This window comes from Biomphalaria glabrata, chromosome 4, assembly GCF_947242115.1.
Source record: "Biomphalaria glabrata chromosome 4, xgBioGlab47.1, whole genome shotgun sequence".
Taxonomy (NCBI): Eukaryota; Metazoa; Mollusca; class Gastropoda; family Planorbidae; genus Biomphalaria; species Biomphalaria glabrata.
The window spans coordinates 56,237,806-56,342,985 of record NC_074714.1 but is presented as its reverse complement, the minus strand read 5'-3'; the positions used below and the strand labels follow the sequence as shown (position 1 = coordinate 56,342,985).

The following is a 105,180-nucleotide window of genomic DNA, read 5'->3' as shown; positions in this document are numbered from 1 at the left end:
TTTTACACTCGCCTTGTAATTGTTTTAACTGCATTCTTCTTTCAAGCAACATTTCCTCCACTACTGCTAGCAAGCACTTATATAAACGCACTTTGTTGTGTTTCATATTATCGTTTAATGTTTTTGTATAGTTCCTTAAAATAGACACAATTTCTCTGCGAATCAAAAACGTCGGGTCAACCCACACATGCTTAAATTAAGAGCATGGTTCCACCCGAGTGGCTAAGAAGACTGCCCACAATGCAGATAGAAGATGACCGTGTCACATTTGATGTCAAGGACACAAGGCGGGAGAGAAAATTTCCGTAACTTAAAAAGCTGATTAGTCCCTTTTGAATCTTTTGGAAACGTATAATTACCACAGAATGAAAACCACGAATAAAGAATCGAGATGCCCCAATTTTTTTGACATGCTGATATTCGATTTAATGTTCGGTTCGGTCGGATCTAAAGTTCGGTTTCAAGTTTAGTTGGATTTTATGAAATTAAGCTATAGCAAAACTAAGTAATTGGGTTCAATGCAATTTATTTGTTAAAAAACTTGAAACTTCACACATACAATGATAAAACAAAACAAAAAAAAAACAACAACACACTAGCTATATCAAACCCGAAATATTCAAATTGCTGCAGTCAAATTACACATAGGATCGAAGCAGTAAAAGGGTTGACTATTGAAATAAAGTAGCTAATTAGTCTACTGTCAGTTTATCAATCACGGCTTATGTTGTATTTGAGAAATATCACTATTTTTATGTTTCAGGCTCATATTAAGCCTTCGCTCACTGATTGTCAATGTACATTGAAAATACACTTCCACTGGCAGTAGGCCTATTTATGGCAGGAAGGGTTAGGTTTCAACAATCAACTCAAGAAAACATTAAGATAGGGTGAATTGATATAAGCTATGTAAGAACACTTACAGTTACAAATGATGATACATAAATAAAGTAAGCTTAAAATAGTTTCTCAATTTTTTGAGATGACAAAATAGTTTTAATCGACTTTGATTTGTTTTGCCTTAAAAAAAAGTGGTTAATTGTGCTGTTATTCATAGTATGCGAATAGTAGAATATATGCATCTGTTTGGAACCCCTCAACTCAAAGAAAGTGAATAAACTGTAACAGACACAAAATAGAGCAGCGGGATTCATAACAAACGAATATTCTTGTTTGATTAGACAACACCTTTTGTAAAATCGCTAAATTTAGAAACCTTTAGGATAGAAGACTTAAAAGTAAGTGCTTTCCTTGTGCCAGGGGCGGACTGGCTTTAAGGGCAAACGGGCAAATGCCCGGTGGGCCGGCACCAATTGGGCCGGTCTGGTCGAGAGCCGGGTATGGGGCCTTTATATGTTACCCGGACCTCGACCCAGGCAAGCTGTCAGGCGCATGCGGCCTCGCTGAAGTACGGCGGTTATCACAGCATTACGCCATATAGGGGGAAAACTCCGTAAAAAAGGAAACCATTGCGACTTCTGTTGTAACGGTTACCGATTCTAGATCCTGCCCACACACACACCGAAAAAATCTTGACTACAACATGCTATTTGTGGGCCGGTTTATATGGTAATGCCCTGGCCGATTTTGATACCCAGTCCACCCCTGCCTTGTGCTATTAGAGCATTGAATGGGTTATTTGAGTCAGCCAGGAAAACCAATGACTTTGCAGAATTCAAGTCATTGGATAACATGCATGACTAGATTGACACGCGTAAGATGTAGTCATCATCTTTCTTTTTAAGTGACGTCAGTAATTTATAAGATGAGAATCAATGCCATCGTCAGAATCTTTTGCTCTCTTTGTAATGCAAATAATTTTAGAATTTATGTCTCGTGTCAACAATGTACTATAATAGAACAATAAGCATTTCACTGAGTGATTGATTGCCTAACTTTTAACTACTAATAAATTAATAATATACGTTAAAATACAAGAAAAGTAATAATTTTTTCCCCACATTCAAAAAGGTGCCGGTACGCCGTATCGATGCCTTCCGTCACAAAAAAGCCCTGCGTATATAGATCTGTATATATATTGCTTTATATAGGCCTATACATAGAAAGAGAGACAGAGACATTTATACAGTATTATTATTTTTTCATTATTTGTAAGTTGTCTTTTTTATATTGACTTAGTCCTACATTTTTTAATAGATCTTTTCATGAAGTTGGATATTCATGTCATTTCTTTTTTAGCTTCTAAGAAAAAGAATCTTACCTTTGCGTAATAAATAATCCAAACTTTGCCTGTAATACCCGTATGATTATAATAATCCAATCTGTTAAAGAATCTAATTATTCCAATATCTGAACTTCACTGAAGCACATTTCTATAAAAAAAAGTAGATGATCGAAAAGAAATATGTGCGCGCATGAACTGCAATAACACGTCTGCTTTCACTAAAAATAGGTCAAACTTTTTTCCCGTGTCTGAAACAATTCATGTAAAAATCAAGCTAACACATTAAGAAACCCGGCCAATACAATGTTTGGTATCTCTCGCATGAATGACCTTTATTGTAAATTTACTATGAATATAGAATCTACTACCAAAAAACTACTACTACTAGAATCTACTACCAAAACATCTGACACATAGTGAGTACGTGATGGCGTGTGTAGGATACTATCTTGGATCGGATGCCTTCCAAGTTACTATTTTGAACCAACAGCATGAGTCTCAAAAGAAACAAATCAGATACAATGGTGACATATCAGCTTATTTCTCTGTAAAGAATGGCGTGAAGCATGGCTGTATACTTGCTCCAAAGACTCCAACCATCTTTCGTCTTACCAAAAGATTGCCTTTGGCATACGGTCGTCCCCCGTACGATATACATGACCTGCCCAACGTCGCTGTCAAACTATTATAAGCAATCCCTCTATCATGTCCATATCGCATTCACAAGAACATCGCTGCTTGTGATGCGGTCTTGCGGCTCTTGCCAGCGTATGTTCCTGGAGGAGCGCAGACGTCATTGGGAAAAGCGTTCAAGAAGTATCTGCTTTCTGTATAGTACCCATTTCTCCGATCTTTATAGAAGGGTAGGGAGAACCACTTTTTGGTAGACACTGATCTTTGTAGATAGCCAGGGCGATTTATTCCATTTCCGCCACACTCTCGCTTGGAGGTGTCCGAAAACATACAAAACATTGAAAAGGATCATTTTTTAAAAGACATAATAAATGAAAATGTATAATGATTCTAATACATTGAGCACCAAAATGCCCGGTGTCAAAACGTTCTGCTTCGCACGAGCCGAGGAATAATACTAACAATAAAACTGCAGTAAAAAAAAACAACAACACACACACACAGATGTGACGAAGGCAGGGTATTTTTTTGAAAAAGCAGCAAGCTGAAAATTATCGTTACAGCAACCGTACGCTTACTTAACAGACTTGAATCCACATATTGGGCATTGGCCAGGGAATACCCGGCATTTTGCGAAGTGGCCGGCCAAAGTAGAATAAACAATTTTAGTTACAAGTGATCGAGTAATGACCACACACCTGAACTGGCCAGTTTTAATTTTGGCCGATATGCCTGTATTATTTTAGTTTTACAATTATTCGAGGGTGTGAGGTCCTTTACAGCTGGTACGCTAAGCTTTTTTTTTTTTTTACTGTTGTTTTTGTTCAGTCCCTCCTAAATTTCGTGACATTTTGTTTTTCTATTCGCTGCTTCGCTTTTTTTTTTTTAATTTCGTTCTTTATCAAAAGGACACTTTTGTATTCGAGGGCATATTTTGAGTTGTAGGCATACAATTTTTCAAGCTGTTATCGCTTGTTGGAGTATCTTTTGTTACCCCAGTTGTTGTTTTTTTTGTTTTGTTTTTGGACTGGTGGAACTTCCCTAATAGCCTCAGAGCTGTAGCCTATCTGTGTTTATTATTCTATTTTTCTATATTTTCATTCATTGGCCTCCTTCAGTCGTAGAACGACTATGATTCATCTTAGAGCACACTTCCTCATGTGGCTGTGGAGCCCTATTTTGGAGAGACACTTCCGTCCACAGATAGCGCAGGTTAAGGTGCCTTTTGCTTCGGTGGTAGAGGAGCTGGCCGTTTTTCGGATTGTACGTTTTTCTCCCTGAGCTGAGACCCATGTACTTTCACTGTCCATAGCTTTCTTGGTCACTGTCATCTGTTGCGGTCCAGAGCTATGTCTTCCCAATTGTCAGTATTGATGTTCACTGATTTGAGGTCACGTTTTATTACATCTATGTAACGGAGGTGGGGGCGACCAGTTTTTCTTGTGCCAGTCGCGAGTTGACCATACAGGATGACTTTCGAGATGCGCTTGTCCTCCATCCGGCGAACATGTCCAAGCCAGCGCAAACTGCGTTGTCTGAGGGCTGTAAAGATGCTGCGAATACCTGATCACGCAAGGATCTCAGTAATGCACACTTTTTCTTTCCATGTAACATTCAAGATCCTACGGAGACATCTCAAATGGAAGGAGTTCAGTTTTCTCTCTTGCTTTGCGTAGGTGGTCCATGATTCACTGTCATACAGCAGTGTACTCATAACGCATGCCTTGTAGACTTTCATTTTGGTCACCGTAGTTAGCTTATTGTTTTCCCAAAGTCTTGGTCTGAGTCTAGCGAAGGTCGAGGCAGCCTTTCCTATGCGTTTTTTTTTATCTCCTCTTCTAGAGACAGGTCATCTTTAATTGTGGATCCCAGATAGCAGAATTCGTTTACGGCGTCCAGCTATATTTAAGCTTATCGATTTGTGTGTCGACACCCTGGTCATTGGAGTCCGTCATATTGAGGTCTGCAAAGCGTCCTATATTTGTGCCTCAAATTTATTCAGGCTATTCAGGGGTCTTTCAATGTATTAGTTTAATGTAAATTGTATCCTCGTAGATCCTTGTTTTTGTTACCTTTTGTGTGTGTGTGTAAGTTGAAGGTCATTATAACAAGGTCAGAGTCGCTTCCAAAGTCAGCTCGACGACAACTTCTTGTCTGAATGCTTGACTAAAACGCTAGCGCAGAACCTACAGATAAGATTTGTGTTAGTGGAGCCAGGAGGTCCTACGCAGGACTTTTGTGGAGATTTCTACTTTCTACAAGTTTCATTACAGATCTACTTGAGAAGACCATATACACTATAAACGCTTACGTACAGTAGCTCATACACATATGTGATTCAATGTAGTTAAGACTTTGTCCAATGGACCTCATTCACCAATCGTAAACAAACAACATTTAGTCACGTGATCTTATTGATAAAACAATGAAAAAAAACTGTCACGTGACAACCATCATGAATTAAACATGAGATCGTAAATTATATAGAAGAGATAAAGCACCAAGTGGCTAAATGTTGTTTGTTTACGATTGGTGAATGAGGTCCATTAAGCTTGTCGCAGTTAGTAATGTTGTTGAGTATTTTTGTAAAAATGAACACAATCAAATAGGCGATGACGTCATTCGTTGTATTAATATTTTATGTATTTTTTTCCTTGTCGCATAGTCTTGTTGTGACGTAATTTATCAGCTCTTATTTTGAGAGCATTTTCGTCATATTGTAATTGATAGACAAGTTGTACTTTTTTTTTGTGGTCCTGAATGATTCATGTCTTTTTTACTACTGGCCAGCCTGAGCAAACTGCCTTGGATTTTAGCCTATTAATTCTTGTTAGGACTATTTGACTCCTGTTTAGGGTGAGTTGTATTTTATATTGTACGATACTCTTTGAACGGATTCGTTCGTCTTTGTACTTTTAGACGTTGGAATCTGTTATTTATTTCAATAGGGTTTCACTGTTTTATTTTTTTTTATTTCATCGTTGGTTCAATACTGTGGATTCTGATACTACCCTGAACATTGTTGTCAGCATCTTTAATTGTCTGTATTGTTGGTTGGAAGTTAACGACAGTCCTTGTATGCTGCTATCATGATTTATGTTCGTAGACAGTTTCTATAGTAGGCCTACCTATTACAGAGACGAATCCATAGATTATCATAAGTTGACCTATTACAGAGACGAATCCATAGATTATCATAAGTTATGAAACTTTGATGTTGTTGAAGTCAATGTTATCAAGCAACATAATATAAGATCTTTATACCTTTACCTATCACTTAGTCTAATTGACCGTTGGGGCACCATGCAAGATTCGTCGACCTTCTTTCTCCATTCCTCTCTGACTTTTGCCCAGATTAGGCGTTTAGTCGAATCTAGGCTTTTTTAAAATCTATTTTCTAGAGTATGACTCATGTTGCACTGACTAAAACTGACTTGAACTTTTTTTGTTTAGTATCCTACATTTTCACTTGCTAGATCTAGATTCTATATCTCTATCTATTAATTCTAAATCTAGACTTTTCTAATTTGATTATTATTATAAAACATAATTCTTAAAATGCAATCTATAGACTTGTAAAAATGTCAAATATCTTCACGCATAAACAATAGTTTTTAAAGAACTACAGTAAGTCTAATGGACCGTTGGGGCACCATGCAAGATTCATCGAACGTCTTTCTCCATTCTTGTCTTTTGCCTAGATTAGGTGTTTAGTCGACTCTAGGCTTAGATCTATTTTCTAGAGTATGACTCATGTACTGACTAAAAACTGACTTGATGTTAGATCTAGATTCTATAAATTTTTTTAAGAACATTATATTTAGAAGTTTACTTTCAGAAAAATGAATTATTTCTTTTATTAACATTTTGTATTTCTTTTTCTTGATTGCAGCCCTGTTTTGAATACAACTAGATCAACTTCTGAAACTCCAATAATACTACCTGCAAGTGCTGCTGAAAGAAAAATAACCCTAACAGCCTTTACATTTACTACATAGATTCTAATGCTGACAACATCATTTAGATTCTAGATGCTGCCTGAAGATTTCATGTCTGTGGAATTTTACTTCTCGAGAAAAGATCTTTTCTCTTTGCAACTTCTGGTGTGGCTAAAGAGGCCAATCCTTGATACACAGCTGTAGTCACAGGTTGAGCACATGTAATCACCAGGCACCATTGCATTGTCACCTTTCTTCCTGCTGCTGTTGTGTATGGCATCTGCAATCCGAGACCCTTCCTTTATGCTCTCTCTCCATGTGGATCTATCCAGTGCCAACAAGAACCTGTGTGCATCACACATTGTAAAGGTCGAAATTGAAAAAAATATATTTTTAAGCTCTGTGCCAAAAATGCTCCTAATATTCAATGATGAGCTCTGACCAGGATAACAATCACAGATTGAATTAAATCACAATTAAATAAAAAAAAGTTGTAAATCTTAATTATAAATTGAAAATATTGTCTAGAGCAAACATTAAGTGGCACTTTTGGGTAATGCTTCACAGACCAGACCAATAATTCTATTGAAAATGAAAGAACATTTACTTTTTTTTTCAATTTCTGAAGTCGTATTTAAAATGCTTTCTTTCATCTGCTTTTTAAATAAGCAAGCCTTGCTAAATATTTCTTTAAATACATGATGACCCAAATTGATTTTTATGGATTTTTTCCTGTGTCAATGACACAGTAGGCCTACAAGATAATAAGCCAACAAATTGAATTTGTATAGAAAAATTGTCTCTTTTTTAAAAAAAGCAACCTATAAATGGCATTATAAAACAAATATGACAACATTTTTGGCTTGAGCCATGAATATAATATGGTTAAACTATGCCTATAGATTGGAGGACCGATGGGAATATTTAATCAAAAGGGACCATAAAATGAATAGGTGGTCAGGTTAGCTACAATGTTGCTCATATTTTAAGTAGATAAATGAAGCCATTTTCTGATGTGTAAAAATATTGATTAATGTAAGTACTAGATCCACTGGTATCTAATAAAAAAGTTTCAGTTCAATTTTATTTTATTACCTTTTAGATCATATGACCCGTGACACAAGTGTTGGAAATTAAAATGGCCTGCAGGTTGAATTAAGTTGAGCATCACTTTTCTAGACTAACATCAATACATCTGCTATTAGAAATTTTAACAATTGTTTTTATTTAGTGTAATTTCATGCTTTCTCAAGGTTATGATCCTATCACTTGTCTGAACCAGTTAGATAGGGGGTATCTTATGAATGTTACCATGGTTGCTTTTAAAATGCTTTTAATTAAAAAAAATGTATCAAGTACAATTTCTTTCCCTAGTTTGATACCACACAAAATATTTAATTTCCAAAAGTTTACAAAATTGATTCTTGATTTCAGGTACAATAAATAATTGTGCAAAGTTTCAACTTGATCCAAGATAGGGTGTGCAACAAATAAGTGTGCAAACTTTTTATCACAGTGAGTTGATATAAGCTTTAACAAAAATAAACCAATTTATGAAGTTAGATGTTTTATTTTATCTTGAGATGTCAGTAATGATTAATCATTTTGTAATTGATAGAATTATCTTTAAAAATGGTGTTAACCTAAGTGGCTTGTAATTGTTTATTAAAAGTAACCAATGGTTCCAATGTAGCTATTTGTAACTTTAAAGAGAAGTCTTTAAGAAAAATAAGAACCATACATTTTATTGACAATCTTATGTGTTGTGTGTGTCTTGGAAAATATTTTGTGTAATTGCTTTTCTTTATTATGGATGTAAAATTTAATATGATGATGTCTGTTAAGCATTAATAGTTGATAGTATTCAATTAAGCTTAAAAATGTGACAATGTGAACTAATACAGTGATGGTCAATACTGTTGTTGTGTATTCAATAATAGTTTAATTGCTTTTAGTTAGTTACAATGCTATTAATATTATAAGGCATTTTTTTTTAATTTTTGTTTTTAATATTAGAGATAATGGTAGGCCTTTATTTGCTACAGTGTAGCAAATATACTGCACACTTATAGTATTCCTACTAGTAAATTATGTAATTTGTTGAATGCTATTAAAGAGCTTCCATATAAAATATGTCTTAACATAATTCTTTAGTTTTTATTTCATAATACTATTACTACTATTAATAATAACACCTTTATTATCCATGCAGAAAATGCCTTTACTTTAACTCTGTGAAAAATATTTACATGAACAATCCCATTAAAAAAAAAACTATCTACATTGGATTTAAAAAAAAACAAATTATACTCGCTATAGCTCTAAAAATATTTTACTTAGTTTTTTTTTACAGTGACCAATAGTTAAGACTAAAAATTAAGGTGTAAAATAATATACAATACAGTACTAAAAAAGACATTGTTATCTTGGCGTAAATAGGGCTGCTTCATTGAAGGATGTCTTTACTGCTAACTGTTGATCATTGTGCAGGCCATATGACACCCTGCTTATTAACTAAAGTGTGCTTCAAGATTCTGCAGGCTTTTCATGACTTTGCTTATTTATCGTGCAATAGTAGATCATTAGCGGAACTAAGAACACTGATATGGAAGCAGTCAGAAACTTGTTCTATATCAGCAGCATGTACATTCCTTTGAACTAAAAAAAATAATGATAAAATAAAAATAAAAATTACATTTTAAATGCAAAATATAAAAAGTATAATGCAGAAGTTAAATAAATATAAATGATGGTATCCATATCTTGAGTCCACTTCCCCATTAATGTTTTGTCAGCTACCCTTATGAAACTTTAAACTGCATCCTCTTTGAATGCCATCTACAAGACAAAGATGATAGTGCCTAACATTTGGTTTGGCAGTTTTTTGGATAGCAGTCAATCTTGGTACTGATGCCAAGGTGGCTGGCTGATGACATTTCTCATCATAAACTATTAGCTGGTTCAACATTGTTTTTTTTAAATACATTGACAAAGTTTAGTTTGTCTTTCCATTTTTCTCTTTTCTAGAAGTCAGCATATTTTTATATTTCTATAAGTATGAGGGAAGAGGCTTCTGCCAATGACAGATCTTTTTGGAGACAGCTAGCTACCCAATGTGCCAGAGGGGGAGGATCTAAGTCTAAAAGTATGTCCCTTGTGTCGGTGGGCTGAAATCAATCAAAACTGAAATTTAATGTCTAGCTTTGTTTTAAAAACAAATTATTTCATATAAAACTTTTGAGGAGTACACATATTGGGGCCAAGAATATTGACTGATTTGGAAGGGTGGCTAACTTGGAGCAGTCTTCATATACACAGGAGCACCTGGCTGATGATATTGATGATAAAATAAGTTAGTTTGGGATTATCTGTGATAACAATCAGCCAACTTTTTGAGAAGAATACTGAAATTATTACGGTATAAACCTTATTCATTGAGCCAAAATATCAAACTACAGCCTATGGGAAACAAAAAAGTAAACAGAGATAGAACAAGAAATCAAATGAGGCACATGGGGATGCTTTGGGCACACAATGTGAAGAACAGCAGACAACATTGCAAGACTGGACTGGAACCCAGAGAGGAAGAGAAAGTCTGGTAGACCCATGCAAACTATCACTGATGAATGTGTGTATGTATGTATAATCTATTTTTACAATCTGCGCGAATGACCGTAAGTGTGTTGGTTGTTAGACAGAGACCAGCATGTGTGATATGCAGTAAAGCTGATTAAAGTTTATGTGTTTGATCTAGTGCTTTCATTGTTTTATTTCGTTAACTAGAACTGAACCAGGGACACCTAGACATATCGAGAACTAAGGTAGATTCTATAGAGTTATTATTATAAATATAATAGGGAATCTGTGACACAAACATAGATCAAACCTGCAGACCAAGAAGGAAAGTTGGCAGGATGGAAATGGATGGGGAATAGCCCAGAACAGAGACAGAATGTAAAGCACAGATGCGGCTCTATCTAATTTCTTATGTTGCCTTTTTTTTTTTTTATTATGCATTCATTCAAAGATAGAAAGTTCTATTTAAAATAGCTATACCATAACCGTAGGCCACAGAAACAGAGATGACTTTATATTATTTGCCCTTTGGACCACAAGGTCTGAAAGGGAAACTATATCATAATGCTTTAAAAAATCTACTTGCCATGAAGAAGAATAAAAACAGGCCATCTTTGCTGCAGTTCTTTGTTTTCTATCTGTTCCTAAAATATGGTTTCATTAAACTGTGTGCAGCTCCTAATTCTTGATCACCAGGAAATTCTCTGCATCATTATCTGAAAAACATTTACAATTAATGATTTCACTAAAGCTGCACCATGTAACAATATATATAGAATCTTAAATTCTACCAAGTCTTGGTTTTACTGACAACCAGTTGACAAATGCAGTTAACAATAATTAAACCTGTAGCTTGTCTTTATTAAATTCAAAAGAGCATTTTGGCCCACTTCAAATACCTAGGAGCTATTGTCTCAGATGAGGGAACGAAACCTAAACTACTGACAGTCCACAGCAGCCCTTTCAAAACTTAAAATAATATGGAAAGACAAAGGCTTAGCCCTCGGCACCAAAATCAGACTGATGCGCTCTCTGGTCATAGCCACATTTTTATATGCTTGTGAGTCTTGGACGCTGACTGCAGAGCTAGAGAGGAGGATCCTAGCAATGGAATTGAGATGCTACAGAAGAATCCTAGGTATTACAACAGAAGAATCCTAGGTATTACATTCAGAGACCGCATCACAAACCAAGTGATTAAAGACAGGGTTACTGCAGTGATTGGACCCCATGATGACCTGCTAACTATCGTAAGAAAATGCAAGCTTAAAATCTATGGCCATATTACAAGATCTTCGGGGCTCACAAAGAACTTCCTTCAGGGAACAGTACCAGGAAAAAGAAGAAGAGGCAGACAGAGAAAGTGATGGGAGGATAACATAAAAGAATGAACAGGCCTGCCATTGAAAGAGGTTCTAAGGCAAAAGACAGAGAGGAATGGAGAAAAATGGTCGACGAGTCTTGCATGGTGTCCCAATGGTCCAATAGACTAAGGGATAGGTAAAGGTAAAGTAATGCATAGAGCACTTTGACACATAAGAAATGTAAAGTCTAATTATTTATGTAGTTTTGTTTACCCAGAAAGTGGTTCAAAGAAGCATCAATGTTTTGGATAACTAAAGAAGTCTTTAATAAAAATAACTTGCTATTGACATGGTAGTTATCAGATGTCAAAGGTTTCACCTGCTGTTCAGTGCTTGTATTGATTTGATCTTCCAGAATGATTCTTTAATGACTCCTTGATTCCACCGAGGACTAGTACTGTAACTCTAATGTTGAAAACTGTCCTCACGTGACCTTCACTCTTTGGTTCAAACTATAACATTATAAATAAACTTACATCAGATTAGTACATTTTCCTTAAATGAACTTTTATTTATACTTACATACTACTTCTTCTTTCTAGCCAGCTTTTTGCTGCTGAGCTCAGAGCTCTTTTGCAGACTGTGCCAAGGAAAAATAGTGCTTTGTTGTCTTCAGTTGTTCAGCACTGCCATACAGGGTGTTGGTTTGAAATGGTAGTAGGGTCTGCCTAAGGTGGATTAGGAAGGGGCATTCAAAGAGGATGTGTTTTACAGTTTCATAAGGGTGGGTGCAGTGGCTACAAAGAGGTAGGGGAGTGGGATTTATTTAACAGAGGTGTTTGTCCTGTTCTTAGTTGGAAGGTTGTAGATTGCTCTTTGCAGGGGAGGAAGTTAATATTGTTCAGTTAGTTTGGAATGGTCATTTCTTTGTACATGGCTCTGCCTGTGTTTCCTGATGCCCATTGGCAGAACCACTCCTCTTTGTGACTGTTGACTAACATTGATCTTAGGGTGAGAGTTAACTGGTTGTTCCATAGTGATCCTGCCATACTTACTTTAAAACGCTTAATGGAGTTTTATTAAAATCATTTATTGAAATATCTCTTAAATTGTACATAAAAAAAAGAAGCCACTTACTAGTTGTCATGTTACTTCTTAGATTAATATTTTGAATAGAGATTGTTAGATTTTGATAAGAATTATTGTTTTAGAGATTCCTTTTATCTCCATCGCTAATCTTAACTTTGTTCTCTATTGAATAGGGAGCAAAACAAACTTTGGACTCTCTTCCACTCTATTTTCTCATTTTACTGGCATCATGTCCCTGGGGAAATAAAAAAAGAAATTAATTTCAGCTCAATCCCAATGATCAAGGTCACTATTTGAAAAAAAATCCCTCTGGTCGTAATCCAATGATTCCCATGTTCATTTCATCAAAATCTATCAAATATTTTCAAGTCTTTGAAGTAGTAGTAAAAAATCTACTTGGTCATTGGAGACAATTACAAGATTCCCATTGTTATTTCTGTGCTGTCAGATTATTACCATTGTCAAAAGTATTCATTATATTCAACAAGATTATAATAAAATAATGACATGCAAAATATTTTCAGAGTTGAAGATAATTACTTCCTAGTCCAAACCTCCTGCAGGAGGATGGGGAATGGGAGCGGGCAGGGTTTGAACCCAGGATCATCGATAAATCTGAATGACAGTCCAGCGTGCAAACCACACGACTAGGCAGACCATCCTGGTGTTTTAAGGTGTCATAAATAATACTGCTAGTGATAATTAGTTGCTAATACAAAATAATATTTTCCTTAGCAGCATTTTCAAAATATTCAAAAAACCTTTGGATGCTATTTGTTGATGCAATTTTGATATGTGACTCCAAAAAGCTAACCCAATCTTAAATGTATTCTTAAGTTATACTAAGTTATATGTAGAGGGCTGCCTGGTTGTGTGGTATGTGCTCTGGGCTGTCATCATGATAATTACAAGTTTGAACTCTACCCGCTGCCATCCTCCAAGTCCTGTGGGAGGTTTGGACTTGAATGTAATAATCTTCATTTCTAAAGGAAGTTTCAAAACAAAACAAGGGAGTCACAAATTAATGTTAATTAATGCTAAAAAAAATGAATGAATTAAAAATAAGAAAAATAAATAAATTTTATTACAAAAATGTTTAGTCTCCCTGTAAACATATCATGGAGAATTGAGTGACAAGAATTGAATGCTAACTTTGAACACACTCCATTTGACTTTTGTTCCCCATTGAAGTCTCTGTGTGGTTTCCTCCATCCCAAAATTGTCTTCATGTAGTTCATGTCTCCTGTTGAAAAACCATTTCTTCAGTTTGTAAAATCACATATACACAATTCCTATGATTTCATCATTGTAAAACTAACCTACACTCCATAATATTATGTAATGTCTATATCTCTAGATAGGTTGGCATGAGAGTTTATGTTAGAAAGATGATCATCATGGTCATGTTAGTTGGCAGTTAGGAATTGTCAGAAAACTCTTCACTTGAAAAACTAATCTCTATTAGTGGTCATAGTTCAGAGTACAAAAAGGGACAGGGCTAAGACTTTGATAATTGTCATAAGCAAACAGTTTAAGTATACTATCCACTTCAATGAGGCCATGAGATGGTTTACATTTATATTTCTGAAATTTAAAAAAATGTATGCTGTTCATGATTGCTAACATTTTTATTATAATATAAATAAACTAAACAAAGCTTGTAAAGTGGGCTTAAACTATAAATCTAGGTAGAACCCAGGTCATTTATGTAAATTAGAAACACAGGTTGACCTTGAACTGTTCTTTAAGGTACACATGAGTTAGCTTGGTAATGATTTGGACTCATTATTATTATAGTTTATTCTACAACTATTTTCAAAATCCTGGATCCATTGGTGTAATGGACATGTTAAGTCAATTGTTTAATTTTGTAAGCAAACTATGGTGGTGAACTTTGTCAAAATGCCTTAGAGAAGTCAAAATAAAATGATGTTTGCTCACTATTATCTAAGTCTTTGAAAAGTCATCAATTAGACCTATTAAGAGTTACACATGACCTAGATTTCCTAAAACCATGTTGTCATAGAGTAAGGACATTATGTTAATCTAAGTAATTATGATGTTCCTACACATTATGTGTTCTAGTATTTTACATGTGATGCTGATGAGTGATACTGGTCTGCAGTTTATCTACTTTGCTACTCTACCCTGATAATTTGATGCCCGAAAAAGCATTTTGAACACTGGTGCTAGTTCTTTGAGTAATCTAGCTTGAATACCATCAAATCCAGGTGGTTATTTGTTAGCTAATAGTTTTGGATCACTTTTCTTGTGTGTGTGTGTGTGTATCCTACTACAATCAAAGAGAGTAAAGTAACATTTTAAGATGATTATAAAATTTCAGCCACTTCCAAATACCATTTTTCACATATATTTCATATGAAGAAGATGGTGGAGCTCTAATGCTCATCTTCTGGAATTGCTGAATGAAGAAAGACTAAAAGACTTTATTTTCAAGCCTAAATTATGACATATCAAATGATGGGAAAAAAAACAAACTAAGACATACTCAGAGACGAAAAAATATTAATTAGTTGTAGGGAAATTTTCCCTCAGGATTCATTTACTAAATAGTATAGTGATGGCTGAATGTAATAAAAAAAATATGAATAAATTTAAAATATTTTTAGAAATCTTCTTTGTAAATTATGATTCACCCTATAATTATGCTGTCACAGTCTCGGTTGACATTGCCTGTTATATGTTCACCTCGGGTTAAGAGGGTAAAAAGACACATGATGTAGAAACAGGAAGTAAGGACTAAATTGACTTTAAGTTCAGTCAGTAGTATCTTTTGGTCCAGTCTGCACGGTAGTGACTTAGAGAGTCGAGTAGTAACTTTGAGTTAAGTAGTATCTTTTGGGCAGTCGAAGCCAGTGGTCACTTGAGACAGTATATATATTTCTAGTAGATAATGTTCTGTAGTATTGAAGTATTTGCTACCCGAAGTGATGTGGACTTTACTTGTAGTCTATTCTGAAAACTTAACATGTTGAATATATATGATACCGCTGTTATGCGGATGTGATAATGTCTTGTATTGGATTATGTAACTGCCAAGGAGTGCAGTATAATTATTGTCATGTGTGACTCCAGGAAGCACAAACCCAGCATTCCATGACATTTGCATTAATAGTAACCAGTCTTATGTGTAATATTATAATACTACGTCAACACACACTTAATGCTGACATATGCATGATTCTTAATTTGAAATAGATTTATGCATGAGTGCAAACTCTCAACCATAGTTAATGGCTTGTATAACATTTTTTAAATGACTTTGCTATTTAATCCTCATTATTGTAAATTATTGCATTTAATATTCTTTTAAGTTTACTGTTTAGAGCTATCCTGATATTGTGTGAACTCATCTTTCAGGGGGCCCAGGCCTAACCCCAAGAGGTCTTTTAATATGTAAAAACACAACCCTAACACTAAGCATATACTTGCAATGTTTGTTTAGGTCTTTATCACAACTCACCCTAGCCCTAGAGTGTTCATGGTAATGAGATCTTCTTCTACAGAAATGGATCTTTATTGTTGTCTGACATCATAGATATTATTCCTTTATTGACTGGATGTGATGGAACAGACCCTGAGTAATACAATGAAGAATGATTAGGACTTACTTCTGGTTTCTGAACAGTGATTATCATTAAATTTTTAACACTTTCATATATTTTTTTCATTCAAGTAAGGTTAACCCAATTAAGAAAGCCTAATGAACTTTTTTTTTTTTGTAACTAAGTTCTAGAATAACTGCATAACTTCATCTCTGGCACTGCCTTAATGATTTTAACTTCTTTACAGAGAGCAACAAGGTATTTACCTTGGAGTTTTTGTCTCAGATGAAGAAACCAAAACCGGAACTACTGGCCAGAATTGCCTAGACAACAGCAGCACTTGCAAAACTCAAAACAATCTGGACAGACAAAGGCATAGCCCTTGACACTAAAATCAGACTGATGTTGTTACGGCCACATTCCTTATATGAATGCGAATATTGGATGCTGACTGCAGATCTAGAGAAAGGGATCCTAGCAATGGAGCTAAGAAGCTTACAGAAAGATCTTCAGTATCACCTAACTTATCTTATCTTATATGATGACCTGCTAACCACTGTCAAAAAAAAGTAAACTCAAACTCTATGGCCAGGTCTTCCAGGCCCGCAAAGACTTTCCTTCAGGAAAAAAATACCAGAAAAAGAAGAAAACGGAAGACAGAGGAAGCGATGGGAAGACATCAAAGAATGGACAGGCATGTCATTGAATGAAATTCTATCCAAAGCAAAGGACATAGAGGAATGGAGAAAGACATTTGACAGATCTTGTTAGGTGTCCCAATGGTTGAACAGACTAAGGGGTAGGTGAAGGTGATGAAGAGAACACACAACTCAATACTTTGAGCATCAAGCCATTGATCTCTTCAAATTGTCTCAAAAATTGAAATGATGCTTTTTTGTAATATAATCACTGATTCACACACATTTACTCACATAACTAAGTAGCTTTTGTTTACCCATCTTACTATCATTATTGTTTTAAAAAGATACAAATTATTTTGTTTTCTATACATACATTCCTATTTCTTAGGCAAACTTTTGCATTTATAAAACAATTATTTTTTAGATAGACATAATGAAAGACAGACAAACATACCCATACATGTTTAGCCAGCAGAAAAACATCTTTCTCTATAATTCTAGTCTGGCTGCAAGTCATTCATACATTGAGTATAGTTGATAGATAACTTTAGTGTCTTGTAAATCTGTGCATAGCAAACAAACAAAAAATATTTGTAGAATCATAGTAGTTACACATAAACTCGATTTTTTAACTGAGTAAAGTAGGATTTAATTTGTAGAATTCAAAGTATACCATCTTGATCCTTTCTCTTTCTCCTCAAACTTCATTTTGTGTACATATCTGAGGGCATGTGATGCATGATTACCTGATTAGGGAATAAATTCAAAAGATAACATTGCAATGTCTGTGAAGATTTACCATTTCTAAATACAACTGCAAACATTCATCTTAAAAAATATTATGGTGTTAATTTCTATAAACAATATTTAGACAAAATACAAAAAATATTCAAATAAAGTTAAGTTTCTATGTAGTGAGTGGATGCTTTACCCACTTAATGTTTATTTGACATAGTGTCCATGTTCAATTAAAATTTTATTTACCAACAGAGCTATTTTAGTAACAGTAATAAACAAACTTACCGATTGATAAGAAATACATTCCTAAGACCTCGAAATAGTCTCACCACAGCTATAGGTGTTGGAAAGATATCAAAAGGTATTGAGAGTGTTGTCCCTTGCTCTATGAAAGAAATCCAAAGCTTGCCTCTGGCAAACTTCCACACACAGTCTTCACTTTTCTGAAAAACGTACAACTTAGTAAATAGATGGCAACATAATGGAGAAAATGCAACAATCAATAATCTGTTGTACCACAACAATGATAAATATCTAGCAGTCAAAATCAAACATCATCCATAGCTAATGGCAGGGAGACTCAAATCATAGTGAGAATTCTTGCAATTTTTAAAACTTTTCCAACTATATTGAATCCTCGAAAATAAAGAGCTGGCAATGCAAAGACCAACAAAATAAAGTCAACTACATTAGAGTTACCTGTGGCAATGTTTATGTGCAACGTCCATATTTTGGTTAATATTACAGAGGTGAATATTGTTTTTTTATTAAAATAAAACTTATGACCAATAGCCAACAGGGCTTTAAAAGGGGCATCAGTATTGGAGCTGACCTGCTAACTATAGTAAAAAAACATAAGCTAAAAATCTATGGCCACCTTACAAGGTCTTAGGGGCCCGCAAGGACAATGTGGTCAAGACATTTTCAAAATAGTTATAAGGCGAAAAAAATATGAATTGATCAAAATCAATCTTAACGAGAATAAAATAGAACCACTCATTGGTCGGCATTCTATTTTTATGTCAGTGTAACTCTTATTCTTTGATAATAATTTTTGTTTAGATACAAGAGCGTTCAATGACAACTTGAATTATAGACCTGAATGGGTTCCAATTTAGATTTTTCAGAATGTGGTGACTGATAGTGACATGCAGATGGTGGTGACTGATAGTACCATTAATGCAGATGGTGGTGACTGACAACTCCATTCAAACAGATGGTGGTGACTTATAGCACCATTCATGCATATGGTGGTGACTGATAGTACCATTCATATAGATGGTGGTGACTGATAGTACCATTCAAACAGATGGTGGTGACTGATAGTATCATTCATACAGATGGTGGTGACTGATATTACCATTCATTCAAATGGTGGTGACTGATAGTACCATTCATTCAGAATGTGGTGACTGATAGTGACATGCAGATGGTGGTGACTGATAGTACCATTCATTCAGAATGTGGTGACTGATAGTGACATGCAGATGGTGGTGACTGATAGTACCATTAATGCAGATGGTGGTGACTGACAACTCCATTCAAACAGATGGTGGTGACTTATAGCACCATTCATGCATATGGTGGTGACTGATAGTACCATTCATTCAGAATGTGGTGACTGATAGTGACATGCAGATGGTGGTGACTGATAGTACCATTAATGCAGATGGTGGTGACTGACAACTCCATTCAAACAGATGGTGGTGACTTATAGCACCATTCATGCATATGGTGGTGACTGATAGTACCATTCAAATAGTATTATTCATGCACATGGTGGTGACTGATATTACCATTCATTCAAATGGTGGTGACTGATAGTACCATTAATGCAGATGGTGGTGACTGACAACTGCATTCAAACAGATGGTGGTGACCTATAGCACCATTCATGCATATGGTGGTGACTGATAGTACCATTCATATAGATGGTGGTGACTGATAGTACCATTCAAACAGATGGTGGTGACTGATAGTATCATTCATACAGATGGTGGTGACTGATATTACCATTCATTCAAATGGTGAAGACTGATAGTACCATTCATTCAGAATGTGGTGACTGATAGTGACATGCAGATGGTGGTGACTGATAGTACCATTCATTCAGAATGTGGTGACTGATAGTGACATGCAGATGGTGGTGACTGATAGTACCATTAATGCAGATGGTGGTGACTGACAACTCCATTCAAACAGATGGTGGTGACTTATAGCACCATTCATGCATATGGTGGTGACTGATAGTACCATTCATTCAGAATGTGGTGACTGATAGTGACATGCAGATGGTGGTGACTGATAGTACCATTAATGCAGATGGTGGTGACTGACAACTCCATTCAAACAGATGGTGGTGACTTATAGCACCATTCATGCATATGGTGGTGACTGATAGTACCATTCAAATAGTATTATTCATGCACATGGTGGTGACTGATATTACCATTCATTCAAATGGTGGTGACTGATAGTACCATTAATGCAGATGGTGGTGACTGACAACTGCATTCAAACAGATGGTGGTGACCTATAGCACCATTCATGCATATGGTGGTGACTGATAGTACCATTCATATAGATGGTGGTGACTGATAGTACCATTCAAACAGATGGTGGTGACTGATAGTATCATTCATACAGATGGTGGTGACTGATATTACCATTCATTCAAATGGTGAAGACTGATAGTACCATTCATTCAGAATGTGGTGACTGATAATGACATGCTGATGGTGGTGACTGATAGTACCATTAATGCAGATGGTGGTGACTGACAACTCCATTCAAACAGATGGTGGTGACTTATAGCACCATTCATGCATATGGTGGTGACTGATAGTACCATTCATATAGTATTATTCATGCACAAGGTGGTGACTGATATTACCATTCATTCAAATGGTGGTGACTGATAGTACCATTAATGCAGATGATGGTGACTGACAACTCCATTCAAACAGATGGTGATGACCTATAGCACCATTCATGCATATGGTGGTGACTGATAGTACCATTCATATAGATGGTGGTGACTGATAGTACCATTAATGCAGATGGTGGTGACTGACAACTCCATTCAAACAGATGGTGGTGACCTATAGCACCATTCATGCATATGGTGGTGACTGATAGTACCATTCATATAGATGGTGGTGACTGATAGTACCATTCAAACAGATGGTGGTGACTGATAGTATCATTAATACAGATGGTGGTGACTGATATTACCATTCATTCAAATGGTGGTGACTGATAGTACCATTCATTCAGAATGTGGTGACTGATAGTGACATGCAGATTGTGGTGACTGATAGTACCATTAATGCAGATGGTGGTGACTGACAACTCCATTCAAAATGATGGTGGTGACTTATAGCACCATTCATGCATATGGTGGTGACTGATAGTACCATTCATATAGTATTATTCATGGACATGGTGGTGACTGATATTACCATTCATTCAAATGGTGGTGACTGATAGTACCATTCATTCAGAATGTGGTGACTGATAGTGACATGCAGATGGTGGTGACTGATAGTACCATTCATTCAGAATGTGGTGACTGATAGTGACATGCAGATGGTGGTGACTGATAGTACCATTAATGCAGATGGTGGTGACTGACAACTCCATTCAAACAGATGGTGGTGACTTATAGCACCATTCATGCATATGGTGGTGACTGATAGTACCATTCATTCAGAATGTGGTGACTGATAGTGACATGCAGATGGTGGTGACTGATAGTACCATTAATGCAGATGGTGGTGACTGACAACTCCATTCAAACAGATGGTGGTGACTTATAGCACCATTCATGCATATGGTGGTGACTGATAGTACCATTCAAATAGTATTATTCATGCACATGGTGGTGACTGATATTACCATTCATTCAAATGGTGGTGACTGATAGTACCATTAATGCAGATGGTGGTGACTGACAACTGCATTCAAACAGATGGTGGTGACCTATAGCACCATTCATGCATATGGTGGTGACTGATAGTACCATTCATATAGATGGTGGTGACTGATAGTACCATTCAAACAGATGGTGGTGACTGATAGTATCATTCATACAGATGGTGGTGACTGATATTACCATTCATTCAAATGGTGAAGACTGATAGTACCATTCATTCAGAATGTGGTGACTGATAGTGACATGCAGATGGTGGTGACTGATAGTACCATTAATGCAGATGGTGGTGACTGACAACTCCATTCAAACAGATGGTGGTGACTTATAGCACCATTCATGCATATGGTGGTGACTGATAGTACCATTCATATAGTATTATTCATGCACAAGGTGGTGACTGATATTACCATTCATTCAAATGGTGGTGACTGATAGTACCATTAATGCAGATGATGGTGACTGACAACTCCATTCAAACAGATGGTGATGACCTATAGCACCATTCATGCATATGGTGGTGACTGATAGTACCATTCATATAGATGGTGGTGACTGATAGTACCATTAATGCAGATGGTGGTGACTGACAACTCCATTCAAACAGATGGTGGTGACCTATAGCACCATTCATGCATATGGTGGTGACTGATAGTACCATTCATATAGATGGTGGTGACTGATAGTACCATTCAAACAGATGGTGGTGACTGATAGTATCATTAATACAGATGGTGGTGACTGATATTACCATTCATTCAAATGGTGGTGACTGATAGTACCATTCATTCAGAATGTGGTGACTGATAGTGACATGCAGATGGTGGTGACTGATAGTACCATTAATGCAGATGGTGGTGACTGACAACTCCATTCAAAATGATGGTGGTGACTTATAGCACCATTCATGCATATGGTGGTGACTGATAGTACCATTCATATAGTATTATTCATGGACATGGTGGTGACTGATATTACCATTCATTCAAATGGTGGTGACTGATAGTACCATTAATGCAGATGATGGTGACTGACAACTCCATTCAAACAGATGGTGATGACCTATAGCACCATTCATGCATATGGTGGTGACTGATAGTACCATTCATATAGATGGTGGTGACTGATAGTACCATTAATGCAGATGGTGGTGACTGACAATTCCATTCAAACAGATGGTGGTGACCTATAGCACCATTCATGCATATGGTGGTGACTGATAGTACCATTCATATAGATGTTGGTGACTGATAGTACCATTCAAACAGATGGTGGTGACTGATAGTATCATTCATACAGATGGTGGTGACTGATATTACCATTCATTCAAATGGTGGTGACTTATAGCACCATTCATGCATATGGTGGTGACTGATAGTACCATTCATATAGATGGTGGTGACTGATAGTACCATTAATGCAGATGGTGGTGACTGACAACTCCATTCAAACAGATGGTGGTGACTTATAGCACCATTTATGCATATGGTGGTGACTGATAGTACCATTCATATAGTATTATTCATGCAGATGGTGGTGACTGATATTAACATTCATTCAAATGGTGGTGACTGATAGTACCATTAATGCAGATGGTGGTGACTGACAACTCCATTCAAACAGATGGTGGTGACCTATAGCACCATTCATGCATATGGTGGTGACTGATAGTACCATTCATATAGATGGTGGTGAATGATAGTACCATTCAAACAGATGGTGGTGACTGATAGTATCATTCATACAGATGGTGGTGACTGATATTACCATTTATTCAAATGGTAGTGACTGATAGTACCAATCATTCAGAATGTGGTGACTGATAGTGACATGGAGATGGTGGTGACTGATAGTACCATTAATGCAGATGGTGGTGACTGACAACTCCATTCAAACAGATGGTGGTGACTTATAGCACCATTCATGCATATGGTGGTGACTGATAGTACCATTCATATAGTATTATTCATGGACATGGTGGTGACTGATATTACCATTCATTCAAATGGTGGTGACTGATAGTACCATTAATGCATATGGTGGTGACTGACAACTCCATTCAAACAGATGGTGGTGACCTATAGCACCATTTATGCATATGGTGGTGACTGATAGTACCATTAATGCAGATGGTGGTGAATGACAACTCCATTCAAACAGATGGTGGTGACTTATAGCACCATTCATGCATATGGTGGTGACTTATAGTACCATTCATATAGTATTATTCATGCAGATGGTGGTGACTGATATTACCATTCATTCAAATGGTGGTGACTGATAGTACCATTAATGCAGATGGTGGTGACTGACAACTCCATTCAAACAGATGGTGGTGACCTATAGCACCATTCATGCATATGGTGGTGACTGATAGTACCATTCATATAGATGGTGGTGACTGATAGTACCATTAATGCAGATGGTGGTGACTGACAACTCCATTCAAACAGATGGTGGTGACTTATAGTACCATTCATGCATATGGTGGTGACTGATAGTACCATTCATATAGTATTATTCATGGACATGGTGGTGACTGATATTACCATTCATTCAAATGGTGGTGACTGATAGTACCATTAATGCAGATGGTGGTGACTGACAACTCCATTCAAACAGATGGTGGTGACCTATAGCACCATTCATGCATATGGTGGTGACTGATAGTACCATTCATATAGATGGTGGTGACTGATAGTACCATTCAAACAGATGGTGGTGACTGATAGTATCATTCATACAGATGGTGGTGACTGATAGTACCATTCAAACAGATGGTGGTGACTGATAGTATCATTCATACAGATGGTGGTGACTGATATTACCATTCATTCAAATGGTGGTGACTGATAGTACCATTCATTCAGAATGTGGTGACTGATAGTGACATGCAGATGGTGGTGACTGATAGTACCATTAATGCAGATGGTGGTGACTGACAACTCCATTCAAACAGATGGTGGTGACTTATAGCACCATTCATGCATATGGTGGTGACTGATAGTACCATTCATATAGTATTATTCATGGACATGGTGGTGACTGATATTACCATTCATTCAAATGGTGGTGACTGATAGTACCATTAATGCAGATGGTGATGACTGACAACTCCATTCAAACAGATGGTGGTGACCTATAGCACCATTCATGCATATGGTGGTGACTGATAGTACCATTCATATAGATGGTGGTGACTGATAGTACCATTAATGCAGATGGTGGTGACTGACAACTCCATTCAAACAGATGGTGGTGACCTATAGCACCATTCATGCATATGGTGGTGACTGATAGTACCATTCATATAGATGGTGGTGACTGATAGTACCATTAATGCAGATGGTGGTGACTGACAACTCCATTCAAACAGATGGTGGTGACTTATAGCACCATTCATGCATATGGTGGTGACTGATAGTACCATTCATTGACAATGTGGTGACTGATAGTGACATGCAGATGGTGGTGACTAATAGTATCATAATGAAGATGGCGGTGACTGACAACTCCATTCAAACAGATGGTGGTGACTTATAGCACCATTCATGCATATGGTGGTGACTGACAGTACCATTCTTAGCAATTATACATTAAACACTGAACCACACAGATGGTGGTGACTGATAGTACCATTCATACAGATGTTGTTGACTGATAGTATCATTCATACAGATGGTGGTGACTGACAACTCCATTCAAACAGATGGTGGTGACCTATAGCACCATTCATGCATATGGTGGTGACTGATAGTACCATTCATATAGATGGTGGTGAATGATAGTACCATTCAAACAGATGGTGGTGACTGATAGTATCATTCATACAGATGGTGGTGACTGATATTACCATTTATTCAAATGGTGGTGACTGATAGTACCAATCATTCAGAATGTGGTGACTGATAGGACATGGAGATGGTGGTGACTGATAGTACCATTAATGCAGATGGTGGTGACTGACAACTCCATTCAAACAGATGGTGGTGACTTATAGCACCATTCATGCATATGGTGGTGACTGATAGTACCATTCATATAGTATTATTCATGGACATGGTGGTGACTGATATTACCATTCATTCAAATGGTGGTGACTGATAGTACCATTAATGCAGATGGTGGTGACTGACAACTCCATTCAAACAGATGGTGCTGACCTATAGCACCATTCATGCATATGGTGGTGACTGATAGTACCATTAATGCAGATGGTGGTGAATGACAACTCCATTCAAACAGATGGTGGTGACTTATAGCACCATTCATGCATATGGTGGTGACTGATAGTACCATTCATATAGATGGTGGTGACTGATATTACCATTCATTCAAATGGTGGTGACTGATAGTACCATTAATGCAGATGGTGGTGACTGACAACTCCATTCAAACAGATGGTGGTGACCTATAGCACCATTCATGCATATGGTGGTGACTGATAGTACCATTCATATAGATGGTGGTGACTGATAGTACCATTCAAACAGATGGTGGTGACTGATAGTATCATTCATACAGATGGTCTTGACTGATAGTACCATTCAAACAGATGGTGGTGACTGATAGTATCATTCATACAGATGGTGGTGACTGATAGTACCATTCATTCAAATGGTGGTGACTGATAGTACCATTCATTCAGAATGTGGTGACTGATAGTGACATGCAGATGGTGGTGACTGATAGTACCATTAATGCAGATGGTGGTGACTGACAACTCCATTCAAACAGATGGTGGTGACTTATAGCACCATTCATGCATATGGTGGTGATTTATAGTACCATTCATATAGTATTATTCATGGACATGGTGGTGACTGATATTACCATTCATTCAAATGGTGGTGACTGATAGTACCATTAATGCAAATGGTGGTGACTGAGAACTCCATTCAAACAGATGGTGGTGACCTATAGCACCATTCATGCATATGGTGGTGACTGATAGTACCATTCATATAGATGGTGGTGACTGATAGTACCATTAATGCAGATGGTGGTGACTGACAACTCCATTCAAACAGATGGTGGTGACTTATAGCACCATTCATGCATATGGTGGTGACTGATAGTACCATTCATTGACAATGTGGTGACTGATAGTGACATGCAGATGGTGGTGACTAATAGTATCATAATGCAGATGGCGGTGACTGACAACTCCATTCAAACAGATGGTGGTGACTTATAGCACCATTCATGCATATGGTGGTGACTGACAGTACCATTCTTAGCAATTATACATTAAACACTGAACCACACAGATGGTGGTGACTGATAGTACCATTCATACAGATGTTGTTGACTGATAGTATCATTCATACAGATGGTGGTGACTTAAATCACCATTCATATAGATGGTGGTGACTAATAGTACCATTCACACAGATGGTGGTGACTAATAGTACCATTCACACAGATGGTGGTGACTTAAATCACCATTTATATAGATGGTGGTGACTAATAGTACCATTCACAAAGATGGTGGTGACTGAGCATGGAATGGGTTGCCTGAGCCAACCAAGAAAACCAATGACTTGTCAGAATTTAAGTCATTGGTTAACATGCATGACTAGATGCATGATGCATAGGATGTAATCATCATTTCTATATTTTATATTTGGATTCATTAATTCATGTATTGTCATTGACAAGGAATATATGTTTAAAATTTCAACTTGATCCGTGAAAAGGAAATGGGAGACAGACACAGACGAAGTGAGCTAAGCTTTTAAAAAAGTCCTAAATTCTGTTAAAAGAATCCAAAGAAGCTAACAAATGAACTGTCTTTATTTCATGTCTAACTCTAGTCTTTGTTTTTATGATGATGTTATTGTCACTATAAAAAACCTAATACGCAAAACAAAATGAATCTTAACATTTTTTTTACAGGCCTAATTCCATATTGTAAAGTAGCAAATCCTAATAATGTTAATAATGTATAGCCTAAAAGTACTTAGAGTTGTTCTAGTGTGCACACATGTTTTAATAATTGTAATTTTTTAGTTAATTTAATGATATATTAATTCTAATTGTTCATCTTTCCTTTCAACTAACAAAGGAATTCCTAAAACACAAAGTTGTAAGATCTCATGTAGCATAAATTTCTTAAGATGAAATCAAAGTTTCAAGCCATAAGTTTTCTATAATGTTTATGGGCTAGCTGATCAAACCATTACAGGCTAGAAATATAGAATAGAAAATAGAAATATTTGCCAATGCTTTGCAACCACAGGAAAAAAAAATTATACAAGTTGAGGACAATAAATATTTTTTGACCTAAAGTTGGCTTTCTTGGGCTATTTTAAAAACTAATTTGAAGTATACAATTAAAAAATTACTTAATGTTTACTTCCTTTTTAGAGCTCTATGTCAAGCAAGCAACTTACAATTACTGGTTAATTGAAAACTTATGAATGGGTTAATTAGAACTAGCTGCAGTGTGTTAAGGTGCTTAGTTCTATTAACTTCTAAACGGTGAAGATCACACTTGATAAAGCAATTCCAGTATTATATTAATGATAGATTGTAGAATATTAACATTCTGAAATGAAGCTTCCCAATCAAACTGTATAAAGGCAGATTAAATAAATACAATCTATATCTAGTCATACACAAAATACATTGAAGTGACAGTAATAAAGTCTAAACTATACAAAAGATTAGATACAGAAAACAGCAAGGCTCTTAAAAATGGTACCTCAATTCCTGTATAATAGAACACAGTAAACCAAGTGTCCCTCTTATTTCATTATATAGGTTACATATGTTTATTCAAAAAATAGATAATTATGTCTTTCTAATTATGAATTTCATGTGTCAGTCTAGTCATGCATGTTAATCAGTGACTTAAACTCTGCTAAGTAATTGTTTTTCCCAGCTGATTCATGAAACGAACTACACGCTCATTTAAACTATACTATTCTTAACAACACTCTTCATATAGCTATTTCTACAAGAGAGGTCATTAGTACTATCAAAGCAAAGATGGACTGGCTTAATGGGCATTCTGGCAAATGTTCAAATGCCTGATGGGTAGACACTACAACTGGACCAGTGGACCACTGAATAGGCCCTTTGAATGATATTAAGGCCTGTTTAAGTTTTTAATATTTTTTGTAAAAGGTGTCCTTTTCCTTTTTAAAGATCTTTTTATAAAATGTACAGTGTATACTAGCCTTATACACATTTTTGATAATGATAGAATGGATTATATGATATAATATATGGCCTAAATTCAAAATATTAGGTGCATATAAGGACTGTAGTGCATCTTACGGCAAGGTGCAGGGCATAGTAGGCCTATTATTTTCGGTATTGTACTGTACTACAGTTCAGTGACTGTACTGTTAATAAAGTACAATACATTTTAATCAAACATTTAGAAAAAAATCTAGTCTTGATAAAAAAAAAAAAAGCAATTACTTTTGTGATTTAATAACTCATATCTACGGTCTACGTCTACGTAATTATTTAAATTTAGACTATTTATTATACTAGATCTAGACAATCTTAGTCAATCTAGTAACTAGTCTAGATCTAGATCTAATTCTAATCAAGTCTAATGTTTTGTTATTTCAATGAAATCAATGCAATGATGTAAAATCATAAAGAATCTACACACAAAAAGTACAATAATCAAGTTATATTTAATACTGGTACTTTTCATTTGTTGAACAAAAGAACGTCATTTAACCTCGTTCTTCTTTCGACATAGATTCTATCTAAAAAAGGAAAGAAAATACAATCATAACAATGTGAGCCACCATAGTCCATACTGATGCTTTTACCGTTGTCGACAATAATATTACGGTGTATAAGCAAAAAGTCCCCTGAGAAATGTTGAGAATGCTGTACAACTATAAACCTAGATCTAGAACAGGGGTTCTTAACCTGTGGTCGCGACCCCTTTGGATGTCAAATGAGCATTTCACAGGGTCGCCTAAGACCATCAGAAAATTGGATTTGGGGGGGGGGGGGAGATTTATAATTTTTATCGCTAGTTTTTTTTGTTCTTATGTGTTGTAACATTTTTGTACCACAGTGGATATAGATTTATATTGCAAATTATAGAGATGGGACATTACTCAAATAGCATTATTACCAAATAAATTTAGAAACGATCGTCAAGTTTCAATTTTTAAAAAAAGTGGCGGTGACAAATATAATAATAAGGCTAGTCTTCGAGTCTGAATTTTAAGATTAGTGAGGAATGCAGTATTTCCCATGGCTGCGCAGTCCCAGCTGTGACCTACATATAACATAGACATACCCTATATATTGCAAGATGATACAGAGGGTACTTTTAGTGAATGTAACCTCCTTGTTTGATAGTAGTTTGTTATTTTTATTTGTTCTTCTTTGTGTTTCTTTTTTTTTATAATTGTCATTAAAAAATCGATGTTACAGACCACATCTTTGTTGTTGCAAAATATATTTTTCAAGAAATAAATTTACAATCTATCAATGCATCGAAACACCATTGTGGGATCAAACATTTCTTTGGTGAAGATATAATCACGTCGTGAAGAAAATTCAATTAATAAATACGCCATCATATTATAGTCAATGGAAAAAAGTTCATTATGTAACAACTCATGAACACGGACTTGTAACAAAAGAAGGTTAATAAAAGAAAAGAGAATGACGATTTTTTAATATTTTTTTTTTTGCGGTATAGTTTTTGCAGAAACCCGATGCAACATTTGTAATGAAGTTCTCTCTGCCATATGTATTGAGGTCGAACAAACATCCGAACTTTGCCGATTATGACATACAGTGGTTTAGTTTAGATGGTTTAGACTCATATGGCAAGTACCATAATTGAAACATATCAGCCTATGAATCTTCTTGTTTGGTAGCTGTCAGAATCGCCAGAGTTCTGAAACCTCACACCACTACCAAGCAGTTATTGTCAGTGGCTAAAGATATGATTGGAGCCAAATTTATTAATAAATTTAGTGTAATTTGCATAAATAATGACACTATTTACAAGAGATTAGTTGACATGTCTTCTGATATTAAGGAAATGATATCTGCTTCTTTTACAATATTTAGCATCCAGCTTGATGAATCCACAGGCGTTGTAAATTGTTCACAATTACTAGTTCCGGTAAGATATACCAGTATACACAAAGGAGATTTTCAAAGATTAGTTTCAATGCAAAACTCTATAAACGACCTCTACAGCGCCTGATGTAATTGACAAAGTTGGTTAAATTTGAAAAAGCAAAAGACTTGTTGGAAAAATAATTGTGGCATCTGAACAGATGGTGCTCTAAGTATGCTTGGATGTCGGTCTAGAGGTTCTATCTTTGGTATAGAATGAGTCCTCATAAGAATTCATCCTAATTCATTGTATGATTTATCGACATATATTAGCAACGTCAATAGCAATGCATCTAGCAATGCATCTATATATTTCTCTTCAATGTCAATTACAAAATTCTGGATCAATTGTTTGCAGTCATATCTTCACAACATAAATAACATATATACACACACACATATATATATATCTTTAAATACAAACTATAAATTCTAAGCTTTTACTTTAATTACTATAATTTACATGTATGTTTGAACATTTCATTTTTTTATATATAATATTCACATAGATAGGCCTACCTACTACTACTATAGTCTATATTACTATATTAGTATAAATCAAACTTTGTAGCACCTATGTTAAAAGTTAACTTTTGGGATGGCTGCCTGGTCGTGCGGTTTGCACGCTGAACTGTCCCGGGTTCAAACCCTGCCCGCTCCCATCACCCGTCGTCCTGCGGGAGGTTTGGACTAGGAAGTAATTATCTTCAACTCTGAAGGAACATCCGAAACATGTAAAACATTTTACAAACAAACTCTATTTTAAATAAAAGATCTAATAGACCTATAAATATTTATTGGCTGACAGAGTAGTCAGTAGATCTTATCAAATATAGAGCTAATTAACTGGATCTTCTAACTCTTTGAGTACTTAGACTGATTTTTATACTAGAACTAGATAATCAAGAATGTCTAGATCTAATCAAGATGTCATTTTAATTCTATAATAGTAAAAGAGTAGATCCTTCAATTTACACCTATCTATATCTAGGTCTAATAAACAAACTAGTAAGTATTAAGTATTAGAGATCTAGACATACTCACAATAGTCTCTGAGTCTAAGTCTAGACTTTAACTTGTCTAGGAATAGAGTTTATAGAGTGTCACTAGAGTACTGCTAGAGCTACTAGTTAACTAGATATTATATTTTCTCTAGATTTAGTTAGGTCTAGCGGCAGTCTAGCCTAAACCTAAATCCAAATTACTCTAGATTTAGTTCTAGATCTAGATCTTGAAATTTGATCTAGACACTAATTTAGTAATGATAGAAGACTAGCCCTAGCTAGAATCATCTACTTGATCTAGAGTAGAGTCTTGCATTTTTTAAAATACGTTTTTTATAATTAGACTCTAGATCTAAAATCTAGATTTAATTAGATCTAGACTTTAAATGTAGAATATTATTTATTTTTTTTAGATCTATATCTGATAATAGATTATAATAGATAATCTACTTTTGATCTACGCTGCTTCTGCCCAGGGACTAGTCACTAGAGTGACTAGACTCTAGTAACTCTACTAGTAGTGACTAGACCTACCTAGTCGGCTAGTGGTAGATTGTAACTACTGTAAGATTCTAACTAAATATTCAAATTATCTAGATCTTATAGTTAATAATCATTGACATCGATCTATCATTATCATCTACTGAGATGATCTAGACTAGACTTAGACTATATAATAATAGATCTATATACTAAATATAGATCTAGATCTAACTATCATCATCATGATTATTCATACGACGATGATACGGTTATTACGAATTACGGTAATTTCGCATTTTCATTTTCGGGTAAATACGTTCAACTTCTAAAATCATTTTAAAATGTAGAAATAGATCTAGATTTAGCCTCTAGGTCTGGTTTCATGGTTTCAATTTTTATGCCGGCAGATCAAGCTTATTAGAATTAGATCTTACTAAATTAGGCGTCTCAGGCCGGGGCCTTACTGATTTGTTTCTAAATTTTGTTTACGTTTTTGATAAAAAGCGAAAGTTCGGAAAAAAGCGCATGCGCCGTAACTTAAGAATTGTAACTTCCTGTCTTTCTTTGAATTCGACTTATTAAGTTTTAGTTTGAAAGATCAAAACGTGAATGTGAAAAAAAAAAAAAAAGTCCTATACCAAGCCGGCAATCAGTCGTACTGGCATTTGCCGGCAAGCTTTTTTTTTTTTACTTCGATTTTGCCGGCATGCCGGATAGCTGGCGATCTTGCATCCATGACAATTTTTTTTGTTATGGTTGGGGGTCGCCTCCTAGTGAAAAGTTGTATTAGGGGAGCGGAGCTAAAAAGGTTAAGAACCGCTGATCTAGAGTGAGAATCTAGAGTGAGAATATAGACTATATCTACTTCTGATAACTTAAACTCACTAAACCTGTAGCATAAAAATAAATGACAAACCTAGATCTAGTCAATTAATTGTTTCTTCTACAATAATAAGGCTTCTCTTCGAGTCCGAAGATTAACGAGGAATGCATATTTCCCGTGGCTATAATACGCATTTATTGTCAGCATAATCTAGACTACTATCTGACCTAGGTTAATATAAAGAATGACGAGCGCTATAAAACAAGTAGATCTAGATTTCCCCGGTTACGCTATTCTGCCTCAAAGTGGCACACTGGGTGGAAACGATTACTTAAGGAAGTAATTAGGCTAAATGAATAGCAAAACAAAACTCCTGTGGGAGTGTCCAAGGGAATGCCAGAGCTTTCCCATTGCACGGTGCGGAGTTGAAAGTTTCCACGTCCCTGTCGATAATCCATGTGCCGTTCCTCAAGGGACCGTTACAATAATGGCGAGTCCTGCACGGTTAGCTTGGTAAAACATAGGGAAATGGCGGGGTGTTCCCGGTTTGCTCGGCCTTCGGCCATGTATTCTAGTCCATGCGATCGGAAACAGCAATGTCTTACATAGGCATTGACTTGGACCTCTTTCAGACAGAACGGTTTGTTCAAGCAGGCTTCGGCTCAACTCTTTTGACAATCACAAGGATCTAGATTTCATTTTCTATATCCACACCATTCGGACACGCAAGTCAAATTGAATAAAGTTTTCGCCGCTCTTTGTAGATCTATCAAGATCTGTCAATGATGTCACAATTAAAATTCTACATTGTAAAATCATAGATTGTTTCTTGATTAAATTTGAATTAAGCTATAGGCCTTAAAAAAAACTCGTCTTTTTATATTTTTTATCAATTTATCATGTTCCGTCAACATAACATTATGAAAGAAATTTTGAGAAATATTGAAATGAGCAGAGTAGTTAAGTAATCCTATCAGACCTTGTGGTCTATTTTGGGCTAATGTTGAAAAGGTTATATGTTTCTATGGCCGACGGTTAACTAGCATGTCATGTGGCCAGCACAACGATCAAGTTCTGCCATGTTACACGCTACATGTAATGCCCTCGAGGGGACAACTCTAGAATGTTCTGCCATGTTACACGCTTCATGTAATGCCCTCGAGGGGACACCTCTAGAATAGTTCTGCCATGTTACATGCTACATGTAATGCCCTCGAGGGGACAACTCTAGAATGTTCTGCCATGTTACACGCTTCATGTAATGCCCTCGAGGGGACAACTCTAGAATAGTTCTGCCGTTACATGCTACATGTAATGCCCTCGAGGGGACACCTCTAGAATAGTTCTGCCATTTTACACGCTACATGTAATGCCCTCGAGGGGACACTTCTAGAATAGTTCTGCTATGTTACACGCTACATGTAATGCCCTCGAGGGGACAACTCTAGAATGTTCTGCCATGTTACACGCTTCATGTAATGCCCTCGAGGGGACAACTCTAGAATAGTTCTGCCATGTTACACGCTACATGTAATGCCCTCGAGGGGACAACTCTAGAATGTTCTGCCATGTTACACGCTTCATGTAATGCACTCGAGGGGACAACTCTAGAATAGTTCTGCCATGTTACACGCTACATGAAATGCCCTCGAGGGGACACCTCTAGAATAGTTCTGCCATGTTACACGCTACATGTAATGCCCTCGAGGGGACAACTCTAGAATATTCTGCCATGTTACACGCTTCATGTAATGCCCTCGAGGTGACACCTCTAGAATAGTTCTGCCATGTTACACGCTACATGTAATGCCCTCGAGGGGACAACTCTAGAATGTTCTGCCATGTTACACGCTTCATGTAATGCCCTCGAGGGGACACCTCTAGAATAGTTCTGCCATGTTACACGCTACATGTAATGCCCTCGAGGGGACAACTCTAGAATATTCTGCCATGTTACACGCTTCATGTAATGCCCTCGAGGGGACACCTCTAGAATAGTTCTGCCATGTTACACGTTTCATGTAATGCCCTCGAGGGGACAACTCTAGAATAGTTCTGCCATGTTACACGCTACATGTTATGCCCTCGAGGGGACACCTCTAGAATAGTTCTGCCATGTTACACGCTACATATAATGCCCTCGAGAGGACAACTCTAGAATAGTTCTGCCATGTTACACGTTACATGTAATGCCCTCGAGGGGACAACTCTAGAATGTTCTGCCATGTTACACGCTACATGCTATGCCCTCGAGGTGACACCTCTAGAATAGTTCTGCCATGTTACACGCTACAAACGGTTCGAGATGTGTAAAGAGAAGACAAATCCGTAACAGTGCAAGTGTTATTTCACAACGAGGATGTCTACATACATACATAGCTATTGCAGGTGAACAAAATCAATGGGCAAACTGCCTTTACGTTTTCCTACTTAAGTCAGGTACCCATTTTGAGATGGCTGGACTCAGGGGCGTCCTAAAAATAAAAAAAAATCAAATAGTCTACCATTCTTTTCTGGTATTTGAACCTGGGACCTCGATTCGAAAGTCAAGCCCATAACCGTTTGGCCGTCACATCCTCCCCTCCCCTCTTCCAAAGAGCAGAGTAATATGTTTCAAGAGTTGATATTTTGCTTTCAAAACTTAATATAATTAAAAGAGGCCAATGCGAGATGCGAATGTTACATTTTAGCAGGTCTATATTCTATTTCTTGGTCTACAATTCTAGAACAATTAGAAATCTACTTGATTAGTAGTAGGTGGGACTTAACTATTGTAGCCTAATATGGTGGTCTAAAGTAAAAAAAAATAAAAATAAAGTTCCCTTTTAGATCTTGCAATCTATTGAGCAGATGATGTAAAGGTAATCTGTTTCTCTGGCCCATGGTTAACAATAAGGGTGTCATGTGGGCAGCACAACAACCAACTGAAATGACTTTTCCCCAACTATTGTCAGGTACTTCTATAAGAATTGGGCGGAATCAGGCTAAATAGTAGTAAAGCATTCAAACTTTATTATAGCGGTAAAATATTTCCACTTTATAATAGCAAGTGCTTGAATACTTTATATTATGTCTTTGGCAGCATACACATAGCTTCAGAAAGAATGGTCAATTTCAATTGGAGAAATAGAGGAGGGATTTTTAATTCAATATTTATAGTCAATATTTTATAACTATTTAATCTACTGTGCACCTTTTATATATCTTATCTTATATAATACAGACGTTACTTCAAAAAAGAAGATGATTACGTCCTACGCGTCATGCATTTAGTCATGCATATATTAGTAGAATATGTAACTAAACATGAACAGAATTAACTACAACATTAAATTGTCTGCTTGTATGTTTATATATTCAATAATAGCTGTAAATAGAAAATTGTTAAGTATTTAAAGACCAGTAGTTCTTCAGTTACAAAAAATATTCCTTACATATTTAGTTTAAAATGTGTGCTCTGTGTATTATTGCTTCTTAAGTTTTTACCATTTACCTGCACCTGTACCAACTGTATTTGGTTATACTATTATTTATATGAATGTAGAATGACTTATTTAAAGAATCACGACACATAACCTATGATAAAAGCAGCACTAAGCTACCAAGGTTATTGAGAGAAGAGTAAAAAAGTAAAGTTCTCCTTTCAGACCTTGCAATCTATAGGACAGATGACCTTTATATCATATATGTGGCCTATATATGTGGCCCACGGTTAACAAGGGTGTCATGTGGCCCACGGTTAACAAGGGTGTCATGTGGCCAGCACTATGACTAATCGCCTTTACTTTCACCAACTAATGTCAGGTACCCATTAGAGTTGGGTGGACTCAAGAGGTGCCCAAAGATACTGAAATAAAAAATTGCAGAGAAGAAAATATGAAGAAATATAGACATGTCCCTTGTAGAACTCAAACCACTAAACTGACACGGCACCATTGTCTCGCCGTGACCAGGTATCATTCTAACACTCTCTGTCCCGCACTCCAAAAAAAAAAGCATTTGCATACAGATAACTTTTTTGAAGTGCTAGTAATTAGATTAATGACACAAATGAGCTACCTTAGTGCTGCTATCATTATATGTTACAGTGTTACAGGTTATGTTTATTTATAATTTGTTTTAGCACTCAAAGCTTCAATGTTCATTAATATTTTGCAAGAACCGTGATCACATTTAGACGACCACAGTAGATGTTGAGATGAGATCTGTATACTACTAAATTGTTCGTCCAGTTTTGTTGTTAATCATTTTGACTAAGTCTACACTAGAAACTCTCTAGACTTAAAGACACATAGTGCAAGGAAATGGAACACAAAATGCATGCACACAGTTAAAATAACAACATAAACAGAAGAAGACATAAACCAGACTTGTCGATTTTTTAAATTTTAAAACTCAAAGTAAAAATAAAAGACTTAAGTATATAGGTAAGTGTTACTGAACTGTTCTAGGACTAAATATTAACCCATTTATGCCAAAGGTTGCAATGTGTTGAGTATTTTTCTGCATGAAATTCACATATGTTTTGTAGAAAAAAATTTAAGAAACATGAATTGGAAGAGAACAAAAAAGCTGTATCCTCTTCCATTTTTGAGTTATGAGTTGCTCCAAAATTAGAACTCTAAGCAATTCACTACAACAATAAATAAAAGTATTACCTGCTGCTGAGTGTGATTTCACAAATAAGGTAACATATTATTCATAACAAAATGTTTTGTTTTTATAACATTGCGCACACTGTGCTTTTCCTGTTTGACATTCAGGTTATCATAACATGATTCATTGTTGTGCTGTTGAGAATGTCTTTCTTTTCCGCCTAGGTCAGAAGGCTGGCCATGGTTCTTTAAACAATAACATGCAATAAGTCACCAACTCCAGAAGGTCCACAAGCTTTTTATAATGTGTTTTATGTAAATGCCATTTATTTTGAGAAACAAGTTCAAAACATAACAATGAAGAACTTGATTATCATTTCCAAGGAATGATGCCTAATATTTTCATCAATGTTTTTATCAGCTCTGTCTACATCTCCAATGAAATGCTTTTAGACTCTAATAATGTTTAGCTGCTGTACTTGGATTTTCTTTTTTAGTTTTTTTTTTTTTAAATCATTGATAGAACACTGGGGATAAACAACACCTTCATGGACAACACTTATCATAGCATCTGCAAACAATGTTGCCCTTGCCATCAATTAGATTTTATAATTAATTGTAAAGAAGCAATTATACATAAAACAATGAATCATAATCTTCAAATACAAAAACAAACCCTAATAAAATACTCAGAGGCACAAAGATAAAGACACATTCCTTGTTCCATATGCTATGACAAATTTATACAAATACGCCTTCTTCCCTAATGCTATTAGAGCATGGAATGAGTTGCCTGAGCTAGCCAGGAAAACCAGTGACTTGGCAGAATTTAGGTCATTGGTTAATATGCATGACTAGATTGACTAGGGACACGCGTAGGACATAATCATTTTCTTTTTGAAGTAACATCTGTATTTTATAAGATCAAATAATGTGGCTCTTTCTACTTTCTTGAGCACAACATATGGCAATTTGTCAATGCGATACTTCTAACTATACCTGTTGCTTCATTGAATTGGGCAAAACCAAAAGTGAAATGCTAGTGAAAAAGGTATTAAACACAAAATAGTATTATCCAATAAACTGCAGAACAAGAATCGCACTGACATTGTAATCTTCATAATTATTATCTGGGCATTTTTACAAATATTGCTGAGATCAGAAAAAGAAAAATAGACTCCTAGACTGGTTAAACCAGACCAACTTGAAGCTAAAATGAATGGTCTTATACAAATAAATTGTTTGCACCCATGACAATCATGTTAATGTACCTTGGATAATTTAATCAAGGCTGAAATATAATAGATCTATATTTTACTTGAATTAAATTTTCTGTATTGAGTTCATTAAGTTCTTTTATGGGAGGTCACAGATTAGAAAATTTGCATTTTCAGTGTCATACAAGTTTGAAACTATGGTTACAAAGCGATCAGGTCTCATTGCAACACTTAAACATTATGTGCTTCTGTTTTTCATCCCCAGAGAGATTCTACAGGTTTAAAAGGAATAGCTATTATTAGTGATACTGGATTTGCCTGGATACTGGAACATACAAAATTAGAAGCCTATAACTAATCCAACAATCATAACATTTCACAGCATCAGTATTACAGAAATAATAGATCAAAAAAATTGTTAGTACTTGACATAAGTTCATGAAAGTTATTTTCATTAACCTTCATAGGTTTCAAAAATGTTCAGAAAATGTTCATTACTTTTTTACAAGGCTGCAGAATACCTATCTCTGCAATGCTGTGACTACCACTGTGTGTAAGGGGTATTCCATGAAAGCTTATTTGAATAAAAAAAAGCACATTCCCGTGGTGGACTAGAACAGTAGGATATAAATAAGTACCAAGGGGATCAGTGTTCCAATAATGGATCACTTGGCATAAATGGGTTATTGCCAAAACATATAAGAGGAAGTAGATATGCATACAAATAACAAAACATTAATAATTTTGATTAAAAACAGTCAAAGTCTATGTGAAAGTACTTCAACATACAGAATGATTTCCACAGTACTGAATACTACAATGTTTGAATAAAAAAAATATTTTTTTTTGTAGGACTTGTATAACAAAAAATGCCTTTCAATGTTTAGTGTATAACAAAAAATGCCTTTCAATGAATGTGGCATCAAATTTATGTTTTGAACACAATATGGTGTTACAATGTAAGTGATAATACACAATATTAAAAAAGTCAAATGTTAAAAAAAAACAACTATAATAACACTGTAGAACTTTAAAATACAACACTTGTAAATGCAATTTAAAAAATGTCAAAAAGATAAACTCATATTTGCTAAAGCTTTAACCACAAGAGCATTACCAAACAATCAACATTACATTGGCATCATTAAGAAATGGCATCAGTTAATAGAACTGTGCTTTAGCAATCAAATTATAAATATTAATATTTTTCATTAGGATATTGCCAGTTCCTAAGTACTTACACTCTATAAAAAATCTCTCCAGCCAGAAATGACCTCTGGTGAGAGTTTACTGAAAGCTGTCCATATTTTAACCTTGAACTTGATGATGACGCCCAGACTACATGTAACTATTCAGGGCCTAAGCCTTGGCTCAGTCAGTTAAAGGCTTATGTCTTTGCTACCCATCAAGAGACTAAAGTAGATGTGAGTGAAAAATTCAACAAGTTGTACACAAACACCTGTGTATTCATTATAGTGTGCTTCTTTTAGGAGTGGACTGACCCTTCTCCATCTTGTCACCTTGTTTTCTGCTCCAATGCTTGTACACACTGGAGAGACCACTTGGGAGTCACACACATTGATGCTGGTTGAAGGACAGAGCTGAAATAGTCAACCAATAATGAATTGTTTGTTAAACATTTTCTATTCAACATCAATAGAATTGTATGAGTTTGTAATTCAAATAAGTTTATTATAGTTAACTCTTTCAGTCAGTAAATAGAGATTGTTAGCATTAAGTAAATTGGGAATGTTTTCATTAAATCAATAAGTAATAATTACTTTCAATCAAAAAGGAATGTTCATAATAAGAAAACAAAACTTATTTTAGAAGACCTGTCTTCTTTGATTTGTTTTACATGTTTTCAAAAGGAGTAAAAAAAAAATAAGTTCCATTGTTTTTTTTTAATCTAGCATTCATAGCTAAATAAGAGAAAAACAATCACTCTATAAGTTGTATAAAGGAGGTATTGTCTTTAAAAAAAAGTATTTTCAATGTTTTTCTTTTAAATTTGTTTGGCTTAAAATTCTCAGAAATACTTTATTTTTCTTTATTCTTTTCAATCTATGTTTAGGTTTTATATATCTAAAAAAAACAACTTTTAATTTATGTCCCAATAAACAAATGTAACCTTGGTGACATGAATGCTAAACAATTACTCACACAATGTCCCCAACAAGGAGTTAACAGTTAGATGCTGGCTTGGTGATGACATAGGCTGCCCATCATGGAGTAGCCTTCAGACCTGAAATATATATAAACTGAACTTACAAACAATATCTAAAAGTCCTCTGACTTAATAATTCTCTTTTTGTTGAAAATAAAAGACAGTTGATAATGATTGCTTTGACACATAGTCAGATTCTACTTTCATGTGTGATGTATGTGGCAAGAATGCCTCTCAAGAATAGGGCTTAATAACCACCGCAAGAACTGCTCCTAAAAATGAGCCAAAATCAATTTATGACTGAAGGCAGCCAACGAAGAAAAAATGAAATTTTAACCAATATTATATTTTAAGCTCTGATTTGATCAAAATTATTAACAGAAGTATTTTGGTCTTTAACTCATTGTTTCTGATTTTGTTATCCATCATTGTAGTTCTCAGCAAAAACACATTTTAATTAGAATAATACATTAAAAAAAAAGAAAAATGAAACAAATTTGAACCATGTCTAGTTCATGAGCTTAGGGGATATTTTATTTTTACAAAAGAGATTTAACATCTTATCTTCTTATCTTAACATTAACAACCATCAGGGTTGGCCTAAGGCAAAGGCAAACTAGACAACCGCCTAGGGTCTCCAATTGGTGGGGTTCTCACATAGGACTCTGAAAAAATTATTTTTTTTAATGAAGATATGTCGATAATTGTCCTGAATGTTATTAATGTTTTAATAAACTGCATAATTTTTTTTTCACTTATTATTTTTTTGTTTTATTTGGGCCAACATATCCCTATGCCTAAGGTCTCCAATTGTCTCATGCTTGCTATTATAAATGACTAGTTTTCATTAAAAAAGAAAGAAGCAAAAACTTGGCTTATTTTTAAACTTTTTGTATGACTCCATAAGATGTGCAAACAGGTTAATTTTGCAGACTTTATATTTATGAGGCATAGATACAATAACAAAAAAATATATCAATACAGCTTTTACATTTCAAGAAATATAAGAAGATGAAAAAAGACTTTAACACAATTCTTTATTAACTGAGGTGGAAGGGATAATGGGAGTTAATATAAACAGTTAACCGGGATAAATATAATGGGTAATGCTGGTGGGCAAAATTGAGCATTGGTAGCTTCTACCATCTGATACAGAAACTTGACTATTAGCCAAATAGAACACTAAGATACTATCAAAGAAGAAAATTAAAAGGTACACCACACTCAGCTCCACAAATAAAAGGTACACCACATTCAGATCCAGAAATAAAAATAAAAGTTACACTACACTCAGATCCAGAAATAAAAGGCACTCTACTCTCAGATCCAGAAATAAAAGGAACTCTACTTTAAGATCCAGAACCCACTTACTGTTTATTGTGAAATGCCAGGAAAGAGACTAATCTAGTTTCAGAGTCATTTTGTTGAAGTCCACTACTTGTGGAGGACATAACACAAGATAAAACAGTTTTTTACATGAAAAGAAGGTAGTGAAAGAACAGGACCAAATTTAAAGACTTTAAATAAAAGCAATAATAAATGTTAATTTATGGGTATGATGCTAAATAATTCTGGACATATTTTTGTTTTTGTTATTAAATAATTTGGTCTTCATTATTTTTTTGTTCTAAAAAAATTCATGCCTTCCACTAGATCAGCCAAACCTACTCAAATACTTAGATCCACAATGATAGAGGCCCATTTCTTACTCCATAGGCTAGGTCCTACAAGTGCTTCTTCCCTAGTGCCAGTAGAGAATGGAATGGCTTGAACCAGCCAGTACAGGAAACCCAACCACTTAGCAGAGTTTAAGTCACAGATTAACATAAATGACTAGAAATGTGATGAATGTAATTATCTTCTTTTTTGAGGTAATATCTCTGTAATCTATAGAATATGATGTAAATGTTAATGATGTCCTCATTAATAATAGTGAGGACAATTATCGCCATATCTTCATTAAAAAACAATTTTTCAGAGTCCTGTGTGAGAACCCCACCAATTGGAGACCCTAGGTGGTTGTCTAGTTTGCCTTTGCCTTAGGCCAACCCTGATGGTTGTTAATGTTTATAAGAAGAAGATAAGGATGGCTGCCTTGTCATGCGGTTTGCGTGCTGGACTGTCGTTCGGATTTATTGACGGTCGAGGGTTCAAACCCTGCCTGCTCCCATCCCCCGTCGTCCTGCGGGAGGTTTGGACTAGGAAGTAACCTATCTTCAACTCTGAAGGAACATCCGAATTATGTAAAACATTTTACAAACAAACATTTTTTACAAACAATGACTACAGTCTGTAAATGTCAAGCAGAGATTAAGAGTATTACTAAATAAGAAGGTTAATTAACTTAGGACATTTTATGAGCCCAAGAGACAGTCTCTGGATTTATCCTAACTTAATCAACTTGACATACTTTTAGATCAATTATTTCAGACTCTTCTAAGAAAACAAGCTTTGAAATTGATCCAGTTCTTTTTTATTTTCTTGTCTATGTGTTGATTCTTTTAGCAATCTTTAAATCTGATGACAATAATTTATAATTATTAATTTGATATTTACCAGTGTTTAAGTGTTGTGGTCAGCTTTATGTCCAGAAGAACTTGAAGCATGTACCTTAAGGTTGTCCACTGACTGGGTTCTGTAGATAGCAAATGGTACTTGCCTACCTGTCAACAAAAGTCTTCGTACAGGTGACCATACATCTGGTACTTCCTGACAGTAGCTTTCTTCACTAGAATATGGGGAAAAAAAGTTCAGGGATTTTATAAAATCTATTCAGGCATGACAGATAGCAGCCATGGACCTGAGTTGTTGTTTTTTAAATTTGAATCTGAAAATTTACTAATCTACCCTTTGAGTATTTTTTGTTGAAGAAATTAAAGACGGATCATTATGTTGATCAAATGTCACCTTCATCAGTAACAGGTTAAATAGCTAGCTAGGGAAACTGTAAGCATAGTTAGTCAAATTAATGAAACATCGATATAAATGATTTGCATAACCACAAGCACAGAAGAATTGATGACGCACAGTGGTTGAGTGGATAAGCACTTGGCTTCCGAACCTAGGGTCCTGGGTTTGAATCCCAGTGAAGACTGGGATTTAGAATTTCGGGCACCCCCGAGTCCACACAACTCTGATGGGTACCTGACTTCAGTTAGGAAAAGTAAAGGCGGTTGGTCATTGTGCTGGCCACATGACATCCTGCTCTTTAACCATCATCTGCCCTATAGATCACAAGGTCTAAAAGGGGGGAACAATAAATAACAGTCATCCCATCTCCAGTAGCACATCCTTAATGCCACCTCCAGAGAGAGTTAATTATATTAAAACTACAAAAATAAGGAATTTAGAAGGAAAAATAAGTTCCCCTTTCAATTAATAAATGACTAATGCTATATATAGTAAATTTGACTTTGAATAGTCATGAAGAATATTCGTTAAGCTAATTTGTATATAATGTAGGTTTGAAAATATTTCATTGGTTGAATTCAAACTTGAATTTTATTTCAAAATGTATGCAGCCTAAATATACATCATTTTTCTTCTCAAGACTGTTCATCTTCATAAATTTGTAGATGTATCAGTCATCTAGTTGTAGTCATTTTTTGTCTATTTTAGTTAAATAGCTGAAAGAAAACATTGACATCATGCATTGACAATATTGCAAGTGTGGTAAGGGATTTCCAATTACAATCCTGGTAGTGTGGTTTGCACTTGACATTGCCTAGATCCTCTCAGGCTCAAACCCTGCACACTGCCATTCCCTGCTATCCTGTCAGAGGTTTTGGCTATGATGTAATAATCTTCAATTCTTCAGGAACATTGAAAACATACACAACAAACAAGCTGAAACTTTGACTTTCTTGGCTATCTCTAAAAACTAAGTAGATTTTAAATTTTTCAAAGTTCTATTTATATTTTGAAAATAAAAAACTTACACTTGACAAATGTCCAGAACCTTGTTCTCCATTAATGCCCAGCAAAAGTCAAATAAAAGAAATGAGTTAACTCTTGGTGAATGTCTGATATAACAGAGTTGTCCAACATGCTGGATGAAAAGAAATGACCTGCAGCAAATGGTAAGCAGAAAATTTCACCCAAATGTGACCCAGATGTGGATTTGTGCCTCTGAAAAAAATAATTTATACATTGAAATAACTCAAATTCAACAACATTCTCCTCACTTCTTACCTAACTATATAATGTTCACTGTATATCCTATACACTTTAATTACATGTAGGCAAATATTAACTTGAAGTGACAAATTTGTTTTTATTGAGCATTAACATTTTTAACACTGTCTGTCTTATTCACTGCAATCTATAAAATGAGAAACTCAATCAACTTATTACAATTCAACAACAGAGGCAAAGTGGGGAGTTTGGGTTCAAATCCCGATGAAGACTGGGATATTAACTTTCATTATCTTTAGGGCACCTCTTAGTCCACCCAGTTCAAATGGGTACCTTACATTAATTGGGGATAAGGGACATTGGTCAATGTGCTGGCCACATGACCACCTTGTTAACTGTGGGCAACAGAAACAGATGACCTGCAAGGGATGGCAGAAAGCAGAGCTAAACTTGGGATCATTTTGATGAGAATACCAAAGTACATACAGCTGATAAGTTCTTTCTCATCTCAATCTAAGTTGTAAATCTAAGCTCTCAATAAAAGTTCTCATTCTACTTTCTCAATGCAAATTTAAGCTTATACTCAACAAAAGTCCTCTTTTATATAACAGTTCTATTTAAAAAACAAGTACACATTTGTAAATGACCAGATTTTTAGAAGCCAAAGTCAGCCCTGAGATGTCCATGAACTTTATGTAAGACACCTGAGTCAACTCCGTCAATACAGTCACACTTGGGAACAGCCTTCATTTGAGAAAAACAAAATATTTCAAAGCTGTCAGTTTTTAGTTTGTTAGAAATTTTTCTTCATATTGGGACAGCTCATTAATACATTATTATTAAATAAAACTATTAATAAATAGAAGTAAGTAAATAATTTGTACTTATCACTAAGTCAAACTCAGAGCATTTATTGTTATGACATGATTAGGAATTAGGTTATTGTTTCCGGAATAAGGGGAAAGTTTTATTTAGTGACAAATGAAGTGATAGATCTTTGAAAATTAAGAATGCTCTAAGAGACGCTAGAATCTAGACACTTTCTCATATACAGTAGGAATAAGAAGAATTCTATAGACAGCTAGTAATAGAGGACATCCGGTGGTTCCCGCATTGAGTCGACTCCTTTTATCGATTGTTGGCCTTTCGTCGGAGTTGCTGTTCCAGCATTGAGTTCGGCATTACCTCCTTTGAGTTTGTTTATAGTTCAATTACTCATCACCGTGGAAGCGCATAACATATATCACAGTACTGTAGTCAAGACTACTGTCTTTTGATGTTTTGGGCTTAACCAGGATTTGTTTAGGTCATAGTGAATAGATTAAACAAGAAATAGACTCATCTGAGTCACAAGAAAGACAATGCCTATTCCAAAAATATCAACGCCTAATCTTTCACCTCAGAATCAGACACAACAGAATGAGACAACATATGTTGAGGAAGATGAAAATTGGAACTAGCAAAATCTGCCCATGTGGAGTATCACCAGAGAATGCTGATCATGTCCTTAAAAACTGCATACTTTATCAAAAGGCCCAATCAAGACACTAGCCCCAAAACACCCCTATAGAAAGAAAACTATACAGAGAGCTCCCTGATTTTGAAACCATTGCGCAGTTCATCTCACATATTGGTCTAGTCATCTGAATGCTCCAACATAATAATGAGAACAAGGAAGAAGAAGTTTTGGTGATGTGCAGGGGGGAGGGGGGGGGGAATTGTACTTTTTAAAAATCTATAACTCGTAAGTTATTAAGAGTTATGAGCAAAGTAATCCCTCTTACAAAGAGTTGTCAGCTTCATAAAGAAGGAATTGTCTTTTTTTTTAAACTTTTTTTTATGTTACTTGCATACTTAGAATGAGAACAATACACTGACCTAGACAAGAATAGTGAAAGAAAGAGGGACAGAGGGAAAAAACAAGAGAGACAAAGAGAGAGGACAATGGAAAATTCAAGCTAAACTAAGCAACAAGACCTAAAAGACAGTGGTCTATGTCTAGCAGAATGGAACAAACTAAATGTTGATGACTAGCGTACTGATTAACTATTGATAAAGATTTTGAAGTTAAACTAAGTCTAAACTCTGGAGCTAGCAAAATGTTTTTAACATGTTTGTCCCAAATAATGATCTACAATAAATGTTCAAAATTCAATACATTATTTGCATAGTGTCTGCATGTATGAATTCAATAATTAAGGAACAAAACTAAAACTAAATGAGTTTTTTGCAGTCAAAAGGTAATTCTTTAGCTAAATATGTACATAAAAAAAAATGCACAAAAATAATTTGTTAATTAGAAAGTAATGAAACTAGTTTTTATCCATGACTCTGAAAGTTCTGATATAGATTTTGTTTATTTATTATTCATATAGCAGAATTGAACTTGTCCCCTGCCCTTACTAATAAAGTAATGGATGCATGCATGTGTGTGTGAACAATCTAATTTTATTGCCCTTATTCTTAATCTTAAGAATCTAAGATATTGCCATTATTTGATAATACAAACTCATAATGAAATTTGTGTAGACCAAAATGATTAACAATTATTCAGGCTTGCTACCAATTGTTATGTTCTTATTTAGCATAGTAAACAAATTCAATTTTTTACTGTAATGCAATTAAGAAATGTATTACCTAACAATTTTCTGAATGGTGGAGGAATCCTCTAGAAACTCTTCCCCTTCGTAATTAGAATCAGGATTTCTTTTGACAACCACTAGGTAACTGTCTTGAGTGATTCTAGCCACTAGGAGATCATCCACACTGGAACAGACACAACATTAAGATTGATCTACTCCATTGTGACATACTGACAAAATGTAAATCACATGTAACTAGACCTTACATATAAATACAATTAAATGGTGAGGATGTCTGCCTGTTTGTGTGATATGTACTTCAGAGTGATCTCAATGCTTCCCACACCAATGCTGCCTTCACAAGAAGGTTTGGGCTAGTCTTCATTTCATCTCATATTATACTGACTACATGTTTGTGTAAACTCTTAAAAATTTCAATACCTCAAACTAGCTAGATCTAAAATGGGCTCATTACTTTTTTTTTATTTAAATACACAAAACTTTATTCTTGGCTAGTGGTCTATGTACTCCTATATGGTTGTAAAAGTTTGACATTTAATGCTGAGGTTGACTGAAAAAAAAATCCAAGTCTTTGAGAGAATAGAACAGAAAAATGCAGGGTATCAAATACCAGGAATAGAAGACTGGCTGGCAAAAAGGAGGAGCTCCTTAATACTGTGAAGAGATGAAAGCTGATGAGCTGGTTTGGACATATTGTAAGACATGACTCATTGTCTAAAATCATTCTTCAAGGTACAGTGGAGGGAACATGAAGAAAGGGTCAATCTGGCTGGATAACATAAAATAATGGATCTTAATATCCTGCTAAGAACACCTGCTGATGAGGTAAAGTGGAGAGATTTGGTTATGTGAACTAAATTTTCACAGTACTCCTAGACCAAAAGTCAAGGGACAAATGAAACGAAGTGATAGGGAAAAATGAATGACTAGATTAAAGCATAAATAGAACAAATAAACAACTAGATTAACACATTAATAACACATTAATAGTAACTACCAATACGTCTAAAATTACAAGAAATAGGATCAGTTACTGATAATACTTTAGACACTGTACCTCCAAATACTTCCAGTCATGTAATAGACCAATGGGAAATGAGCAAGTGTATCCAGGAACAAAGCGTCAGGCCTGAAACATTAAAAAAAAACAAAAGGCTATTATTAAAATTTTCACTTTATAAAAAAAATGCTAAAAAATTTTGATAGACAATACTAATTCAAGATATTTCTTTATAAACCCATACTAGATCAACAACTAAAAATGAAAAGATGTGACACGAAAAAAAACTACTGGAAGGTTTAAGATGGGCAAGACATGGGAGGGGGAGGCAGTGGCTGAATAGTTAAGTGCTTAGCTTTGAAACCTGGGGATCCTGGGTTTGAAACTCAGAGAAGATTAGGATTTCTATTTCAGGATTTCTATTTCAGGATTTTTAGGGCGCCCTGAAGTCCACCCAACACTAATGGGTACCTGAATTTAGTTGGGCAAAGTAAAGGTGGTTGGTCATTGTGCTAGCCACATGACACCTTTCTTATTAATTGTTGGCCAAATAAACAGATGACCTTAACATCATATGCCCTATAGATCACAAGGTCTGAAATGGGAACTTTATCTTTTTTTTTTAAGACATGAGAGCAGTTGACTCTAATCTAAAAAATTTTAGAAAAAAAAAAAAAATTTTAGAAAAAAAAAAAAAAATTTTAGAAAAAAAAAATTTACCAAAAAAAAAGAATTAGAAAAAAAAAATATCTAAAAAAAAAAAAAAAAAATTAGAAAAAAAAAAAAAAAAAAAAAATTTAGAAAAAAAAAAATTAGAAAAAAAAAAATTTATCTAAGAAAAAAAATTTAGAAAAAAAAAAAATTATCTAAAAAAAAAAATCTAAAAATAAAAATTTAGAAAAAAAAAATTAGCTAAAAAAAATATCCAAAAAAAAAAAAAATTAGAAAAAAAAAATTAGAAAAAAAAAATTAAAAAAAATAAAAATATCTAAAAAAAAAAAAAAAAAAATTTAGAAAAAAAAAAAAATTTAGAAAAAAAAAATTATCTAAAAAAAAAAAAAAAAATTTAGAAAAAAAAAAATTAGAAAAAAAAAAATTTATCTAAGAAAAAAAATTTAGAAAAAAAAAAATTATCTAAAAAAAAAAATCTAAAAAAAAAAATTTTGAAAAAAAAAATTAGCTAAAAAAAATATCAAAAAAAAAAAAAAAATTAGAAAAAAAAAAAAAAAATTTAGAAAAAAAAAATTAGAAAAAAAAAATTAAAAAAAATATCAAAAAAAAAAAAAATTAGAAAAAAAAAAAAAATTTAGAAAAAAAAAAAAAATTTAGAAAAAAAAAATTATCTAAAAAAAAAAAAAAATTTAGAAAAAAAAAAATTTAGAAAAAAAAAATTTACCAAAAAAAAAAGAATTAGAAAAAAAAAATATCTAAAAAAAAAAAATTAGAAAAAAAAAAAAATTTAGAAAAAAAAAATTAGAAAAAATTAGAAAAAAAAAATTTATCTAAGAAAAAAAATTTAGAAAAAAAAAAAATTTAGAAAAAAAAAATTATCTAAAAAAAAAAAAATTTAGACAAAAAAAATTTACCAAAAAATTATCTAAAAAAAAAAAAGTTATCTAAAAAAAAAAAAAAAAAATTTAGAAAAAAAAAAAAAGTTATCTAAAAAAAAAAAAAATTTAGAAAAAAAAAAAAAAATTATCTAAGAAAAAAAAAAAAAAAAAAAAAAAATTTATCTATACTGATCTGCACACTAAAAATGACCTTTTTTATGACATTTGTGACAGGTATCCCCATAAGCTGGGCACTGACGTGGTCTGTGTTCCTTGCCACAATAGCTACAACTCACATTTCCTTTTGTTCTTTTAAAGCTATTGGTAGCTGAATTCACAACTTGTACCCCACTTTCTTCATTCATGAGCTTAAGCTGCCATTCAGTTGCCTCAGCTGCCCGACATATATTTTCTGCCTTGTTAAGGTCTAGATCTGGTTCTCTCAAAAGTCTTGCTCGGGTGTTCTCATTCCTTATGCCACCAACTATCCTATCCTTTATTAGGGAATCTTTAAGCAAATCAAACTCACATGTCTTTGCCTTGAGTTTGATGTCAGTGACAAAGAAAAAAATTTCTCTAAAAAAAAAAATTTAGAAAAAAAAAATTATCTAAAAAAAAAAATTTAGAAAAAAAATTTAAAAAAAAAAAAAATAAAAAAAAATTTAGAAACAAAAATTTACCCAAAAAAAAATTTATCGAAGAAAAAAAATTTAGAAAAAAAAAATTTAGAAAAAAAAATTTAGAAAAAAAAAAACAAAAAAAAAAATTATCTAAAAAAAGAATTTCTCTAAAAAAAAAATTTAGAAAAAAAAAAAATTATCTAAAAAAAAAAATTTAGAAAAAAAATTTAAAACAAAAAAATAAAAAAAAATTTAGAAACAAAAATTTAGAAAAAAAAAATTATCTAAAAAATAAAAAAAAAATATCTAAAAAAAAATTAGAAAAAAAAAATTATCTAAAAAAAAAAAAATTATCTAAAAAAAAAAAATTTAGAAAAAAAAATTAAAAAAAAAAAAAATTTAGAAAAAAAAAATTAAAAAAAAAAAATATCTAATTTAAAAAATTTTGAGTATCTCGGTAAAAACTATTTGCTGCTTGTAGATTACTATAGTAATTTTTTTGAGATAAATCTTATCCCAACACTAAAGGCTTCAGATGTGATCATACATATGAAATCACAATTGGCTCGACATGGTATTCCAAGGGAAGTAATTAGTGACAATGGACCCTCATTTGCTTGTCAAGAATTTCTGAAATTTTCTAAAAGCTGGGGATTTAAGCACATTACGTCTAGCCCCAGATTTCCACAATCTAATGGTATGGCAGAACGGGCCATACAAACAGTGAAAAAGCTTCTAAATAAAGCTAGAACGTCGGGTCAAGACCCATATATGGCCCTCTTGCAATTTCGAAATGTTCCATGCCCTGATGGACCTTCACCTGCACGGCTGCTCATGGGCCGCCGTCTGAGGGCAAATCTTCCGACAACGGAGGCCTATCTCAGACCTCAAATCCCAGACAAAAAAGAAAATGCTTGGAAAACAAGAAAAAGTAATCAAGCAAAATATTACAACAAAACAGCGAGGCACACCGAGCGACCACACATTCAGCTTGGGAGCAAAGTGTGGATGCAAAAGAAACCAGCAGTGGTCATCTCAGAAGCGGAGACCCCGAGATCATACTGGGTAAAAACACCGAATGGGATAACTTACCGAAGAAATAGAAGGATGTTAAGAGACACATGTACAAAATCAAGGGTCATGCCTGATATTTTTGAAATGGACACCCCAGAGACAGTCATTAATGGTCAAACCACACAGCCAGAGAACGTGAGCGATACAAATGTGCAACAGGAACAGACTAACACTACCAATCCGCCGCCTGTAATAACTCGATATGGTAGGCAAGTTCGGCCACCAGTACGTTACCCTGACGCAGATAATTAGATACATGTATATCTTTTTATTATTATGCAATTTGTATATAATTAATGTCTATTTGTAAACCTAGACTGTTGTTGTTGTTTTTTTACTACACATTTTATAATTTATATTGTTACTATTGATAATATTAACAATTGAACATTCTGTGTGTTAAACATGTATCCAGTTGTTTATAGTGAGACAGAAATCATTTGTATAGTCAATTGATATCTCAAAGCTTTTAAGGAGGGAGATGTGATAGTAAGTGTATGTGTTTTGCGTGGCTGGTAGTGCAGTGTGTGTGCCTGTGTATGAAATGACCAGTGGACCTTGAGTGTTCATGCTTGAGTGAACAGCAGTGTGTCAGGGACTGTGTGTAAAAGGAAGTCAGAGTATAGAGAACAAGTGGCTGGAGTATAGAGCATAAATAAGGACGAATAAAATCATTGTGTTTATTGAAGCGTGTGTTGTTTTAGTCTATTACAGGGGAACTATCTTTACTACCGTGTATAACAAACTAGATTTACATATAACTTTTCTATTTCCCTTCATAATAATAATTCTTCGTCCGAGAGTTTCAAAACCATAACTTTAGAATAGGTCTGTGTTTAAGATGTGTTGACTCTCGAAACATTGTTTTTTTTTTTCATACCCAACCCCCGCCCAAGACGTGACATCGAGAATTCCCGGTATTTTAATTATTATGCCAGACATTTGAATTGAATACTAAGATCAGTGTGAAATATATTTATATGATTTCTTATCCTGAAGAGCGTGACATGTGACCCTATATCTATGCATCAGTCAAGCAGAAGACAGGGAAAAAAATCCGTGGCCTGGCGTGGGAACAATGTTTACGTTATCTTCATAATTAGATTTACATGATGCGAAGTGAAAGGAGATAATATTGCAGCACTGTCATGAGAAGAATGAATCTTTGGTTGCATTAACAGTTTATTTCTTTTTGAGATCATTCGGAGGAGGCCTGCTGAGTGGTATAGCGCTTGGCTTCCGAACCGGGCGTCACGGGTTCAAATCCTGGTAAAGACTGGGATTCTTAATTTCGGGATGTTGTCCAATAAGCTCTAGAGGGTACCTGACATTAGTTTGGGAAACTTAAAAGTGGTTGGTCGTTGTGCTGGCCACATGACACCCTCTTTAATCGTAGGCCACAGAAACAGATGGCCATTACATCGATCTGCCCTATAGATCGCAAGGTCTGAAAGTGGAACTTTACTAGTTCATTGGTGTGTGAATGGGGGATGGCTGGAGATACTAATTATGGCAGTGATGCCTAGCTTACGGGCCTCTGGCATCTCAAATAGATCAGGGACTTTTCAATTCTAAACACAGCACTGAGGTTGGATAACTATTGAATTATGGGAAGTTGGAAACCTCTATTATGTAAATGCTCTCGTGTCGTTTTACGGTGTGAAGTTATGCTATCATTTGATGGAATGGGTGATTCACTTGTGAGATGAATGGTTTATGTATTAATAGTTACATAGCAAGTGACGTAGCTAGGGGGGGGGGCGGAGGTACCTCACCAGGTGACATCCGTCAGTGCTGACACCACAGTGAATAAATTTAACTTTTGCAATAGAAAGCTACAAATAATTTTTTTTTTAAATTGATTCCTACTTAATGTTCAAATAATATAATGAACTGAACATTCCCATTAGTCATTGGGCAAACAAAAATAGTGAAACAAATGTCATTATGTGATCAAACCCAATAATAGAATATGCATCCTCCGTTTGGGACCCCCTCAACTCAAGAAAACATTAAAAAACTGGAACAGACACAAAATAGAGCAGTGAGACACAAAGATACATGGGAGGTTGCCCCTGCTGGATGTGAAAGTCGTTTAGAGGGTTGGATCACTGGCGAGCAACTCCAAACCCTAGTTTAGTCTCTTGACGACTGGAACATCTTATGTAATATTGGAGGATTAACATACGCTCCAAAGAGACACAACTCAGAACTTTATAATTAATGAAACACTTTATTGACTATACACATTGTTTGCTAGTACGTTTGTGGATCATCAGATCAATTCAACAAAAATACATCGCCCAACATGGACTATCTACGATAGGAAAAAACTTTTCTACTCTCAAAACTCTCCACTAACTCTCTCTCTAACTTTAGTCTGCGACTCTGACAATATCCGTACTCTCACTCTCTCGGAGCCCAGTCACCAACCAACTTAAAAATTCCTACATCTCATCTATACCTACACACATTCACGTGGATCTGTTGGTCACAATCTCACTATCTCGTGCAAGCCATAGTAGAGAAAAAACTATACATTTATCCGAACCATTACAATAAGCAAACACAGTTTGTAACATCAGCCATACTTTTATTTGCGAAATTTGAGCTTGAAATACTTGTGCCTTTTACCTAGTTTCAACTTTTGACCTACCTCCACATTTTATTGACAATAAAGCTCACAGTAAAAATTGAAAAATAAATAAATAAAAAGAAGTAGAAATCTAAACAGGCATCTCAAATATTTTTTTATACTAATAAATGGACCGGCCTCTCCCTTCATATCCTGCTAAGAACCACTGCTGACCTTAAAAAGTGGAGGGTTTTGTTATGCGAGCTGTCACAGCACCTCTACGACTAAATTCAAGGAACAGATGATGATGATTATAAATAGAATACTTAGATACTGTCCTTGCGAACGCCGGTATGGACAGTATAGAGAGACTTCTTATGGCGCGGCAATTACGCTGGGTAGGGCACGTATCCCTTATTTGAGACGAACGTATGCCAAAGGCAGTCTTTTTTGGTGAGCTAAAAGGTGGTTTACGTAACAGAGGCGCCCCACGGAAACGCATCAAAGACCAGCTTAGGCGTCAACTTTCCTTGGCTGACATAGAAGAGAGCACCTGGTTGCATGCGGCCTCAGAACGAGACAGCTGGAGGTCACTCACGAAGGCCGCGGGATACACATTTGAGACCAAAAGAAGATCTGATGCCGAGGACAAACGCAGACAACGAAAAGAAAATCTAAATCGACCAACTGCGGACAATGGTTATGCTTGCCTTGGATGTGGTAAAATATGTAGGTCACAGCTGGGGCTGCGCAGCCACTTGAAATACTGCACACCTCACTAATCTTCGGACTCGAAGACAAGCCTTATTATTATTAGATACTTATATCTTAGTTCATTGTGTTCAAATATACGGGTAGACATTGACAAAAAGAAGCAGCAGGACTATTGCCAAACGTCTTTTTACAAAGCTTATATTAACTCACTCCGTCTGTCTGTCTGGAAGAATTATTTTACGATTTTCTCCCTTTTCCCATTCTCGAATCAAGTGGCACATTTGCACAATTGTTGTTAGTAATATTGATCGAAGACAATACATGAATCAATTAAAAAATAATAACCAGTTAGTTTATCAATTAGTGGTAAGTAATAAATTTTGTTTTATATTGAAAATGGATAGGCAAGCCTTGCATTTTTGATAGATGTAGCAGTGATTGTGCAGTGCTTCCTCTAAGTAAATTTTTTAAAAGTATTTTTTAAATTAGTTTGCTTGTTTGTTTTACAAAAGCTAGAGGCGCTTCAACATGTATCTCGATGAAAAAGATGAGACCTTAGATCCAAATGCTAATAAGAGGTCTCTCTCCATATCAAAACAACGTGATATTTTTGCTGAAACATTGCCGAAACAAAATATCAAAAGCGCAGACGCCAGGTGCCTTAGTTAATAGACAAGGGAACAAACGATGTATTAGACTAGGGTGAATAGATTGTTGTTTTTATACACCGGGTAGAAAAAAAGGGTGAAAGTGCTCTAGCGTCTGGTGACTACAGATGCTCAACTTGTGACCGCAGCTGTGTGTTAAGGATTGGCAAAGTGTTCACCACACGACCTACCGAGACATAAAATGCCACAGATAAATCAGACAGCGTATTCTGAATAGGCCTACTGTTTCCCTAAGCAGCTCATTAAAGAATAATAAGCAAAACATGTTTCTGGTCGCGTAAACTTCGTACTGTCACCTAGGTGGTCCGTGTCGCCCGCCGCCATGAGAGAATTTGGGGCTAGGATGTAATACATTTTTTAATTTTAAGGAAACATTCGATAAATATCTTTTTTTTTCTTGAGCTATAAACTCACCTAACGACAAATGTGTAGAGTTGCCTTAAGTCATAAATAAGTGCTTGCTCTGTCATTGCTATGAAAAGACCTGCGATGTTCTACACATTTAATAACACATCGTACGTTGTATTTGCATAAAAGCCGACGAGCGGTTAAGTGAAGTGATTGAAAGACATTTGCTTTAATCTATATAAAGTAATTCTAAAGTATCTATAATTATTGTTGTGTTTTGTTTTTTTAAGACTTTTGTATTACTTATTAGGCGCAATGGTTACATGGAAAGAGTGAGAGTCTCGACCTTGAGTGACATGCCCCTATTTCACTCAATAAATGAATAAGTTTATAATAAAAACACATATAAACCAGTGTACGAAGCTAAGAGCAGTCATCCGATGATAACAAATTTTGCAATCTTTCCAGTTTCCCCTCTCTCTCTCTCTCTCTCTGACTCTCTGTAGCTCACCTCCATCAAATGACTAAACTAATATCTTCTTTACATTTCCTTTTATTGAAACTCGAGTCTTATGTTCGTTTCCGTGTTTGTCTTTTTTTTTAAATAATTGTTTATTATTTATAATTATATAAAAGTTTCTGCTTAAAATCCATGATAGAAGTTTTCATTGAAAAATTAAAGAAAATTGATATAAGCACGTTTCATTTTCCCAATTTTTTTGTATTATTTTTTTTTAAAAGGGGGAAGGGGGGGGGCTGCCATGTTTGACATTAATGTTGTACATGTTTCGGATGTTCCTCCAGAATTGAAAATAATTTACTTCCTATTCCTAACCTCTCGCAGGACGATGGGGGATGGGAGCTAGCAGTGTATGAACCTGCGACCATGGACAAGTCCTAACAACAGTCTAGCGCGCATAGCGTGCGACCAGGCAGCCATCCTACATGTATGCTAAGAATCGTTGTTTGTTTTAAGCCAAGGATAAGAGGTCAGTTGGGGTCAACATTCCAAAGTCAGGTCAGGACTGTATTTGACCAGTTGTTCTGCTACACATCCACACATACGAGTGTGTGTACACGTTGTTTTGTTTTATTTATTTATTTATTTTATTGTCAAGTGACCAGGAGACCTGGTCCCCAAAGAGCCAGGATGACCTGGGTACTTATCTTATCTTATATAATACAGACGTTACTTCACCAAATAACATGATCACGTCCTACGCGTCATGCATTCAGTCATGCATATTAACCAATGACTTATATTCTGCCAAGTCACTAGTTTTCCTGGCTAGCTTAGGCAACCCATTCCATGCTCTAATAGCGCTAGGGAAGAAGGAGCATTTGTACAAATTTGTCCTAGCATATGGGACGACGAATGTGCATTTATCTTTGTGTCTTTCTGAGTATTTTATTAAATTTGTTTTTGTATTTGAAGATTATGGTTCAGTGTTTTATGTATAATTGCTGCTTCACTTTGGGGACAAAGCATAGTAAAGTTCCTCTTTCAGACCTTGTAGTCTATGGGGCAGATGATGTAAAGGTCATCTGTTTCTGAGGCCTCCGGTTAACTAGGGTGTCATGTGGACAGAACAACAACCAACCGCCTTTACTTTTCCCCAACTAATGTAAGGTGCCCATTAGAGCTGGGTGGACTCAGAGGCACCCGAAAATTACGAAATTAAAAATCCCAGCCTTCAGCAGGATTCGAACCCCCAGACCATGGTTCGGAAGACAAGCTTTACCACTCAGCCACCGCGCCTACAAAGCGTAGTCGGCGGCTTTTTTTTTTACCGCCTACGGTTGTTTTTCTATTGCTGTCATATAACTTACACAACGACCAGTTGAAATAGTCGCGCCTAGTGACAAGAGGTCTCAATCGAATTGTCCTATTGGTGGAAGCAAATGCTAAGCAAAGATTTTATTTTAGACAGAAGGAAAAAAGAAATGAGAAAAAGGCGGGAGGGGGGAAGAGTTGCTGTAAACAAAAAAGCAGTTATTTCCCTTTTACGAAAGTTGGGCGTTACACAGCCATAAATAAATATATTTATAATGCCTAGTTTTTGTATTGATCGATTGGACCTGATATATTAGATTTCAGAACATTAACTCCACTCACAAGTGCGAATATCTATTCATTTGTTTTTACTGGCAAGAAGAACGAAAGGTCAACTTTGTAGGGGAACTAATTAGTCGAGAGAAGTGAAGATGTTCCATATAAATGAGTACTCATTATATTTTGGAAACTATAGAATCGTGTCTCTACAGATAACTTTGGTGCATATACTGCCCTACAGCTGAGATTCAATGTGGTAGAACAGGGGTTCACAACCTGTGGGTCGCGACCCTCTTGGGGGTCGATTGACAATTTGCCAGGGGTCGCCAAAGACCATTGAAAAAATGGATTGTTATTGTCTATTCTTCAATTGCTGTGTGTGTGCGGGGGAGGGGGGGTCGCGGCTAAGTGGGGGATTGTAAAAAGTGTCGCCGAGCATAAAAGGTTGAGAACCGTAGAATCTCCCACCATTTCCAGGGCTGTTAAGTTGCCACTTTGATCTGCCAAGAGATATCTGTTCTCTCTATCTAAAAGTTAAAGATGTATCTTCAACACAGAAAATATATACGTCTTACATATATTAATGAGTTAATCGACCAAAGTATGTGGGAGGAGACAGCCCAAGACCAAGCTCTCTCTCTCTCTCTTTCACAATTTCAAGGGTTTTATTTTCTATTTCACTCAAATTTTGAAATTGCCTGTCTTAATTGGTACAAATACATTTTGTGTGTGTGTGAGTGTGTGAGTGAGAGAGAGAACCTATTTGTGAATCCTTTCAAAGCGAGAGATTGCCGATAATAATTTATTCTATAAAGGATTGCTTAGGTTGCTTTTCAAAATCATGCATTCTTTAATGCGTTGCATATATTGTTTTCTTTTAAAGAGCATTATATTCGTGTCTTTTCAGAATTAATATTCCCATAATCATTTACTCCTTTTGTACCTTTACTGTCTTTTTTATTTATTTATTCCTAAATGGACCGATAGTTTCAGAATATAGTGACTCGAAACACAAAAGCCTTTGACGGTGGGCCGTTTTCAACTTTTCGTAAACTAATGATAATGATTATCACGATTGTATTTTGGAGAGATGTGCATTTTGTCCATAATCATCTAACATACGCTGGATTCGGAAGTGCCTATAAATTTGTCAAACACACCTCTAGGACAAAATGAAGCAACTCAGCCTTGAATATTTTTCTTCAATTGATATAAAACTGTGTAACTTAAATGTAAGCCCTTACTTACAAGCATGGGTTCTAAACTTTTTAACCCAACGGCCCAGTATGTTAAAGTCAACAACACAAAATCCCCAACTCGAGTACTATGTACGGGTGCTCCACAAGGTTGTGTACTTTCTCCTGTACTATACACTCTTTACACTAATGACATAAGAAGCATCTATGACTCAATTTAAACTCATGAAATTCGCTGATGATACTGCCATAGTCAGTTTTATTTCAGGAGACGAAACTCAGTATCGAAACTCGATAGAAGAGTTTACAAACTGGTGCACCGACAACTTTCTAGAACTGAATGTAACAAAAACTAAAGAACTAATAGATTTTAGAAAGAAAAAACAAACTATACGTGAACTGCAAATAAACACTACATCTATAGAATAAGTAAAGGCATATAAATATCTAGGCGTTATCATCAACAACAAGCTTTCATGGGAAGACCACCTTGGAACTGACAAAGAAAACACCCCATCGACTCTTTTTTTCTATACAAACTCAATAGCTTTAAACTAAACAAGAAGATCCTTGAGACTTTTTACGGCGCGACTATACAAAATCTGCTAACATACGGAATAACTTGTTGGCAAGGCAACGCCTCATCTAAACTGTTGCGACGTCTAGAAAACATCAAAAATTACACTCACAACATTACCACATTTAAAGGAACTTTTTGAACAAAAGTGCCTAAGAAAAATCGAAAAAATCTTGGAAGACAACGGCCACCCGCTCCATCAGAACTACGTCAGGTCGTCGCGAAGTGGGCGACTGCTGTCAATCAAAACAAGAACGGAGCGGTACAAAAACTCGTTCGTACCTCACGCGGTCCGGCGCCTTCGACACGGAGGTCACGCTCGGTCAGACTCTATCACCGCCACTCATTGATCAGGGAACATGAAATGCACCACGATACCTGTGTGTAGTCGCTGAATGAACTCTTTATGTTGTCTGTTGTATTTATGTGTATTTTTCTGTTGTGTTGTCTTTATATGAGAAAAGAGTCCTTGTAATCACAACAAATTTCCGTAAGGATCAATAAAGCAGTCTTAGTCTTAGTCTTAAAATAAATAATCCTAAGTACAAGTCATTATACATTGACTTGAAATAGGCCTAAAACAGGTTAAGGCATTTCCTGGTGGCGACCCGTACATGATAAAATTTCCGTTCGAGACTCTCTTAGAAGCTGGGGACCTAGAGGAGTGATGTAGGCTCCCGCAGTAGGTCCGTGAGAAAAAAGTTGGTCATAAGTAAAACGCAAATAAGTTTCACTTTTCATTTTTACTAATTTAATGCTATGTTTAGAATCCAAGATTACATTGGGCCTAATGAAATTTTACTAAAACGAGTCCGTTGTCTTTGGTGTTTTTTTTTTTATAGTGTTGGCTACTTAATTTTAAGCGTTGTATAAAGTTCTTACTGGAGATAGAATTGAACACTCGGCGGGTTTCTGCTCAAGCCGGCAAGCGGTCTGATTTCGAGGCCGGGTCCCGGCGCTCAGCGTATTGTGGTGTTAACAGATTCAGAAATTCTTTCTCCTAGTTTTTACACCTTTTTTTTTTCGTAATAAGAAGAAAGTATATAAAAAAAGGTCAATATTAATGAGTTTTCTTTTACAACGCACTATTCATCTCAGTAAAACAAAATAATCTAGTAATAAAGAGGCAGCCATGGTTAATAGTATTATTCGAGGAACATTCTAGGTAAAAAGTAGGTATATATAGCACACGGATAATGGGCGTGATGTTTTTAAAGATCATCTTCGTGCTAAGTAAGACATCTCTGTCGCGGAGCATTTTTAAATATTTATATATAGATATATATCAAGTAGTGAGGGGCGAGTCGATAGTTGCTGAAATTATCATATTGGATAAACTGGCTTCTAGAAAAGAATTCGTTTTAAATTGTATACAGTGTTCATGTTGTGTGGAAATCCTTTCGTCATGCCGAATCTTGACGTCCCCGGATACAGTATAAGAAACATTGAGTTAAGTGCTATGTGAACTAATAGAGCGTGACTAGTCACCTTTTTTAGAGTTTAATGAAAAACAACACAGCTAGTTTCTAAATACTAGCCACGCAAGTGAAACTCATAGGCATATACTAAAATCTTAAGCTATAGCACAAGATAAAAAAAAAACACGACCCAAAATACACATGTCAACATAGCGACTTGAATTGAAACATTTGATCGTATAGGATCATCATTCACATGCGCATAAACACAAATACACACACACACACACATACACCGATACGAACACATGAACATATTTATGTTTTGGTTTTGTGATGAAATAAGAGAAGCAGTACAGAAATTAATAATTGAAGAGACCAAGCAGTACACGTGCCCCTAGACTGTTAAACCGCTGGGATACCACACATGATCTGTCGACCATCTTTCTCCATTCCTCTCTATCTTTTGCCTTGGATAGAATCTCTTCCAATTACAGGCCCGTCCATTCATTTACGTTGTCCTCCCAGAGTCCCATCGCTTTCTCCGTCTGCCTCTTTATTCTGGTGCTGTTTAATGAAGGAAGGTCTTTGCAAGAAATGAGGCCTTGTGATTTGGCCATAAAGTTTTAGTTTGAGTTTTTTGACAGTTGTTAGCAGGTCGTCTTGGGGTCCAATCTCCGTTGTGATCTTAATTCTTATCTGTTCCTTTGTGATGCTGACTTCGTATGGGATGTCTAGGATCCTCATATATTAAATATATATCATGTAAATTTCATTGCTAGGATCTTCCTCTCTAGTTCCACAGTCAGTGTCCATGATTCACACACATAAGAATGTGGCAGTGACCAGGGTCTGAATTTAGTGTCGAGGGCTATGCCTTTGTCTTTTCAAGTTGTTTCAATTTTGTGCAGGTGCAGCTGTCATTTTTCTCCACAATCTTATCTCCAAATTTCTTCGCATTCCCACATTAACTTTCTTCTCTTCACACTTTCATCTCCACATTATTATATTCACATTCTCATATTAACATTCTTATCTCTACATTTTCATCTCTACATTCTCATCTTCACATTCTTCTTTCTATATTCGGTGTTTTAGTTGTAATACATCAAATAAAATGTGATTGAAACGTTATTGACTTTTAATGTATTAAAGGAACGAAATAAATAAGTATTTTAAAACATCATAAATAATGCAATGCAACGCGCATTCCGTTCAAACTCTTTCTGCATCCACACTTTGGAAAAACTGTGTTAGAGGAGACAATTAGCTGCCCGAGTCTAGATGAAACATTGAGGAATGTGTATTACCATTTCAAAAAGTGTAACAATTACAAAGTTATTTTAAACAAGGTTACAAAGACAGTTGGTATGGAAACACAAACTCAAAATCAGCACCCGAAGTGGTCTACCCAGGCAGGTAAAAAGGCAGATTTCAATATTTTCAGAAAGAATATCAGAATAAAATTCTATCAAAAGCTAATGACAGAGAAGATTGGAAAAAGAAAGTTGACAGATCCTGTGTGGTGCCCCAACGGTCCAGCAGACCAAGGAATAGGTGAAAGTAAAGGTGAAGCTAAATGTGAACGTGGACGGACAGACAAACCACATAAAACTAATAGAGTCGTTTCCCTTTTCGGGGGCCGCTAAAAAAAAAGGGAGAAGACGTTGACCTTAATACCCTGTAGACTAGACATGTGTTATTGTCACGTGATTTAACCTGTGCTAAACGCGGGAAATAAGGAAGATGATGACATTGACCTAATTCATGTTGGAGTGGGAAAGTATCACATAACAAGAAAAAGAAAAAAAATATCACTTTAAAAAAAATAAAGCTTATATTTAGAATAATTGTATCAATTGTTTTGTATTAGTTATGTAATCCAACTTGTAATAGATCTAGATTTTTCTAGACTTAATATTAATAGGAAAAACAGTGACTTGGCAGAATTTAAGTCATGCATGACTAAATGCATGACGCGTTGGACGTAATCATCTTCTTTTTTGAATTAACGTCTGTATTATATAAGATAAGAAGATAATAATAATTGTGTGCGATTGGAAACATATGTGAGAAATAAAGTGTACAAAACATTTTACCAGGCAGACAGAGTGAGTTGATATAAGCTTTAAAAAAAAAAAGTTGACCTCCCATCTTTTAACAAAGACATCGAAGTGGCTATACATTTTTTTATCAACATTTGGTGCACTTGGTGATGGTCTTGGTACCCTCACTGACAGCGTGCTCGGCCAACTCACCAGGAAGAAGGAGACGGGCGGCAGTCTGAATCTCAGAGAAGTGATGGTGATGCGTTTGTTGTAGTGAGCTAAACTGTTAGCTTCAGTGGTGGTGATGTGTTTGTTGTAGTGAGCTCAACTGTTAGCTTCAGTGGTGGTGATGTGTTTGTTGTAGTGAGCTCAACTGTTAGCTTCAGTGGTGGTGATGTGTTTGTTGTAGTGAGCTCAACTGTTAGCTTCAGTGGTGGTGATGTGTTTGTTGTAGTGAGCTCAACTGTTAGCTTCAGTGGTGGTGATGTGTTTGTTGTAGTGAGCTCAACTGTTAGCTTCAGTGGTGGTGATGTGTTTGTTGTAGTGAGCTCAACTGTTAGCTTCAGTGGTGGTGATGTGTTTATTGTAGTGAGCTAAACTGTTAGCTTCAGTGGTGGTGATGTGTTTGTTGTAGTGAGCTAAACTGTTAGCTTCAGTGGTGGTGATGTGTTTGTTGTAGTGAGCTAAACTGTTAGCTTCAGTGGTGGTGATGTGTTTGTTGTAGTGAGCTCAACTGTTAGCTTCAGTGGTGGTGATGTGTTTATTGTAGTGAGCTAAACTGTTAGCTTCAGTGGTGGTGATGTGTTTGTTGTAGTGAGCTAAACTGTTAGCTTCAGTGGTGGTGATGTGTTTGTTGTAGTGAGCTAAACTGTTAGCTTCAGTGGTGGTGATGTGTTTGTTGTAGTGAGCTAAACTGTTAGCTTCAGTGGTGGGGCGCCCAAAGAGTTCATTGGGTTCATGGTAGAGATATGGCTTTTGAGGAGATACCTAGTGTCACAGTGCTCTTGTTTCAAAACTTTGGAAATGTAGATGCTATAGCTTTCATAAGCTTTCCTTTTCTTTTACTACCGGTGCGTAAACTCTAACCTTGCCGACTTTAATTCTTGGCTCCACTTGACGATACTTTAAGTGACCTAGTTTTCAATCTGTGCGTGACAAAACTGAGAGTGAAGGACGAAGCGGTCCCTTGCGTGGAAATCGGGCGAGCACGCCACAGAAAACGAACGCGTCGAACCAATAGAAGTGCTGTTGTTTTTTTTACACTATTAATTAAAATATTAAATTAAAATATATATAGATCAAAGCTCTTCGAAAGAACATACACTTTTTAAACCAGGTTGACACAAAATGACTTAGTGTTGCTCCCATATGGTCTGCCTAGTGTGCAGTCGCATATAATTGTGATGTTTCCTAGCACGCTTTACATTTATTATCGTTTAAAACAGGGGTGGGCAAATTGCGACCCGCCGAGGTGTTTTATGCGGCCCGCCGACACCTACAGAAATCAGGTGTGCCCACAGTATATAGATATAAAAATGCAAATATTTAAAAAAATATATGTATATAAATTATTATAAAACGTTTTCAGTAAACGAATATTTCGCTTATTGGCTATACATCAATACAATCAATTCAAGACAAAATGTCTTGAGTGTTCGGTAGGCTTGGAACAAGATCGTAAGTGTAACAACTGATGGAGCGCGATCTTTGACTGAGAACCATAAACTTGAATCAGGAAAGTTTGCACAAAGCTGCATATAAAGTATAATTTCAGATATAGAACCGAAAGAAACAATAGAACGAAGTGGAGCAAGGGGAGCTAACCACGGGTAATTCTGATAAATAATCCAATGTATCCGCTAGCTAAGCATGGGCAAGGCCAAGGAGAAGAACATAAAATCTCAAGGATGAAATTGTTTTGTTACTTGAAGGACATTGACTGTGACTTTGTTACAAATATTTCTAATGAAGTGGAAGACAAAATTTCATGTTGTCTATATTCTCTATTGCAATTGATTGTTTACATATGAAATGTAAATGCATGTTAAATCTTTTCAAACAAGGCTTTCCCATTTCTACAGGCGAGCAAAAAAAAATAGTTTTGTCATTTTCTTTTGCTGAAAGGTGAAACTATTTTTAGTGAAATGAAAAGTACAACACTTATTAAGAGAAGCCAATTCAGCCCCAGAGCAGAGAGAAGTTCCAGTCAGCACTACCACTGGAGTATTATGGGTGCCAGAAGCTGTATTTCCACACTTAAAAAAAACATTGCTGCTGTTCACACTATTTGGGTACACATACATCAGTTCTTCTTCTTCGTTCTCATTTTAAATGTTGAAGGGTTCAGATCAAGTAATCCTATATCTGAGATGAACCACGTAGTGGTTTCCAGATCAGGCAGTTCTCCGAATAGTCTTAGGAGAGTCTTGTTCGGGTCCCTTGATTTAGTATGCACCATTGAAGGACATGGTCAGCATTCCCTGGTGATGCTCCACAAAGGCAGGCTTCGCTCGTCCCGAAATTTAACTTCCGAAACATAAATTGTCTCATTCAGTGAGCAAGCATTTTTTGTGGAAACTAAACAAGTATAATCAATGGTCAATGTTGACTGACTGTAATTTGACAGCAGACACACACAGGGGTAACAACTAGTAAGATAGTTTCACAGTTCCGGAACATTATGCACGAGTGTAAGAAGTAAAATACTGCACATTAAGTACAACAGTATATTTGTGGGAATATTGTGATATAAAAAAGACAACAGCAATTTTAAAAAATCGTAATACAGTGTATATATGAATTAAAAGACATTCTACACAGCAAGCTTATCTTTCTAAGATATATATATATATATATATATATATATATATATATATATATATATATATATATATATATATATGCGGCCCGCCATTCCCAAACGTTTTCTTAATGCGGCCCTCGATTCAAAAATGTTGCCCACCCCTGGTTTAAATGATTGATCCCTGAAAATTTCTTCTCATAATTAGCATTAAGGGTTTTATTTTTTTTTAAATAAGACTTTTAAAGAAAAATTCCCCTTTCAGACCTTGCTTAAGAAAATTGATGTCAGCTGGATGGACTCACCAGGATTCGAACCCCGGATCCGGTTCGGAAGCCAAGCGCTTTACCACTCAGCCACCATGCCTCCAAAATAAGACTTAAAATTATTTTTAGATACTAAGTAGATTTCAAATTAGATATATTGATATTGGGGCGATGTGGCTGATCATACGCTGCTATTTTGAAGGGCCGGCCTTAGGTGACCGCAGTGGGCTCCGCACTTATGCGACAACAGTACGCCTCGCACTTTCATAGGACCCGCGATAATTTTAGGTTTACGTTGTGACGTTGGCAGTTTTGATACTACTCTGAACTTAGATTCTTCATCGTCGGTGAACATTCGTCCTGGCTAGAAGATAGTAATGTTACTTGAACAGTTTACAGAATCTTTGTCTTGGAATGGAATATTGATGAGGTCAATACTATTTCTATAAAATACTATTGAAGTATTTAATTGAACTATACAAACGCGGCATGAAGTTCTTAAAAATCGACACTAGCAGCTGGGAAAATGTAGCAATGGATAGATATACATTAAGAGAGAGCATAAAGGAAGGGTCTCGGATTGCAGATGGCATACACTACAGAAGCGGAAAGAAGGGTGATAACGCAACGGCGCCTAGTGATCACATATGCCCAACCTGCGATTGTAGCTGTGTATCAAGGATTGGCCTCTTAAGTCACACAAAAAGTTGCAAAGAGAAAAGATCGTCTCTCGAGACGTAAAATGCCACAGATTTAATCTGAACTATATCATTATATATATTTATATTCATTTATTATTTTCATTAATCACAAGAAATTTTCATTGTATAAATATTGTTATAAACCTAGTGGTGAGACAGATGGGGGTAGTGCTGTGTGTGTTTTGGACTACGCAAATCGCCGCAGGCCAGCGCTAGACGAGCGGTCAACCGTGAAGAAAAACAGTACACGCCAGTTCGGCAAAGACCCGTACACGTGTTGTAAATATTACGCACACAAGTCACGGCGATTGTGATCAACCAGAGGTCAAGCGACTTTCCATCCAATTCTAGAAGGCCTATGGACCCTATATAAGAGAGAGTGTGTTAGAGTCAAGACACTTCACGTTACCTCGCAATGTGACCAGTACGAGGTGAAGTCAGAAACAATCACCACACTGGAAATTCAACAACTCACTTTTAACAGACACAAATTACCTTAAAAACTTAACAACTTTAATACAAAACACTTTCGACACAACGGACCCAAACACTAACACAGAAGACCTTTGGGCACTACTTAAACGAAGCATAAAACAACAAACAGTAATAATAGCCACTCAAAACAATAAGCACACAACAAGAAAAACATCTGAAAGAAAAACTCCAAACACTACAAGAAGACTCAATCGACATCGAGACAACACAACAAGAACTACTAACACTAGTAGACTATAAATACACAGAGGCACAAAAAAGATGCAGACAAAGAAACATAACAGAAGGGCCAAACAAAGCCTTCCTAAGGCAACATAGAGAAAATAACAGACACACTAGGCAACACACAAGAAGACTAAAAATATAGCTGAGGCATTCAAACAACACTTCCAAAGCATTTACACGAACGAAAAAACAGACGCAGAGGCACAAAATGAAACACTAAAATTTTGCAAACAACTAAAAGAAGACAAAACCGCAATAGACACACTACTCACACTCCGCGACATAGAGAAAGCAGTCAACAGCCTTCAAAACGATAAAACATCCGGACCAGACGGCCTAACAGCGGAATTCTACAAAGCCATTCTGCCCCTTATAGGCCCTATCCTTTTAATAATTTTTAATAATGCACAAGAAAATGGCAAACTTCCGTATCTCTTCAGTGAGGCTTACATCACTATACTAGAGAAAGACAAAAACAACCCAACATTACTAAACAACTACAGACCCATCTCCCTTCTCACACAGACTACAAAATCCTAGCCAAAACACTAGCAAACAAACTACAACCACACCTCCACTCGTTACTACACCCAAACCAACACTGCAGCACATCAGGAAGAAACATAGATACAATGAACCACCGCATACGCGACATCATAACATACGCAGACATAAAAAAAAACACACAACTAGCGCTTCTGACCAACGATCAGGAGAAGGCATTCGATAGAGTAGACCACAACTTCCTATTCAAAATTCTTGAAAGGAACAACATAGGAGACAAAATAATAAAGTGGATTAAGCTAATGTACGCTGACCCACAGAGCAGCTTACTAGTGAACCACACCTTGTCCAACCCGTTCCCTGTGGAGCGATCAGACAGGGCTGCCCCCTTTCCCCCACACTATACACATTATGTATAGAACCTCTCCTACAAAAGATTAGGGAGGACACAACAATAAAAGGCCTAGCAGTCCCGGGCGACCAAACCACCATCAAAATACAAGCACACGCAGACGACACCACTTTCCTCATAACACACACAAACGACATAACAAACATAATACAACATTTTAAAAAATAAGGCCAAGCCAGTGGTTCCAAAATAAATTTAGGGAAATCCGCCATAATGGAGTAGGCAAATGGAAACACAGAAAAGATTTCCCCGAAGGCCTACAAGGCGGTAAGACCCTAAAGATATGCGGGATCACGTGGACGCCAAACCCCTACATACCACACAGTGAAACATGGGATACACTCATCCAAAGAGCACAAAAGACACTAGATAAATACAAACACATAGGTATGACAATCTTTGGTAGAGCCCACATATACAACACACTAATACTCCCCAAAGTCATCTATCAAGCAACCACAACAGAACCCCCACCACAGTTCATACCATCACTAAACAAAACCACTCGCAGCTTTATTTTTAAGAACACAATAGCAAACGTAAAACATACAGCACTAATACAACACAAACATAACGGAGGCATAGGACTGCAAGACCTCGCAACTAAGATTCGGGCTTCGAGGCTCAAGAACGTGGGGCAACTGGCCTTCAGAAACCTGCACAACGAGCACATCTCTCCGAGGTCACGGGAGGTCGCCTACCGTTTGATCTTCAACATGACCCCGACCTCGGAGAGAAAAGGCACAAAGAAAGCGTGCAAAATGTGCAGGACCGGAGAACTGGAAGATGCCCCGTCGTCCAAGCAGCAAAAAACACCCTGGGAAGGCTACTGTCCGGGAGCACTGGGGTGCCGGTGGACGTGGCCAGGCCATCACGACAAACCAGATTCCGGCAGCCAGGAGGAGGGAGGCGGACATCCTCGGCAACATAATTGCCGCAACATACAGACAACTGGTCTGGATGACAAGGACAAAAGTCTGGATGACAGGCAAAGAAAAGACGGCGGAGAGACTAGAGGAGGAACTGAGAAATATGGTCGACCACCATATCCAGAAAATTAAAATATAAGCCCAAAAAAAAAAAGCACGGCGACCCGTTTCTGGAACTCTAATAGAATTAATCAAAACTCCCGGAAGAAAGTCTTGTGCCCCAAGAGAATGTAGATAAAAATTGTGACAGAGCGGGTCAAAGTGCAACATAAGGGCAGCCATTCTAATGGCTTGAAAAAAAAGAAAGGCTCCCACCTTCTTAAAAAGAATATATACCAATGTGTACATACAATCCCCTCACCCTCCTGTATATAACCATGTCACCTTTTTTATGCTGTATATGTAATTTTGTATTTCTAAAATGTCACCATTTATTTAAATGAAAATATATGTTATCATCTGTAAATATCCATCAATCACCTTTTTTATACATATATATATATATTGGGGAAAAAAATTGTATTGCCGAATTTTAAATGTTCCATATTTCTATAATTTTTTACCATAAATACTTTCTTTGTCCTGTACCTCTGAACACCACGTACCATTTTTTTTTAAATTGAAAAAAAAAAAAAAAAATAAGAGGCAAAAAGACTAAGAAAAGAGGCAAGAAAAAGCCCACCAAAAGAGGCATGAAGCCCAACTCTAATGATGAAAATCAATAAATGCTGAGGATTAAAAAAAAAAAGAAGTCAGAAACAGCACGGTATGTGAAGTCAGTCCGGAGAGAGGCTTGGTTTTTGGACAGTCAGTGTAATGGTGTTGCCAACCGTACAGTGTTTGTAATGTATTTGAAACTGTTACTGTTACTTTGGAGCCCCGAGTTGTGAGGTTCTTTTAGTTCGTTGTGTCGTGTGGTGCAGTTTGAAGAGAGCCTGGATAGTAGAGATTCGTTACAATATCGTTAGATTAAATGTTTAGTTTTATTCTTAAAAATCATACACATCGTTTATTAGTTTATGTACAGCTGGGTGTGTATGGTGTGTCTGTTGGGCTGAGCTTGGGAAATAAAAGTAAATAAGTTATAAGGTAATTATAACATTCACACATTGCCATTAATATTACTTTGAATACCTAGACACATTAATATTCAATAATTAAATCAACGAAGACCTGACACCTACAAAAATTAAAAATAAAAACAATCACTATTAGTCAGTGTCATATACAGAATGTCGTAGGCCTCTGTAAAAATAATTAAGACATTATTTAAAATATTTTAAATGAAAGAATTAGAAAAAATTTTAAAAAAATGTTTTAAATAAAGCCTAAACTAAGCTATGTGTGGTGACACGGTTACTGTGTGGTCAACAGTGACACACGGTCAAGTGTTGAGTATCGAGAAGTAGGGGACTTGGGGGCAGTGACTAGTGTGTAAACAAGAGGAGAGAGAGAAAGTCAGCGAGTGAAGTTGGGTATCTGTCTATAACGTTGTCGTGTATATATGTTTTGTTAAAATGTTCCACAATTAAAAGACACTTTAAACGTAAAAGGACTTGTTTCTTCACACTATGTTTATTAAGGGATGGAAACCGCTTGCTAGGCGAAGAAAGAAAACGCTTCAGGGACACCCTTAAAGCTTCTCTAAAGGCGTTCAACATAGACCCAGCCACCTGGGAGACAAGAGGCACATGACAGCATCATGGCGTCGCGCTGTGAAAACTGGCGCAGAGGCTGCTGAGGAAAAGAAAACAGCGCTGGCAGAAGAAAAGCGCCAGAGACGAAAAGCAAGACCAATGACACTAGCTCCAGCTGGAATAACCTGACCGGTGTGCAGCCAAACATTCCGGGCTCACATAGGTCTCACCAGCCACATGAGGAGGCACCAAATCCCAGTGCAAAGCCCTCAGGATGACAAAAGTGGTCATTATCGAACCACGATGGACGAACTATATAAACTAAGCAATGTAGTTATAGGGCCTTCTTATGTTTTTTTTTATCCTTGTCATGATTGTCTTGTTAAAATTTCTATTTAATGAGACCATAATCCTAATTATACCTAGCCACGATATTAGTATTTAATACGTAAAAATAGAAAAAACATCGAAAGGAGCGGGCATCCACAAGAACAAAATTAATTATAAACAATTACACCTCCCAAATGATTTGTTAAAATGATTGACCCCTTTTAAAATAGTATCATACTCTCTAATAAAAAGAATTGCTTTTTGTACATTTTTATGATCACTGACATAGACTTGCAGTGGAACAACATGATTGTAATAACCTTATTTAGAATGTAATAACCTTATTTAGAACACTAAGGCTTTTTACATACGAATGACAAAACAGTTCCTAACGATACAGTACACACACACACACACAAGCTGACCAATTCTATGACTGTGCAGCTGGATGAATCAACCTTGCCTGGTGTTGGTAATGTAGCATTATATAATCAGTAAAAAAAAAGTTATTTATCATGGAAAATTTCCCTTAATTTTTTTTTCACACAAAAAAGTGTAATTGTTTCTGTTGATGATAAGTGATACTTTAAATAGTAATATCTTCTTTGTTTTAGGAGAGTTTTATTATGTTCTAGGAAAGTTGGAAACAACTGATTGATGGCTTTAAGCCCTACTGAACTACACAACTGCATAGCAGACATAAATGTTTTTATTGCAACTGACAGTCATATGGTTAGATTTGTAAATGTTTTATAATGTGGTTGGTTAATAGTCTTCAAAACAGAGATTTGCTACTTTGTATTTTAAGAGTCCTAATTTAGTATTTGAATGTACTAATTTGGAATAATTAAAGTGATACAAAATAAACACCCATACTCATTCTTTTCACTGCAAGCAATTTTTTTTTTTCACATTTTTTTGTGTATAGGGCATCTTTCATGCTTATAACAAGCTCAGTGCATTAAGATCTAATCTCTTTTAGTGGAAACATGGTGGAAAAAGGGTTTCCTTTATGCCTTTAGATGTTTAACAAACACAACTGAGCTGTAGCAAGGTTTAAAGCTCAAGCCCTTTCTATAGATAGCAAAGTGGTTTTATCCCAATCAGTTACACATCCCACTTTTTTAAACATATTATTTTTATTTTATTAATTACCCCATACAAATAAATATGCTGACAGCTGATAATGAATGTCTTTGTGTCTTTCTTTACACTCATAGATTTAGCACTTCAAATGTATGTGTGCAGACATGAAAGAATGCAGAGTGTAAAGTAGTAGTGAATGAAATGTTAATAATCAATAAAAAAAATGATTAACAAATATAAAGTTGTAGTAACATAAAAATAACTTCAAGTTTACATCCATCACCTTTTTCTAGTATCCTCGTGAAATAATATTTTGTTGATCAGCCACATAAATTAACCTTGCAATATAACAATTTATTCTTAGGTCCACTAAATCCAAACTTGTTACACCCCATTTTGAGGTCAGAACCTCATGTATTTTAAGACTGTTTTTATTTGGTAGATGTTATGGTGTGTGTGTTTATATAGGTGATGGTGGGAAGAGATTAGCGATTGGTTGTGAATGATGCAACATATGTGGTGTTGCCATCCTTTGGTGTTAGTTAGGGGAGACGGCTCCAGAACATGAGACTGAAAGATTGTGCTATTATAGTGAGCTAGTTTTTTTTAAAAGATATTATTACTAAAGTCTACTAAATTTATTTCATTTGATCACAAGTTATTTTGTCTATATTAGAAATAAAGTTATATTTAGTTTTGTTCACAAAAGTTATTCAAGTTATTTGAAGTTTTATTAGTTAAGATATATTACTCCTACAATGGTTTAGTTGTCTACCAGCAGTATGGTGCTACTAGTCAACAACCAGTAATAACAGTAGGAACATCTTTAATTTAATATAACATTAGCATATGTAACCATGGCGCAGATGATGTAAAGGTCACTCATTTTTATGTCAGATAATTAAGGAGAGTGTTATGTGACAAGCGCAACTTCCTTTGCTTTCTTCATCTAAATTCTAAAGTCAAGTAGACATTAGAATTCGGTGAAATAAAGATCAATTCCAAAAATCCTGAAATTAAAAAATCCCACTCTTGATTCACAGTAAAGTTAACCTTTCAAACTTTGCAATATATGGGGCACGCAATGTAAAGGTCATCTGATTTTGTGGCCCATGGTTAACGAGGCTGTCATGTAACCAGCACAACAACCAAGTACCTTTACTTTTCCCAAACTAATGTCAGGTACCCATTAGAGCTGGGTAGACTAAGGGGCACCCAAAAAATCCTGAAATTCAAAATCTCAGAGCTCCCTGATTTGGAAACCACTGCGCAGTTCATCTTCTGTATTGGTCTAGTCATATGAACACTCCAACATAACAATGAGAAAGAAGAAGAAGAATAAAAATCCCAGTCTTCACAGACATTTGAACCCAGGACCACAGGTTCAGAAGCCGAGCACTTAACCACTCAGACACTGCGCCCCCATCAGTAATATGTGTTTGCAGTTAATTTTTTTAAAAAAGGAATTCAATTACTTACTTCCTACAGCATCTACTTCATCAAAGACAAGCTTTTTTAGCTATAGCCATTTCGAAAAATTCTCTGATCATTCTGGCACCCTGAAGGTATTACATAAAGAAGTAATAGGTAAAGGTACCCATTTCGGATCTTGCATATTTTGGACACAGATGATGTCTATGGCCATTGGTTAATGAGTCATGTTGCCAGCACAAAGACCAACTGTCTTTACTTCCCCAGCAAAAGTCAAGTAACCATTAGAGTTTGGTATATTTAGGGCATCTTAAAAAATCCTGATCTTCAAATCCTAATTTTCACCAGGATTGGAACTCTAGACCTGTTGCTTGTTGCCATGTGCTTTACTACTCATACTACACCCCATACAAGAATAAGCTAGTCAAAATTTAATAAATACCAACATTTTTTACAAACAAAAATAAAATAGAATTAAATGCATATAATGAAAACTGATTTGACATGGCAGTTGATTTTTGTGCTGGCCACGATACCCTCATTTATCATGGACTACAGAAACTGATGACCTTAACATCATCTATCTGCTCTATAGACACATGATCTGAAAAGGGAACTACTTTACTTTTTACTTTAATCTATGGGGTGTGCTGGTAAAGAGAGTGTAAAACAGACTAAGAACAGATCAACAATGTCAAATTAATAGAGGCTGTAAAAAAATATAGTCTTTTTTCAAGAAATATTTCATTAAATTTTGAAAATACAGACATAATTCTGACAGTAGTTAGCAGCATTGTTTACAACATAAATACAGTGTGACATCACAAGCAATAAAGAGTCACATCTAGAATAATGTTATATATCTGTGTATTTTCCCAATACCTACCTCTATGTTCATAGTGTAAAGTAGTCATTAAATGAATAAGACACTGGTCCCAAAAACCACTATAGCGCCCTATATAGAGAAAAAACTATTAGGAGAGCTACCAGATCTGAAAACCATTGCACAGTTCATCGTAGGTATGGGGTTACTTGTCTGAAACCTCCAACATATAAATGAGAACAGAGAAGTCATTGAATGTACAATTATAACTTTTTTTTCACTGAAACTACCAGATGAAAAACTTAATAAAGAGTCTAGCTATGCTAAAGAAACTCAGGCTTTTCTTCCACCTGAAATACACAAAATCAACTTGAATATAAACTATAACAGATATTTTCACATTACTATCTGTAATAGACAAACATCATAATCATTGTAATAAGGACATCCCTCAGCATTTTGTTTTTCTCTGCCGCCTTTGTTCTAAACAGCTTACTTTATGAATATGGATGTGTGGCTAAATGGCATAAACCACTACGCTACCTATTAAAGGGACCTGATTTAAAAACCCAACTCAATCTGAGTTGTGTTTGCTGAGCATCTAAAGGCAGCTCAAAAAGGTCCTCCTCACACAGATCCACAAAAAAGCAAAAAAGATTAGACCATAGCCCCTGAGCATGCAATAAGCATGAACAATGTGCTACACAAAAGCAATTTTTAAAAAGTTATGACCTGCTTTCTTCATTAATGAAGTATGTATTAAGCAAAGGAAAGAAAAAAAACTTTATTAGAATTAGTTCAAGATAAATATTTTCTGCACTATGTAACAACTTTTTTTTCTATTATTGTTGTAATGAAAAGATTTTTTAAAATTTATGTTAAAACACAAATGTATAGAACATGGGAGGACACCTGGTGTATCCAAGCAATCATTATCTTCAAGAAAATGATGTGAAAAAAAAATATCAAAAGATATAAATAGAACTCCATTTAAGTTTATATACAATTCATGATAGTTTAGAACATAATATTAAAAACAATTTATTCTTTGGCATCTAGCCAGTTTTTTGTTGCTGATCTGTTCTTCTCAATTTTTCTGCACTACTAAACAAAATGTTGGTTACCCAAGATGTTACATGCGCATAATAGTGTGAAAGTGAAATGGTACAAATGTGTGTTGAAATAGGAAAGATAAGAGATTGATCAAAAAATGGAGTAATGTAAACGAGATGTAACATATTATTATTTGTTGAACAAGATTAAAATTCTATTGATGGCTCTATTTGGTGTATACTTAAGAGTCTCAGACGCTCGTAACAATAGTTTTTGATGTGATGGGGGTCTGACTGGATAACTTGTAGAACTTAGCTTTAAAGAGTTGACAGCTACACAAAGTGAAACAAGGACTGTCTGGATAACTTGTAGAAGAAATACACTCTATAGAATGAATCAACTAGTTTATAATCTCTAATCAGGATATGTGGAGTCCCTTGGTAGCGGTCACTATAGGACTTGTATCAATAATTATGTGAATGGGTGAAATCCAGAATCTAAGCCACTATAAATGAATACTTGTCCAGTACAGTGTAGCACAGATGTAATGATTATTGTTTGTTTTTTTACATGTTTGGAATGTTCCTTCAAATTTGTAGATTATTACATCCTAGCCCAAAACTCCAGAAGTCTGGTGGAGGATGTCATTGGGCAGGGTTCAACCCTGTGACCCATCAAACTACCTTCTAGAGTGCAAACCACATGCTGGCAGGATCTTTAAAACTTTTTTTTCTTTATTTAATTACTATATTAGGGATACTTTATTAAATCAGGTTAACATAATTATCTACTTTGTCAACCTTTCTTGTAATTGTCTTAGTCTATTTAGCAAGCTTTAACCCTGTGTGTTTCATTAAAATGTTTCTTAGTGTCATTAAAGCTATTATTAACCTCATTTAGCCAACTTTCAAATCAGCATTATATAATCATGTTTGATGAACAGCTGTGCTTTTTGTTTATAATACTATTTTAGTTCCATGATAAGAAAGTGAAGAAAAGAAAGGCCTTTAAAACTCACTAATTTCAAAGCATAAATTTTAGTGTTTTTTTTTATAAACATTAAAATTAATTCATTCTGGTATTTTTCTATCACATTCATAAAATTACATAGTTTTTTTAATACAATCAACCATCCACATGTACAAACTAGAGATGGGAATTGAACCTAACTTTTAAAGCTCTGGTTCCATTTGGTCAGATGTAAGTTTGGGTTCGGTTCGGTATGATGATGATTCAGTCAGGTCTAAAGTTCGGGTTCAGTTTGATGTTATGAAATTAGGTAATAGCAAAATTAGGTACATGTAATGATGTTTAATTAAATTAATAATTAGATAAAACAGCTATGTGAAAACCTTATTCATCCAGTGGGCCATTTTAATTTCCAACACTCATGTCGCGGGCCAAATAACAGAAAAGATTTTTAAAAAAACATCACATAAAAATAAAGCACTTTTATTATAAACCTGTGGACATAGTTTAGAAAATGTTCCCTTTCAGACCTTATGATCTATAGGGCAGATGTTGTAAAGGTCATGTAAATTATGAGTGAGTCTGCTGTGAATGTACACTTTGGTTTCTTATAGTTATAATGTTTTTTGTTTGGTGTAATGCACAAATTGTAAGACAAATTTCCTTACGGATAATAAAGATTATTATTATTATTATTATTATTATGGTCAACGGTTATCAAGGGTGTCATGTAACCATCACAATGACCAACCGCCTTTACTTTTCCCAAACTAATGTCAGGTACCCAATAGAGCTTGGTAAACTCAGAGACTACCTTAAGATGCAGGATTCAAACCTGGGACCCCTGGGATCGCAAGCCAAGCTCTTTACCACTTAGTCACAGCACCTCCCACGTGAATATAATATTTACACTTATTCATGGTATGTAGGATGTTTATCCAAAACCAACTTTTAAATACCACACTGTATTGATGAGACACCAAGATGAAGCAGTATGGTAATAGCAAAATTAGGTATATGTAATAATATTTAATTCAGTTAATAATTAGATAAAACAATCTTCTGATTTCTAGATGTTTCTTAGCAATTTTTTTCTTTGTGGCTCAAACTAAGAATGCTGCAATATTTGTTGTTGTTTTTTTATATGATAATGCTGTTAATGTTGTGTTCTTTAAAAAAAGCTACAAACATTTATATACCAATAAAAAATATTGACTTATTTTCATACTCCATAAAAAGACAAAGATCTGTCCACTTTTCTTGGTAGTTTCTACATTCTGAGTCTACTTTTAGTTTCTTCGATTCTCCCATTTCATTAAAGCACAAATGTTAAATGTTACAGTACATTGGCTGTGAATCAAAAGAAGACAACCCAAAACGATCCAGCTGAGTTATCCAAAAATTAAAAATAACTGTCCAATCCTCTCACTGATACTGAGTTTTTATTTTTTCTTACTAAAAAATATTGCAAAAATCTTTGATTCAGTTCGGTGAATGTAAGGACAGTTGGTTAAGTTCAGTTCAGACAGATCAGTCTTAAAGTTCGGGTTCAGTTCAGTTGTAAGTGAGGTTTGAGTTCAGTTTGTTTGGTTCAGGTTAGGTTCATTTCCCATCTCTAGTACAAGCACATGTAACATCTTTAAAAGACATTGTTAAATAGATAATTAAAAAAATAATATATTAAATACAAATCATAAGGGATGGGTATTATTATTATTTTTAGATTTAATACTCTTGTTTTTAAAGGAGTAAACATTCTTATTTATAGATATCTTAAATATTTCTTGACAGCTGATATATATATATATATATATATATATATATTCATTATTAAATTATGAGTGAGTCTGTTGTAAATATATAAATTGGTTTTCTATAGTTTTGTTTGGTGTAATGCACAAATTGTAAACTAATCTCCTTGTGGATAATAAAGATTATTATTATTATTAATATCTTTAAAAAATAATATGTAAATGTTTAAATATATGCTAAATTATGAATGGCACTATTTAAATTTTGAATGTTAGAACACATAAAAGAAAAAATTTTAAAAATCAAGTTGAACAAAGACTATAGAAGCCATGAAAGTTGTAAAAGTGTTAAAGTACTTGCATCATTGTGACTGCTGGGAAGATGTAGAGCAATGTAGATTCAATATTTGTTTCGGTCTGTTTGTTTGTTTTATATGTTTTGGATGTTCCTTCACAGTTGAAGATAGTTTACTTCCTAGTTCAAACCTCCTGCAGGACAATGGGGGATGGGAGTGGGCAGGGTTTGAACCCAAGACCTTCAATAAATCCAAATAACAGTCCAGCATGCAAACAGCACGACCAGGCAGCCATCCAACTGTCAACTCTGTGCAGACCAAAAAGCAACTTGTTATAAACAAGAGACTCATTATTAAGACAACACACAATTTCTAATTGAAGAATAAAAAGAAAATTAAAAATAATACATAAAACACTGAACCATTATTTATTTACAAATAGAAAAACAAAACTTAATTAAATACTCAGAAAGACATATTCTTGGACAAATTCATTGCCTAGTGCCATTATAGATTGGAAGGTGATGTTTTGTTATTAATGCTTTTAACAAAATCAAACAAAAGTTGTAGAATAATCTGTTTAAGCTGTTGGTGGATGTGACTAAAAATATGAACCTTAGACTTAAACCAGACGTATTGATTGGCAAGGAAACTTGAGAAATTGCCAAAAGTATAGAGTGATTAGTCTGATCAGTCACCCAAGTAAGATAATGCTAAGAATAATTCTCACTAGACTCAATAAAAATCTGGAGAGGTCCTTTCTGAAGAATAGGCAGGCTTCAAAGCAGGTAGAAGGACTGTTGAACATATATTTTACATGATCTTACTTTGATCTACTTCTTTGACTACTCATTAGACATAAGTTGATACATTAATAATAACAATGGCAGCATATAATAAAATCTTAGAGCTTGTGAAAGTGATGGAACTAGAAGGTGATAAAAAGAGACAATTTATAGAAAGGAAATTAGCAAAGGCAGAACATGAAAAAAGGGAGGAAAGAGATAGGGCTGAAAAGGATAAAGATAGGGAAGAAAGAGCTGCAGAAAGAGCCCATCAGAAAGAACTAAAAGAACTAGAGACTAAACAAAAAGAGTTAGAGGCAAAACAAAAAAAAAAGTCAGGACAAAGTAGAGTTGGCTAAATTAGAAGCAGCAAAAATCAACCCCAACATTATGACCCAGCAAACCAGTAACAAACCATTTATCTCCAAATGTCATAAATTTAACATTAAGGAGGAAACATTAGAAAATGACCTAGTTCCGTTTGAACATATCTCATCTACTTACAATCTAAACAATGAGGATATGGCAAAACGTCTGCTAGCAAATTTATCAGGAGAACCCCTAAACATAATAAGCACACTCACAACTGAACAAAAGAAAGATTACATAGCTGTTAAAACTAGACTCTTGGAACATTTCGGGAAAAGCGAAGACTATTATAGAAAACTCTTTAAAAAGATTAAACTAAACAAGGATGGAGACTTCAACAGAATCATTTTTGACATGAAGGCAAATATGCTTAAATGGTTAGAGCTAGCTAAATGTGATATAAAAGATCCTAATCAAATTTTAGACATGATCCTAATTGACAATGTACTATCTAATGTCACAGATTTAGTGTTCACTTTTCTTAAAGAAAAGAAAGTAAAGACAGAAACTGATCTCATTACTAATTTAAACCTTTTTAAAGATAGCCATCCTGGGCACACTATGGACAAAAGAGAGCTACATCAATTGGCCGCCACAGTTAATACAGCTAATAATAGCAATAGTAATGATAGATTTAAATTTTCTAATTCAAAAACTTGCTTTAATTGTGGGAAGAAGGGCCATGTTAAAAGCCAATGCAGACAAACTAGCACTAGCAACTTCAGATATAGAAGTTACACCAATTACCACAACCCTAGCAACTACAATCAAAATAATTACAACATAGTAACTATAGCAACCAATATAGAAACTACAGATCCAACCAGAGTGCAAGCCCCAGAGAAAGAAGGAGCCTTAGGAATAACAACTCCTATTACAATAACTATAATACTAATAGACAATCAAGGAGGAACACATACAACCATCAGTCCAACTACAACAACTATCAAAACAGGAATAGAAATAGAGGCAATACCAATAACAATACACAAAGAGAAGAGAATGTAGCCTACTTACAAACAGACAAGTCTAAGGTAAATGTTTTTCCCTCATATGTAAACTCAGTAGAAATTAAAGCAATGAGAGATACTGGTGCAACAACATCAATAGTAAGATCCAATCTAGTCAAACCAGAACAATATTTAGAAGAAACTGTTAAGGTCATTTATGCCAACATACAAAAATTTGATATATGTAAAACCGCCAAGGTCTGGATTGAATCTCCCTGGATCACAGGCGAGATAAAAGTAGTAGTAATGGATACACCCGCCCAAGACCTCATAATAGGGAACTCACATGGTGTCAAAGACTTAACAATAACTCAGCTAGATTCATGGATAAAAAAACAGACAAAGAAATTGGTATCTAGACCAACATCATATATCAGCTGTTCAAACTAGATCACACAAAAATATAGTGCCAGAAATTGAATTACCAAATACTTTGTTCAATGAAATAGGAACGACCAGACAAGAATTAATCAAAATGCAAAACAGTGACCCTATAATACAAGATTTGTTAAATAAAGACTATAACAAAATAAATTTAAACAACCATCATCTTTTAGCCAACAACCTAGCCATTAGATGTAACAGAAACAAAGATAGCACAAGAATTCAAATTATAATTCCAGAAAGTCTACAACCCAAAATATTGAAAATGGCCCATGATGACCCAACAGCAGGCCACTTTTGAAAAAAGAAAACATATGCTAAAATCTCACAAAAATTCTTTTGGCCTAAGATGAAGACTCAAATTTAAGACTATATAGATTCCTGTGCAGAATGTACTAAACAAAAACTCATACTCAAGGCACCTCTACAAAAATCAGATAAAGCCCATTGTTTCTGGGACAAGATAGCCATTGATATTATGGGCCCATTAAATACAAGTACCAAGGGAAATAAATATATATTAGGGATCATAGACATAGCAACCAGGTGGGCAGAAGCTTTTCCTCTTAGGGATATCAGGGCCGAAGATATATGCACCTCACTAAGAACAATATTCCTAAAGTTCGGATTCCCAAACAAAATCTTATCAGATAATGCATCTAACTTTAGATCAAACTTAAATAAAGCTTTCGCAGCTATGACTAACATAAAACTAGTGCATAGTACAGTTTATTCACCACAGTCAAACGGTGTGATTGAGAGATGGAACAAGACAATCAAAGAGATAATCTATAAATTAGAAACAGAAGCAATGAATACTTGGAATCAGACTTTAAATTATGCTATCTTTGCTTACAACACTACTACTCATGAAACAACAAAATTCAGTCCATATGAATTAGTTTTTGATAGAAAACCTAAAGGACCACTAGAACTATGGGCTGATAATATGTTAGAGCTAGAGAACTATGAAGAATACCATCCATGGATAACACAAACAAAACAAAATTTAAGACAGGGAATAAAATTAGCTGATATAAACATGGATAAAAACTTAAAGAGACATAGAGATATAAAAAATAAGAACAGAAAATTAAGGACATTGAACATAGGAGACCAAGTGTTTGTAAAAATAGAAAATAAGTATAGTAAAAACAAAAATGAAGGCCCATATGACATAGTAGGAAAAATAAATAACAAAGTGTACAAAGTAGACAGAAATGGCAAGGAATGTAAGCTGAGCATAGATAAATTAGTAAAATTTCCCAAAAGAAAAGTTGAAGAGATAGAAGTTATTGATAGGGATACAGATTCAATAGTAACTATGCAAGAATATGCTGCAAATACTATATCCATTCATACTACCACCCAAGACTCCAGTAATGATAGAACTAATATAGATAACTTGATAGAAAAATACAATGATGTCATTACATTGAAACTAGGCTGCACTGATCTAATTCAGCATTCAATACATTTAAATAAGACACTACCATCTAAAACAAAGGCATATAACATCCCAAAGGCCTATGAGGAATTAGTAAAAGTAGAACTAAAGAAATTACTAAGTGAAAACAAGATAGAAAAATCAGATGTTTGTTCTTACACATCACCTATGGTGATTGTCAAAAAAAAAGATAACAGTGTGAGAATCTGTTGTGACTATAGAGAGCTAAACAATTGTACTATCATAGATCCTGAACCTCTACCTGATACAGAAACTATAATTAATATGCTAAGCAGAGCCTCACTATTTACCACCATGGATCTAAATAGAGGATTTTGGCAAATAAAAATGGAAGAAAAGTCTAAACAATATACTGCTTTCAAATGTATACTACCCGGGTTTGAAGGGATATATGTATGGAATGTCATGCCATTTGGATTAGTTAATAGCACAGCCACATTTCAAAAATGTATGAGCAAACTATTAGCAGGCATTGACAATGTAATCTCATATGTTGTTGACATTTGTGTTTTCACTAAATCAGAAAAGGAACATCTAGACACACTAGAACAAATTTTTGCTAGTTTAAAACAACATAGAATGACAATTGCTCCCAATAAATTAAATCTTGTAAAGAATGAAATTCAATTTTTAGGCTACAACATCACTAACAGTAAAATAACTCCTACCAAAGCAAACATCTGTAAAATAAGAAATATTAAGGAACCTAAAACAAAAAAGGATGTCAGAGCACTATTAGGCTTGTGCAACTTTTATAGAAAATTCATACCCAACTATGCCCAACTAATTAAGCCCTTAGTAGAATTCACTAAGAAGAAACACTCAAATATAATAAACTTAGATGATAGCAGCAGAGAGGCACTAACTAGACTAAAGGATAAGTTTAATGAGAAATTAGAGTTAGGGAGTATTGATCCTATCTCACAACTCCTACTGTACACTGATGCATCCAATAATGGTATAGGAGCATGCCTACTGCAACAGAAAGAGTCAGATCTAAAACCCATAGTCCATATAAGTAGAACATTATCTAAAGCAGAAAGAAAATATTCAATTATAGAAAAAGAACTATTAGCTATAGTATGGAGCATAATCAAACTAAAACACTATTTGCTAGGAAGATTCTTTACAATTAAATGTGACCATTAACCGCTGTTAGCACTTAAAAGAAAAGAACTAAAGAATAATAGGATAAATAGGTGGTCATTAATTTTGTCTGATTACAAGTTTGACCTACAAAGTATACCTGGTCATGAAAATATATTAGCTGATTTTTTATCAAGGCAGGTAGATCATGAAACAGATACAAATGAGGACAATGATATTGTACATATCAGTCAAAGTATTTTAACTGAGTAACCTCACAATATAATCATAAGAAACCTGACATTTTTCAATCAGGTCAACCTGACATTTTTTCTTGCTATGATGTAACTAGGTCATGACATATTTTTGTTACACTTATTTGTACCATTTTATTGGGTCATGATGACACTTTTTTTTTTTGGAAGTTAAACAATATATTTGTCAACTATATGCAACTATTCATAGTTGAAATGAATAACATGACATCTATAATTATGTATGATTAACCAATAAGTATGGAAGTGATTAACTAGATCAAGCTTGACATAATCAATTAAGCATGCAGCAACTGATGAGAGAGCTCAACAGAAATAAAAACATTATTGATGTTATCAAAGCCCTACATCAAAATGGGACAAAATAGGACATCCATAGTGTCAAGAGCGTGGGCGTGTAAGATGTGAGATTGTGTGTGTGTTTGTTTATTTTATTAGTTGGTGTGTGAATTGTTTTTATCACGGGATTTTCAAGGGGGGACAATTAGGTTTCTAGCGGTCAGTCTAGCAGTTGGAGAGCTGACCTGGTCTGAGTAGGGTGCTGGTGTTTTGTGTATTTCATAAGAGTGATCTAATTGTGTGCTTTATTAAGTATTAAAGTATTATCGATATTCATGAATTTAAGGAGTTAGAGTTGATGTATACTAAGTGTTCGTATTTGAGTTAAGCAAGTATTGACAAGTGTAATTGAGAATCATACCCTAGATTATCGAGCCATATGTAAGTGTAGTAAGGAACTCACCCGAGTTCCCTTACAGTTGGGGGCTCTTGTGAAAGAAAACCAGGACCTCTCGTCGCATAAATTGTATAAGTAGAGCAGTTATAAATTGTTATTGATGTACTTAAACTTACACATATTGTTCTACATGTTATATTGTTGTTAACTTGACACTCATTCTATTTTAAAACATTTTCCTCATGTTATTGATGTACTTAAACTTACAAATATTGTTCTACATGTTATATTGTTGTTAATTTGACACTCATTCTATTTTAAAACATTTTATCCTCATGTGTTATGCCCCTTGATTTGGCCTGAGGAACGGCGGTGGTTTGAAGTACCAGTACAGAGAGGACAGCGACAGCCCGAAGTTGCATCACGAGGACAGGTTGGATCACGTGCAGGGAGTGGAAGTTGAGTGATTTGTGTTACCTCTCGTGTAGCTGAACCCTCTACTCTCTAGCCTCTATTTTCTTGCTCTATTATAATTTGTTTCAATTTGACTATCATATATTTTCCTGCTTTTTTTTTCTTTGCTGTCATACTAGCCTCTCAATTTAAGGCTTCAGTCATTTCATTCTGATTTTATCGTTGCCAATTTTTGCTATAAAAGCAAGAGTCTTCTAACTTCCTATCTGAATCTAATAATCTGATCATTATTTCAATTTGTATTTTTCTGTCTTGATCATTTACTTGCCTAATCTATTGTATAACTAAAAATATTCTTCAAAATTAGGATTGATTTTATTTTCTTATTGTATGTATAATAGAACACTATAATTATTCTTGAGGTAGTAATTTAAGGTAAAAGAAATAGTAGGACTGTTATTTTAAAATTTTCTGTAAAACTTAGTGTAGCAAACGTACTGAGTGCTGTGTATTATAAGGATTAGAAAGTAAAACATGGAAAAAGAAAGTGAGGCAGAGAAACAAAGAAGAGAAAGGTTGGAGAGGGCGGAAGAAAGAGAAATGTCCAAGCTGCAACAGATGATAAGATTAAAAGAACTGGAATTGGAGGAAAAAGAGAAAGACAGACAGGAAAGGGATAAAGAAAGACAGGAAAAGAAAGAGCAGAGAGAACATGAGGAAAAAATGAAGAAACTTGATTTACAAATCGCACAGGAAAAAAATAAAACACAATCAAGCGCGACAACCGGAGTCACGGCCCAGAGACCAAGACTGAGTAAAGGTTTCCCTGCCATGACAACAGAAGATCTACCTTGTTACCTCGACATGTTCGAAATGGCAGCTAGGAGAGACAAGGTTCTAGAAGAAGACTGGGTGGCACAGCTGCAGGAGAAAATAACACCTAAACTAAGGCAATTCCTGACACAGAGAAGATTAGTGGACTGCACTGACTACGAGAAGATAAAAAAAGAGCTCTTAGACTATGTGGGAATGACGGAGGAAGCCTGCAGGAAAAGATGGCATGAGACGGTCCCAATTGAAGATGGCCCAAGAGAATTTTTTGTGGCATTACAAAAGAACTTCCGACAGTGGTGCGAGGCGGCGAAAATAGAAAGGAACTTTGATCAGCTGGAGGAGTTAATATTGAAAGACTCTATACTCAGTGCCCTAAACGAGGAGGTAAGAGAAGAGATCCTAGATAAAGAACCTGAGTCGTTAGAAAAGCTAGTTGATTTGTTGGAGAACAGAAAGATTATCTTCTCGAGCAAAAGCATTTTCAAGAAATCGAGAAATTATCAGGCCAACGCAGTGAGTGACAGAAGAGATTTGAATAGGCAAAATTACCGCTACCAAACCAGTCCTAGCAGCGCAAACTATATCAGGCCAAACATTGAATACCATGAGCCCAGAAGGAATTTCATCAGACCCCGCTATAGCAATTCTTACAACAGAGCAAGAGGGCGATGGAGTAGGCCAAATTACACATTGAGCAACCAAGTTAACAACAGAAGAAACAACTATGGAAATGGAATGTACCAGAATAACCAAGGAAGGTATAGGAATGAGACAAGAAGGAACTACTCCAATCAAGCCGAATGTGCCGTGGTGCAATTGCCTGAAAGACAAGGGACTTGCAATCTGATCTACCACAATCCAGAAAGTGTGGCTAACTTCATTATGAATGACAAGTCTATTGGATCGCTAAACATAGAAGAAGGAAAGCTGAATGGAAGAAAGGCGTCGATCCTGAGAGATAGCGGCTGTAGCGTTATCGCCGTAAGAGAGACACTTGTCAATGAAAAAGATATTTTGCCAGAGAAATGCTCCTTGTGCTTAGCAGACGGGCAAGTATTTAGATACAAAACCGCAAAGGCAATGCTTGACACACCTTACCTGAAAGGAGAATTCATCGTTGTGCTATTTCCGGAGCCGGTCGCTGATGTGTTAATAGGCAATGTGAAAGGTCTGTTTGTGTCAGCCGTAAAGACGAGAGGAATGAAGGACAGAGAAAGGGAAGAAACTCATTTCAAGACTCCGATTATAGGAACAAGTATAGAAGGAAGTCTAGAGAAGAAACAAAAAGAAATTGAAACTCGGGCACCACTATGGAATAAAATAATGACCAAAGAAAAAGAAGTTGACACTAATTATACTAACTTGTTTGAATATCTTGAGGAGTTAAAAGAAAGACTACAAAGTACAGCTAAGATTGCATGTGATAATGAAGACATAGCGAGGCAAGAACAAAAACGACTATATGATAGAAACACTGTAAAAAAAAGTTTTGCTACAGGAGAAATGGTATTAGTGTTGAAACCAAAAAAGGGAGATAAGCTCAAATTATATTGGGAAGGCCCGTACAAGATAGAAAAGAGGTTATCAGACTTAAATTACATAGTAAAGAAAGGAAACAAATCAAAGATATTTCATGTAAACAGATTAATCAAATATTATACCCCAGTTGAAGTAACAAGTAACAATGTTGCCAACAGTAGCTGTAAAAGTAACATTTTGTCTGCTGCATTTATTGGAGTCGTGGATGAATATGACCATGATGAAACAGGGCAAATCATTGATAATGAAATAGAGGAATTAAAACTACCGGAAATGATCCATAGAAATGGAGAAATAAACCAAAGGGCAATAACCATTAATAAAGACTTAAACCAAACTCAGAAAAATGAAGTTGAAAAACTCCTTGAAGACTTTGCACAAGTAATATCAGATGTACCAGGAAAAGCGAAAGTGGAGCCCTTTAAAATAATTCTAACATCGGATAAGCCTGTCAATTTAAAACCTTATAACGTACCAATGGCATTGAGACAAAGGCTACAAGAAGAAATTGAGTCGATGATTAACATGAATATTATTGAAGAGAGTGAATCGCCTTATGCATCTCCTATGATCTTAATCAAAAAGAAAGATGGAACCTTGAGACCAGTTGTTGATTATAGGCAATTAAATTCCATAACAAAATTTGATGCAGAAGTCATACCAGATCAAGAAGAACTATTTATCACACTAAGGAAAGCTAAATATTTTAGTAAATTAGACCTAACGAAAGGTTACTGGCAGGTGCCATTAGAAGAGAGTAGTAAGCAGTACACAGCGTTCAAAGTACCTAATGCACACTATCAATTCAAATATCTCCCATTTGGTTTAAAAAACAGTCCTAGTTTCTTTAACAGAACAATGCGTAGAGTGCTAAAAGGTTTAGAACAAGTAGTTTGTTATTTTGATGATCTGTGTGTGTACAACACTGATTGGCAGAGTCACATGTTCTCATTGAGACAGGTGCTTGAGAGGTTAGGAGAATTCAATATTACTGTTAAGCCTAACAAGTTACTAATTGGGTTCCAAACTATTACATTCCTAGGCCATAAGATTGGCCAAGGCTTTCTTCAGCCTGAAAATTCTAATGTCAGTAAGATTCTGCAGCTACGGTACCCTAAAACAAAGAAGGAAACCCGATCATTATTAGGTCTGCTCAATTATTATCGCTCCTTCATTCCAAACTTTTCAAGCTTGTTGTCTCCCTTTACTGAAATTCTTAAAAAAGGGCACCCTTCTAAAGTTGCTAAGACTGTGGAGGGGGAGGTTGCATTGGAGCGTATACAAAGATACTTGACTTCTCACCCCATTTTAATGTTGCCTGATCCGGATAAATGTTTTTATCTACAGTGTGATGCTTCGGACAAGGCTGTTGCAGTTGCTGCTCTACAGTACGTGGGAAACAAATTGCATCCTGCCCGTTTCCTCAGCAGAAAATTACTCCCACGTGAATGTAAATACAGCATAATGGAGCGTGAGTTGTTAGCATTAACATGGGGAATTAAGAAGTTGGAACACTTCTTGTATTCACGTAAGTTCATTGTTTGGACTGATCACCTGAATCTCAAGTATCTCAAGTCTGCAACCACCAATGCTCACATTGCTAGATGGATATTATACCTTATGGACTTTGACTTTGAAATTCAGCACATTAAAGGTACAGACAACTTTTGGGCTGACCCATTGTCTAGGCTGACAGTTTGAACTCACATTATTGTCTCTGTCAGAAGCATACCTGGTATTGTAACGTTTTCAGACTGTGCACATCTCAGCAATCCAGTATGTACGTTGAACTTTTTCAACTATGATCGTCTCGTCAGAGAAGTTACTACTATTACTACTACTACTATTATTATTATTGCTCAATTAAATTGACTGAACTGTTCATCTCTTTGTGTTTTAATTGTACTTTGCACAACACGCGTCGTCTCATCCAGTATTGAGAAGCATCGGAAGTCAAGTCTTAAGCTCTATATTCACAAACAATAAACAGTAGCCTACATTGTAACCTGACGTCACAAGAGAAGGAACTGGACAAGTGGAACAGATGAAGATTAGTTTAGTTATATTATTAGTTTTATTATTACATATGCATTATTATTGATGAACTTGTTTTGTTTGGAAATGGAAAGATAATTCATGTATTTTATTAATGTTGATGCATAGAAACGAAGTATTCATTATTTCATACTTAAACTCATGGGTGTAGTTTGTTGAATTGAAACAAATTACTTGTGTAAACATAGTAAGATGTACTGTGTATTTTTGAGTAGTATTTCTTTTAACCATGTTGTACTTCAACAATGTCATTAATAATTTTTTTTAGTGTACATAATATAGACTTAGATTTTCAGGGAAAATCTAGGGGAAGTAAGGGGGAGATGTCAAGAGCGTGGGCGTGTAAGATGTGAGATTGTGTGTGTGTTTGTTTATTTTATTAGTTGGTGTGTGAATTGTTTTTATCACGGGATTTTCAAGGGGGGACAATTAGGTTTCTAGCGGTCAGTCTAGCAGTTGGAGAGCTGACCTGGTCTGAGTAGGGTGCTGGTGTTTTGTGTATTTCATAAGAGTGATCTAATTGTGTGCTTTATTAAGTATTAAAGTATTATCGATATTCATGAATTTAAGGAGTTAGAGTTGATGTATACTAAGTGTTCGTATTTGAGTTAAGCAAGTATTGACAAGTGTAATTGAGAATCATACCCTAGATTATCGAGCCATATGTAAGTGTAGTAAGGAACTCACCCGAGTTCCCTTACACATAGAAGTGTAGCAAGGATGCATTCTCTTTCCAGCTCTTTTTTCTTGACCATATTATGAGGGAAATGCTAGAAGGATTTACTCCTAGCTTGACCATAAATGAGCAGCCTATTTCCAATCTCAGGTTTGCAGATAATATACACCTCATTGGAGAAAATGCAGACCAGGTACAAGATCTTACCACAAAACTAGATGCTGCAGCTACAACAGTTGGCAAGGAAATCAGTGCTGAAAAGAACAAAATATTAGTTTGTGATGTAGATAGTAAGAGATGTTGCATACAATAGAATGGCCAAACATTAGAAGTTGACTCGTTTAAATACTTAGGGTCTGGAACAATAAAATCAGCTTCCTAGTAAAATTAAAACTGTATTCTTCACTAGTAATCTCTGTGCTTATATATGGTTGTGAAAGTTGGACACTGAATGCTGAGGCTTTAAGAAGAATTCAAGCCTTTGAGAGTAAATGCTACAGAAAATTACTGGGTATCAGATATGAGGAAAAAAAGACAAACGAGTTTGTACATTAGCAAGTCAACACTCTGGCTGGCAAGAAGGAAGAGCTCCGCAATACTGTGAAGAGACGAAAGCTGATCTGGTTTGGTCATACTGTAAGACATGACTCACTATCAAAAGTCATTCTTTAAGGTACATTGGAGAAAGGGTCATCCAATGAATAGCTAACTAGATAACATGGAATGGACCGGCCTTTCTTAAAATCCTGCTTAGAACAGCTGTTGATCAAGAAAAGTGGAGGAAATTGGTTAGTGAAACTGTCACAGCATCCCAATGGCAAAAGTCAAGGGACAGGGTGATGATGAGATAAATGATTTTCTTGCTAGATCAGTGATATTTAATTATATAAAATTATAGGCAATTTCTTTACAAGGTATGCAGTAAAGTTCCCCTTTCAGACCTTGTGGTCTATAGGGCAGATGATGTAAAGGTCATCTGTTTCTGTGGCCTACAGTTAACAAGGGTGTCATGTGGCCAGCACAATGACCAACCACCTTTACTTTTCCCTAACTTATGTCAGGTACCCATTAGAGCTGGGTGGACTCAGAGACGTCTGAAGATCCCGAAATTAAAAATCCCAGTCTTCACCAGGATTCGAACTCCAGTCCTGGGTTCAGAAGTCAAGCGCTTTACCGCTCAGTCACCACGCCTCCAAGATATGCAAACACTGGAAATATTTTATCACATTTGAAAGAATTCAGATTTTAATCTTTCAGACCATTCTTGGCCGAGTCAGCAATGAATGCTTTGGCATCCTCAATACCTCAATAATCACTAATAACAAAAATATTTAAGATTTTTTTTCAGACATAATCCTAATTAGTCATTTGAACTTGTTTGTAATTAAGAAGCTGGGCTAATGAGTCTGCTGAATAGATAAACTCCCTAGCTATTGCATTCTGGGTTGTCTTGATGGTCTTGGGCTCATACCCTCCCTGTTGCCATTTCCCATCAACCTGCCATAGGTTTAAAAGGGGTAGTAAGTAGATTATAATCCTCAGCTCTGAAAGAGCATCTCAAAATTTAAACAATCAATTTGATTCTCTTTGTCCTGCTAAGAAAGATATTATGCTCAACCACCAATTCTGACAATGTAACCTTTGCCCTTCTCACTTTCATCTCAAAAGAACTCTCTCCTGAATATAGTGGCTTAAAAAAATCTAGAATGTAAATCTAGTCCTAGACACTATGCTATTAGAGCATGGAATGGGTTGTCTGAGCTAGCCAGGAAAACCAGTGACTTGGGAGAATTTAAATCAATGGTTAATATGCATGACTGAATGAATGGCTCGTAGGATGTAATCATCTTCTTTTCTGAAGTAACATCAGTATTATATAAGATATATAAATGCAGTTTCATTACCAGTTGTTCGGTTTCAGTCTATAGGCTTTTTAAATGTATTTTAAAAATCAAAAGCAACAGTACTGTCCTGAATGTGAAATACTAGCTCAGCCAATTTTGCCCCTATTTTATTTTAGATTCTGTAAAGAATAATAAAGCACATCAATAAATCTCTTTGTAAGATGACAGGAATAGCTGCTTTTAAGTACACCTAACTCTATATCTAATAGGTCTAGATTCCTAGAGCCACTACTAGAAACTATTATAGTAGTAGCCTAGTGCTACTACACCTAGTCAGTAGTTTCTATAGTAATGGACATAATCATCTTTTTTTAAGTAACATCTGTATATATAAGATAAGATATAATATAATAAGATCTTAATTGATTTAGCTCTAGAATAATTTTATATCTAAGTCTAGTACACACCTAGTTGACCTAGTCAGATCTGGAATCAAGACTAGACTATAAGTATAAAGTATTAGTATAATAGTTCTAAAAATAGATCTAGATCTGGATTTATTTTATTTTTTAGATCCTAGTTCTAGATCTAGACTAGATCTAGTTCCAAATCAAGTTACATAAACTGAGTGAGGTTGAGATCGTAAAACGCATTATGATCTCAATGTCAATATAATCAATATAAATTTATAAAATATCTAGATTTAGATTTAGCTAGACTTAGTCTAGCAAGACTGTATAAAAGTCCAATGTCCAATGAAGTCCAATGGTTATTTAAAAAACAGACAAAGATTCTTCTGTTCCCCTGGCAATCTAATCATTGAATAGAATTTAATCGATCTATCTGATTACTGAATGATTGTGATACTCACTGATACTACTGTTACTTGATTATTATGAACGAATAATAACAAGACTCTGGATATAACAGGAACGTATAAGAAATGAAATCAGCTGTTTAATCTAACGCCATACTGTTTGACAACCACAGTTACAAGGGATGTTACTCCCAAATACAGATTGGTGCAACCTATATAAAACACACATCAACATCCTTCCCTTTCTATAGCTAACAAAATACATATCAGAAATATTTGCAATTAAAATAACAAACATTAATAACTCATCTTATTTTATAAATATTATAACAACTAAACATAAAAATAAATTTCAATTGAGAGTGTGACACATGTAGAATAAATATTTCAACATGCATATTAATATTGTCATAAAAATTCTTAGTACATATCATATTCCCTAAGCCACACAGGTCTATTTGTTACTCGAGTGCTAATTCTTGCTGGCATATTTCTATCGCAATTATTGTCTGGTACATGAGAAACTACTCCAGACTGTGCTGCATGTTGAGAACAGTTATCAGCAAAATCTGGCCTTTCATTATCTTCATCATCATCATCCAAGACATTCCCATCATAGACATCAGTGTCTTTCAAAATACTTTTCCTTTGCCTAATATGAAATCTGTTACGTATGTAGAAACCTCCATTATCCTCCTTGATCTTATAAGATCTTGGAGATGGTTGTTCCCTGATTATTTCAGGATACCACCCAGTTTGACCTGGGTTTTGGTAATAAATAGTTTGCCCTAGATGGAGTTTTTGTAAATCCCGAGCTTGCTTATCATATTGTCTTTTTACTTGTTGTTTATAGTATATATATATATATAGTATATAATTCTCTTTCTTCTCAGCTACAACATGTTCACTTAAACACTTTGAAGTGCTGGGAATGTCCGAGGACTTCTTTTGAGACACATTTCAGCTGGGCTAAATCCAGTACATTGCCGAGGTATATTTCTGAGTTCCAGTAAAGCTTCATATGGATCATCACCATTATGTTTAGTTTTCTTATCTTATCTTATATAATACAGACGTTACTACTGGACCTGCATTGTGACATTTTTCTGAAGCAAAAATACGCGTTGGCGTTCCAGATTTCTACCAGTTTCATCCCAGAGAGAAGTTTCCAAACTTATTTTGCGCAGCTGCTAGAATTCTTGCGATGTTTGGGGGTACGTACGTTTGCGAACAGTTTTTCTCCAGAATGAAGATCAACAAAACAGCATTACGATCAATATTGCATCTGCATCTGAGAGCAACCTTGCAGCTTGCCACTACACGCGACTTCAGGCATAACGTCGATGGTCTGGTCTCTGCCAGACGCTCTCAGCTGAGTGGACAGAAACATGAGTGACGAGCCATCTGCAGTAGGCCTAGTAATTATAGTTTTTTTTTTTTTTTTTTGGGGGGGGGGGGGGAACTACAGTTTCAGCTTTTTTTTTTTATTAGTGACAGAGGCAATGTCAACTTATTTTAGTAAAACAAACTGCCTGTGCATGTATAAACTACAATAAATGTAATTAATAATTATATAAAAACTTTATTTTAGCATTTAACTGCAGTGACAGTAGTGTTTGTAAAATTTAATGAAAAAACATTCTCTTTTCGTGGTGTGGCCCGCTGACTGATTGTTACTTTCCACTGTGGCCCACATGCTGATATGAGTTTGAGACCCCTGGTTTAGAGTTAAGAGCAGGGGTGGGCAACCTTTTTGCATCGAGGGCCGCATTTTTAAAAAAATGGGAATGGCGGGCCGCATATACGATTTTAAAAAAATTGAAGTTGTCTTTTTATAAAAACAATATCCCCGCAAATATGCAGTTGTACATATTGTGCAGTATTTTACTTTTTACACTCGTGCATAATGTTCCGGAACTGTGGAACTAGCATATAACAAAACCTATTTGGAGAACTGCCAGATCTGGAAACCAGTACTATTACTATGTAAATTTTCCCAAATAGAAATTTGCAATTATGTGCAGCTTTGTGCAAACTTTGCTGTTTAAAGTTTATGGTTGGGATATATACAAAATAATAATAAAACAACAACTATTTTTATATTCAAAGCACGAACTCCATCAGTTGTTACACTTGCCATCTTGTTTCAAGCATATTCAATATTTAACACATTTATTCATAGCATTTAATAAATACTAGCATGAGATTGTGTCTTTGACTGAGTGTATTGATGTATAGCCAATTAGCTTAATCTTAGTTTACTTAACACTTTTTATAATGAAACAGTTTCAATAATTTATATAGATATTATTTTTAATATATTTGCATTTTAATATGTATGTACTGTGGGCACACCTGATTTCTGTAGGTGTCGGCGGGCCGCATAAAACACTCCGGCGGGGCCGCATGTGGCCCGCGGGCCGTAATTTGCCCACCCCTGGTTTAGAGGTATGCGAGTCCAGTGTAGATACTGAGATAGTGTGTGAATTACGCAAAAAGTCGTATGCCCCTATAAAAGGAACAATAAAAAAATTCAAGGCATTAAAAGAAATTTCAAGTAAAAAGATTTGGGTGTAAAAAAAAATATTAAATTTGCCTTCTTCTTCTTCTTATATAATACAGACGTTACTTCAAAAAAGAAGATGATTACGTCCTACGCGTCATGCATTTAGTCATGCATATTAACCAATGACTTAAATTCAAATGCCTAAGCTTAATAGTTACTTTTTTTTTTCTTTTGTTTTGTTTTAATTTTTACCGAAGTTTTTGTTATGATTGACAAGACGTTTTTATATCAAAATTGTTATTTAATGAGCCCATAATCCTAATTAAGCCTAGACCCAAGTAGAATTTCAATTAAATATTTTGATATTAGTATTCAATAAGTACATAATAGGAACATGGAAGTCTGCTGTCGATCACAAAACAAAAAAAAAAACTTTTTTCTAACATTGCGATCTATAGAGCACATGATGTAAAAGTCATCTTTTTCTATTGGCACGGTTGACGAGATTGTCGTGTGGCCAGCACAAAGCATCTTTTGTAATATTTAATATACTTCTCTTAAAAATGTTAAAGGGAAACTCCGATGGTTTTGACAATTTTTGATATAATATGTGTTTTGATGTACAGATAATGAATATATGATTCTTTTTTTTTTCCTTTGCAATAGTATTTGATGTTTTTCCAACGTAATTTTCCTGCACATCCAAAACAGTCAGACTTTCACCGGGTTTCTATGTGACGTCACAAATGTGTTTTAATCTATTGACTTATTGTATAACAGAAGACCATAAAGCAAAGTTTACATTGTTGTAAAAGAAATATATCTTGGTCTATGCAGTTAGATCTAGATCTTGTAAGCAAAGAAAAAATGCGTATTAAAAGTAGATTTACATGCTTGACTAACCACGGCAGTCTGTATTGTCTCGCCAGACCACTCAACACACAACAAACACTATCGCTTGGTTGTCTTGTCATGACCGACTACACGTAGTCTCGACTAGCCTTACACTGAACAGTTTGTTCGAATCAGTCAGACACACGATCTATTTACTTCTTGGGACAGAGAAAGGCTTAGATTAAAAAAAAATGGTACTCTTTTTCTCGAGTTGATTATCCTGATGCTTTTAGATCTATCTATACATGTGTGTGTGTGTGTGTGTGTATATAACTGTATCATATCTCTGGACTAGGCCGTCACTAAGCCTAACAGCTACTGTACGAATGAAGCGATACGATTGGTCAAATCTAGTTTCTCTTTCAGTGTTGTTGATGGAAGTGACGTATGAACTAGCTTAAAACAAAATCTCATAGAACCCCGGTTTTTTTTAGATGTCAAGAATTTACTAACTAATTTATTAAATATAAATGTTTCTAAGCATTTAAATAAAAAATGGTAAAATGTTTACTATTACAACTTTTTACGCAGAATTTAAATATGTCAATAACTCAAATTTGAAAAACCGTCGGAGTTTCCCTTTAAAGTAAAAAGGTGTTCTTTTAAGATCAAGAGTTCAAGCATCCGGCGTTTAAACTGATCGTTAAATCGTTTTCGCGGGGCACTTGTTACTCCGACTTCCTTAAACAAAAAGATTGCCTTTGGCATACGGTAGTTTGATTCCGGAAACATTAAACTCAAGGAAAATATATTCTACTGCAGTAAATCATCAGTGTGTTGAAATAGAGGCACATCTGCTTATGTCACGTCCATTTGTGAGACAATATTACATCCGAAAAACAGCTTGTGAAAACTATAATTCTACAAGTATAGATAGTTAGCCAATACAATAATTGTTTTGTGCTAATATGTTGATATTACGTCATTGTTTGTTGTGAATGTTTATGTGAGAAAGTACTTGAAAGGATAATGTAATAAAAATGAGAGTCTTCAATGTCTACTAATATCAACACAAAGTCTCTATTTATTAATTGTTATTATTAATGTCTACAGTATTTTTCTATAACAAAACAGCAGAATGTGTTTTCAGAGCACTGAAAGGTATTTTTGCTAGTCATGGCATAGCAGAAGAAATAGTGAGTCATTCAACGTTCAATATGCCATTCGACAGCTATCAATATAGAGAGTTTGCTTCTGAATAGGGTTTCAAGTTAACAACATCAAGCCCCAGGTACCCTCAATCAAATGGTCAAAGTGAGGTGCATGTATGTATCGTAAAGCAAATATTCAACAAAACATACAAAAGTGGAAAGATCCATATCTCACTGTACTCGAGTACAGAAATACTCCGATAAGCGATAAGGGACATCATTCCAACAGATCCTAAACTATTAAAACCATCGGTAGCTGAAAATGCTGAGACATTACTCAAAGAAGGACAGATGAGAAGCAAAGTGAAATACGGTGTTCATGCAAGATTACCTAAAAATTACTCTGTCAGAGGGAAAGTGAGAGTTCGTATAGGACAAACATGGCAGAAAGCAGTTGTTAAAAAAAAAAACCCAGATCTTACATCATAAAGACAAACGATGGAAAAACCTACAAACGAAATCAATGCTTTTTAAATAAGTTTCGTAGAAGACATCTCTGGGTACTATGATACCGATGAAGACAACGAACAGCAAACTGTTGAACAAATAAAACAGACATTTATACACCAACGTATAGACAACTTGTGCCAGTCAAGACAACCCGAAGTGGTCGAGTTGTTAAAGTTCCTAGTAGATATCAATCTTAAGAACTTTAAAATGAAGGATGTGATAACAACCTTAACCCCTAAAACGCGTATGGCAGTTTAGCCTCTAAACATCAGAATTGTAATTCGATTTTGTTTGCACCCCACTGAAAAACAGCTCAGCACTTTAAGGGTTAAAAGGAAGGATGAGTTAATATGTTTATATTACTTCATTGTTTGTTGTGAAGTTTATGTGAGAAATTACTTGAAAGGATGTGACATAATAAAGATGAGAGTCTTCAGCCTATACAATAATTGTATAAACACTGAAAAAATCTTTTATTACGGCGATTGGACGCACGATCACATGCAAACTACTGTAAAAAGCAAAACTAAAATTATATGGCGATATTACAACGTCCTCGTGACTCGCAAAGACTTTCCTTCAGGGAAAAAGAAAAAAAGGCAGATAGAGACAGATATGGAAAAACAACATAAAGGAATAGACGGGCCTATCATTAAGGGAGAATATGCCCAAGGAAAAGACATAGAAGAATGGAGAAAGATGGCTAACAGATCTTGTGTGGCGCTCAAAGGTTCAATATACTAAGGCAGGGGTGGGCAAATTACGGCCCGCGGGCCACATGCGGCCCGCCGGAGTGTTTTATGCGGCCCACCGACACCTACAGAAATCAGTTTTGCCCTGTCTCATTATTAAAAGTTTCAAGTAAACGAAGATTATGCTTATTGGCTATACATCAATACACTCATTTCAAGACACAATCTCTGAGTGTTGGGTAGACTTGGAACACGATGGCAAGTGTAACAACTGATGGAGCTCGATCTTTGACTGTGAAAAATAGTGTTTTTATTTAATAAAAAATATCCCAACCATAAACTCTAAACAGGAAAATTTGCACAAAGCTGCATAAAATTTCAACATTACAATTGTCAATTGCCTAATAGAGCTAAGGATCGTAACTACGAATAGTTCCGATTTATGAACGAAATAAATTATATGTATCCGCTAGCTTAGCATGGGCAAGGCAAATGAGAAGAATATGAATTCTTAAGATAGAAATTGTTGTTACTTGAAGGACATTGACTCTGGCTTTGTTACCAATATTTCTAATGAAGAGTGGAAAAAAGATTTGGTATTTTTTATGAGTTCTAATGCAATTGATTGCTTGCATGTGAAATGTAAATGTGTGTTAAATCTTTTCAAACAAGGTTTCCCATTTTTACATGCAAGCAAAAGAAAATAATTTGTGTCATTTTCCTTTGCTGAAAGGTGAAACTATTTCTAGTGAAATGATTAAAAGTACAACACTAGATTCCATAATTGTGCAATTTGTAAAAGCAAATTTTAAGACGTCAAGAACCTTGTTCAATACCATCAGCTCACCTTAAGCGCAGAAGCTGATTCAGCTCCAGATGATATAGCTCAAAGAAAAGAGAAGTTCCAGTCAGTACTTAGACGGGAGTCTTATTGATGCCAGAAGCTGTATTTCCACACTTTAAAAAAAAAACAACTTTGCTGCTGTTCATACTATTTGGGTACACATACATCTGTTCTTCTTGCTCTTCTTCGTTCTCATTTTACATGTTGGAGGGTTCAGATCAGTAATCCTATATCTGAGATGAACCGCACATTGGCTTCCAGATCAGGCAGTTCTCCGAATAGTCTTTGGAGGGCTCTGGGGCCAGAGTCTTGTTCAGGCCTCTTGATTTTGTATACACCATTAAATGACATGGCCAGAATTCTCTGATGATACTCCACAAGAGCAGGTTTCACTCGTCCCGACATTTAACCTCCGGAAGGTAAATTGTCTCATTCAGTGAGCAAGTTTTTTTTTTTTTTTTTTTTGTGGAAAATAAATAAGTATAATCACTGGTCAATGTTGACTGACTTTTTGACAGCAGTCACAAGGGCAACAGCTAGTAATATAGTTTAACAGTTCCGTAACATTATGCACGAGTGTAAAAAATAAAAAATTGCACATTAAGTACAACCGTATATTTGTGAGGATATTGTGTTTTAAAAAGAGAACAGCAGCTTTTTTTTTAAATCGTAAAATTGGTTTCAAACATTGCTATTTTTTGTTGTATTTTTTCAACGTGGAGTGTGGGGAAAAAAAAGAAAGAAACGTGTTAGCTAGCGCATCTTTCTAAGTTATATATATATATATATATATATATATATATATATATATATATATATATATATATATATATATATATATATATATGCGGCCCGCCATTCCGAATTTTTTTTTAATGCGCCCCTCGATACAAAAAGGTTGCCCACCCCTGTACTAAGGGATTAGTGAAGGGGAAATATCTTTCAAATAGCATTACGCACAGGTTACGCCAGTTGATTTGTTCCAAGGCTATATATTTTTTAGGTCGAAACATTCTCTTTTTAAAACTTTTTTTTAAGCAATAAACGATACAACTATTCAAATAACATATTGAAATATTAGGCAGCTCATCGCTAAGGGAACAATAGCAATACGTATGTTTTTTTAATTAATTCAAGAAACAGTGCTCTCCCGCCATCCACCATCCATTCATCGTCTGCTCTCCATAGTGCGCTGGTGCGCACCGAAAGATCACTGCAGGACACGGTTATTACATTACCTCTTCTGATGTCGGTTCGTCCCGAAGTTATTCCGCCAGCGGTCTATTTTAGTTTTCTTTCCGTCTACTACGCTTGTCTTCAATAAGGGCTTTCCTTTGGGTCTCAAATGTGTGTCCCAAGGCCTAAGTGAGAGCTCTCCAACTGTCTCTTTCAGAGGCCATCTGCTACCAGCTGCTTTTACCAATGCCAGTGAGGGCGAAATGGCGCCTGAGTTGATCTTTAGAGCGCTTAAGAAGGGACCTCTGTTACGCCTCCCTGCTTGAAGCTCACAAAAGAAGATCGCCTTTGGCATGCTCTCGTCGCCCATGATGGATAAGTGTCTGACCCAGCGCAGCTGTTAAATGATGATTAGTGCTTCATTATTTTCCACACAGGCCTCCAGCAGAACATAGTCGTTTTTAATGTAGTCTTGCCAGCGTATGCCCGTTATGGTGTGAAGGCATCTTTGATGGAATCATTCGGAGCCTTAAATGCCTTCGATAAAGCATCCATGTCTGATCCATACAAAAGTGTGGTGAGAACAACTGCTTATAAACATTTATTTTTGTTGCTCGGTGAAGAGACTTATTCCGACATACTCTGTTTGAGGCGACCAAAAGCACTGTTAGCCATTGCGAGACGGTTGTCTATTTCTCTGGACAGTGACGCATCGTTGGACACTGTGCAGCACAGGTAGGTAAAGTGGTCAACAATATAAAGGAGATTGTCATTCACGTTGATTTATGAATCTGGATTAGTTCCAATTGGGAACTTCTAAAGCATGACCTCCGTTTTTTTTTAGGTTGATGGACAGACCAAACGAGGCAGCAGTCTCAGCCAATCCATGGACATCAAGTTGAAGTTCCTGTTCGGTGTATGTAAGAGAGAAGCAATCATCCACACAGAGGCAACAAGCTAAAACAGACTATTCAGGACACAACGACCATGGCAGTGTGTGGTAGTAAGTGTATGTGTTTTGCTGGTAGTGCAGTGTGTGTGCCTGTGTATGAAATGACCAGTGGACCTTGAGTGTACATGTTTGAGTGAACAGCAGTGTGTCAGGGACTGTGTGTAAAAGGAAGTGGCTGGAGTAAAGAGCATAAAGAAGGACGAATTTCGTTTATTGAAGCTCGTGTTGTTTTAGTCTATTACATGGTGTCAGATGGACCGACTCCACCCGCCACAACCGCTGGAATTAAATGGCAAGGTAGCAGAAAATTGGAAAAGGTTCAAACAATCCTTTCAGATATATTCGATAGCAAGTGGACTGGATACAAAAAGCAGAGAAGTACAGTCTATGACATGATTGCATGTGATCGGCCAAGAAGCAGTGCAAGTCTATAACACTTTCCAATGGACGGACAATGAATGTAATGAATGTGAGATTAGCAAGTCCTTCCGTACACTTCACTGCATTCTTAATAAGTTCGAGAAGCACTGTCTACCAAGAAAAAATGTTACCATTGAAAGACATGTTTTTTTTTCCAGCGTTCTCAACATGAAGGAGAGTCATTTGACAACTTTGTCACTGACATCAAACTCAAGGCAAAGACATGTGAGTTTGATTTGCTTAAAGATTCCCAAATAAAGGATAGGATAGTTGGTGGCATAAGGAATGAGAACACCCCAGCAAGACTTTTGAGAGAACCAGATCTAGACCTTAACAAGGCAGAAAATATATGTCGGGCATCTGAGGCAACTGAATGGCAGCTTAAGCTCATGAATGAAGAAAGTGGGGTACAAGTTGTGAATTCAGCTACCAATAGCTTTAAAAGAACAAAAGGAAATGTGAGTTGTAGCTATTGTGGCAAGGAACACAGACCACAGGTCAGTGCCCAGCTTATGGGGAAACATGTCACAAATGTCATAAAAAGGTCATTTTTCGACAGTGTGCAGATCAAAGCCTGTAAGTATAGTGAAGTCAGAAGGTCGAGATGACTCCGTTGAGGAAACATTTTTCATCGGCAGTATTGGCTCCCATAGTCTAAGCAACGAATGGAACTCACTCATTACTGTTGAAAACAAACAAGTCACATTCACGTTGGATACTGGAGCACAAGTCAATATTCTCTCATACAGAATCTTCAAGCAATTAAAAAGAAAGAAACTTCTCAAATCAACATCCAAACTTAGTACTTACAGTGGAGAAAGATTGAAGGTTGTTGGCAAAGCACACATTAAATGTACTGTTAAAAGTAAGTGTAAACATAGAGTTGAAGCTAGGTGCTGAAACAAATGATACATACATATATTAAACATAAATGAATAACAGCACCAGGGACCAAGTTTTTAAGAGAGAAAGTAGTGAATTAAAATGCTACGAAAATAAGGGCATGCGCCGACCGAGGCCCGAACCTGTGACACTGGATTCGACACCACCGCCTAGCGATAACGCACCAAGCGAAACTAGCCTCTAGACCTCTCTTAAAAACTTGGTCCCTGGTGCTGTTATTCATTTATGTTTAATATATGTATGTTAAAAGTAAGACAGCCATAATAGAATTTCAAATTGTGGAGACACATTCAAAACCAATTATGGGTCTACCAGGCTGCCAACAAATGAATTTAATCAGAAGAGTTGACTTTATAGAGGACGATACACTCTCAGGCTACGCAGATGTATTTACTGGCTTAGGCTGCATGGAAGAGGAATATACTATTAAGGTCAATTCCAACATTAAACCTGTTGTACACGCAGCAAGGAAAGTCCCAGCGGCACTACGTGAGGAATTAAAAAATGAATTGAGAAGAATGGAAGATGAGGGTGTCATTGAAAAAGTAGATCATCCCACTGCATGGGTCAACTCACTTGTTATTGTTGAAAAGAAAGGAGGCGGATTAAGGATATGTCTAGACCATAGAGACCTCAACAAAACCATTCAAAGAGAACACTATCAATTACCTACTATAGAAGAAATAGCTAGTCGACTAAGTGGCAGTCAAGTGTTCACGGTATTAGATGCCAACTCTGCCTTTTCGCAAATTAAATTAGACAAGAGCTCTAACAATTTTTAACACACCTTTTGGTCGCTACAAGTTCCTTCGTCTACCATTTGGGCTAAACTCTTCTGCAGAAGTATTTGCAAAACTTTCCACCAAGCTTTTGACGTTATACAAGGGGTTGAGACATACATGGACGAAATACTGATAGCAGGTAGAATAATAGAAGAGCATGATGATAGACTTAGGCAAGTTCTTGACATAGCAAGAAGGAAAGGAATCAAACTGAAGCCATCTAAATGTAGCCTAAGAGTACGACAAGTCAAGTTTGTAGGACATGTCATTACAGATAGTGGTATAAAGCCTGATGACTCAAAGATTGAAGCAATACAATCCATGCCATACCCTACAGATCGCAAGGAACTAGAAAGATTTTTGGGTATGATTAATTATCTTGGTAAATTCTTACAGAACTTGTCAGAAATAACTGCCCCATTAAGAGAGTTACTTAAACAAGACAACGAGTGGATATGGTTGGAACAACATCAGAAGGCTGTTGATTATTTAAAGAGTTTGATCACAACCGCCCCAGTTTTAGCCTTTTATGATGTTTCACAGCCAGTCAAGTTGTCTGTGGATGCTTCACAGGAGGGACTTGGAGCAGTATTAATGCAGAATGAATGGTTGAAAGCAGCAAAGGAGGGGGGGAAAAACAAAGAGTAGCTATGGGAGCTACTCCAAGTGGTCTCCCCCCACCTAACAGCCCTGAAAACAAATCTAAGCAAAGTAAAAAAATTAAAACATCCGGAGAGGCAAGTTCAGCACCCACCACCCCAACCAAAATAACAAGAAAGAGGGCCCTCTCGCTCTCTTCCTCATAAGATGTCTAAACGAGGATCCCCGGGTAGAGGAGGAGAAAAGAGAGGAAGAACAGTTTAAGCTCGAGCTGAACTTTCCAGACTC

At 35.5% G+C, this 105,180-nt stretch overlaps 1 protein-coding gene and 1 long non-coding RNA gene across 12 annotated transcripts; one reads left to right on the top strand and one right to left on the bottom strand.

Annotated features, from left to right (window-relative positions):
- Nucleotides 1–4,888: 4,888 nt before the first annotated feature.
- On the top strand, nt 4,889–8,891 carry LOC129925707 (uncharacterized). Its single transcript, XR_008777431.1, has 2 exons — nt 4,889–5,674; nt 6,711–8,891. It is a non-coding gene; the product is annotated as an uncharacterized LOC129925707 (long non-coding RNA).
- A 2,027-nt stretch (nt 8,892–10,918) lies between these two features.
- On the bottom strand, nt 10,919–93,849 carry LOC129925698 (potassium channel subfamily T member 2-like). 11 transcript variants are annotated; one of them, XR_008777401.1, is made up of 17 exons: nt 74,447–74,529; nt 48,799–48,870; nt 47,776–47,904; nt 45,786–45,882; nt 44,943–45,132; nt 43,561–43,732; nt 41,001–41,082; nt 40,079–40,438; nt 17,956–18,113; nt 17,606–17,678; nt 17,387–17,495; nt 16,558–16,650; nt 16,210–16,323; nt 13,814–13,968; nt 12,774–12,960; nt 12,016–12,148; nt 10,919–11,048 (listed from the first exon to the last, which is right to left on the bottom strand). XR_008777401.1 is itself a non-coding variant. In XM_056025778.1 (8 exons), the coding sequence occupies exons 3-7, from the start codon at nt 79,358–79,360 to the stop codon at nt 44,974–44,976; spliced, it is 477 nt and encodes a 158-aa protein (XP_055881753.1). In that variant the 5' UTR covers nt 79,361–79,598; nt 90,873–91,115; nt 93,577–93,849; the 3' UTR covers nt 43,840–44,815; nt 44,943–44,973. The 11 variants fall into 11 exon arrangements, 1 of the variants encoding a protein (XP_055881753.1); XR_008777402.1 differs by lacking the exon at nt 74,447–74,529 and adding an exon at nt 50,503–50,849; XR_008777406.1 differs by lacking the exons at nt 40,079–40,438; nt 41,001–41,082; nt 43,561–43,732; ... (2 more) ...; nt 47,776–47,904; nt 48,799–48,870 and having other exon boundaries at nt 74,447–74,532.
- Nucleotides 93,850–105,180: the final 11,331 nt, after the last annotated feature.

What these genes read in the sequence shown, in the direction of transcription:
- LOC129925698 (XM_056025778.1), bottom strand. An exon ending in ATGACTGGAAGTATTTGGAG is followed by an intron (nt 47,905 to 48,798) that starts GTACAGTGTCTA and finishes TGTCTGTTCCAG; the next exon opens with TGTGGATGATCTCCTAGTGG. An exon ending in ACCATTCAGAAAATTGTTAG is followed by an intron (nt 45,883 to 47,775) that starts GTAATACATTTC and finishes TCTCAAATGAAG; the next exon opens with GCTGTTCCCAAGTGTGACTG.